The 144,179-nt window shown below is 35.5% G+C and overlaps 1 protein-coding gene across 1 annotated transcript; it reads left to right on the top strand.

Annotated features, from left to right (window-relative positions):
- The first annotated feature begins 38,747 nt into the window (after window positions 1-38,747).
- Window positions 38,748-137,371, top strand: LOC149806533 (orexin/Hypocretin receptor type 1-like). The gene is made up of 7 exons (XM_089954207.1): window positions 38,748-39,682; window positions 89,796-90,165; window positions 92,131-92,254; window positions 109,001-109,122; window positions 123,980-124,051; window positions 134,523-134,559; window positions 134,916-137,371. Exons 1-7 carry the CDS (start codon window positions 39,302-39,304, stop codon window positions 135,025-135,027), a joined length of 1,218 nt encoding a protein of 405 aa, XP_089810333.1. The 5' UTR covers window positions 38,748-39,301; the 3' UTR covers window positions 135,028-137,371.
- The last annotated feature ends 6,808 nt before the right edge of the window (window positions 137,372-144,179 follow it).

Raw genomic sequence — 144,179 nt, 5'->3', positions numbered from 1 at the left:
AGCGTGAAATTTCGAAGAAAGAAAACATACAATCTATTGGGATTCAATGTTACATTTTCTGACTAAATAAAAGGGCCCCATTTGTACTGAATTTGTAAATTAATCAAATTCTCTACTGGTCTCAGTTTGATTATTCTTTGTTGCAGGGGAATTAGAAACCATTTCACTCTCAGATATTTCAATAGACGAAAAGAATGGCAGAACCAGTTTCTAAAAACAAATTAAGCATGATGCCGCACCTTGCGAATGGAAGTCACTAAAATTTTTATAAGCTGCCTGGCTTCGACAAATTGAATTAGGAAACAATACGTAACCAGATGATCCACAACAAAGTAAGACCCCAATTTTAGCTAAAGCTATGCTGCTTAAAGATTATCAGGAGAGACAAGCCTTTCTTACCTGGCATGAATAATGTTAATCACCAAAATTCATAATACACTGATTGCATATAGTTTAGCGCATTATATCAGCGTAATAAGTGCTACACGAAAGCGAAAACTCCTTGCGCGTGAAAGGCAAACTTCGATGTGCACAGCATATATGTGCCAGATGTGGGCAGAAAGAGGGTAAAAAGCTAACATCCTGCATTTCCACAACCAAACCTTATTTATTATATTGAAACAAGACTATTATGTTTATTATTTACCAACAGCAGATTTATTTCTTCCAAACCTTGCAGGAAGAAAATATCACCACTATATTTGCGTCTCATGTTGATCAAATTAATGTGGACATTTATATTACAGGGCCAGTAAGAAGTTAAGGAGTATAATTTAAGAGACATTGTACCGTGAAAATAAACTCCTTTCAGCGGTATGAACATGATCAGGTAGTAAATTCGAATAAACGTAACTCTAGTTGTGTAGAATTCCAGATAACACGCATCATCTTTTCTAATTTTTGCAGTTCTTCTGTTTGATTATACAGGTTATACAGTTTTTATCTATTAACATATGGATATCATATTGGTCTTGGTGAAATCGATGTCAGTTAACAAGAATTTATATTCACTGTTCATAGCAGAGAATAACAAACCAGCTACAGATTGTCCAGACGCTATTCTGAAATAATTTCAACAGGAACCTAGCCACAATGCCATTGTCGGCCTTTTCAAGAAATAATCCATTCAACACACCAGTGGTATGTCTCCTTTCAATTCCGTACCAAAAATTGTAGGGAAAGAAGTGTAATTGTACGTTTGATGTTTCCTAAGCGTCTGGCTGTCAACGATATTACTACTAATTTCAATTTTAGGTGATTCAGCAAATTATATTTACTCAAGAGTAAATGATTTCGTTGAGATAATCAAAAGCAAAAGCAGAGGATGTCGTTTATTCAGAAAAGAGAACTTAGCAGGGCATACATACAAGCACCGATGGACTCATGTGATTATCACTTGGTAAGCTATTCGTGGAAAAGGTTTTACACAGACACACACACACACACACACACACATATATATATATATATATATATATATATATATATATATATATATATATATATATATATATATATATATATATATATATATATATATATAAGCAATTAAGCAATATTTTTATCATATTTAAAGTGGTATTTTATATTTTAAATCAGCTAGATGACTCGCTGAGGCTGGATAGCCTCATTGGCCCAATTAGTATACCAATCTTTATGATCTCTCTTTGAAAAAATATATTCCAAGAGAAAGCAAGCGAAGCTTTAACTCCTTTTTCAAAATGACTTTTGCAGCAATTGTATTTAACACTATCACAATGAAATTAAAAATTACGGAAAATCGTTTGCATGGAACTAGATATACAGTTTATTTGTGGTTAATCAAAGTTTCAGTTACCATAAAAGTTTCAATTACAATAAAAGGTAACAATTTTGAAAAATCAATCTTTGTTTCTTGTTGTGTAAGGCCTGGTATAATTTTGTTTCAGTAGACTTTTCATCTAATTAAGGGTTATATTTGGATCGACTCCAAACCTGCATGTAATTCCTCATAAAAATAAGATGGTGGCAAGACGTTTTACCTTTGCATAATGGGGTTTCTAGGATAGTAGTGAATGAGTGGTCGCATCCAGGTTAGATATTTTCTTCATATGTTCATCATTTTCTTGTGGTTTCTTTAATTATTCTGCAAAGCATCCTCATTTCATCGAAGAGAGCAAGTTAAACGCACGTGGCTTTGAAACGGTATCAATAATAGTCTGCTTGAACGTTTTTGGGGGTCACAACACTTCTGGTAACGAATAACTGTTAACTGCCACAAAATAATAGCATTAATTGTTATAAAATCAGGGAAGTCTAAATCTAACCTTTTCCATATTTTTGACGCAAACTAGCTACTGAATTGAACTTGACGAATTTGAAATCATGGACGGTCGTATTCAAGGTGTAAACTACAGAAAAAAGAATTTCAAATACTTGTGGTAGACTGCAAGACATCTGCAACATAGCATATGCAGAAGGAACATCTAAAAATGTCAGAATCCAGTATGAAACATAACTTTCGTTTGTACTTCTTTCACTCTGAAGTTAATTTCTACTTCCACAGGAATTCTGTGTCTTTTGAACAGTTTGTGGGCGAGACTCTTTATAATGTTGCACGAATTTGCAATTATCTCTCACGGTTGAGGACTGAGCATTAGTGTTTGAATCAGGAAAATGGTCATATCAATTTTAAATGATGTCTGTCTTTGAAAGGAACGAGCAGGCTAATTCCCTATTTATCTAAACAAGAAGAACCTATAGCACCAGGATTGTTAATAAAAATGTCAGCATTGCATTATAAGATTTTTCTAATACTGAAGATTCAACTTATCGGTGTCTACGTTTATTTGTCTACTATTCATTTGCAAGAAAATTTAGTTTGATGATTATTAGTCAATTGAATTTTAATTTTAATAAAGTGTCGTTTAGAAAGAATTACATTGCCTTAACAGAGTTGTACTTTTGTCGTCTGGCGCATATCATTGATTCAGTTTGGTCAAAGAACTTGAGAAATACCAGTATTTCAGATAACGAATTCAATTTTATGTCCAATTGCAGCAATGGCTTGTTCAAATAAATTAAAAATTCACCTCACCCCCATTTTCACTTTGCCAAAACGTGTAATTTTATGACACAAACTATTTCAAAGTAAGATGGGTGCTTTAATTCCTCTAATGTGTGTTTAGCAATATCCAGCTTAGTTTGAGACGAGGGGAAGCAACTCCTACTAAAGTTATTCAGAATTCCGTTACAAGGAGATTTGCTAAGCGAAGCATATAAAAAGTATCTTAAATTCGTTTGAATGGATAAATTACTAGTGTCTGGAACAGCTAAGCAATATATAATTCTCAAATTTCTCGAATAAACGTCATTATTAGTTTCATTTGCAATTTTAACATATGTCATGGTTCTGTCAGATTCAACCTTTAAATATGTTACCAATATCAAGGGTTGCAAAGTTCAGCCCTTTCCTTGGGCCACAGTTAGAAGTATTACAGATACAATCAGTCAGGCAAAGTGAGCATCCGCCAATTTAATTTTGTTCTTCTCTATGACAGAACAAACAATACAACAAACGGTTGAAATTTATTAATAATTCACCAACTTAATAGTTAGATCAGGGCTTCCAACACCGAAGTCTTTGTATCATCTATTCCTCATAGACCAAAAGATGACCACTTATATGGTAGAAAATTGTTGGCAACAAAGAGGTTTTCAAAAAATAATGTATGCCCTGAAATAACTGTTAAGTTTATTGCGTCTTTCATAAAGGTATGACAATATGACGGGCCTTCGGCTCGGCGGCCTAGGTGATTTAAGTGAATTTATATTTGTCAAATGTTTCGATATAATTAAATGTGTTGAATAAATCTATGTAATTACAACATACATTAACTAGTCATTAATTTTTGAATTGTCGGTATTATAAAGCTAGGTTAATTTTCTGTCACAGGACGCGAATTAATAAATATTAAAATTTAGCAAAATAACATTAAGAAAGTTTAAAAGAAATCTTGATAATAGAAACACTAAAACAAGTATTTAAAAAATGTGGGATGCCGCGGTGAGTTTTGAACTATGTCTTGTTAGGCAAGTTTTACGAGCAGAAAGACAAATGTGGGTAATTCAGTAATTGCTATCCTCAAGGTAAGCCTGGCAATGGCATTTGAATACCAATGCTGTTTCAATACTCTTTCTTTTTTTGTAATTTAAGTATACTGTCAGTACATCACACACTTTCATACTTGCTTTCTGTTAGAAGCATTATTGTCATAATGCCAAATTCTCTCCAATACCTTTCTATTTTTTGAGAAGGTGTCGACTAATGAACATTTTCATCAGTAAAGGAAGGAACAAGATTAAGTGTCATATATCTGAGTTCAGACTTACACAAATATAAAATCACGACACTCATTAGAATTCCTAAACTGAAAAGTATCGACAAGGAAGATAGGTCTATAAAAAGGATTGGAGTTGAAGATTGAATCGCGACATCTGTTTAACATTAAAACCAAGATTATCAATGTATGTTTGTATATAATGCATGTTCGTACGTACGTATGTATGTATGTATGTATGTATGTATGTAAGTATGTATGTATGTATGTATGTATGTATGTATGTATCTATGTGTGTATGTATGTATGTATGTGTGTATGTAGGTTGGTAGGTATGTATGTTTGTATGTAGGTATGTAGGTAGGTATGTTGATAGGTAGGTAGGTATATATGTACGTATGTACGTACGTACCTATCTATGTATGCAGTATGTATGTGCGTATGTACGTATGTATGTGGGGGTGGAGGGGTAGGTAGGTAGGTTGCTGGATTTGACACTTTGTTAGCTTTAATGAACAATATTTAATCTTCTTCATTACATCATTGATGTATTAGTAATGTCTCCCTGGGCAATATCGCTGGATTGTTGTGTAGTGATGCAACATGGATTGTCATTTCAAAACCAGAAAACAGTAGCAGAGCATATATTGTAGATTAAATCAATCAATAGTTTTGGTGTTTTGTGTTTATTTTCTTTCGTTGTATGATTTTTTGTTTTGGTGATAAACTCTTGGCAAGAATCATCGACCTATTACACTATTGTTTTTCTCCATCGATTACCTCTGTTATAAATATAAGACCTAGTGATTATTGATACAAACGTGGTATATAGAAAACTACAACAAAAACACAATACAATTTTAAATCAGGAAATTATACTTGAGAATATATTTTATAATGAAATATTGAAATATATCAGTCGGAGTAAAATGATCTGTTGAAATGTGCATGTGTGTCATAATTTTTGTTTTTCTTATCGACTAATCGTGATCAATATAGTTATCCAAATTTTTTAGCTCAAGTCTGAAGATTATTAATTATATTGTCATTGTAACCAAGAGGGATGAGATTAAAAAGTAATAAATAATCACAAAAGACGATTTAAAAAAAATACACACTTGCCACTCAACCAATTCTGTAACTTTCTCACACAGTAAAAATAATAACGATTTAGGACTAGAACGGTCTCTTATCATCATGCACATTGTCAAGTTTGAAAATGAAAAACAAATCCAGATATAACGTTCACTAAAACAGAAAATATTTAGTTGTGAATATTTTTGCAGGGTTGACAGCAGTGGTATTTGAGACGTGGTTTTGTTTTTCCACCTACTAAAACTAAGTGAAGGAATTAACATAAATAGTCATATTGATCATGGAACTACAATCCTATTTGTTTTTCATGTCTAGAGAAATGGTATCCAAAGGAAGTCAGGAAATATGATACATGGAATCTAAGGAATCATTGATAAAGAAGATGCAAACAGCATTATCCAAACCGTATTAAATCTGATTCCTGCAATCTCACTTTATTGAAATAGGTCAAAACCACATTTCTTCTCCTAAAGTATGTTATAGCGTGTTGGGTGGGGGAGTCCATACAAATCATAATATTCCATGATAATATCGACTGGAAAGTATATAGCCACCCTGTGCTCTCTCCTTGTCGTTGACTGTAGTCATTGTCGACGTCGTACACGCAAACATAGATTGTAGACCAGAAAGGTCATCTTTGGTTTATACCACTAGATTTCATAAAATGTGTTTTGATGAGAATTGAAGTTCCCATGCAATTGTGATTAAATAGCAGAGCTCACGGGTAATTTTAGACGATGGTTTCAGACTTAAGTGTTTCTTTAATTTGAACTGTAAGGTATGTAGAAAAGAAAATATCAAGGCAAGAAAAAGAAAAAGATTAGAATAGGTAAAATATTATGCAACTTCACCTTTCAATATTTGACTTGCAGGCTGTCCTGATAACTTATTATTCCATTATAGGAGAAATGTATTGCATTACAGCGGAAATTTTTTTTGGGTTGAATGGTTCAAAGACAGAAATATGTTTCCGGTGTTATATGGGTTAATTAATAACCTAATATCTAATTTTTTAAAGGAAATCGAAACAATAACAGTAAATATAGCAACAACAACTCCCTAAAATCGTTTTTCGAAGGTATATTACTTTGAAACATCTAATAAAAGACTGACTTTATTTAAAATTGGTAAACAATCGGCGTCTAATTGTCTAATTCATTTGGGACAAAATGTATATCTTTCATGCTATGTCACAAAACTATCAAGCATGGATTCAATAATCATATAAGATTACTTCTCTCGTTTGCATTTGTGGTGGCCTGCATAAATATAGACTCTTCTTGTATTTTTATTCCTTCAAGACAGGTACGTGTCAGTTGTAGGCATCGACATTATCTCTCTCTCTCCCTCTCTCTCTCTCTCTGCAACGGATTATTTCAGTGGTCAATGGGCATGTAAAGAGGGTTGCATGAGTTCTGAATTTGAAGCAGGCGAAACGCTGTCTGCGATTAAGACCGACATATGATTCGCGCAAGGTCTTGATGTCTTTACAGTGTGTATTTTAAGCATTATATTTTCTTTTCTGAATAATAGCACTTAAAAGTTCTTCACGATTTAATGACAAACAACAAGTATGTTTCTTAATATTTTATTAACTAAAAGCACTTTAAATAGAGTTCACAGTTTCATGCAAATTAAAAAATTGTCCTCCTTAAAATGTTGACTCCATTTAAAAGAATGCAAAGTAAATAAAGTATGCACAGATATTTTCACAGCATTTAATAAGTCACCAATGCCAGCGATCGTGAATAAATAAAGCTTTGACTGCGACCAGCAACCTCTCGAATGAGTTTATATCTTGAAACAAAATGTAAAACCTGCTATACTTCGAGTTATGAAGTTTTACTATCAACCCCCTTTGCAGATTGAATTTTCCATGCGTCACCGAGTGATTAAGCATATTGTTACACCGATAATCACTCTCCTTCAACTGGATACCGCTAATGTAACAATATAACATTACCACTTTTATTTTGTATCGATATATCTTGTAGTTGTCACATTTGCAGCAATATAGAAACTGTGCATCATGAAGGTTTTTACTCATATTGTTTTGCGGCTTTTTGTGTGTTTGTCATCTAGTCCTAGTAGAGATCTGCTATTTTTTGGAAGGACACCCGAATAGAAAATAAAGTATGGGGAACTGTTTCCTTCTTATTTCTAAAATTAATATGGAATCTAGCTGATTTTTTTCTCTGCATGCGACGAGTAGTAAGTTTGCGTACTTTGTTTTAGATTTCTGTGTCAACACAATATATTTCGATAACAAATTAATTTTACAATTCTGCTAACTATTTCGTATGCATGTGCGATGTATTCATATACAAATTTGGGTTCGGTAAGATTATGTATCTAATTAAAACACCGCATAAGTTGTACCTTAATCGGGTTCGCATATTCCAAGACCACAAGATATGAAAAATGATAAAACCTAAAGAATAAAGTTTTATTTTCGTGGCTTGATGAATTGATACAGTGATAGAGAAACAGTCCAAATAATATATCAAGATTAGTTTTTAATATATATTTCGCTACCATTACATTTTTGTGGAGCCTTATGAATGCGTACTTGATATAACTGAATAAGTGGGACTCCATGACAACAGACCGGCACGTAAATCAGCCGTCGTGACAGAGTTCCTGAAGGATCACTGCATCCAAATTGTGCCACATCTTTTATACAGCACTGATTTAGCTCCAAGTAATGTTTGACTTCATTCCGTTATACAAGATTGGTTAAGCGGCAGACAATTTGAAAGCCACTAATGGAATTTAATAATTGGATGCTTAGACTGAAAAAGTATGTAAAGGTCCATGATAAGTACTTCTAGGGGATGTATTAAGTATCTGTTCATTAATAAAGACTTCTACAATATAATATTTCATTACTTTACAAATTCCTCTTAGATACACAGATTTTTAAGAAATTATTTTCCTCTAACTGACCAGTATAATTTTCTTGGAATTTGCATTTTACCTTTAAAAGCAATTAAAATTAAATTAGAAAATTAAATGCTTATATGATACAACCAATGTTTGATGCACAATCTGCTTTAAAACGTGTACCTCTATATCTTGCATAGTATAAGTATAAACTGTATCGTTACGGCCATCATTCAGCAGGTGTTTATTTACACGTACATCACTGAACTGAACTTAAATGGCTATTTACAGTTCACACTGCGCTTGACCTGGCACGGTCTTATTCACCGTCCCCTACTTCTTAATAATAATAATAATAATAATAATAACAATAATAACAATACTACTACTACTCCTACTACTACTACTATTACTATTATTATTATTATTATTATTATTATTATTATTAAGAAGAAGAAGAAGAGGAAGAAGAAGAAGAATAAGAACAACAACAATTACAGCAACAACAATAATTAATGTCATGACTGGAACATATAAAGTAATAACACCGTTCGTCAGTCAATATATCTCTGTTCTGATGATTCAAATTATTGCGATTCTCATGCGGAATGTATTAGGAGATGCATATGTTATAATTTACATTTTTGAAAAGTTTATGAGCTTTATTGATCACATTTTTTTGCTTCAATGATCTTTCCTGAAATGAATCCTCCATTCTCGTATAGCGACTCCTTATATTCTCTACCTCTTCTTCCAACTGTAGAAAATTTGCTATTGTTTTGTTGTGCATGTTTTTACTTATGTTGTGAGCGGTATGGTTCTATAATTTCTGAAATCCTCTTGAATCTGCAGTAAAGGATAAAATAACTTTTTTCAACCGTTGTTCCAATTATTGCATTCCAAAACATAACTATATCATGATATAGTAAAAGCACGGAGAAAACGTATGTTGAATTACTGCGGATGTATCTTAACCAATTATTATGTTGAAATTGATTGAATAATAATAATAATAATAATAATAATTAATAATAATAATAAATCTTTTCGATTTATCCAGGGTGATAAAATTAGCTAAATACTAGTTTACCCTGCATTTAAAACAACTGCACAGCGAATATACTTGAAATAATCCAAAATATGTATCACAGTTACCAATGCAAATGTTATGCGGTGATACAATCAGGACTGTTCATTAAATTATATAAAGTAGAATATCTTAGTAAAGCGTAAACATCTGGCTCCAGTTTAATATGCTGCAAACTGAGCAATAAACTTGTTCGGCATATGGAGAGTTTTATGTAAATCCCTGTTCATACACTTCGTGTGTACTCCATGTGTTCAGTTTCCTCACAAACTTAAAGACAGTTAGATACTCTGACGCTAAAATGTTTAATACCTTGAAAGTCAGAAGATCTTTTCTAAAAAAAATGTATACTTCTTAATTGCCTTTCATCAATGAGAGATGTTAAGGCTGAAATATCCATGACATTTAAAATTTTAATTGCTGCTATTTTCTGCGACCTGAATGACATATGCATGTAAGAGGAATATTTGGTTCTCTTTAAATAATGTAGGACTAGATAAAATTTGGAATGCTATGTATATTTAATTTTAGTTGTGTACTTAAGCTCCCCTTGCGGTTCCGGGGTTGTATAATATGTCCGCGTCCTCGCTGCAGGTTTAAGAGGCTACTGAATGGATGCTAAATGTTTGCCGTGTGTTGCGACCAGTGTCGAGAGAGGAAATGATGATGGTAATTAAGCAACTGCTTTCCGATATGACACACTGCTGTGGCCTGTAATACGTTTAGACGGATAGTCGGGATGGCACCGGTCTCAACAAATCGGTTGGTCATGTAGAGCCTCAGGAGGTCTTAATTTACGTCGCTCACTTTCCTTTTTCTTTTCTTTGCATCTCCCTTGATACCATCGTTGCCCCAACAGTGTATTACTCTATTTTTATTTTTTATTTTCCTCGCAGAAGGTTTCCTGGAAGACGGTGACTTAACGGGTCAGTCGGGAGATAATGTTCCTACTGACTATACCACCTGTGTATTCGTAGCATTTTAAAAGTATATCCTTGTTAGAATCCGTAGCGAATGGTGAGCACATGTGATGAATCAACAAAAGTGCATAATGAAAATAAAACATTTGAAGAGAACAAAACCCTTATCGGATTCAGATGAAGAATTACGTGGAGTTGATTCATTTCCAAGCTTATTTCACTTATAGACAAAAAGATTATACTTAGTCTACTCCCCAAAACAAAAAGGGTCATTGAATGTGAACGAAGAGGACAACATCCAGATAAGTAATACCTTCTTTTATATTCCTATAACCTACTTCGCTCATTCGTCGCTGAATACATTAAAGGGCTGTCGCGACTTGACAGGAGTCAATGGCGCTAATAGTATCGAAGGGATGAAGAATCAAGCTGTCACTTGTCAATTGCAGGACACAACCACTATCATACTTACCTTCAGCGCACTACCTATGATAGTAGAGGTTGTAATTTTCTATTTTAAAGTTGAGGTATACATTCCTAATACATTTTTTTTGTTTCAAGTGTCAGAAATACGATCACTACAAAGACAGATGCTCCAAAGGCCCGGAATCTGGCCGATGTGGTAACTCTGCTCATCGAGAACCCGAGTGCAAAGGAACTCTGCACTATGTCAACTACGCAAAGGAGTACCACGCCAGTTCCAACAACTGTGAATCCTGGAAACAAGAGAAGGAATACAAAGGATAAAATGCACATCCAATATCCCCATTCTCGAGGCCAGAAGAATGTTCAAGCTTGATTCTCTCTACTTGACCCATCCTTCTCAACTGTATTAATGACCAGTCCAAAGGCATAGACCAAAACAGATCTACCCGATACAGCAACGTTGAGAATGTCAAACACTATAAGCATTCGAAAAACACAATCTACACACAGTATACTTTCAATATACTAAATCTCCAAACAAAAGGAAACATAACTCTAACACACATCACAACGGGTCTGATGACAAATGAAAGCTGCATGATAGGTTTAGGGACTTTGAGGACATGCACGCAGAAAACACCGCTTCGTATATTCTAGGCGGCTTCTAACCTACGAACAAAAAATCTAACCCCGTACTTCGTTCTAACAATTAAGCATAATGATTGTCCCGATAAAGGTCTATCCCAATTACTACACTACTTTTCATTCACAATGAATGACTTCATCATACAATGGAATTATCGAGGACTTAAAACTAACTAGAATGATATTCTTCTGCTTTTAAGTGAACATTATCCTGCAGTGTTGTATCTGCAGGAAGCATTTTTAAAAGATACGGACAACATCACAATAAAAGCTTATTCATTTTACACAGCACTGACCATTTCCCAGCACCTTTGAAAACATCAGTAGTAGTTAATGGGGACGATATGAGGATAATGGAAAATCCAGTCAAAAAGATCGTGGGACGATATAGGGACCATTGGAAATTTAACATGGGGAATTTTAACATGGGTGGGACTATACAGGGACAACAAAGAACTGGGACTGTCTAGGGACGATAAGAATGGAACAGGGGAGGTGACTTCACGGTTCTGACTATTAGCAACAATGTAGCAAGAAGCTGACCTTAATCGACCAAACAACGGGAAAAACATATAATGCTTGGCGGGAACGGGACTAGCGGGACAGAGACATAGATAACACATACAACGGACAACATATATAACACAAACAACTATACCAACGACTAAAAAAAGTTTTAGGCAAGAAAGCAAATCTTTTCGAGGCATATGAGTGGCCCTGAAAATGGCCTTTGGTTTTTTGTTAACATCATTCCTTTAACGTAGAGGGCAACGCATTCTACTCTTCCTCAAACTTCTTCTGACTTCTGGCCCGTAGATAAGAATTCTCTTCATACAGCCTTGTCTCTCCACATATTTTAGTTCATGTCATAGTGGTGGGACGAACGTATGCCTACAAGAACGACACCGCAGAATGGAAAAGAGCCTGGGAGAACATTCCAAAATCGAGCCGAGCCAAACAACAAAGAGAAGCAGAACTCCTGTTACAGCAAGAGGGGCTTTGCAAAGACACACCCTGTGGAATTCCTGAAATGCAAAAATTTCAAGATGTCCTAGCTCCATGCTACATCTTGAAAGTACACCCTCAAGAAGTGCGCGGACGTCTGTTGTTTCGAGGCAAAGATTTCAAAGACGGAAAATACATTCACGTCTATTATCACGATGTACATTTCGATGTCATCATCAGTAACATCGGATTCCTGGGTTACGGTTATTACTGTGAGGGATGTGACTATGGCTATAAAAATAGAGAGCAACACAAGCCTTGTGCGTCGGAATGTGAGGGATGTTCGGCCTCCCAACCCTGTCTGGACGAGGGACAAGAACGTGTGCATTGCCCTGCTTGTCAGTGAAATTTTGTCAGCCCTGCATGCTATCAACAACATCTAAAGATGCAAGGTTCAAAGCAGAACAGTGCTTGTCCTGAGATTATACATTACTTGTGGAAATGGCATACGTACCAATAGTACCAAGTTACACGTTTGTCGAGGAAAGAAACGATGTTGCATTCGTCGCCAATTCGTTGACTTGGAACACGAATGCTCCATTCAAAAATACCATTCCAAACAGCAGGAGAAAGAGGACGACTGGAAGAAAAGCAATTTCATATTTTTCGATTTCGAATGCATGCAAGAGACTGGCATTCACATTCATAATTTCTGCGTGACACACCGAGCTTGCGAGAAGTACATCCAAGAGCCTATCTTTTAGCCATTGCCCTCACTTCAGCAAGATTCCTGGAGGACGTGAAAATATATTTCAGAGACGGAACACGCAAGCAGATTTCTCCCAATGGATCTTAAACTCCATCGACAAGACTTAGAGCCAAGAGGACATCGAACTAGTCAGCGGCGCTTGAAGCTAGAACAGCAAGGATACCAAGTTGTGGGAACACGAGTACGATCACCATTTAATAACCGATCTCGAGTTTAAACGCATCGTGGAAAGCTACATGTTGGTGGACCCACTGAACCCGAGGGACAGTTTTTACGGAGAAAGGACAAATGCCACCTGTTTGCTTAACCAAGCCGACTAGAAGAAAGGAGAAGAATTCAGATACTTGGACGTGTGTTCGCTGTATCCTTACCGCAGGGCACCCGCCATTGCTGATACAACACATTGACCTGGACAACATTCAACAATACGAAGGATTGATTAAATGTAAAGTCTTGCCTCCCACGGACTTGTACCATCCCGTTTTACCTCACCATTGCCAAGAAAAACTGATGTTTCCCTTGTGCCGTAATTGTGCCGAAACGTGTAACCAAGACCAACCTTTTCAGCATAACCAGGAAGAACCCGACTTGACGGGAACGTGCGTTAGCGTGGAATTGTTCAAAGCTCTGGACCTGGGATACCAACTGTTAAAAGTGAACAAAATGTACCACTTTCCTAAGGCAGAAAAATACCACAAGGGCGATGAGGCTCAGAAAAGCGGTTTCGCAGACTACGTGGATGCCTTTTGGAAACTGAAACATGAAGTCAGCGGCTCTCCTTTTTGGTGCCGTGCTCCCGAAGACCAAGTGAAATTCAATGAGAAATACTGCGAGCAGGATGGCATGACTATGCATCACGTGGAGAAAAACAAATAAATGCAATCGTTTGTTAAAGTGATGCTAAATTGCTTGTAGGGTAAAATGGCACAACGACCATGTTTCCACAAGAAAGATTATTTGACAGAACCTTCCCGTTACTTCCAGATGATTCACGACAAAACCAAATGCATGAAACAAGTGGATGTCGTTCGTGAAGACTTGATCACGAAGAACTGGACCTTGTACAAACCCACGATCTGGAAATGTCATGACTGCAGCATACGCGACAGCCCATGCTAGCCTAAAATTGTACGAAGCTTTGGAACTGTTAGATTATCGCGTCCTGTACTTTGACACTGACAGTTGCATCTACATCGATCGCCCGGGTCAAGCCACCATGACATCGAAGGAGACAGTTTAGGAGCCTGGACAGATGAACACATGGACGAGAAGATTCTACGTTTTGCTAGTGGCGGTCCTAAAAATTACGGCTACTAATACCGGGAATAGCAAGGAGAATTGCAATTGGAGTGTAAAGTGAAAGGATTGACTCTCAATAATCTTAACATTCGAGTGGTGAACTTTGGCTTATTGAAAGAAACCTTGCAGTCTGGAGAGGATGGAAATTTTAGAATGACCACCTACGAACCGCATAAGATTGTTCGTTTACCCACTCATTCAAATCGGCAATCGTCCTTTGGAAAAACAGTATCAAATCGTGTACCAGAAGCGAGTCCGGCTTCCCAACCACTTCACTTTTCCGTACAGTCACGTCGATGTTGGTCAGCATATGAAGAGGGACAACGTCCAAGATCGATAGTTCATTGTAACTACCAAGACCAAGTGAGAAAGATGAATCCTTTTAAACATACATCATTCAAGTTCGGTGATTCTCAAATGGAGTGCGATGTAGTGCCTTTCGATGAGAGCGATGCCGTACGCTGAGACCTCAGCGATGCAGTAAAGCATCATGCGAACTCTTCTATAACTACTACTACTACCACTATGCCTACAATGGAAAGGGATCCTGTCCGTGTTAAACCTGACGGATACGAAAGCGATGCCACTCGTTATCGTTGATTCTTTACTGGTTTTCATGGTCAGTGTTATCCTCCACGTGAAACCATGCGTCTAACACCCTACATATGTCATCAAAAACTAAGCAAACTCCTGCGGATTTCACCCTACTCTCATCAAAATGAACCTGTGAAAGACGAATATTCTTTCCCTGTGCGTTTGCCTGAATACTGCAGCTTTGAAAGTCGATTCCAAACCTTCCAAGGAAGATGGTTTAAATATCTAGGAGGACCTACCCCCGAAGAATTAGCCAGAGCTGGATATTTCTACTTGGGACAAGGGGATAAAGTCAAGTGCTTCAGTTGTGGTGTGATACTACATCAGTGGGTGCAGAAAGATTGGGCTTACCTGGAACATGCTCGATGGTCTCCGGATTGTCACCACCTACCTTTAGTGGGACCGAGTCATTGAAGTGGCATACCATATCGTCTAAGAAACCAGCTTGGCTACGAGTCAAACGTTGGTCAACACCTGAACAAGTATTTAATCCCCATCAAAATAATGATATACAAGGATTACCAAACGAACTGCAAGAGAAGATCTACAAGGAAGTTTGGCAGGGACTTGACAGAGAAAAATCTCAATGGGTGACTGTAGAACTTTTGTGTCGAGAAATTCACAAGAGGAAAGTGAAAGAAGTCAACAAACGGGTCAGCTTTTGCTGGATCAAGTGTGTGTTTATTGTATTATTGCGCTTTAGGCCGTTTTCATCAGAAGATTTTATTGATATTCGTGACTGTTATCCTGAATGGCAGTGGGCAGAAATTACTCACTATGTTCATTACCTTTGCTCTAGGAGAAGATTTTAAATAGCATAATACTGACTGACATGATGATGGATACTTTACAAGAGAACATTCGTGGTTTGCCTTTTGAGTTGAGAGAACGCATTTACCGAGAGCTGGTCAAAATACAAGTGAAACACAAATAACAATTTCATCCGTTACGTCACCGATCTTTAAACCACTGGTACCTGAAAGCTATAAGATGACTGATTCATTTGAAAGCATTTCAATGATTAGACATTGTTCAACTGGAAGAGGACCAGATGAGTTTGGTGTCTACTCATCGTACTTGTTAAATGTTGGCCATACTACAACGAGTACCTGAGGAAGAGTTAGCGGATTACCAAAATCTTTTACGCTATCAAATTTTGTCTCTAGAGGAAAATTCAGTGCGATGTGTAGTGTTTGAACTAGTTACCAAACAATTTGATTTCGCTGCTGGAGTACGATCAGTTTTGTGCAAAAAGTACACTTATTGCCTCCGACAAAAGAGGGTATAAAAACGAACTACCATGTCACTCGTGATACAACAAATTCCGTGTAATAAATTCAATTCAGAACGTGGAGATTTCGTTTACCAGCCGATTCGTTGTGGACACTTTACAAAGAGTACTTGCCAGCAAAGAAAGCAGGAGAGTGACCCCTTTAAATATCCACGAGAGACTCGTTTTTTTTTCAAAGCCTTGCGCTTTCACCTGGATTCTTCTCGGCCTCTACGGGAAAAAAGAGATTCGTCAAATTTTACTTACCGAAGATGTGTATGACAATGTGTGTGCAGCTTGTGACTTTCACCCTCATTGGACAGATGTACATGACTGCAAAAATTAGGGTTTCGAGGCTTGGACTAAAGAATTGGCCAATTATGAACAAGAATTGTGATCCTCAATTCAAACGTCAAGGGAGAAAGTAATGTTCAATCCTCTGCTAGTGACAGTGCTAAAAGACGAACCCGTCAGCGAGGAGAACCAATCCCTTCGGGACAGGACTGTCACAGACATTCCCGAAAGACCATTAATGGAAGACACCTGTGTGAAATTACCCAATGGAAAGACTCTAAGAACATTACACACTGTCCCTAGGACACCTTGGTTACCAAAAACATGTTGTACAGAGACTTGTTTATAGTCCACTTTGATCGTTTTGATGTTTTTATTGCCTTACTTAACCATTTGGCTTTTATGTATTTTTGTCTTTCATGTTGTTCCATTTTAACTTGCAATAAACGTGTCCTGAAAAAGTACAAAAACTCTTGTCTTGTCTATTTCCGTGTCAAAAGTGACATTCCCTGCACTATGGTTACATCTGCTGTCTCTGCTCCCTCTTCCTCCACATTCAAAGTCATCGACGAACACTTAGATCGTGACAGCTGGGAGGCCTTGTATCTTCGCCATCCCTTTAACATGTTAATTTCCGGACCTAGCGGTTCAGGAAAAACCGAATTTGTCAAACGTTTGATCGAACAGAAACATCATTTGATCGATCGTCCACCTCAACGAATCGTGTGGTATTGCAAAGAGTGGCAAATGGCGTACAGTCTCTTGAGAGAAAGTCAAGGCGATTCTATCGTGTTTGTGGAAGGCATTCCTAGCGAATCGTGTCTGACCCCAGTCAACCCCATCTAGTCATTTTCGACGACATGTTAGGAGAAGACGAAGAAGAAATTAACATTGGTTTACGCGCAAAGGGCATCATCGTAATGCCAGCGTCATTTACATTACTCAAAATTTATTTCAACAGCCATTCGTACCATCTGTCTCAATGCTCATTACGTGGTCTTTTTTAAAAGCCCTAGGGATAAATAGTAAGTGCAAGTCTTTGCCAAACAGTTAGAAACGCCTTGGCTGACTCGTGCGTACGACCCCACACGCCTATCTACTCTTCGATTTAAAACCCACCACTCCAGATTATTTGCGATTTGGTACCCATTTGTTTCACCACTGGTGTCAAGACGGAGGGCATGTCTATTACACGTCCCCGTCGTCGACTTAGCCAATAGATATATAAAACCACGGATATTTTGGGTCTGTCTCACACAGCGTCAACATGATAACCCTTTAATCTCTCCTTCCCGTCAAACTGATTCATGCCTTGTACAGCATCAGCCGAGAAAAAAATCCACAAATACGTGCTTGTGTCTTAGACGCCAGTCTCAAGGAAGTCTTACGATGGTTTACGGAGACAGCACATCAATTACTGTAAGGCATCATTCACAGTCCTCATCAAACCAAACGCTTGTTTTTGACAGGATCAAAGTGGCCTTGATGCAACTGGCTGAGCGCCGCATCGACACTACAACGAAAAAGCAAATCATTTTGAAACCTGGATGGTGCGGTTCTCGTGGAGGTGTTGTTATTCGTTCCCTCTTAAAATGGGATCCTAAAGACCCCAAAGTCTTTCCCGAGTTAAAAACCACACCCCAAAACGCCAAACGAAGCCCAAAGAAGATAAAGTGCAACGGTTTCAAGACCAGGTCACAGCCACAGAAAAAGAAAAGCCCACATAAAACGAAATAGTCCCACCCAAGAAAGAAAAGCCCTCAGAAAGTAGCTTCTACCCACAAGAGAGGTACTTCGACCACGGCGCAACCTTACATTTGCAAACCACGACCTTCAGCGACAGCGACCACGTCTCCAGTAACCTCAGATTCATCCGCTTCTCCGTTGTTCGGGATCCCTGCCAAACTCAATTTGACACCCGTTATTCCTCAGTTGATGAATCAATGGAAATCCACATCTCCAAGAATTTCTCCTCCAGCCCTGACACCCTCCTCCTCTTTAGCTGCAGTGGCAGCTGCTCACAATGTACCTGCTTCCAAAATCAAATTATAAGAGAGATCGGGCATGTTACAGAGTTTACTGGATTTTTCCAAGCAACCGCTGTCCCTATTTAGTCCGTTGCGAACCCCTCCACGTCGCGTGATTCCTGTCATCAAAATGATACGATGTAAAGACAATTAATGGCGACACGTTCCAGTATAAAATAGGCCTGAGGAACAGAATGGGAATCAGTGTTTTAGTGCTCGTAATTACCCAAAGACGTCCCCTCAGAAGCTATCCCTCTTCTAAACCCAAAGAAAACAAAAGGAAAGAAATTCCTCCTCGTTTAGTCAAATATGGGGACATGTTATCCGTCCTGTCCAAAACCATATGCGAATGGGGTTTGAGCGTCTTGAATCGCACAATACCTTTGTCTAAAGACCAGAAACAATGCTTAGACTAACATCGTCACTTTCTTCGCCAAATGGTTCAAAAGAAAATACCCATCCGTCAAAAGAAGAATATATTGGTACAACGTGGAGGAATTTTGCCTCTGTTGTTAGGACCCTTGCTGAAAGGAGTATTGGGAACAATGCTGGGAGGACTCGTGGAAGCAAGATAAAAAGGGACCAAGAAGATAAAAGGGACCTCTGGAGTCCAAAGATCTCAAACGTGACCATTGAAATCGAATGGAAGGACGAAAACTAGTTTGAGTGCCTTCCAAACTATGGATGGAATATCATCGTTTGCATGAGCAGCGGACCCGCATTTGCCTCAAAATCCGAATTTGACCGAGATGTTCTAGTTTCAACACGAATTGCTGTGGTTGATGAATCGGGACGATTTGTCCGAAACAGAAAAATCGCAAAAGTACGGACAACTCTTGCAACGACTGCAACTCTTTCACCAGAAAGCTTTAGACAAAACAGCTCAGCCGACTCTGAACGATTTTAAGACCCTGGTGAAAAGTTCACCACCACCACCACATCCTCCAGTGGCCAAGACAGAAAAAAGAGAAGAAGAAGAGTTTCAAACTTCACCAGAACAAGTTCGCATGTTAACAACAACACCAGAGAAAGTATGCAAGTTAACAACACCACATACATACAAAGTTGGATGGATTGAAAAAATGATGACCATCCCTTCTTCATCAGAAGAGAAATGGATTGCGAAGACCGAAATGAGAGAAGAACCGATTACCTTTGTTAACACGTCCTCCTCCTCGACACTTATCGCTCGCCGGACACGCAAAGCATTACAAACTAAGAAAATACTACACGAAAACAAGAGTAGAATCATTGAAGAGTGGGTGACTTATGAACAAAAGTGGAAAAGGTGTTAGGCAGCATTTACTACGAACCATACCATCCTGTGCGATACGGTCGTTCCATTGACTTCCAAATCGAGCGGTGAATTAGTGTGAGCCCTCCATCTGGTGTTGAAACAAAGTGGTCGTCACACTTTTCGATGGCAAACCGACAAAGGCACACAAATTCTGAACCAGGCTTTCCAAAAAGAATTAAAGAAACGAAACATTCATTTTTTCACCACCGAGAATCTCGAAACCAAAGCCAGCATCGTGGAACGTTTTCAACTCACTTTGAAAGAACGCATGTGGAAATATTTTACGCATCAACACACTCTCAAGTACTTCGACGTCTTACCACACTTGGTTGAAGCGTACAACCAATCTTACCATCGAAGCATCGGACGTGTCACCCAAGAACTTGCTCCCGACAACTAAGTGACCGTTTTTTTAGCGTCTGTTTGGTACGCACCCGACGGTGGCTGTCCCCAAGAAAAGTGGAGTCTTGGCCACAGGAGATTGGGTGCGCATTGGCAAAACCAAACGCACTTTCGACAAAGGTGACTTACTCAACTGGAACACCGCATTATTTCGTGTCGCTGGACGAGTGCATGGTCGTCATCCTGTCGTCTATAAATTGGAAGATTTGAACGGAGAAAGTATTAAAAGGAGCGTTTAACTTGCCCGAGTTATAACCTGTGACCAAAAATGTAGACGCAGTGTACGACGTCGAAATCATTCTCGAACGAGGAACCCGTAAAGTGGGAAAATGACGTGTCAAAGAAGTCAAAGTACGTTGGAAAGGATATCCATCCAATTGTTATTCTTGGATCGACGCTTCAGAAGTCATCGACTATAAAAAAGTGACCATCAGGCCCTTCGATACAGCCTCGGCTACCGCTACCACCGCAGTGACCACTCCTGCAACGAGTTCTTCTTTGCCAGATCTACAAAAACAACCCAATTAGATCACGAAGCCCATTGAAAGTCACTTTGTTGGAAATGATTTACCCTACACCACTCTAAAACATCGGTGAAAAGCAAAACACTTTCCAGGTCGAAATCCTGAACGCCTAATTGCAAGATGAAATAAATAAAATTGGGTTTTCAGGTCACACAAGGTCAGCAAGCAATCAGTCATTCAGCATCTATATGTTGAAAGATTAAGAAAAAAGAACTGCTCGAGACTTAGACGTTTTTGATTATTATAAAAAAGAGACAAAAACTGATGCACCGAGAGTCTTGCCACTGTTCCAAATCTGACCTGGATCTGTTTGCCATGCCAAACACCATGATGGTGATGCAAGAAGCCAAATAGGTTGAATTTCATCCCATCTCCTCTTTGACGGACTCAACTGCCATCGAGTTTGAAATCAAAGAACAGCCCGAAGGTTGCATCGTTATGAACAGTAGTTACTTGTATTTGAATGTCAAAGTGAACGATTCGGATGATTGCGATCTAGATGCCGATGAGGCAGTAGCTCACGTCAGCAATTTCATGCATTCCTTGTTCAGCGAAGTGGACTTGTACTTGAATAACAAACTGGTCAGCAGCAGCATGGATACTTACCCTTATCGAGCGTACCTGGAAAATCTCTTTACGTACGGAAAAGAAGCCAAAAACACCCATCTGGATGCATGCGTGGTATGGAAACCTGACACAGTGGGCAAGTTCGATGAGGTGGTAGATAAGGATTGCACCAATAAGGGATATGACGAACGTCTAAAGACAATTGCTGGACAATTGCTGGAAGCCGAAGTTTAGAACTGATGGACCGCTTGCATTTGGACATGTAGTTACAAGAGAAGTATTTATTGAACGTCGTGGATGTTCGCCTGAGACTGAATCGCAGAAGTACCACATTCCATTTAACGGCTGGTGCTGCCGATCACAAAACCTACATCGAGGAAGCCAGACTCTACGCGACGTGTGGAAGTGTTACCTAAAGTGGGAAACGACATCAATCACACTTTGAGCAGAACGTCCGCCAAGTATCATATACGACGCGTGGAAGTGAAAACATTCACCATTGCCACTGGACTCCAATACAAGATCAAATATCATCTGTTCCAATGACATTTACACAAACGATTAATCATTTGTATCATGAGCAATGCAGCCTTCAAAGGATCCCATAATCAAAATTCTTTCGATTTTCAGCACTACGACGTGTCCAAGATGGAGGTCAGTCGCGACGACAAGATCTTGTGTACCAGACCCTTCGAACCTGACTTTAGTGTCAAGATGAATTATTTGAGGTCTTACTTATCCCTGTACGAAGCCACCGGACAGTTCGGGACTAACACCAGTCAGTGCATTACGTACGATTATTATACAGGAGGCTATGCTTTTTGGTCTTTGGATTTCACTCCAGACCAAGGCAGCAACGAGGCATATTTCCACCTTATACAGTCAGGACAGATTCGCGTAGAACTTCAGTTTGCTAAAGCTCTACCTGAGACAATGAGCGTCATCCTGTATGAGGAAGTCGATAATAGGATATAAATCAACAGTTTTAGAGATATTACAAGCTATGGAAGACTGTTATCCCCCTTTGAATATTGGAGAATTTTTGGAATGGGAGGATAGCGTGGAAGCTCGAGATAAAGAGATAACGACATAGTCATGAAATCTAGATAGCCAGAACAAGAGCAACATTAATCTTCTGTTTTGCCAAACACTTCCCAGAAAAAATTATGGAATTGATCAAGAAAGATTGCTATGGATGTCCACACAATCATCTCAGTAAAATTCAACACGATAAATGTCTGATGCTGAGTCAAGAAGAAAAATTGAACGAGTATCTGGACGAAGCTTGGAGTCTCATCTCGGAAAAAGCCGTATTGCATCAGTGGTATAAAGACTCGCTTAATCATTCATCTCCTCCATTGATGACTCTAGAGAGCCTTGGCTCAGAGGACGGAGATGAAGCTAAGAAATAGTTACTTGTCAGACATTTTCAAACAAAAAAGTCAGGATTGAACTGATCACTTATCATTACCTGTGAAGAAAAAGAACAAGAAAAACAACACAAAAATGTATACCTGGGAACTGTATTACCTTTTAAATCACAATTCGTACACTGCTTCTTGGAATCCTGTCGTGTGTTCTTTAGATGAACTGCCTCATCGAAAACTACAAGACCATCAAGATTATGCCATCAACACGGACGACAGTCATCTCCCAGGAACCCACTGGGTAGCCGTCTACTTTCCTAAAGAAGGTCGTGTGGAGTATTTTGATTCGTATGGATTGTCACCTTTGGAAGACGACATCATCGACTTTATGAGAAGAAATGCTCAGACAACACGATTCAATAATGTGAAATTACAAGGCTCATATTCCTTGGTGTGTGGACAATACTGTGTGTATTTTCTTCATCAGCGCAGTCTTGGATATTCTTTAGAATATTTAGTGACTTATTTTGATCGTCACTCTTCTGGAAACGACGACGTAAGTAGATCGATGGGTTTGTGACCATTATGGTTATCTTTTGTCATTTAGTGATTTATTTTGATCGTCACTCTTCTGGAAACGACGACATAAGTAGATCGATGGGTTTGTGACCATTATGGTTATCTTTTGTCTCTAGCTAAGAAACGTAGTGTACATCAATGACCCGATGACTTCCATTCCTGGAAGTCTAGCTTCGCTTCACAACGTTGTCAACCATGTCCCAAATAGTTTGCTATTTGAAAATTGTTTGATTGTGTTTTTTTTAAAGAATTGTGTATTGTTGGATGTTAGTTGTTTGAATAAAAATGTTGTGTTTTGAAAAATAGCGTCTGTCGTTTCTTTGCAGTTTTTATGATGAACCATGCTCTTTGACTTCTCTCTATCCCTCATATCAAACTATCCTAGCTTTCCGACTCTAAAGATTGTAAGGATGTTTGCTATCGCGTCCGCGCTTGAACCCTATAAAGCGGGACAGTCTCCACCCTAACCATTCATTGTTGAGTCATCCTCCTATGAAGATGTTATGAAGACTAGCCCAACTGAAGGAAGCTTACGTGAATTTACATCGTGTCAGGCAAAACCTGATACCGAAGCCTGCAGCTAAAGAGAATATCAGAATGTTGAAAGTGACTGAAGACATGATAGAAGAGCTCTTCAGAGAGGAAATCAAGAAAGAAAAGGAAGAATGAACGGAGAAGTAAAGACTTCAGAAGCAGAGAGAGCGGAGAGAACATCAGCAACATCAGCAGGAACCAGACAGAGGCTTTGTCGACTGTCATGTAGACACCAAAGAGTCCTCCTTCTCTTTCTGAAGAAGCTGACCATATCCTGTCACCAGACGGGGACGCAATCTTACACAATAAAAGATTACCTTAACTCCTCGTCCTCAAACAGTAGCCCTTTTCAGGGCTACCCAATACTCTGGAAAAGAGATAATATTGCAATTGCCAATGGTATGTTTGTAAGTTTAGAAAAAAGAAGTGTGTCTATAAGTACTTCGTTTGTTTGACTTTGTTAGAAGTGTGACTATAGGCACTTCGTTTCCGTAGCTTGTCAAAAAGTGAGTGAGCATTAGCTTTTTGACTGGATTTTCCATTGTCTCTATATCGTCCATATTAACTACGATCAACTCTACCACCGTTGAGCCAATACCACACTGGAATTTATAGAAGGTCGACTGGAAAAAATTTGAAACACTTTATAAAGCTGGACTTAACGGGGGTACCTTTTTAAACGTCATTTATCCTATTTAACATTTTACACCTGTTGATCGTGATTGCAAAAGAATCAGTCCTTAAGTCCTCACCTGCCTATAAAGAACTCTAACACGATGGTTCACTATAGACTGTAAAGAAGCCAAGAAGCATTGCGAAAATTTGACAAGCGTCTAACGCATGAAATTTAAAGTATGCATCTATATTCAAGACTAAAGTTCGTCGCACAATTACAAAATGAAATAGGGCAATCATGGGAGAAATATATTTCTTCTTTCAACTATCTCAACTCCATTAACAATAAAATTTGACAGTATTCACAAAATAAAGGGTATGAGGAAACAACAACACTGTTGGACAAGAAACATCAAAAAAGATACACTTTAACTGCAAACATGGCATAGCAATTGTAACTGCTTACATTTTTCTACAAATTCTCATCGTCTAATTACTCAACAGATTTGCGAAGGCTCAAAGGTCAAAAAGAAAAAATTACATTTAAATGTTCATCCAATAATTCAGAAAGTTATAATCAACGTTTTCACCTTTGGAAGTTTTCAACTTGGCCGCTCATGTATCAACTGGGCCTGAAAAAAAATATATTGTCAGTTTTTAAACACTTAGCAGAATCATCAGTAATCTCTCTCTGGGAAATTTTCAATAATTTATGGACCACTAGAAATGTACCAAATCATTTGGACAGAAGCCAGAAGCTACAGTAATACTTATTCCAAAATGCGGTAAGAATAGAACAGATCCTACAACTACCGTCCCATTGCTTTGATGAGCTTTGTGTGTAAAACAATGGAACGAATGATCAATGCAACGCTTCTCTGGTACTTGGACGCTAATAATTTAATATATCATTTCCAAAGTGGTTTCCCATATGACCATAGTACCAGTGATAATCTGGTTATACTTGAAACGTGTCTTCGCGATGCTTTTATCAAGAAAAAAACATATTGTAGCTATTTTCTTCGATTTAAAAAGACCTATGATACAACATGGAAGTACGGAATAATAAATGACCTGCACGATCTGGGTCTAAAAGGCCGTCTTTATTTCGAACTTTCTCTCAAACAGAGAATTCAAGGTACGAGTGATTTCACCCTCACTAATATCTACAAGCAAGAGATGGGTGTGCCCCAGGCAATATTTTATGTGTAACTCTTTTCAACATCAAAATTAATAGCAATACCAAGTGTTTTTCTTCCTATATGCTGATGATTTCCTAATATGTTATCGATCGAAGCACATCCATTCAACGAAAAGACAACTGCAACAAAATATATACGAAATTCCAAACTGTGTCAATATCAACGGTTTCAAGTTCTTAAATAAAAAACAGTATACATGCATTTCTCTGAGTTACGAAGACATCATGTTGATCCTAATCTCAGACTATACGGAGCACCAACATCAGTTGTTGAGGAAACGAGTTTTTTTTGTACTGTCTTCGACAGAAAACTGGCCTTTATTCCGCACATAAAGAACTTAAAAACTAAATGCTTGAAAGTTCTCAATTTACTCAAAGTAGTAACACACATTGACTTGAGTGTTGATATAAAAGTCGTTCCAAACCTATATAGAACCATTATTCGATCTAGCCTGAACTATTGCCATGATTTTTATGGTTCAGCCAGAAAGTCATATTTAAGGATACTTGATCTAATTCACTACAAGCAATATGACATGCTCTAAAGCATTTAGAACATCACCATCTTATAGCTTTTAAACTGAAGCAAATAAGCCATATCTATTACATCGCAGAGAAATACTATCTATACATTGTTCTCACAAATTAAGATCCAGCTCTTTCAACCCTGCTTTTTAGACACTATTTCTATCCAAATACGAGAATATGTAATACGAAATACAGAAGGCCTAGAATTGATCCCTGTGGTACTCCAGTGGAATGTGATATACGATTAGAGTGAGCAGCTCTCCACCTCACAGCATGAAATTTATTTTTTGGATAGGATTAAAACCATCGCAAAGAAGGTTTTGCAACGTTATATGCTGACAATGTATGTATAAAAGTATAGTATTTACAGTACTTCAAGAAGTTATGTAGGCCTAAAAAAATGCTATAATTAATTTCCCGTCATCAATAATCTTTAACCAGTGCTCAATCAAATCAGTAAGTGGTATCTGGTACGAGTGATTTCGGCAGAACCCTTATTGACAGTGGGTATTAAGATTACGTTTGAGAAAATGTCATAAAAATAATTAAAGCATGTATTTATATTACTAAATTTGACTAAGCACGGGCTGGCGTTCTTGGGAATACACGACATCCATGGCTTGCTTGCCAAGTTCTTTGCCCTCTTGCCTCTCTCGGACATGGTATAACAGCAGAGATGTGGAACAATTTCCACCCGCCTAAAGCTACGTGTCCCGATGTGATGTCATCATTGCGACCAATCGCAACGGGCGTTACATACTGCTTGGGTCGACACCTAGCACAGTCAATAATGGACTGAAATCAACTCTTTGTTAACATGAGTGTGTGTTGGGCCCATTGCCACTCATAAAAGCCCTTTATTCAGGTCATTAGAGACATATAGTCCTATGACCTGACGGCTAAAGTAGCAGTGCTCCTTGAGCATATAAACGCCTGGGGGATGTGGTACTAATTCCTTCCCCCGGGAACATTTAGCATCCCGTTGTGCGGGAAAAAAACTTGTCGCACATGCCCTCTTGGGCGCACGCGACGTAAATCCAAGTAATCAATCAATCAATCAATGTATTTATATAACTTTAATAACAACAAGTAGAACATATACAGGTGTATAATTACTGACATTAGATTCTTCTCCAAAGTCAAGTAACTATTTTTTTTCTCCAATAACCTGCAAAACCATAGGCATTTATAAACGTATTAAACATGTAAATCAGTGGTTCGACGATGCAGTTGGTTAGAAATTTTAATAGTTTCACCAACAAGCCATTAAAGTCAGTAGTGTTTTAATTAGACATATTTATGATTTTCTTTCTAACAAAATCCTCAACAATATTTGGTATCGGAATGAAAGTTTAATTTGACATATGTACTATTGAAGAAGTCGTGCATTGTATTTGCAATGTTAGTAAAGTCGTTCAAGACTTCGCCAGTTAGTATATAAATGTTATTTGGAAGAGGGTACACAATCATTTAAATTTCTCCATATTTTATTTGGATTATTTCATGACTGTTGAACAACTTCATCTAAGTAATCTCCTTTTGCATCTCTAATTTGTATACAGCCTTTCCTCTAAAAGCCTTAAAAAAAGCCAGTCACCTTTACATTTACTTTTTCTCTCTGTCTAATGAAGGAAATACGCTGGTATACATGGCTGCTAAGATTCGATTTTCCGAAAATTCCGCTGCCCTTGATTTTATTCCTTATCGTAAAAGAATGTATCCCAGATTGATAAAATTTTATACTTGGTACCATACCAAAAGTGATGGAATTTCAATAAAATGATACTTTGACGAGTTTTACCACAAGATGAAATTATATCCGGTATTAACGTAAGAAAAGAAGATTTTCTTTTATTAAATATCTAACTTCACACCCACCCCATTTTCATATATTCACCATACTTCCATGGACTGATCATATAAATATACGTGACTTAAGAATGCGATAGGATCGTGTTGACCTAATCTTTCCGAATGAATTACATTTTGGCATTTCGTAAACTGTTTGACACTATCTGAAAACAATTCATGTCCGGTTCAGCAATGCATCACAGCGAGTTTGTCGCTTTTGTCAAAGAAGTAGGGGGAAATAAATCTGGAGACACAATCGGTGTCAAATCATATTTCATTATCAGTGATTAATTTCCACGTCTTTAATATAGTGCAGTTTCTATTTATATGTTCTAGGCCACAAAGTACTCCTTTTTGTAATTGCGTGTATAACTTTTTTAGGCACACACAATCAAACGTCGCGTGGCATGTTGGGAAATCTTATATTTTCACGTGTGAAAATACAGGAATAAGAAAACATGAAAATAATGCATTTTTTTATTCTACCTAAGGTTTAATTATATAAAAACAATACACTACAAGAAACAACGTAAATGAATGAATGCCGTATTCCAAACTAAATACACAATCGCAGATTTGTCATTACAAAATAATATCATTATTAATGCGCACATAACTCCGCCCAGATAAATATGAGCTCAGTCGCGCGCTCGACATAACTTTCGAAAGAAAATGGCGTGTCTAGTTAAAATTGAAATTTGCAGTCATATTGTGAATGAATGCGCATTGCAGCAACTTTTCCATTTGATCTGGAATTAATATATTTTCGTATTTTGTTTCGATTCGACGAAAGTTTGTGATTTTGGACTGGATTCATCTGTGCAAATTATACATGAAATACATCGGATTGAAGCGGCGCGGGTGAAGCGTGTTTACATCTGCAAATGTGTTTCTGTCATTGAATGTTTTAAATCATAATGTGGGACAAATGTGAAGTCTTTCAATTGCAATTATCAAAAAGACGCTATAGAATTTAATGCTTATTTCATTTTGTGTGCAGTAAGGAGGATGCAATTGCACTTATCATCGAAATTACAGCACAATTTTGAAATGTGCAATCCAGATTGAAAACTTACGACATGGCTCATGTAATTCGGATTTGCAGAATTAAGAAAACACATTTTAAGGAAATTCAGGATGTAAAACTGTAAGCATATTTCATTTTGCCATTCTTATCACCAGCTAAAGAAGAGAGTATATGACTTGTCACTTGTATGTTAATTGTAAGGACATTATCTTGAGTCTGCTATATACTGGAGCTAGCCTAAATCCGTAAGATTGTATCAACGCGGAATGTGCCAAAACAACTGGTATGTGGCAGGCCACGAAATATCTGTTTTAGTTCATTCAGAAACAAATTTAAACAACCACAACGTAAAGAGCCTCTTACGCGAGTGTACATGATTTGTGTACAAATCAAAAGTGCTGGCGTCTGCGTCCTATGTTTGTTTACAATAGAAAGTAGTTCCTTTATGCACGTGAATGCTGTATGTGTATTGTCGCGCAAGTTCAGTATCGGGTAATATTGAACGATTCTGACAATGTAAAGTTAACGGGCAAAAAAATGAGCATATAATAAGTATCAATATTTCACACTGAACTATATAATACAAATGTGTATGTGACATGTACTTATCTTGAACCAAGCATAGTTAATGATTAATTACATCCGTCAGCTGCAGCGTGCACATAATATGATCAAGGCATGCGCTGCGTACGAAGGTTCATGAGCAAAATTAAATGTAAACATCACGGCTGTATTTATCATTGATGTGCATACATAAAAAGCCCATAAAAACACATAACTGAAACAGTGTTACACCTCAAACAACTTCAGAGGAATCAGCTTTCCCGCTTCGAATGGCTGCCTCTACTTGGCGAAACATAACTGTAATAACTTACATATTCCTATCGGATTATCACTTGTCTGACACAAGACCTTTTGTAGTAGCTTTTCACTGTTGTTTTAAGTGAAATATTTTGTTTAGTTAATACAGCATGCCGTAGTAATAACACACTTAATGACTCATTTTTGAAGGCTTTGATTATCATATCCATTCTGATGTATAAATTCCGCCTGTTGTCAGTCCTCCAGTGATCTCTCTTAAAACTAGCCTACTTGTATCAACTTTCGTTGTCAGTTTTCATGTACGGAATAAGATTATCTGAATTTGTTCAGAAAAGAATTCCGGCCGAATTATAAATGATAAAGATCAATTGCCAGTAAGACATGCAAGAATTTTGTTTTAAATGAATGTGATAAAAATAACTTAACCAGTTAATTTCGCTAAAGGTGTAAATTCTACGATATAAACACCATGGGCTATCGCAGGTCATTGAAACCATTCTCGAATTGAGACATTGTCAAACTCTCAACTTAGTTTGAGACTTTTATGTCATCACAAGTAAAATTATCTTCACAGAATTGGGATTTTCACCATTGTTGGAATGTACTAAAGGATAACAGAGTTCATATTTAAAATTTTATTCCATTTAATTTTTCCGTATCCCCGCCAGAGTATTTGAGTGAATTATCAACATGTTAAAATCTAATTCTCAAAGGTTTTAAATAACCGTTTCACTGGTTCAATTTAGGCTCAGTGTAAATCAATGAAAGAACCACAAAGATGTCTCTTAGATGTGTGCACCTCGGTATTTTACCCTCTTTTTCCAGTCTGAAACTAAATATTCATCCTTCTACAGAGTACCTAACCTTCCTAGACTGTCATTATTTCATGTTAATATTCATTAAGACATATCAGACACGAATAAACGAAAACGATCGAAAGACGAGATTTACTGACATATATATTATGGTATTCGAGAAATTGAGACATTTCAATAAATAGTCATGAGAGGATGAAATAAAATCTCACATCTGACCATCCTTACTTTGCTAGGGAACCTAGTTATCGTTTAAGGCTTTCATATAGCTTGTAATGTGTAAATATATAAATCAGGTTGTGTCTTCCGTTATCTTCAGCTTCTGTATATGAAAGACGCATTTATTCTACGAACCACATGATTTGCATACAGTATATAAACAGCGAGAGCTTTCATATTGTTTATTGATTCATGTTTTGAGAGATGTTCACATTGAACGACTAGCACTGCAAGTTTCAGTCAGCGATAATCAAGGTAATCCCTGTTATCGCACGTTTCCTTCTGATAGACAGTGACTCTTACCGTGTATAGATTATGTAAGAATGATACTTACACTAGTGGACTATCATTGGCGAACCAACTAATTAATTAAGTTATTGGACACTAATGACCCTAGGTTGAAAGAAAGCTCTTAAAATCGAATGAAATCTTAAAATAATAAACAAGGAATTATACGTATATAAGTAATACAAATCATATGGAGAATAACAATTCTTTCAAGTGCACTGGATCCAGCAATGGACCACGTATGTCAGGGATTGATTAAGATAAATTAAATTCATGTATAAACAGCCATGTAAAGTTTCGCAAACATTACCATTTCTGTTTAATTTGTTTGTCATTTGTCCCTTTATTATTTATTTTTTCTTCCAACTTGTAACAAAACGTTGTTGCACACTACTGCACTACTTCCGCGCATCGGTACCCAATGTGGCCATAAGTAGATGGACAATGCACAGGCCCATAAATCAGCCGTAGTGACAAACTTTCTGAAGGAACGCATCATCCGAACGTTTCTACATCTTTTATACAGCATTTATTTAGCTTCAAATAACCCCGTTATTAGATACTGGTTAAGGAGCAGACCATTTGAAAGTCACCAGTTGCATTTAATAATTGGTTGTTGTTGTTGTTCTGGGGTTTAACGCCATTTTTCAGCAAATGATAGACTATGTGTGGCGGCCAGTATTAATGGTGGAGGAAGAACCCGGGAAAACCCCGGGAAGAACCACCGACCCACGAGAAGCTACTGGCAAGCTTTCTACATACCCACATTGGCCGAATCCTAGACTCGAACCCACGCAGACAGAGGTGAGATGGCAGTGATCCGTAACGGAGAGCGCTTTAGATCACTCGGCCACACGACCCCCCCCCCCTCCCCATTTAATAACTGGATACTCGTTACAGTGTATTATTTTAAGCAATATGTTTAATGTTTCTCTTTACAACAGAGTTATAACAATTAAACACTATTCCGGTTTTATTGAGGAACCATAGGCAAGATATATATATATATATATATATATATATATATATATATATATATATATATATATATATATATATATATATATATATATATATATACAGTGTGGATTGAAGAAGGGATACGTAAATAAAGTTAACTGAATGAAATATTTTGCCTCAAGAAAACATAATACAAAGCAATGATCGTCATTTTGACTGACAATATTGTGTACGGACCTGTGTGTGGATGCACTCTTTCCGTTTCCGTTGACTGACATTTATACAAAGCAATCAAACGCATAGCAATAAATGACGTAAAATATACGGCGTATAGACAACTTGACGTTCTATCTTAAATGAAACGTTTCTCGGAAAATAAATAAGTAAATATCAGATACAATAAAATGACTTGCTAGTGTGGAGGGATTGGCATAAATAGGACACATTTCTGAAGAAGGAAAAAAAAAAAACAGGTGTTTTTTTTTTTTTCTTCATTAAAATATGAAACACAACGGAAATTACAAAATTAAGCAAGCCACATGATGTACCCCCACCTTGTCGGCTAAGTCTGCGCGTCGGGTAATTCTGTGCAACGATACGACATTCCTGGAAACATTGGATCACGTGTTGTTTTCGGTCGAATTATCCAATTTGCAATGAGAAAGAACGATCGTCCTTTTATTAAGGAAGTGATATTCATGACGTTTCCAAAAATATCCAAAATTTCTACCCTAAATACACATGAAAAATGTGATTTCTAAATGTCAGCATGGAGACCCATTCCATGACCTTTTTGAACTTGTAACCCAGATAATCCTATTTACTATGTATCTTTCAGAATCATACAAATAAATACAATATATAAAAGGTTTAAATGTATATTCTAAAACAATACTGCATTTTAATCAAAGTTTCTAATTTTGCAATAAGCTGTCCCACACGTACCAAATCGTCTGCTATCCAAAATGTCAACTTGCCGCTAGAATAAGAATCTCAAGAAATTACCCGGCGTATAGGCTGCTTTTAAAATCTTTAGTATTTTTTCTCCATACACGAGACGTTGTTAACACACTACATCATATTCATTGTTGGTTCTCTTCAAGATAATAGCTTATTTATTTTATAAAATTTTAAACTTTACTAACTCTTTTACAAGATCAGTTTAGTTTGCTTAATATATCTTTTCTTTTATTGGCATTGTTACGTTGAATTTTGTAAAACCAGCCATAAACCTGAACTAATTACTCGACCGAAATGCTGACAGAAACAGTCCAAAGTAATTTATTTCATTTCCATAGCCCGATTAATAAATTTTACATCTTTCAAAAGATATGCGCTGAATAGGCCGACATATCGTGAGGCAAGAAAACACAGGGGTGGTATCCGTTGTGTCCAAAAATTAATATTATTTTGAACAGAATATTTTGATGACAATTGCCTCTTTTCAAACGGTAAGCATCGCAGTATTTTATTTTCGTCAATCGGTCGAATTCGGTATGCGTTTTTCCTCAGTATTGGTGAACGGAAACCTTAGGTGCGCAGAAATGCCCAACAGCATTGTAAATGAAAAAAAAAAAAAGCAATTGACTGGTTACACTAAAGTAGCTGCATACTAAACTTAAATATACAAGACTAATGTTTCAACATGTTCTCAGCATACCATTGCTGTCAGGCAGTGGCTTGACACTGTTAGTCTCGTTCTTGATTTTTAATTCATGTATTTTTAAATAAAACCAATACGTTTCCTATAGTAAGGCTATCTTTATAGTGTCGTCCAAAAGGTATTACTTTTACAAATTTTATTTGTTTGACACGTAAACACGTAATTATGTATAGTCACAAAAAGAAGCAAAAATAAACTTTTTATCAAACTTAACAAATAATTATACAAGTTATAAATGAAAAAGTGAGAGGAACTTACAGAATTTTGAAATGAATCCAAATCCATGAAAAGTTCCATTAAAGTCCAAAAGATTGAAATGTTCCGTATAAAGTTAAGAACCGGAAATGTACTGTCCTCCAAGAATGTGACGTCGTCAAAATGGCGTTGTCCAGAATGCCTTTGAATAATTCAGAACAGATCCAAAATAAATATTATAGTCCAAGGTTCATTTTCTGTTTAGATTGAGTAATTCAAACACGTCTTTTCCCTCTAAATACAACATAATAAATACAACATAAAATAGTTCTGAAGATTTGACATTACAACATAAAGTAAGAATGAGAAACAATCACACCATCCACCCCACCATCCGAGCTATTTATATATTTGAAAAAAGCTAAAACAAGTACGTTTTCTCTACTACCTACGTGACCAGTCGCAAATTATAAACATCGTAGAAGAACTCACTTAATTTAAATTATCCAATAGGAATTAACTTAATTATTGTAAGATGCCAACTGCCCGACCTGTCCAATGGGAAAATGTAGAATCTTATAGACATATTTACTAATAATTATATTATTAGTAACCGGCAAGAAGTACATAAGCATCTATTTATAGACCCTGTGCAATATCATGGTCTTTTATATCTTAAAATAGACCCTATGCACGTAAGCCAACTCCAGCTTTTGATAATAGTCATGGGAAAAAATTACAAAAATTAGACAAAATAATGAACCAAAGTCATGGAAAAAATTACACAAATTAGACAAACAGACGGACAGACAGACAGAAACAGAGAGAGAGAGAGAGAGAGAGAGAGAGAACAATACCCTACTAGAAAGGAGAAACAACCGCTGTCAGCAGTGCGCGAGAGGGAAGACAGTGTTGTCAAGACGTCAGTCAGGTGACAGTCTGTATATGAGGAATACCGTGTAAGCAATTGTTCATTCCTAATTTAATATCAGGTTTTCTGAAATCACTTTTAGTTGTGTTCATTTATAATTTGAAGGGAATTATTTATTTAAATTATTCATTGGGACACAATGTGCTCATTGACATTTTAGACTGGACCATTACTTTCGGATTATTGTGAATTCATTCAAAAAAATTCTGAATTATGTCATTGTGACGTATAAAGACTATTGGCACATCACCTCATTGAAATCTGTTGGCACATCAACACATTCAAATATATTGGTACATCACCTCATTGAAATATATTGGTACATCAGCACACTCGAATCTATTGGTACATCAGCACACTCGAATCTATTGGTACATCACCTCATTCAGATCTATTGGTACATCACCTCATTCAAATATATTGGTACATCAACACATTCAAATATATTGGTACATCAGCACATTCAAATCTATTTGTACATCACCTCATTCAAATCTATTGGTACATCACCTCATTCAAATCTATTGGCACATCACCTCATTCAAATCTATTGGCACATCACCTCATTCAAATCTATTGGCACATCACCTCATTCAAATATATTGGCACATCACCTCATTCAAATCTATTGGCACATCACCTCATTCAAATCTATTGGCACATCACCTCATTCAAATATATTGGCACATCACCTCATTCAAATCTATTGGTACATCATGTTACGTGTTTAGGCTCGAATAAACAGTAACACAGAAATAGTCAAAACAACAAGCTTTTTAAAATTCAACAAATAATTTATTTTCATGGAAAAATTCTGTAAAAATGAAAAAAGGAGAAGAACTTACGGTTTCAAAAATCAAATCCAAAAATAATCTAAGAATAATCCACGAATTAAACTGCAAAAAGTCCTAGTAATAAATGTTCTAATAATTTCAAGTTCAAATCCTGATGGAAAATCCAAGCTGGATGACGATGACGTATGCTGTAGTCTGTACTGTGCTTATCTACAGTTCCTTGTAGAAATACAAATAATGGCACTCCGGTGTTATATATCCAAATTAAATTTGTAAGCAATGCCTTTCCAAAATTTCTGTGTGAACACTCCTCAAAATATTTCCAGAGAAAAAAACAATTAATCCTTTTGAAATCCAACTGATCTGAGGAAAATTATAACTAAAAATCTGGCTGCAACAAAATAACTTGACATCAGTTTAAAAAGCCCAAAACTGAGAAATCTCTCTCAATGCATATCTATTAAAACTAACAAATGCGCGTAATGGAAAAACCAATCATTTTACGCCAAGAAATAAAAAATGAAAATATTGGTTTACATCTTAAATCATGTAGTCCCATCATGACTTGGAAAAAACAATCATCAATAAAAAAAGAACTTGTTTACAAAGGTAGCTACAAGTTCTGAAACAAGTTCAGAATTTAGATCAACACCTGGTGTTTATAAACTAACAGTCAAGGTCGAACAATTTTCTGAAAAAGTATCTTCTCTAGTAAATAAATTTACATTATAATAACATATAAAATAATGAAATATTTAAAACTGACAAACAATTAAATTAAAAATAAACATGAATTACATCAGATATACGTAACAATCAGCACATTCATACTATATGCCTTTAGGTTGGTGATAGGATTATGTGGGGTTTAATTCATAATAGTTAGCTCCTAGTAAAGTTCAATTTTATAAGTTAGAGAATTAAATTATGTGTTTCTTTTACTAAATTTAGTGGTTTTGCAATTTTCTGTTAGTTAGCTTAAGACCATACAGTCGTAACTATGTACTAAATTCATTGTTGCTTCTTTCTTCGAAAGTGTCGTAGGATAACGTTGTATAATGCGGTATAGTTCATCATAGCCGAAACGGCGGCTTTGATATTGTATCCCACACAATAACACTAGAGAAGAACAGTTCCATATAGAAAGTGCACTTTTTTTTTAAAGACATGGATATTACAGGATCTGTAGCATTCTAGAAGAAAAGACACACACACACACACACACACAATATGATATGAAGTAAATGTAACATTTTTATTCTTGCTGGCGATGTTATTCTGAATGTAGTCTTTATTGTTCTTATTGTTGTGTGTGTGCGTGATTTGGATTTTTAACTTGGTTTTAAAAACATTTCAGTCATATCGATACGATATCTGCAGTGTGACAGTTTATAGTGATGCCTAGCACTGGGGCATCGTGCAGCAGACATGTAGCATGATGTCCTACCCAGTCACTTATCCTGACACAAGGCCGACCAGTCATATCAACTGTTAGTACTATTTTTGTAAGTCTTTGGTATGACTTGGCCGGGGATCAAACCCACGACCTCCCTCATCCGAGGCGGACGCTCTAATCACTAAGCCAGTGGAGCGGTCTTATTGTTGTTACCATTTATTGCATTGGTTAGAGGTCTTGTATTTAGGATGGTGCAGCTGCTTATTTTGTGTTAGATGTTATTGTGTCGTGTTAGTAATGTTGCTGATATTGGTAGTACAGAACATGATTATAGGAATATAAATCATATTATTTTGGAAAAATGGCTTGAGTGATTGGTAACCTTTGAATCAATTTTAATTACAAGTAAAGCGTCGATGGCAAAGAAATCAGTATACACCAAAAGTAATAATGCGTTTTCTGCAAAGAGATAGGGATAAGGCTTATTCGATAACGTATCTTATGAATTTTCCCTACACAGGCGTGTAAAGTTTTAAATGATGGCAGTTGATCTAGACCCATGTAAAATAAGGCCTACTGTGTGATATATTGTATTATATTATATTATGTTATGTTGTGTTGTGTTGTGTTGTATTATATTATATTATATTATATTATATTATATTATATTATATTATATTATATTATATTATATTATATTATATTATTTATGTGCACATATTTATTGTGGAAATGTTTATCTTGAGGTGAAAGAAAATGTAAAATAAATTCACCCTACTTTTCCCGATGAGAGTGTGCGCACATTCAATTTTGATTCTTTATTTTTCATCACAGCCAAGCCATACTGACCCAGACTTATTCCCTGATATGTGATTGTTTTTGTGTTAACGGTAGGCACAAGTAAGTTTATGCGAAGACCTAAAGTGTGTCAAACCTACCATATATCAATAAGGGGTCATTAAGTAGGTTGTTTGTTTTGCGTCTCTTTCCTTAAACTGCCTACGCTTTGTTCAAGTTCTAATCTGAAGAGAAAAAAATACATTTTGTCTTCTCTGTTTGTTATACAACAACATAGCCGGCACGACATTCATCCCAAATTATTACCAGACTATTAATATAATGCATCCCAAAATAAACCAGTACATCTCCGTTTTGCTTTAATAGACGCAGATGTTCTTCTGCCTTTCTCAGCCTCAAAATTATAATCGTCAAGTTGTGCCAGATATTTTACTGAAGGCCATATATGTGAACCTTGATATTTATTTTGTTCCTAAAAGGTGATGGAAGGCACTAAACAATTGCAAGAAGGAGATTGGTAACAAATGTACAAGAGTGCTCTTTCCCGCTGTATATATCTTACAATTGTCAGCACATCAATCGAGAAATCGTGTTACTATATAGCTGCAAAGATCACCGCTGCATTCAAAATTGAGAATTGATATGACTTCCATACAGAGAAGCAGCCTATGGTATCGTTCCCTGTCTTGAAGTGCATTGCTGTTTTCGATTCCTGATTTGTCGCTGGCTAATAAGGAGGCTGCGACTACGCTAAAACATATATAACAAGTGAAAGCTGCAAGACCAAACCTTTCTGTGGAAACCTGCATTGAGCTTCTTTCTGTCTGCCTTCTCGGAACTCTGATAATTGTATGTTTGCAGTTCTCATAACTCTCCGCCTGGAATAATCATATTGTGCAATATAAAAAAAAACCTCTTAATTAAGGTTGAGGAAAAATCATCAATTTAGCAGTGATGTAGTTATGTGAGATTCATGATGAAGATAAAGCAGAGTTTGTCAATTTCTTATCACTAGCTCCGAGAAAGGGCGTTGTCTGTATAAAAAAAGTGACAGGTTTAGTAGCAAAACGATTGTATGCGACTTATGTGCTATCGTATACCTTCAGACAATAAAGGGCTGAAGTGTCCGGTAAACATTGTCACCATACCGTCATAAAATAAAGGGCTGAAGTGTCCGGTAAACATTGTCACCATACCGTCATAAATAGAAAAGAAAATCGCAGGTATTAAAATAGAGCAACAAGATACCTCGTAGTAAAAACTGTTTTGTGTTGTAATGTCGTGCTTTGGGTAAACGTGAAGAATTTATGCTTGAGAGAAGTGAGTCATTTTAGGAAACAGTTTTACAAGTTACAATGGACCATACCGATAGTTTAAAGCAAGCAGAAACTCACGAACAAAATGACACGAATATATCGTGTTCAGGAGAATCGTGCATCACAAGGGAACAATGGCTAAATGATGTTCTACTCTTCATTTACCCTTCTTACTATGAGTGGATTTTCATCATTTTATATTTCGTGGTGTTTATCCTTGGTTTAGTGGGAAACTTACTGGTGTGCTATTCGGTCTGTCAAAGCAAACATCTACGGACAGTCACGAACTACTTCCTCGTAAACTTAGCGATAGCTGACTTCTTCGTGATCTTAATATGTCTACCTCCAAGCGTCGTACATACCATTGCAGAGTCGTGGTTCTTGGGTCTCACCATGTGCAAGCTGGTTCAATACCTCCAGGTACGTTTTATCTAATGTATGTATGTATGTAAGTATGTATGTATGTATGTATGTATGTATGTATGTATGTATGTATGTATGTATGTATGTGCGTGCGTGTGTGTGTGTGTGTGTGCGTGCGTGCGTGCGTATGTGTGTATTTATGTCTAATTACATAAATACATAAATCCATTAATACAGACAGACATAATATATGCAGGTAGGCAGGTAAATCTGTAATAGTTGCAAACTGAAGTAATACCAACTTGTATAACTGCGGTGTCTTTCTAGGGCACCAGCATCATCAAAATTGGAGAGAAAAGTAAGATTAATTACAATATATTTAGTGAAGACATTTACTTGATGTGTCTAAAACAACAAGACTACGACTTTTTATATACGTTTGCAATATATATAAATTTAAAAATGTGTACTTAATGGAAAGTAAACCTGTTTATAGACAGATATGTGAGTCAATGTAGGAATTTATCTAGACTAATGTTCTTTCTTTGGTGATCAATACGATTCAGTTGTTTATTAGTCTCATTTCTGCTGGAATTTAGTATGTCAAAACAGGTTTAGCACCAAAACTAATATCTGCTTTGAGAAAATATACTACAAAAGATAAAAAGCAACAAGTTATCTATAGGTACAAATTACTACAACAATTCAATCCGTTATAGCGCGTATTAACGTTCACACCGTTATAGCGCGTATTAACGTTCACACTTATCTGATCCGACAGAAACACATTTAACAATTCAAAATATTTGCAGATTGTTTTGCAATGGTAATGTACTGATTTCTGTTTGTTTAATTAATATGTGATACTATGCATGTCGTCTGCAATACAGTTTAAACAGTTAATGCAAGGTGTTTCAATGATAGAAAGCCCTTGCAGATAGGTGCCTTCCATTTGGGCCAAATAATTGTGACTAAAGGCACGTGCGTCCTTATCCCGCAGATTATTTAATTGCCTGTACATTTGGGGTTTTCTTTCGTTATATCATTTTAATACACCCAAATACTCGACTGAAAATCAAGATGTATCTATCAATTTCAAACTTTAATAGATTATAAACCAGAGTAAATCAATTTATATTTGTCAACGTGAATGGATTATAATTAACTTAAACACACACCCACACAGCAACAGGAGAGAGGATACAAAGTTTAGAAGAAGGGTGTTTTATATATGGCTTTTAATCCAACCGATATAAATTGAAAACAAAAAGAAATTCGCATAGTGACCTGTTTAAACCAGCTTGATTCCCGAAGAGAAGTAAAGGAACGTGGAATTCAATATAGTATCCATGCATGAGTTATTTGCCCAAACGCGAGCTTTTTAAATGTTAAAATGTTAATCATTTCAAATTTGTTTTCAAAACTTATGGTATTCATGGCTCTCCACGATAGATGACAAATTATAACAGATGAGACACAAATACAATTTTTACATTCTGAGGAAAGTATAGATAGCTGACATGCTGATACTTATAAACACGGTACAGACTGGTCCACGAAAAAGAACCCTTTGAAAAGACCCCCCAAAATTATAGATCAGGGCACCAGGATGTGTAATTACAAATAACTATTGTCGAGATAAGAAACTTCTTTCGGTTTATCTTATCCCCTAAATGTATGTATTATATGTCGATTTTAATTGTACAGTAATATATTTTCCACGCAGATAAAGGAGTCTATTTTCAGAATGAATTATATACAGTGGAAGTATCATCGAATTAACTTTTACGAAATCAATATTAGATTGAACTTGTATTATAGGAACGTATTCAGAAAAAAAGTGCCTGCTTGATGAAAGTGCATTTTGTCGTGGATGTATGGCAGCCATTTTCGTGTCTCAGCTAGATATCAGTTCCTGGTAACTTTAAATTGTCATTAGTGTGTATAACTACACACAGTTGTGGATCTGATGGATATACATTTACTACTACTGACCAGATGCTCGAAATGTTTTCCAAGCTGATGGATATACATTTACTACAACTGACCAGATGCTCGAAATGTTTTCCAAACAGTATATTGGTGTTTTGCAACTTCCAGTCAATTAAATTTAAGACTTTGTATTACAGGCTTACTGTCAAGTTGTTACTTTTCACAGTACCTATTATCCAATACCATTCTGGTAAATATGCACTGTAATCTCTAAATGGAAAAGATATGTTACGGCTTATTAATAACAATATTAACTGTGCTCCTATAAAGTCCATTTACATTTCACCTCCATTCCGATTCTTTTTCATGCAGAATATAGCTGAGTATCGTATGCGGTCAAACATCTCAATGAAATGTGTATTCCTGTGTCCTATTCGCTTGTTTATTGCAAAACAACGATTTATCACGAAATCTATGTTCAAATTCGGTGTCCAAGGCCTCTGCCTTCACCATTCTTGCGCCTCATTGTCAAGTTGCAATATGTATTTGTTAAATAAATAAGAAAGTAAAGCTACTTGAAATGAAGTAAAGTACTTTCAAAGACGTCTTTTAACTAGACAATTGTGTTATAATTAACAAACATGAATACTAATAGTAGGTCATAAGATAAGATCCTGACTTCCAATTGGCTAACAAAAATTATCTAATTTATAGCAATTCAACCCACCCACCCGATAACTCAGGGATACTATACATTATGTCACTGGTGTACTCTTGATACACATATTGCCCTTTTGGGGGAGATTTGAAGATTTTGTTTCACCCAAGGCAGGTTATGTTCCATGATGGCGAAATCCGAGTGAAAAACGACTTGTCGTGGGTGAACAATCTTAATTTCTCCTTTAAACAAGGTCTTATTCCTGTAGTATAGGCCAGAAACCAATATTACTAAAAGCCTGTTTTACAGAGCCCTACATACGGCATGACAGAACATTTACAATCACTTTATTTAAATTCTAAATCAAAAAGCATATTAAAATTTTAAATCACACATATGTTTTATGAGTCATCCAATTTATCAATACTCTATTGAAGGCATGAATGAGTGAATTTTTGGGATATTTTTGTCGTAAATTCGTATACAATGGGCGTCAATCAATGGAATTTTTCACCTTCAAGAAATGTAGCATTTACATTTCTATTGATCCAGTCCATTCTGTATCATTATCCTCTTCCAGTCATTAAGTTATGTTCTGAACAACTAAATAATGTGTTGTATTTGAAGGCATTTCATTTTCTAAAGATACGAGGCGAACCCAGTGTTAAATGTATTTCCGATTCCAATTATAACTTGTACTGACTCTCAGCAGAATCGAATATTTTACCATACATCTGAAATAATACTATGTTAAAAGTTGTTTAAGCATGGCTAGAAATGGTCGATATCACCAATCTCTCATCTTCTGTCAGATTGTTTTCAAAATATTCTCTCTCTCTCAATCCACTTTTCAGTAAAATGATTGATACGGCGAATTCCTCCAACGTCTACATGCAACGTTTTTGCGATATATTACAGTGCTCGCATTAGCGAGCCGAATGATTAAAGGAGAATATATGTGTTAAACACAATGCACAAAATGTTTATAACTATACTGATCAAAAGACTCAACACACGGGAAGTAACTAGTTTAGAACACATTATACTTGTGATAATAAGTTTAGTTTATCTGCAAGTCTTTTAAAGTATTTCGGTGAATCTTGTTGGCTATGAGACCATATATATATATATATATATATATATATATATATATATATATATATATATATATATATATATATATATATATATATATTTGTTTTAAAGTGCTTGATCGTGTTCAACGCGCAATGAGCTTTTCTTGTGCACAATCGCATTATTCGGAAACTACCACCCGTTTTTAAGGAGCACATATTATTGTTCGCAAAATATATGTTATATGTACAAATCCTGAGATGGGTCACAAATACATGGATTGAACGAGTGGAACAATACAGGGTTCTGTCCTTGTTTCGGTTATAGTTGCACGTTTTTGCACAAGAACCAAACAATAATACTGATATTCAACGGAAATGTAATTTGATTGAGATAAAATAGACAAAAATTAAAATATCATTATTTATCAGAATTTACCTAATTGTGGACATTGGTAATGGGACTTTGAGTAGATAACATGCGATACGACAAACGGATTTTTCGTAGACCTTCTGCATAAAACACTAAACCATGCATTCTCTATATGTGATACGATTTGTGCCGGAATTTATTTTTTATTGCCCAATCACTATGCTTCTACTGTCTTTACGTCGTTCATACTGGAAAATGAAACACCGCTCGCTTTAGATTCTAAAGAAAATCGGCATTGTGATATAAATGTTGTCAGGCATTAGCAATTATATTAATAATGTGTTGATTGTAAGTTAACAACCGTATTGCCTTGTCAATAATACTTTGGTGAATACATTTCCCTGTCATTATTTTGTAAGGAAAGATAAAGAATAAAGAAAAAAGGATCTGCAATTGTATATCTAGATTTGATGGAGATTTCTTAGATTGTAAAATGCTGTCAACGCATTAGTTTATTGTTCGACGGGAAAGTTACCTTTGGGAATTAAATCAGCTTTCGTTCGTTATGCACTTTAGACCTCCGCCTTTGTAAAACATTTATCTCTACTATTGTCAATAATGAAAAAGAATCTGTAAGTACATCCAGTTGCTGGGCAACGGTGTAAATTCTGTCCTGTGATACATGTATCAATTAGTGTGAACATTCAAATGTTCGATCTGTCATTTTGATAATTATTCTTGGTGTTTGAGATACAAAGTAAAGTACATTTCGCACTAACATTCTCTACTGTTCAAATTTTCTACTTATTAAGCCGATGTTGACTCGTAACATTTCAAAACAGATCGGCATCATCCGGTAAACATCCGGTAAGGAACAACTTTACCTTTAAAGGTGAAATTTATTTCGCTTGTAAATGACAAAACATATGCATCGCTTTCCGATAGTTGCTGTGGCGGCGTCCTTAACAATATAAAAGTGATAAATATCAGTTTTTGAAAGTCACATATCCCATACATCAGTGGCTACAACTCTGAAAGCACTATAATTTTGATATAATATTAGTATAAGCCTCACGTATGCATACAAAATGTTACGACTTCCCATCTTGACTGTGTAAACTGATCCATTACCTGCTTCACAGCTGGCATTTCACAGAACTACTGCCGGGTTTTTGTAATAGCTCTATCACGCTAAAAGGGATTTGATTTTTACTATTTGCGGTATACTGAATTATACTTACAAATTTTGAAATGTGGTTTTAAGTTGAAATACCTGTTACTGATCAACTGTTTTCATAATTCAAATAATTTTGTTGGCATACGGTTCTAGTAACCTTGAAAAAATTCGTTGTGTCATTTCAATGATTCATGTTTGCTTCAATGTTGCGTGATCATCTGAGAAAATGTCTCTAGAAAATGCAGCTAGCTTTTAAACATACTTAATATTCCATTTGATGTACATCAATTCCTGCAAGATATGGTCCAACATAAAGATTTAAATTAAGAAAAACCAGTGGGTTAAATGTACGATCTAAACTGCAGTTTGAAAAAAAAGATCATTCGATGATTTTTTGAACTATTCTTCATTCAACGATCATCAATATTTTTGTAAGAATAAATCGATCAACACAAACAGCTTCCATAACACGGTATATACTTGATTCCTAATTTTTCAAAACAAATTTGACTTTGCTTTTTATTAAATTCTGTGGTAAGCTTGTGGCACAACAGAATAAAACATGTGCAGATTTATGCTTTTTGATTACACCTACATATGATTTTCATTACTTCTCGAAAGACGATTTTTATGAATTATAAGTACGTTTTTCAGATTTAAATTGAAGACATACTATGTTACATGTTTTCACATTTTGAACTTACTTTATACTCGGCATGAAGTCAGATGTATATCGATGTGTATATTACAACGTAGTTCAATGAATGTGTGATATTTTGTCGTGTTACGACTATATGGTCTTAAACTATGTAACAGAAAAGAGCGATAACCAACAAGTTTAGTAAAATTCAACAAATAATTTATTTCCCTATAATACAAAAATAAAGTCGGAAAAGAATTTACTGTATTGTGAATAAATTCCCAAATAGTCCTAAAATTTCCATCACAAGTCCAACTGTATGAAGTTCCAATTGAATTCTATTGTATTCAAAATCATTTACAATATCGAATGCGTTAATATGCCTGTAGTCACGAAGATGTAATGTGCTAATGGCCTGAAGTGTGATGATATTCTAACAGTCTTTTGATATATCACAGTAATATAATCCAAAAATCGTCTTGTTTGAATTTACTATAATTTCAAACTAATGATTCATTCCAAGAATATTGATGATGATCACTCTGTATTTCCGAATAACAATAATTTGATTAAGTGCTTCCATACAAATGAAAAACTCAAAACGAAAATGTCTGATTCTGATTCAAGATGTAAAGCCAAGAATCAGTACTACATCTAGTAAACAATATTATATAAAAACTAAGACACACTAATAGAGTCAGGATGTAGGTCAGCCTCCTTTCTAGAACAGTAAAAGTGGTCAACAAATGTAGGAATTTCCATGTGGAAATCTGATGTTCTAGACCCAGACCCAAATAAACATGTTTATCTCTATTGATAATGATCTAAATATTGAATCCAAACTCACTGAGAAATATTTGCTATGTATTTTGTTGTTTACCAAATAAATATCCCTGGTAAGGTATACAGTGAACTTAATTTTGGTCAAGGTTAAGAACAAAATATAAATGTATATAACAAATGTATATAACATATAATCATTAAGAAAAGCCAACAAATGATACAAATTTAACAAATATAACTGTTTTCGTGTAAATAGGTATATGCTTCTAGCGCTATTAGCAATTTGAGAAGACAGTAGTTTTTCGACTTGCGACGCTGTATTTGTAGAATCATATGGGATAGCGAGAAATAAAGTTGAAATATATGTCTTTACAATGGTTTGAGGTTTGATTAGGAATGTACTATGAACAACTTGACAGGTGTTCAGTTCTGCTCGAGCACTACGTGTACGTCGTTTTTAGTTTTTCTCCGAAAAGTACCATATTTTAAATTGAGATTATGTGACCTTTTCATTTCGCAGCTCAGACGTTTGTCAGTGTGCTGTTCTAACTTCCCTTCTTTCTTAATATAATTATTTGCCACTGATTGGTCTTTTCTTTGCCAGGACGCATGGAATCCAAATGGCATATAACTGAATTTTATATAAGCTTCAATACAAAAGTCATCTTACTGGCTATGTTGACAACGCATTCACGAGAGAGAAGCTGTATATCTGGCACGTCCTGAAATTTGCACGATTCATGAGGAAAGTAATTTTAAAAGTTGATACTTGTTGTTGTCCAATTGTTGTTAGGGATTCATTTTATAAACTGTTTTATAAATTGTGGCGGCACCCTCTGGTTGATTACATGAATTACACTTTCGAAAGACTAAAAGGGTAAACAATCTCGACACTTTTAAGATTTAGTCATCCTGTGATGAGAGAGAGAGAGAGAGAGAGAGAGAGAGGATAGAGAAAAAGGGAAGGAGAAAAAGGTAGGGAGAATAAAGAAAAATATGAAGAAAAATGAAATAGTCCTAATGTTGGAAATAGGGATCTGAATAACATATATAAGGGCAAATATACGTCTTATATGGAAAAAGAAAGTAGATCCAAAGTGATATCGCCACCGTGGTGACATCATTCTTCTCCGACGGAAGTAGTTAAATATCGCATTATGAGATCAACAAAAAAGTAACCTATTCGGTTTAGATTGCAAATTAGATGCAAAATATATACCTTGAAGAAGTTAACTTGGCATATGAAATGGTAATGTTCTTTTACGCTTCTATATGTCAATTGCTCTAGAAGACGTTTAGCTTTTAGACCCAATAACTTAGAAAATGCTGACAAAGATTGCTATGCTCTTCATCAATATTTTTCACCAGGTCTGGAAATTCTAAGATGTTATCGGAGCAGTCAAACTCATAACTACTAGATTAGTACAGGAGAATCTGTTATTGTCTGAGCAAGTGATGAGCTAATGAATCCTTCCCATTCATCCCCTCCCATGGCAGACGCATTGATATGCGGTCTATGTGATTAATATTTCATAAATCCGACATTTCAGCTCCCTACACAAGCTCTATTCAGTATTTCACAAATTCGACATTTCAGCTCCCTACACAAGCTCTATTCAGTATTTCACAAATTCGACATTTCAGTTCCCCACAGAGGCTGTATTTAATATTTCACAAATTCGACATTTCACCTCCACACACAAGCTCTATTTTTCTGCAAACTGATGATCTGAGTAAATAGAAGCAAGCAGATGAACGAGATTTCAGTAATTGTTTTAGAAATGAATTAATTGTGGTTGGTCTTTAAGGCAGTGACAAGCAAGCCGTAATTTATTTTCTATTTTATATCACAGTATTCTCTAGGACAGAAGTAATCGCTTCTACCATAATTACATTGGAAAAGGTAACCTCATTTGTATTTATTTATTATAAAAATTAAACAAAGCATTTAAACAGAACCATATTATAATCCCTGTCTTTAACAAGTGGTTTCTTTCATACATTAAAACTGCACCGGTGGCTAGTGGTTAGAGCGTCCGCCTCGGATGCGGGACATCATGGGTTCGATCCCCGGCCGAGTCATACCAAAGACTTACAAAAATGGTACTACCAGCTGCCTCGCTTGACGCTCAACATTAAGAGGTTAGTGTTAGGACTGGTCGGCCTGGTGTCAGGATAATGTGACGGTGGGACGTCATGCTACATGTCTGCGGCATGATGCCCCAATGCTAGACATCACTATAAACTGCCACACTGCAGAGATCGTAGCGATATGACTGAAAAATTGTTAAAGCTACATTTTAAAAAATCCAAATCCAAATCCATATCCATATCATACATTATAAAGGATAAGGTCGAAAGCAATGTATATAAACATCTGGCATATCAGCAAACGGTGACTTTTAATTCGTCGCAACTAAATCCTCTTTGACAAAGAAAAAAGGTGCAGGAAATATCCACTTTCCGGGTCTCCTACTTTTGGTGTTGCTGTTGTTCTAGGGTTTAACGCCATTTGTTAGCACAGGATAGGCTATACATGGCGGCCAGTATAACTGGTGGAGGAAGAACCCTGGAAAACCCACGGAAGAACCACCGACCCACGAGAAGCTACTGGCAGGCTTTCCCACGTACCCACGCTAGCCGAGCCTCGGACTGGAACCTACGCAGACAGAAGTGAGATGGTAGTGATCCGGAACGGTGAGTGCTTTAGACCAATCGGCCACTCGGGGCCCCTCCTACTTTTGTAATGCTTTTGTTGTGATTGGCGTATTGAACATAATTTGTTTCGGGTCGATTCATCAATAAGACCATTATTTTGTCAATACTTAGTTTACACAAGTATTCCGTAAGTTTTGATAACTTAGACAACGAGCTCTCTGCGTGTTTTTAGCGAGATGTTATGGGAAACTTGAATAGAACTGCAATGCAGTAGTACTTCCTGCCACAATTTGAGAACGAAATGATTGGAAGAGAGGAATATTCAAGAATCATTCGACGAAACGTGATGTTATTTTGTTTCTCAAATAAAAGTATGCTCCTTTAATTCATGCTTACACTAAATTAACATTTCTGCCAATTCATTATTAAAAAAATAATGATTATCTCTGGTTCAGGGATATAGTGATGGGAGTAGTCGAGTGATCATATACATAACATGCATTTAGTGCAATCAGCAGGCATCCAATTGCTCCTCATTCTACTACATATTGTAATACCATGCGTCCTGATATACGATGATGTAGTGTTTGTATGAAAAGATGTGAAATTATTATATGCTCATTTTACTTCGATAAGTTTACATTGTCAGAATCGTTCAGTATTTTCCCATTCGACATGGCTTCATTCTGCACGATACATGTGTTTAAAAATTATCAGGTATATTAGAAACAACTTTGTAAATAAATAGTGTACACTTATGTAGTAGACCATTTAGCTTTTTATTTGTTAGATTTGCTTCAGGATGAACTAAACAAACTGTTTCGTCTATTCGAAAGGCAGATCAAAGGAATGAACGAATTCGCATGTAAGCGTGAACGACGCAGTAATTGAAACTGCTATTCTGATCACTTAAACAGTTATTTAGGATAAATAGTCGTAATCTTTTGCAAATAGAATGTTACAGACTATGACTAGTGCTATCAAAATAGCACACAATAGCATATTGAGGCCACGTGCTATCGCAAATGTATCAGAGACGTGCATTTTACAAGTCAGTCAAACACCAAATTCAAGGAGAATATGCGACTGAAAGTTTTGGTAGGAAACTAAGGGCATTAGAGTCAAAAAGCCAAGACGACGAAAACCTAATATCTCCGCTGGCTAAATTAACTGTCATACATGCTTGGCAATTTTCTCCGTTCATCTATTTTGATACAGTGTTAGGCACGCGATAGTAAACATACAGGTCCTAACTCGGGTCCCTCCAACAAAGAGCATGCAAGTGACAGGGCATACAAATACATATTCTTTAGCTGGTAATAAGAGTTGCAATAAATAAACCTACATTTATGCATCTTGAATTTCCTCAAAATGTATTTTCTTGATAATTTCATTTAAACAGATACATATTCTCCCGACATTGTGATTCTAAACAAGCAATCACAGAACATAAACACAGTTGAGGTTGATTCAACGATTCAAATCACATGCATTATGTACGGAATCGACCCAATAAATTAAGTCCATCACAAGATGAAAAGCAGATTTGCGTTGGAGCAACAGAAAAATAAAATCCATTTATTTCAGATCAAATGGAAAAGCTGTTTCAATGTGCATTCCTTCACAAAATGACTCCAAATTTCAATTTTAAGTAGACCAAAACTATATTGTTTTTTCAAACTAATATCGAGTTCGCGACGAAGTTAAAAGCTTGCTTTCCGGAGCTATGTGCACATTAATATTGATACTGTGTTTGATGAATCTACGGTTGTGCATCCATCTTGGACAGCATACATTCGTTTCCTTTTTTATTGTAGAGTATTGTTTAAAATTAAGCCTTCGGTAGAGAAACAAAATGATTATGTATAATAAAAATGTTACTGCATTTGTATGACAAAATATGAACTCGTTTTTACAGACTAATCCTACAATCCCACGGTTGTGCAGTATTACAAAAGCGTCTTCATATTTTTTAATACATTCACTAGCTGTTTAAGTGCTCTAAGTGCAAGAATCTGTATAATAGACATAATTACGTGTATTTCATATTCCAGGTCCGGACTTATTTTCAGTTTAGTATTTTTCAGTGTATTGCATGGCTCTGAACGAATAAGTGCTGTGTTGCATTGCTTGTGTCTTGCTTGGCTTTTTTTTTAGAATAAGTGCTCTTTCGCAACAAATTGGAGGGTGGGGTGCGTTCAATGCAACAAAGAAACCAAAACATTTCGTTTGACACTGACAATGACACGGCTTCATCTATTCTTCGAATGCTAACATGATTTTTATATATGAATGTGCCTATTTTTAAGGTCCATTCTCGTCCGTGCTAAACTCATAAAATAAACTCTTTTCTCTATAATTACGTAACTGTAACATTATTTTGTATTTAAAACATGAAAAATACCGTTTCTCGAACCGAAATAAACTGTATCAGGCGTTCTTTTAAGAATGAAATACAGCGGTTTATATGAGTTTCAAACATCGCAGTTACACAAATAATGGAGTTCTATATATTTTTCTTTGCTTAAATATATCTTAACAAAGCTTAAACCTGAGAAGTTCAGCAAACATATTTCCAGAACAGGTAAGGACTAGAATCAGTACAATATTTGTTTTACTCATTTGATATGTTACGGTGTTCTTTGTCTCTCCGGTTGCAAGCATTATATTTCAAAACGCGCTCTTCCTGTTTTTATGGGTCAGACAATGTTAATAAGAAGCTCTTTTATACAAAATATGAGGACTGCTGGCCTTCGTGCATTTTCTATCGTAACCGCAGAAAAACGTATCAAATTGGAGCTATCCGATTAATACATATTCAATTTACCTAAGATGGGTACTGAAAATTGCCATTACCGACCATCTTGGCCCTCGATAATTTTCAAATTTGCATAGTACGTCGCCAGATAATTGTGGGTCTTATTAATCGGCGATAGTGTATAGTGGTTGTGTCGATTCTCAACCCCGAGAACGAGACTCTTGACGGCTCTTCGAACATGTGTTTGGTGTTAAGAAAAAACCCACATTGACATTGTACACGTGTTAGTAACCTTGCTCTCGTGCCTTATTCAAACACACCCTTAGATAAAATTGTGTTTTTAATAGTACACTAACTTTGACATGTAAACTTGTGACCAGAAAGCAGCCATTAATAAAGAAACATTACTATTGTCAATACTTTTAGGCAAAATATATCAGACGCGATCATATGAAATAAAGATTGCAATTACCTGAATTATAAGACATTTTTAACATGTTTATTTATAAATTTGATAAAAGTATACAATGGTGTAAAAAATTTTATTGTGATACAATTAGTCTGAAAGCAATGAATTTCGTCTGTCAAAAGCACCATGACCGAATACGAAACATTTACAAATACCGATTTATTATACATCTTAACAAAGCTTTCTCTAGGTGAGTTTAAGAGAAAACAAACCCCGACACCCTATATATGTTATTTTTTAGACAATACTAAGCGCTCTTCATTCCCAAATTTCAGAGATTATCCAAGCGTTATTCATTTACAAGACATCATAAATAGCTGGCGCTTCGATGTGTAAGGAAGCTAAATGAAACTTGCGCATGACAGAATGCTTTGATACGTATCTAGTTCCATTACATTACATATTTCGGTGCCAATGGTTTTCACCTTTTGAACTTATTTTAAGTTAACTGCCATATATGTATTTATTTTAAATCATGGAAAAAACTATATGCATCTATGTATTACGCCTGAGTATAGCTATTGCATTCTCAACAACAAATTACATGGAAGGAAAAATTAAGTCAACCCTGTTCATACAAAAGTTGCACATTTAAAAAAAATGAAATCAATCTTTGAACTTCATTCTCACAGAAAATATCATGCGGACAAGTACTGTTATTCTGATTACAACATCACACTCTTCATACGTTGTATGGCTGCTCACTGACTTGATGGTCACCACAACACATATCGCATTTAGCCAAAACAGTTTTAGCCCATGATTTAATCTTTTAAACGCATATGACATAAACATCTTCCAAACTAGCCAATTGTATCTTGGTCTGATCGTTCTGATTCGTTTACTTTTGGTCAGGTTATAATTGAAAGAACATTGGTAATACAGATTGACAGTATTCCGATTTGAAGACGAAATGATTGAGAACATAAAAAGTGTAATCTGTTGGCACAAGGACAGGAAAATTTCAGTCCACGAGTTTTGTGATTTGTTTTCACTTGCACGATATTAAAGAGGACCAAACCAAACGTAATCCCTCAGACGGATTTGCCTTGTCTCTGTGCCAACATCAATAAAAAATTAATTTATCTTACGCATTCTTTACACATGCATTCATGCTTCATTCCAGTTTTGTACTTTGTAAAAGAGCTTATAATATAAATAATAAATTTATGATCTCTGGATGCTTTTCATTAGTTGAGAATGATAGATATATATATCTCCTTCCCAAAAACTTATTCCACCCAATTTATTCATATATTTCAATTTCATGTATTTATGCATCTTTTGTGGTGTTCTTTGGCACTATTACGATTATTCACTGTTAGAAGCGTTCGTTTCGCTTTTGTTTTTATGTCATGCTTCCAAATCCTCTGGAGAAGACACTCTCCTTTTAATCGTGCTTTTTCGAGCACTTGCCACTATATATATATATATATATATATATATATATATATATATATATATATATATATATATATATATATATATATATATATATATATATATATATCTGATACAGAACAAAAAGTAAACAGCATGCGCAAGAATATTAGAATTTTGTGTTAAATGTGAACTTTGATCATAAACATTGTTTATCTGATTAATATTGGAGTTTTAATCTTGGACGAGGTTTTGCATACAGTGCAATGTCATTTATGTTCTAATAAGACATAGCTAACAGCGGACACAAGATTATAGTATATTAATTCACACAGAGCCATCAAAATGTGTTAAATAATGATAAAAATCTAGCTTCAGAAAGTTTCTGCATTTGCAAGTTTAGTTCGTAGGTTTAAAATTGATGTGTTTCTTTTTCTAAGATTTACAACGTAGGCCAGACAGATCTGATAAGTGACTAAATTATACGTGGTTACTTAAAATGGGATACTTACATTCTAATAAAGCATATTGGGTCCATTTTACACTTTACACAAGATAGAGATTCGATTTATCATCACAGAGACTTCTTTCCTTTTATCTCTGAAGCCCGACGTTGTCAGATATAACATTGACTTTAAAGCCCCAATGCCGCCATTAGGTGCAAAAAGATCGCGTATGCCAACTTATCTGAATTATACTGAATCCTTAATAGTATTGGTCCTAAACTTCGTTGGGTTCCATTGAAACCAGAAAATGACGTTTCATCACTTTATGAGCCATATAACTTCACCCTAAAATTCAGAAACCCGGCCATTTTTTTCACATGTGCACGAAATTAATCCGAAGTTCATCGTTGACATCCGTGGGTGATCAAATTTCAGTAGAAAGCTGGAACGCAAGATTTGATGACGTTAGCATTGTAAATAGAATATACCACGCTATGTGGGGTCTCTTCAACCCCAAAATCGTTCTTCAACTCATCAAGATGAGTACCAATATTCACAAGAGTTATAATTTTATCTAAATGCGCTTGTTCTTCTTAGATCTGCTTAAACAAAGCGGCTTTCCTCTCCTTAGTCACTCTCGAATCAATTTATTAACAATGTGCAAATGTTGTTGTTATTAAATTAGCAATAGCGAAATTGGCGAATGTATCACCTTACCACTTTTGGTGCACTCCCAAAAAAGAATGGATTTAGGAGCGACTTCGTCGACTATATTAAGGGGTGGCACCTATGAATTATAAACTGAATATTTGAACTTCGTTTAAACCTAACATCTAATTTATTTAAAGGAACGATTAATATCATATAGGTTTTTTAACAAATCACTTCCTCCCTTCCAAACTCTAGAAAGAATGGTGAAATTTATCCTAGACGGCGGCATTGGGGTTTGAACATTTTGGTATTGGCAGATATGTGGCAATTTGGGATTAGACAAGAGGTAATTACACTCATTGGTACCCTTTCACATGATATATGCAAATGCTCCCCGAATAACTAAATAAAACCAAAAAATACATTTTGAGCTTGAGTACAACAGAGAAATGAACGAAAAGAGAAAGAAAGAAAGGAAAAAGAAAGAAAGAAACAAAACGAAAGAAATACAGAGTGGGAAATTAGAAACCAGTGACAGCCTTGCAAATGACATTATTAGGGCTACATTCTATCTATTGGCAAATTTCGTCTGATCACTCAGAGACAAGTAAAGTTTGAATGAATTTATGTTAATTTGTGTGTAACGCACTCATCGATAAATACTTTGCAATGACTGTTGAATCTTACTAATTATCATTTCCTTCCTTCTATCCTCATAGGTTGTTTTAAGTTGGGCATATTCTTTCATAAGCCTCAACATCATGGCACAAGAATGCAAGATCACACCACAACAGGATTCAAATGATTGTATCCTGAGCAACTTCACAGTTTACACACGTAACACTCGCTACTCTTGCTATTTTTATACGAATTTGGATCTTTCAAACACAAATGTATAATTTTATGAATATCAGCTGCTCTCGCTTCATAATTTCCTGACCACTAATAACAATTGTTGATTGATGTTACGAACGCAATGTCGAAGCACAACTGCACTCACTTACAGTGGAAGCCCGCCATTCCTGCCATGTATGCTGTTTTGGTTGTAGATTGTCGTGTTTGAGTGCAGTATTGTGTGTATGCTTACAGTGTTTCGGGAATGAAGCAAATTTACAAATTTCATTAAATGAGGACATCACTGAGATAAGCAGTAGAGAAAGATACTAAAATTTGTGCATTATAAAAGAGCAATACATTATGTATCTGATTTGGTTAATTATATAGAAATATTTCTTCGGCTAAATTAAAGGCACAACTCGAAGAGCTTATTATATTACAAGGTTAACATACAACGATTCATATAAACACAGAGATAACATTTTGGAATGTCAAAATTTCACATCACTCTGAAATCAACCATACGTTTGAAAGGGTAGATAAAATAATGCAATTTGTTGAAAATAAAAGTGGCAGCTATAGATCAATGTTCTGATGTATTGTTGATAACACCAAAGGCATTTTGACAATTGCAAGGTACTTTCTGATTATCTTTATGTAGTTTTAATAGATTGAAGTCTGAGACGGCGCAGACTCAGCAAAGGTGGCGAGAGGAAAAAAAGTATTCAAAGAATCTTTACTATGATCCTGAAAGACCAATCGCTTACGCGAGTAAAAGAGACACAACAAGAATAAAATATGCAGAACTGAAATAATGATCAGCTGAACAATTTACTTACTCACTGCACAAGCCAGAAAGGATAAGTAGATGTTGTTGGCAAATTCCACATATCAAACATGCAAACGATGAATACAAATAAATCTTTATAATGATAGATATCATGTAAAAACATACAACAGGGTGATGACGCACACGAGGCTTTCATGGATATTTTCAAATGATACAAACCTGAACAAACACAGTTTGAGGAAAAAAGTGAGTTTTTCAACACGAAATTCAAAATTATATTGAAGAAGGAAAATTTGTGACTTTGGTCTCTCATAAAACATCTGTGGTGGAAATATTTGACACAAACTTGTAAAATCGACTTTGAAAGTTTTTCACTCAAAATGAACCAAACTAATACTCATGACACATCAATTGACATGACTCCAGTTGAAGCGAGAGATAAATAATATCAAACGTATGACTCATGTGGAACACTTGAATGCAAAAAAAAAAAAAAAAAAATGAATATACTGAAACGGTTATAATACCAAAACACAAAACAATATTTCAAATGGCTAACGTTTTAATGTTACGGAATAAATATTAAAAATCAGGCCAGTATACAAAATTATGATGGCTATTTATAAGAATTACCAATAATATACTAACTGATTGTTTTTCTTTAATTCAAAACTGGTTTTGTATGTGATAAAAGGTGTTCTTTCTGTAATAGTGACGAATACACGATGAAACATTTATTTTGCATCTGTGTTGGTGTAAAACATGTTTTTGTCGGGTTTTACATTTTTGTAGAAAGGAGATGGGTATGAATTTCGAGATTTCTGAAAATCTTATTTTATTTGTAGACTTAAATGTATCTTGCTTTCTATGTGGCCCCGCCCGCCAGCTCCCAGCTGTATTACCTGGTAATCATTGAGGGTTCCCCCGCTATCTCCCAGCTATATTACATGGTAACCATTGAGGAGTCCCCCGCTAGCTCCAAGCTATATTACATGGTAACCATTGAGGTGTCCCCTCATGTTTCTAAATGAATCCTGCCAGTCAAATGTTGTAAATCTAGTGTTACTACTAGCAAAGAATTTATATTTAGATCAGAATTTCACAACAACAAAAAAAACCTGCAAGAGCTCTATTTTGATTTGATATGTAATTTTAAATTTGAAGCTAATAAGTCTTACCCTTGAGATCCGAAAGTACAAAGGTTATTTACCAAATGGAATCATGTGAAAACATATTTTATAGGGAAGTAGAGTAGCGGCTGTGAAAATGGAATAATGTGATGACTGAATGAAATATTGACTCTGAGAAAAGGACCCTTATTCTCTCAATCTCATTCTCATATGTGTATGCTGACAGGTATGCTTATATATGCGTATGTATGTGTATGCTGACAGGTATGCTTATATATGCGTATGTATGTGTATGCTGACAGGTATGCTTATATATGCGTATGTATGTGTGTATAGATAAATGTGTACGTATGCGTCTATGAATGTTTGTGGACTTAAATATGACTGTACGTGCATTCTCTCATATATATATATATATATATATATATATATATATATATATATATATATATATATATATATATATGTTATCTTGACCTTATTAATACATAGTATTTCTTTTTCTATTTACTAGTTTCTCTCTTCTGTATTAACCTTCTTTCCATTTATTTTCCCTTTGGTTGTCTTATGGTTTAAATAATGTACCAAGACATATTATTACACGCATGTAGTAGTTATCACTATGTCCATAAAATCTGCATAAAAAGGTCAGGCCAGTAATGCTGGGTAATCCGGTTGCTTACGTGAGGAACAAGGTTCGGGGAACATGTTATTCGAGCAAACGTAAGCGTTAAAACTAAATTCCAATCAAGAAGACGTATAAAATGTTGAAAAGAATTTGAAGAGGAACGGATATGATGATTCGGTTGATAGTTGACAATGTAAATTTGCATTCAAGAACAAAGAATATATAGAATGTAAAAAATATAGAAGAAAATTTGAACATTAGTACACAAGGGAGTCTAAAATGCATGTGGTACAAACTTTGTACTAATCATAAGACAGATTAGGAATTACAATAAACAATTCAATTACATGTAAAAAAAATTGTAAACATGAAAAACGAAATAAGGAGATTACAATGCGGTTAGTGGTTCTGTCAAGATAATAAATGACGTAACAGAAGAAATAAAAACAAACATTATTATAAAATATGAAGCAGGTTCAAATTATATTTCAAACACAACTATAACCTTAAGCACTGTAGGTTGTCTACGAGACTTTACTTACAATGGAAGATAACGAAAATCGTAAGGACTTTGATACAAACATGGAGATATTCTTTCACATTTCATTCAGAATACGTATCATAACGAGTCACATAACTACTCAAAAAACTATGCACTTTACTGACACAATAATTACCTTGAACAACATCAATAAACATTTACACAAATAATTACCACAGTGATAACCCAAATCGGTTCCTTTCAGAAGAGTTTTCACATCATAAAGTCGAACCAGTAAACCAAGTGAGCAGATATACAGATTTTGAAGATCTAATTTTCACAAATATCCACTAGCAGCTGAGATCTATCTACATTAATAAACATAACTATTTTCTTAATGTCAGCAATTGTAAAGTGCCACAAATGCCAGTGAGAAACGTTACTGGAAAATATGGAAAACTGAAATGCACAGATTGCCTAAAACAAGCGATATTAACAGGCAATTATTGCGGAGGAAATGAAAATATTAGAGATCAAAACGTCCAGTGAATTACCTGTAAGTATCGGAAACAGTAAATAGAATAGCGACATATTTGCACAAGAGAAACCACTTCCACTCTAACTTGGACACCGTATTTAAAAATTAATCTTTAGTACATACCCATTTAATTCTACGCGGCTAATCTGCGTGCGACACCGATGTTCAAATCTGTGGTTCCGTATCGCACACCTGAAATTTCCGAATCATACAAAACAGCGTGGAACTATATTTTCTGCTTGAAATATTCAATAATAGTCCTCTTATAACATATCCGGAATGATTTACTGCTATACATTTTTAATTATTCAAAATTGCCAGCACACGTTTCACATTTTAAGAAATACAGTCATATTTGCTGAAAATTTCCGCTTTCGCAGCTGTGTATAATGGGAGAGTACCGTAAGTAGCAGGAGAAGGAAAACTGATTACAAACCTCTGCTGCCTTGCGGATATACCCACTCATGGGAAAAGCTAAGGGAGTAGACGCCGACAGAAAATCCGGAGCCGGAGTCCCTAAGGCGGTCTGACATTGACTTAAACGTCATTACCACAACTCCTGCGACGCCGTTGGTGCCAAGCTGTATCGGCATTCATCCTTCCCTTGGGTCTACCAGCTGCGTGGATAGGGGGATCTGCTGCATGGGCAACATCTGATTCTCCATACCACCCTGCACGGGCTTCGTAGCTTCACTGGAGAGGACTCTCCATCGTCGTCGTACGGTGTCGGCACAACACGGGAAGTAGCAGTTTACCGGTTCTAAGTCAAAGCTCGATTGGTGTAGAGCTAGGCATCAGGGGTTACTTCTGATGGTGAGAAAGATCACCATGTCTCACTGGACAGCTACCGCTCGCCTCAATCTGGGCAGCCCGCAGTCAGTAAGATGCTGTCCGCCATGGCATGCCTGCTTCACTAGTGCGTGGAGCTTAGAGAACCATCTCGACAAGTTGGCCACAAACTCCGCAGCAGGAAAAATTTAAAGAAGAAATAAGAAGACTCCAGCTCTTCGTTTTACAAGCTGAAACATCAGGACCATGTGTCCTGGATTGACCGCTGACCTACAGCAGATCGACGATGCACGGAAGACTGGAGTCATTGACAGAAGTCGCCCGACTGAACATCTACATTGCCTGCCTCCAGGAGACCCACATTGCTTATAGCGACACCACCAGGAAAGCCAATTATACATTCTTTTGGAAAGGGAAGCACTCAGATGAACCTAGATATCACGGTGTAGGCTTTGCCGTAAAGAAACGACAAGTCGCCTTCATTGAACCTCCGTCATCAGGTACTGGGATAATCCAGGCGCTCCTTCTGTCAACCTCTTTAGGCCCGGTCAACATCTTCATCGTGTACACCTCAACTCTCTGCTCCACCCACGAAGAGAAAGACAAGTTAGTGAGGCTCTGGATCAGGCAATATGCAGCATCCACAATACTGAATGCTTCTACTTACTAGGAGACTTCAGTGCTAGAGTGGGAGCTGACCATGAAGCCTGGTCACCTGTCTCGGTTTAACGGAAGAGGCAAGATTAACGAGAATGGTCAGCGACTGCAAAGATGTGCTGCTCCCACAGCCTGTGTGTGACCAACACTTTCTTCCAATGCAAGGAGATCCACCAGATGTCATGGAGACACACACTTTAACGCCACTGGCACCAGCTAGACCTCGTAATCACTAGGTGTGCGGAACCGGCCAGTGTCCTCCTCACCCGCAGCTACCACAGTGCCGACTGCGACACGGACCATTCCCTTGTGGCCAGCAATGTGCTAATAATACACAAGAAGCTGCACCACACCAAGAATATTAGTCGCCCACGCATTAACACCTGATGTGCAAGAAACCCAGAGAAAACACAGCAGCTCATGAGCAAACTGAAGGAAGTTCTCACCAAAGCGACACCTGATGACACCATCGACTCCAAGTGGTTGCACCTCGTTGCACCTCCCTTGACTCTGTGTACAATTCAGCCATCACTGCTTATGGGAAGAAGGAGAGCAAAAATGCCGACTGGTATGAGGCCAACTGGGAGGAGATGGAATCCGTGACTGCGGAAAAGAGGAAAGCCCTCCTGGCATACAAGGCTGCACCTAGCCCAAGAACACTACAAGCCCTTAGGGCTGCCAGGAACATTGCCCAAAAGACCGCTCGCCGCTATGTCAACACCTACTGGCTGAACCTTTGCACCAGTATACAGACAGCTGCCGACACCGGTGATGAAAGAGGAATGTATGAGAGTATCAAGAAGGCAACCCCCCCCCCCTTCAAGACCTCCCCCCTTAAGTCCAAGGCGGGCGAAGTCATCACAGGCCAAGGGAAACAACTTCAGCGATTGGTCGAGCACTATCTCGAGCTGAATGAAACCCCAAACATCGTCACTGACACCGACCTGGACGCCATCCCAGACCAGCCTGTCATGGAGGAACTAGACGCACCGCCCACCCTGGAAGAGCTCGGAAGAGCCATCGATAGCCTTGCCTGTGGGAAGGACACTGGAAGCTAGCAAATGCATTCCTCCTGATGTCCTCAAGAGCGGGAAATCAACACTGCTCCAGCCCCTACACATAATCATATGCCTCTGCTGAGAATAGGGACACACTCCACAGGACATGCGTGACGCCAACATCGTCACTTTGTGCAAGAACAAAGGAGACCGCAGCGACAGCAACAACTACTGTGGCATCTCCCTCCTCAGCATCGTCGGAAAGGCTTTCTCTTGTGTTGCCTTGGCGCGCTTCAAGATCCTAGCCCCGCGCGTCTACCCAGAGTCCCAGTGTGACTGTGGGTCAACTCTAGACATGATCTTCCCACTACACCAGCTGAAGGAGAGACGTGTCGGGATCAGCAGATGCCCCTCTACATTGCCTTCATAGACCTGACGAAGGCGTTTGACTTGGCCAGTCGGATCGGACTCTTCAGACTCCTGCAGAAGATCGGCTACCCCCCCCCCCCCATCACGAATATTTTCTGTCATCACGTCGTTCCAGGAAAACATGCACAGCACAGTGTGCTTCAATGGCGAAACATCGGAGGCCTTATCAGTCATCAGCGGGGTCAAACAAGGATGGCTCCATGCTTCTCCAGTAGGCCTTCAAGGACTTCAGCGAGGGAGTGTACATCCATACCAGGCCTGAAAGCAAAATGTTCAACATCGCCCGTCTCCGTGCTAAGATTAAAGTCACAGAGGTACTCATCCGTGAACTGCTCCTTGCCGACGATGCAGCCTTGACATCACACACGGAAGATGGACATCAGCAGCTGGTATGCCTCCTCTCCCACGCCTGTAAGGAATATGGACTGACATCAGTTTGAAGAAAATTAACGTCATGGCGCAGAACGCAGACTCCCCTCTCTGCTCATCCAGTGGCAGGACAAAGTACCCAACACAGAGATTCTTGAACGCGCCCACATGAACAGCATGTTCTCCATTTTCAACGAGAGCGCCGCATTCCCAAGGACCTGTTATATGGGAGTTAAAAGAAGGTGCACCACCGACTGGACGACCACGTCTGCGCTACAAACATGTTTGCAAGAAGGACATGAATACGGCTAACATCAATGTCAATGACTGGGAGAGCTGTGATAACGACCCTTCCACCTGGCGCCTAGCGGTCAGAAAAGGCGTTCAAAAAGCCGAGGAAGACAGAAACATAAAGCAAGCTGAAAAGAGAGCTTGAAAGAAGGAGAAACAAATGTTTACCTTGGAGCTACACCATCGTCTCCCGTAGACGGACGGATGCCAAGAAACGTTAGTAGCGAAATACTGTTTATGTACGGTAACTAGGGCGAGAAATTAAAGTAAATTAAGGTGGACAACAATATAAATACAAGCAAAGATATGGTCAGTAGCAAATGGTACGTAAAACCTAACAATGCCTTCGATCACTTATTACAACAACGATAAATGCTTGAAATGCCTCGTGCTGCTTCGTCATTCCACTTAGACTGTTACCCAGCTCGTGCCGAGGTACTCACGATTGATCATATCGCTGTCCGTTCACTGCTAAACAATGTTTGTACTTTCTCAATTTAAATCACCCTTCATGTTTAAACCCTAAGCTTCTCTTTTATTTGTTTAATCAATATTAATGGAAATAGGGGCCCCAAAACATATCTTGAATATTCCTAAAGGATTTTGAATAACTACAAAAGTTCCAGAATTACATTTTGAAGTGGGAACAAAATGACATCTCCATAGCGTCGTTACCAATTTTATCGCCAAAGTGAAGAGGTCACATTTGGAACCACTTCGTTTTCCAATTGCGGAATCATATATATGCCTTTATGCATGGTTTTAAAACCTGAATTTCCAAATTTTGGTCCATCTCAGGTTCCACTCTGCAGCTGCACACTTTTCATAGCCTTTGACTTTTAAAGACAAAGAATTTCTCATGTTTTCCTACGTCGTTTATCCTGGTCTCTAACAAAAACACATCTGTCTTGGTTATTGTTCGACTAACTTGCAATTCCCATGATTCTGGTATATGATGTGTGTAATCTGGTTAATTAAGTATACAGCTTAGCTTTAGTTTAGTTGCACCTCTTAAAGACTGCAGACTGCTTGCACTACTTCAAAGGTAAATTGGAGAGGAAAATACGAGCCGATAACTTGTTTTGTTTACTTCTTATGTAATTTATAATTCATTTATTACACTTTTCAGAAGCTGATTATGCCTACTCAGGTAAAATTAATTTCCCATCATTTGATAACTGCCGAAGTTAGTGTTCTCTGTTACAACTCATTCTCATTTATCGAATACATGTGAGCAGCCATTGTGATAGCTCTCAAGTTTAGACAATGAGTATTCTCGCCGAAAGGTTATGTCGCCAATGCTTCTCCTTATACTGGTCTCCCTGTGACAAATACACAAAAACTGATGAGCGGAACCAAAATTATTCCTCTACTTCTTCGTCTCTTCCTCCCTTCCCCTCCTCTTTCTATCAATCAATCAATCAATCAATCAATCAATCAATCAATCAATCAATCAATCAATCGGGACGTACAAATCTTAAAATGTATCAAGACTGTAAATCATCCAGTATACATTTGTGCAATGCAATAAATGAGGGGGGGGCCATCAACAACAACCTAAGAAGACCCCAAACAAAACAAATGTTGGCTGCAAGTATTTTCTCTTCTGTAATTAGTTTTCCACATGTATTATGCAAAGTTTCAGCGACTGAACTTACAAGAGTGGTTGCTATTCGTTATTCTTTGTCGTCCAAAAGGTATAGTATCCTTGATACATCCAACGACAAATAATAAATATTTTTGTAGAAAAACTCTGTATTAATTTTATTAATAAAATTGTGTAGTTAGTAATTTTAACTCATCACGCTCATAATCACACATGAAAACAATGGGTGAAATCAAACATTTGTGAATGTTAAATGTAAACCGAATTAAGCGATAACTGAAATTTGGATACAGCGTCTGTTCCCAAAATAGACATTTACCACATAACTATCGCGGGGCCCCGAGTGGCCAAGTGGTCTAAAGCGCTCTCCGTTACGGATCACTGCCATCTCACCTCTGTCTCTGCGTGGGTTCGAGTCTCGGATTCGGCCAATGTGGGTATGTGAGAAAACTTGCCAGTAGCTTGTCGTTGGTCGATGGTTCTTTCTGAGGTTTTCCCGGGTTCTTCCTCCACCATTAATACTGGCCGCCATGTATAGCCTTTCGTGTGCTGAAAAATGGCGTTAAACCCTACAACAACAACAACATAAAAATCGCATTTGACTAAAGAAATAAACAAAATAAAGCAAACACATCCAAGCAAGGAAGTGGGCAATCATTAAAATCTTTTGTTTCATGACGTTACGTTCAAACGTCGGTCATAAAATGGAAGAACTTACCATCAAAATCAAGGGATATCGCCTGGGAAATCATATAAAAAAAAATCTACTTTTCCGGAGTAGACATACTGAAATATTTCACGTGTGACATTACAATGTTATCAATACACTCGCGACTTGCGAAATATTTTCTTATATCCATTCAAAAAAGCGTATATTCTCTCCATATGTGTGTATATATATATATATATATATATATATATATATATATATATATATATATATATATATATATATATATATATATATATATATATATATAATGTTTCTTACCTTAATTATTTTCAGCATATATTTTATGATTTCTAATTTCATGGTGTTTGGTTTTTTAAACAAAATATCATTATATTGTTATGTTATAGGTGTTATGTTATTGTTATGTTATATGTGTTGTCTAATGTCAAGCGCTTGGAGCATCTAAAGATTAGGCACTATACAAAGTCATTATTTTCTTTTAAATTATTATTATTATCATTATATATATATATATATATATATATATATATATATATATATATATATATATATATATATATATATATATATACACATACACTTAACGTGCGAGATTGATTCTGCTGAAATTCCCGCAATACTAGATGACTAATTAATATATGATGAAATATCAATGACGCTTATAGCTCGAACAATAATCATGTCATAGATTTATTTTTTTGCCCTGTGTATGGGACAACGTTAAGTGATAAATTATATTTTTTCGTGTCGCATGGTCGTTTATCATGTCGCATGGCCATAATTATAGGTTACTGCATTTGTATGGGAAAATATGAACAAGTTTTGGGATGGAATACTGCACGACCTTGGGAGTGCAGTATATCCTTCCGACAAAACGAGTTCATATTTTCCCATACAAAGGCAGTAACCTATTTATTATATGCTCATTTTTTTTGTTCTACCTAAGGTTTAATTATATAAAAACAATACACTACAAGAAACAACGTAAATGAATGTATGGCGCATTCCAAACTAAATGCACAAGCGCATATTCATAATTACACAAATCAACATTATTACTGCGCACATACCTCCGCCAAGATAAATTTGAACTTAGACGCGCGCTCGACATAACTTTCGAAAGAAAATGGCGTGTCTAGTTAAATTTGAAATTTGGAGTCATATTGTGAATAAATGTGCATTGCAACAACTTTTCCATTTGATCTGGAATGAATACAGTTTGGTATTTTTCTCGATTCTATGAAATGTCGTGATTATTGACTGGATTTGTATGTGATGATTCCACATGAAATACATGAGATTTAATAAGCTAGTGAGATTCTGTCATTGAATGTTTAAAATCATAATGTGGGAAAAATATGAAGTCTTTCAATTGCAATTATCAAAAAGACGCTATGGAATTGAATGCTTATTTCATTTTGAATGCAGTAAGGAGGATGCACTTGCACTTATCATCGAAATTACAGCACAATTTCGAAATGTGTAATCCAGATTGAAAACCTATGACATGGCTCATGTAATTCGGATTTGCAGAATTAAGAAAATACATTTTGAGGAAATTCAGGATGTAAAACTGTAAGTATGTTTTATTTTGCCATTCTTATCACCAGCTAAAGAATAGAGTATATGACTTGTCACTTATATGTTATTTGTAAGGACATTATCTTGCGTCTGTTATATAATGTAGCTAGCCTAAATCCGTAACATTGTATCAACGCGGAATGTGCCAATGTAGCTGGTATGTAGCAGTCCACGAAACATCTGTTTTAGTTCATTCAGAAACAAATTTAAACAACCACAACGTAAAGAGCCTCTTACGCGAGTGTACATGATTTGTGTACAAAATCAAAAGTGCTGGCGCCTGCGTCCATTGCTTGTTTACAATAGAAAGTAGTTCCTTTATGCACGTGAATGCTATATGCGTATTGTCGCGCGAGTTCAGTATCGCGTAGTATTGAACGATTCTGACAATGTAAAGGATTGATGGACCTGTCGTATTTCTTGTAAAGTTAAATGAAGTATATATGACGAAAAAACGCTCGCGGATCGCAGTGGGGTTTTACTTCACTAATATTGAAAAATAACGGTCAATCCCTAAATGAAGTTAAATAACTAGTACGAAGCATAGCTAAGAATTACTGGTAAATAAACTTACTATTATATACTTTCTATACAGTCCCATTACTTTAAAATTGCTGCCTGTCAAAACAATCAATCGGTTTTGATAGAAATTAAGTACAAATGTTCCTAATATACGATAAACAGGTCCACACATTCGAAAAATTGCTTCTGGCAATGTTTAAAAAACAATGGAGTCCAAAATGTCCAACATTGACCAAGTCACAAATCTGAATGCCATCATAGACTCTTTCTATTTCTAACTGGCACCAGTGCTGAAGAATCGGTAGACCTTGATCTCATCCAGATAAAAATATATACTATCCAAATCAAATGAAAAATCAGAAAATATCCAAAGACCTAAAATTACAAGAACAAAATTTGAAAATGGATTACTAGTGATTGCAAGTTGTTCCTGTTAGTACGAGAGAGAACACAAAAAGATAGAAATACAGAGAAAGTGAGAGAGAGAATACATTTAACATTTAAAATATGTATGAATACTGGCAATTTGAATATGACCACACACAAAAAAGGGCAAGCAGATTTCTGCCAACCTGGTATAATTTGATCTCTATCCGGTTAAATCATCAATCGGAGAGTATATCAATTTAAACAAATTAAAAAAATGTTGGGCAAATACTGAAATGATTAAAAGTGTAAGATCATTTCCTCTTTGTTCAATTTCGTGTGCCAATATTTACAAATGCCGAAATTAGCATTAGCGCCAGCAACAAATAATGTAAAACTTTCACACATAGCGAGTTATTTTTCCGCACGTTTCCAGTATATATAACTAATGAAAATTACATTAGGCCTTTAACTCAAAGAGATAAAAAGATATAGTTGTGTTTGGACCTGAGACTAAAGCAAGAAGTGATATTCGTTTTCATTATAAAATCACAGTGGTGTTGATAACAGCTGATAAAAAAAAAAACTAGAAAAAGAATTTTTTTGTTGGTGGTGGTGTTAGGTGGGAATGATAGGCTATAGATGGTGGCCAGGATATTGTGGTGGAGGAAGAAAATGGAAAAAAACATGGGAATGAACGACCACCTTAAGGAAAGCTACCTGTAACCTTTATCGCACACGCACGCTGGTCAAGTTGAAAGAAAAAGGATGAAGGAAACACGTGTGACTTGTTCAATAATATCTAAATTATAAAATAATGAGATAAAAATGTGGGGGAACGCTTCAAATATCCGAAGAAAGCTATGTCAACACCGATATTTCCTTCTATAAATTAATCAAGCTAAACATTCACATTTGGATTTATCCACTTAGGAGGCGCTCAACAGATATTACGTATTTCTGACAGAGAGACACGTGTAAGGTGAAGTTGTTTGTATTTGCAACAATACAATGTTGGCACTCCTCTATGTTACTTTCAGGTTCTGTACCTGAAATTTCATTACATATTGTTCTTGTGGAAATTGTACATGATCTATCCACATGGCTGACCTATGTGGCTCCTCCAGTGTGAGTGAAAAAGCAGATAGAATTGGTCCAAAGTACGCTATCTTTTGCAGTTCTTCAAATTCAGATAAAGAATTTTGCCAGAGTAAGAAAAATACCAGCTTTTGATATTGCAGTGAATGCAAATATAACAAGTATAAAAGTTATCGGCTTATTTTATGTTCTTCTAATTTAAATTTGATGTCCAGGAGGTGAAAATTACAAGAGAAGGTAGCAGTATTTTGATAGATGCACACCTGGTGTAAGGCTAGGTATTTACTCTATAACTAAAATTGCTTCATTCAATCATTCACCATAATAAAGGAATTTAAAAAAATATTTTCCCAATATGTAAGATATACATCTTTTTGAATAGCCTGGATAACATGCAAGGAAACCTGGGAAATTATTTTTCTTGAAATATCTAAATACGATACTGGAGTGCTCCACCTGAAGTGTTTACTCATGTGTTTTATCTGTTTTTATTGATCTTGACTTTCTTCTCGTTCAATGTCAAAGCTTCAGTTACTTTTTCCACCTAATGTTTTGATCAACAAAGACAGTATACACTTCTTGAATGAGCCAACTAAAATGCTGAAAGTCTATAAAAAGTATGTATATTATGTATATGAACTGCAATTGTAATTGGACAAAATGTGTACGTTTATCATATTTTCTTTTGGGCACATGGTCATACAAAGTGCAATTTGAATAAACGTAAGGTGAAGCACACCCATTCCGTGCCGATTTAATAATAATCGACTCACTGTGACTTGCCAGATCTTTTCAAAAATATTGAAATATATTGTTATATTTATTACTTGAAGGAGAATATTGTGCTATGCCCTTTCTCTCGTCTTTGCGAATGGTCGGAAATTTAATACCAATGCGCTCTGCTAAATACATCTATTCAAGCAGGATTTGAGAAAAAAAAATCCCGAAGGAACGGTCTGACCAATCACATTGCTGGAATTTGTAATGATAAAGAAAAACTGAATTATATTTACAGTAATTTTCACAAATTGTGCATGAATGGAAATTATCTGCTTCTTAGGAGGAATTTGTTGTGATTTATTGATCTGCACCATTTTCTTGTCGCATGTGTATATGTAAACCACAGTGAAAACTTTTTTCCCCATCGATGGTTTACATTGTATGAATGTTGTAAATTACACATATAATAGTTAGTGTAGCAAATTCATATGCACTGGGTTATTTTAAGACAATCAGTACGATGTTCTGCCAAATGAATGTTCTGTCGAATTGACAACCGATCTTTTGTTTCTATGTTACAGCATTTTCTTTGTAATACGTGTATTTTACAATGCTCGCCATCTTTGTTTTGGATACAGTTTAGATAGTGAAGTCACCACATTTTACAATACGCGATATGTGCAAGCATAGCAGAGCAAAAGCTAACAGTTTATCTAATGAGGGTTCTTTCTTCTTTTTTACGTGGAGTAAGTTAACAACACAATAGTATACTTACCGTCTCCTTTTCCTGTCTCTTGCAAAGATGACAGTATTGTGCATTTTCTTAATATCCCTGCTCCAACCTTTTTTTTTGAGGGGGGAGGGTCAGTGTTTACTGTTACTTGTTTTAAACATAGATTTTAGCGTCTGGTCACATTTGATAATTAAAAGTGAACAAATGTAATTTATCATTGAATATTTGTCTTTAATCGCAATATTTTAGCTGCAGTGTATTGTCTTAAATCCCTGTTAGATAAATGCAGCGTTTTGGCGGAGTATTACATGGTGTAGTGCAACCAAAAGTTATAAATATGTCGTGCACAACAATTAGTTTTACTCCGACTGATATCGGGTTCGTGTCAATTTATAATTATACTTACCGTGCCCCCATTCAAATTCAAATGTTTTTGCAAATCAGCATCCAAAAGTCTTGGAGAATGTTATTATCTCTAAACAGAAATTATTAGAAAGTATACATTCATTTCTGTAAAATAAATATCTCGTGAAATCCTGTACCAAATCAAAAGATAGTATAGCATACGGCACTTATTTACATAATTGTATTAAAAAAATATGCTATTTAAGTATTTGTGTATAACTTTATAATTTATTATACAGAAATAGTCATCCATTTCACGTGATTGTGTTATTTTGTTGAACTTGTTCGTTATCGAGACTTGAATCTTACTCATAAAATGACCTTGAATTGTAATAGTGAATACTTTGTGATCGCTAGTGTTATTCATGCTTATGATACTGTTGGTTATTATGACACATCTCATGAAATATCGGAAGCATAAGAATAAAACATGTTAATTCTGCTCTTACATTTATTTATCGACATATATAACACATTAAGATGTAAATAAATCCTTTATTTTTCTCATTCAGGGTTTATGTTTTCTATATACTTGGATAGATATACAACTTCTTGACATATACATGGTTATTCAAACAGCCATGTTTTCTATGCGGTCTTCGTCTGTTAACATGCAACTTTCTATACACGACACCATTGTATTGACCAAATCAAGGTTTAAAGTTAGGGGTTGGGGAAGTCCCGAAACAGCAAGTAACATTGTAAATGCAAGTGAACTTGCGCTGGATATTAAATCTGTGCGAGCATGTTACAATATCAACATCTGTTTTTATAAGTGAGGATCTATATTTATTCATGCGTCTTGTTGCTAAGGCAACGGTTATCATATATATCATATATCAGTATATCATACTCTGTAAAAGTTAAGAAAAAAGTAGTTCATTCCCTTTAAAGAACTTTGATTCTAAATAGTTTAACTGTGCAGCAAAATCTACATAATGACGTGTAATATGTTTTGCACAAGAACCTCTCTTACGTTTCTGTGTATGATTACTTTTGCACAGCTTCGACCTATCACTTTTGCACGCTTAAACTATTTATCAGTTCTGAATCATTTCATATTTTCTTCGACTTGGCATCTTGGAAAATAGTTGCTTTGAATGTATTCATTTATTTCTTTGGGTGTGTACAATTGTGAAACAAACGGCATTCATTAAGTCTTTTTATTATAACGTGCAACTTCTTTTGAGAACGATATACCAGACACGACTACTTGAAATAAACATAGCAATACAAATTGGAAATATACATCCTGTATGTATTTATTTATTTACATGTAAACAATTGAATAAAGGGCAGCATGTCTTTTAGAGGTCGCCACAAAATATATCTTATCATCACATTCGTTATGTTTGGGGAATCCAATATAAAAATTACATCCAAGAAATATCCGTGAGTCATACTTTTCATGGATTTCACTAATTAGTAGGGTCATTTTTCCTTTGGACTGATTAGCAGTCAATCAAGATTACATTAAATCATGCGTTTAGTACACTTCATTGCACAGCAATACTGTGTCTTGCTTCAACTCAGTAGAATGAATTTAATAAGGCAAGAAAGAGTTGTAGAATGATTAATTCATTCTGATATAATTCTCTGATCAAATTAAATTGTATCATAAAATATTTATTCACATGATGTACAGCTATATTAATTCAATCTGATGTTGCTGGGAAATGTATACGTCATTTAGCCAGAAATACCATTCACTCTGTTTCGAAAACCGAAAACTCAGATCTCCTGTAACATAATGAACAGAGAGATCAGGGTCTACCCTGTTTGCCAAAAGCCTTATATAGAACACTGAACAGTTTAGACGAACATAATATGCCGGCAGACCCTAGACTCGTTTAATCACTCTATCGCGTGTTTTTGCAATCTTCGCCATGCCAAGAGACCATCGTTGGGCAAAGATCTCAGACAGCCACGCGAAAAGTTTATTAACAAATAATATCTACATTTTGTTAGTAGATTAAAGGAAACATTTCTCTAGTGACAAGACAAATGTTTCTTCTAGTGTGATATTTCCTTATCTATTGAAAAGCAGAGATTTCCATTTTATTATATGTTATTTTAAGCAAAAACCGTCGATTTTGCGTGCATTTTGTTTTCCCATTCTGTTCCATTGTGATTAATGGCTGCTTTTCTAAAGCGATACTGTATCAATAAAAGAACTTCCGAAATTTTACAATCATGTTAGGAAACGAAACTTTTTCAAATGTAACCAGTATATATGATGCTTGGAATTGTGTATTTTATCAAATTAAGTACTGTTTTCATAAGAAAATAAAGACATTTTTATTTTCAATAACATATTTCTTGCGTAGATTGATATAGTGCACATTGTTTGGGTGGGGATAACTTCGAAACCGAGGAGATGTCGCATCCGAAACACCTCAGAGCATAACAAACTTAAACAAAATATTTTAATGATGTTGAGTTTACCAATGAGGATCTTGGTCTTTTTTTATTTTTTTATTTCTGCATATAAACATGACTAATGTGGCCCTGGCAAGCTTGCACATTAGTTCAGTTAAAACGCTCTGCGCCTAACTCATATTATCACTCAATGGTTGTTTGCAATCAACACTCATACCCCTCCCCCCCCCCCCCATATCTCCCATAATCTCAGCAGACTATAATATGATTTGTGGTGTGAGATAAAATCGTTACTTAAACAATGTAATTAGTATATTGAATCATGATTTCTTTTTATAAATTCTGTATCCGCTTTTCGTGTCATTAACATATAAGGCACCGTGTCGGCGAAGTAGAGCATCGAATAGCAATATTTAATGTAAGCTCAGTCACTGATATTTGCATGGTTCACGTGCAAAACTAATTATGAAAAACAAATTACCTAAAATCTACTTTTTGTACTTTAGACATTGTTTTCAATCATTTCTTCATGTCGCTTCCTCTTTGATTATATAAATGTGTACTAGAAACTATAGAGACTGGATACATGCCTAGACGTATTATAACATGTTTAGGCTCTTACAAAAGTAACAAAGAAAGAGTGATGACAACAAGCTTTGTAAAATTTAACGAATAATTTTTTTCCCTAGAAACACAAGGTAAACATGAGAAAAAGAACTTACGGTTTTACGAATCAAATCCCAAAATATTCCAAAAATTAAAAAATAGAAGTAATGGTAATAAAACCTCTTAATGAAACTGAGTTCGAATAGCGAGGAAATCCTAAATGGAATGCGATGACGTATGTTGTGGTCAGCGCGGTACTGGTGTGTCAACAGTTCTTTGTTTAATCACAGAACATAATATTCCATTTTTTAAAAATTCTGTATATGTTTCGATAAATATCTTTGTCCAATAATTAATTTAGAGCACTAGTATTTAACAGGAAAACAAACTTGAAATCCAAATAAATTGAAGAAAACATAATAATTAGCACAAAACTGGTCACAACATAAAACACGTTAACTTAAGGCAAGAATGACAATTTTTCTTTCTCGAAATTTTAGTAATAAATCTTACTACAACGCAAAACAGATTCCCGGATGGAGATCAAGTGTTCGTCCTTCTGGGAAAGCCAAACATTTGTAGCAATAAACACATGTTTTTTTCACGTACTCCAAGTATTGCCTCGATGCCACTTTATGAATCTTACTCTGATAAAGAATAAAAAAATAAAACAGATTGTTTACAACAATTCTTACTGAATTCGAATCAAGATCAGGAACTAGGTCAGCATTAAATACAAAGTTTCTATTATTTTAAAAAAAATCAGTCTGACTTGAACTCTATTCCAGTAAAAAATTACATTACAATAGAATATAATGGAACACAAAATTAAACTAACAAACAATTAAATTAAATCAAATATAAATTAAATCAAATACACATAACACTCCCCCATAAAAGAAAAAGAAAGATTTATATAATAAAGCTTTCAATCTACCATTGGTCAATTTTATATGAGGTTTAAAAACAATAACGTAAGACGAAATATTACAAATAATACAAAGAATACATGGAATAATACATTTCTATACACGGAAGAGTACATCTGCTCTACGTTATCTTTTCTCTTGATGTGCCTGATGTCAATAATATATTCTTGTACCAATAAACTCTACCTTAGTAGTCTCTAATTGTCATTTTTCATCTTACCGATGAAAGTAAGGGGGCTGTGATATCTAAACACAATAATCAAAGAAGGAGCTGAACTAATGTAAACTTCAAAATGTCGTAATACCAATATCAAAGCCAATCATTCCTTCTCGATCGTTGAATAATTTCTTTGCTGCTTATTTAAGTTCTTAGAAAAATAGCACACCAGATGATCAACACTATTTTTTATCTTTTTGAATCAATACTGCTCCAATCTCAACATCACTTTCTTCAACAGACAGTTTAAATGATTAACTGAAATTTTGAGTTGTGAGAACTGGTGCACTCTTAAGTATGGATTTTAACTTATCAAAAGCCTCCTGTCATTTTTCCAGGCCAATGAAACTTGGTTTTCCTGCTCATTAAATTTGTCAGAGGTTAAGCAATTATTGAAAAAGTGAAAATAAATTTTCGATAGTAACCAGCCATACCTGAAAATTGCATCAGTTGCTTTTTACTAACATGCACAGGGAATTTAGGGATAGCCTTGACCGTAGCATCTATAGGTTTAATTTGTCCATGAAACACAATATTTCCTAGAATTGTTACGCTAGCACGGCAGAACTCACTTATGGATAAATTAATTTTCAAACTTGCATTTGTGAGACTGTCAATGAATTTTCGTATTGTTGCTTAATGGTCTTTCCAGGTGTCATTGTAGATGATATCATCGATGTAAATATCACAATTATCTAGAACAGAGATAATCATGGTCTTTAGATGTGGAAGATTACTTGGCGAACCGTTCATACCAAACTGCATCACTTTATATTGATAAAGTCCATATGGAGCCACGAATGCCGATATTGCTTTGCTCTTTCCTTTAGTGGAATTTGCCAAAATCCTTTCAGAAGGTCAAATTTGGTGGAATACTTGGCATTTCCGAATTTATCAATGCAGTCATCGATTCTTGGTAATGGAAGTGAATCTGTTTTTTTGTTTCTCACACTGTTCACCTTCCTATATTCAGTGCACATACGGTAAGTTTGATCTGGTTTCGGAACAAGTATGAATGGTCAACTCCCGTCACTTTTCCTGGTTTTATTAAATCATTTTCCAGCAAATACTGAATCTCTTTTCTCAAGTATTCCTGTTTGAGATGGATCATACTGTACGGATGTTGTTTCACAGGATTGGAATTTACAATTTCAACATCATGGAAAATATTGTTTGTCCTTGTATGAATATCAGGAAATAAGTGCTCATATTCAAATAATAACTGTCCAAGTTCATTCCTTTTTTGTTGTTGTAAATGTGAACGTTTGTGGTCTAAATTATTCATAATTTCTGAATTCCGAAGAATTCTCGCTCCAAAATTAGTTGAGTCTGGTGGTAGTCCTTCACTTAAATTTTCACTGAGTAGGACAGGTACAAGTACATTAAATGCATGGTTAACATGACTATCTCTTTCAACATACTGGTACTCGTTTAATTTATTTTGATCCCAGGAGTACCATCATTAAAATTCACTCATTCATTTTCTTCTTAACTTCGTATGGGCGGTAATAACTAATCTGAAGATAATTTTGAAGAATGAGCAAGAGAGACAGAACTCTATTATCAGATCCAAAAGTACCCTCGATTGTTGTCCTGTCAAACCATAATTTCACTTTTGACTTGAATTGTTGAATGTCATATTCAAGCATAATTAGCTGGAGAATTCCAGATATAAAATTTTACCTATGACCGATTGGACAGATTTGGGAAGGCCAAACTGAGTAAAACACTTTGTCAAAGCTTTTGCTATCGTTTTATATTTAATATTCCTCTAAGGTTTTGTATCTGGGAATCTTGTTGAAGCAAACATTATGGTCAAAAAGCATTGGTTACCTGGTCAAAAGTCAAACGCAACGCAAAGAAGGCAATAAAGACACGATTCTAACCACCCCAAAACTGACAAAATTCAAATGTCAATATTAAAGAAATGGGAGTTATTTCAAATTAACGACATCTGCAAGCGTTTACAATAAATATAATCCTATTCCCTTTACCCCTTTCCATAAATCCAACTACTAGTGGTTGTCTGATGGATTCGAAGATATACGTCTATTTTAACTGATTTGTACCCATGCTCTCTGGGTCGCTGTGATACGAAATTGGATTATCAGGGTGTTGGGGGATTCCGAATGATAGAGTAGTAGATTATTCATTAAGCACAGATTGACAGCAGAAATCTGATTGCAAATTCTTGTTATAAGAGTGCGTCCTTTATATTACTGAAATGTCAGGATTCAAGAATAACAAATTTACAAACACACAATTTTGGTTATTTTTGAGAAAAATAAATTATTAGCTCTTTTGGCGCCTTAAGATCGATAACGCCCAGAGCAGCCACGCCCCCCTCCCCCACCCATACCATTAGTAGGTACCCTACTGTTACTGGTATTGGCCTTTTAAAATCCTTGTCATAAATGGCTCGTTTGCGGCATTAAGAGCACATCTTGGAAAGAGCAGTCTGTTTACCATCTACGTTTGACACCAATATTTTTCGCAAAGATGGCCATAACACGTGGCATAGTGAGAAATTAGAGAGCCATCCTTGTATAAGATAACTTTATACATTATAACATTATTTTGTCTTAAAGTCTAGCTAGTAATGTGAACAAAATTCGAACGCAGCAGACTTAATAATCTCAGATACAAATGATTTACCTATACCTATCTCTGCCCTCGATAAAAATGATTTTTCTTTTATGTACATAAACAAAATTGAAACAGATACATTTCCTTGAATTCTTAAACCCAGGAGAGAACCGAATTACATCGCCGTGTATAAATGATTACTGTTTTGAAGTCGAGAGTTTCTATTCAGTCTAAATAATTTTATGTATTGATTGTAAATTGTTTTCACATGTTAGTTATGCACACCTTCAAATAGTGTATACCTAGTTAGAACTTCGTAGCTAAAGCTTCCATTAAACCTTTGATGACATTGCAAATAATGTAAATAATGTAAAAAAATGTAAATAATGAAATGCATATGCTGGAAATATTTCTTTAGCTTAACAATGGCATAATGTCTTGTTTGTCCTTTAAAATGAAGGTTGCTCGAGATCTGTATAATTCATATTTATTGCTCCCTCCGCTTATCTCGACCACCAATTATTATTCATCGGATGCATCAGACTTGAATATTGATTTATAGATAAATCAAGTTCTTATGTGCAAAGGTTTTATGTATTTATTACAAACACGACAGCGGTATCGGAAGTGAAAGCACGACGACATCAACAACTAAAAGATAAAAACGAAGATCACAATAGACTACAGTTAATTAACATTCATTTGGCAATGTTTGTTATTTATAGACGTGACGAATTAGCAAACTGATCTGAATGCTCAATTTGAGAATCTGAGGTGTTCAGTTTAAGCCAGGTGAACATGACTGTGATACAAAATGTTGAGTACAACAGGCCACATCATAGCTGAGAGAGAGAGAGAGAGAGAGAGAGAGAGAGAGAGAGAGAGAGAGAGAGAAAGAGAGAGAGAGAGATGTAGAGAATTACGAGACAGAGAATATTCCAGTTTCAAAAATCAGCGAACGTTAATACTAGATATAGAATGCCTATATTGTACAATGACTCAGGTGAGATCTTTCTTTTAATTTCTTTTAACTTTCTCGGGTATTTTATTTTATTTGTTTTGCATGACAGTATTTGTCACCATAGGTGATGATCTGGGCACGACCCAAAAAAGCAAACTAAGTAAAACGATTGTAACAAACAGCGAAAAACATAGTCCAAGTTGTGCAAGTGCTAAGTTGCCAAACGTTTTTCTTTCAGTCTTTCGTTTCTGTAGTTAAGCGTCTAGTCCCTTTTCTAAATGGAGTCTTCATTTTCTTATCCAGTACTCCAACAAAATTTGCTTATGTTAAATAGGTTCGTTCGTCAACAAATCTATTTGGATTAAAGAGAAATAAGTTGAACAGATATTTACTCCCTGTAAATTTAAACATTTAGCAATGGTTCCAAGCAGCTTGCTACTATAGCTAGTGGTTGTATTGAATTGTAGTAAATTTCTCTATTTTTTCAGTTATCTTTATGTGAACAACTTCTGAATCTGAGGTACTTTCAAATGGTACTTTTGGATTAGGTTATATTAAAAGAAATTTCCTTTATTACCGACGAAAAGCCTCCGATTCTTTGTCCTCTAATGATTTAATTAACGTTTTGGATAGGTTATGTATGCAAAGAATTTAATATTTATCTTTAATCCGTTATACCAACCAACATACCTATATTAGATAAAGGTTCAATACATATAAGAAAAACAGACTGTACGCAATTTTAACTTTCTAATTTCGTCAGGAAATACTGAATCACCTTTATGAGGTAAAATATATTCAGCAAAAGGTGATAAGAAATATTTAAATTTGTAAGTTTAATAAATTTTTTGAGGTGCTGTTTCAGAAAGGATTCAGCAACCATTTCTTTGTTTGATAGTCATAACGAGTGTCAACTCCGCAATACAATAGTTTGCTTGGGGCTCTGTTCATCGCTTGCTGCCTTGGTGCTGCCTTAGGCCCCGCACATCATAGGGCGGGGCCTTCCCCAAAATAGTATAATATACTCATAATGAATATTTAACTATTTAGAAGCCATATACTATAAATAAATTAGCATATTCAATTAAAGATTTATGGTCAAGAGTATGATTCTCTGAAGTGTAGGCTAATCAAGAGTTTCGTAACACTGACATGTTTCCAGCTTTTTTAGTTGTTTTGTTTTTAATTATGTAAATTGGACAATCTTATCCCAAAATGAATGGATTATCTATAGAACAGTAGTCAAGCATTATTAGATATATATTTTTTACCATGACTATTCTTTGAAATATAGAAATTGTTACGAATCCCTGGTCATAAATTAAGTAACAGAAAGAAGCGAAACTAACATGTTCATTAAAATCAACAAATACATTTATTTATCTAAGTGACAAAGTACAGATTTAAGAAAAAATCACAGTTTTGTGAATTAAATCCTAAATATTCTTGCACACGTCCAAAAGTTTAGAGTGTTACAAATAATCTCAATATGGAATGTGCTGATAGGCTGATCATTCTGGAATAGGTACCAACAGTCTATATGTATCGCAATGTTCTAATCCATAATATTTTTTAATGAATTCACCATAATCACGAAGAGTGTTTTAGTCCAACAAGTCAATGATCACTTTGTAATTCCAATGGGTAATAATATATAGTTACGAATATGTTGTCTTAAAATAAGCAACATAAAAGAAGCAAGACCAACAAGTTCAATAAAGTCAGCAAATAAATCTTTACATGAATTCACAATAATACCAAACTAATATTTTTGTTGCCAATGACATTGAGCACTTTGTAATCCCAATGAATATTATTTTTTAAATAAATACTTCTTTCCAAATTAGATCGGTACACAAAAGTAAATAATTCCACATACTGAACCTAAAGAAGGAATGAAGCAGTTTTGTTTACATCAACCTAATATGAAAACCTAAGGCATACTAAAATGACCAGGATGTAGGTAAAATATTCGATTCCAGAACATTGTAAGTTTGTCAAAAGAGTTAAATCTTGAACTCAAATATCAGTATACAACGTTTATTAAAAAAGATAAAATTAAGGTTACTAAGTTTAGAGTATCCTCGCAAAGACTCGATGTTGAAGCTGGTAGAAGGATTAGACCTATAAAGTAATTCGTGGTTCATATTGTTCTAGTTTCAAAATCTATAAAGACAAATGATTTTGTACTTTAACGTTTATTGCATATAGATCGAACAAGTAAAAATATCGAGAAATATTTCAGAGAAATTCCAAATATGTTTACATTTCTAGAACTCATTAATACTCAGAATTCTTTAATTTTGAGAAAAGTCGGTCAGCTACAACCTGTTTAAGCATAGAAATAGCGTCCTATATCCAGTGAATAATTTGCCTGACATCGCTTGAACATGAGTTAAAATTGTATTACATCTGATTCTATCTTCATAATGTTACTCTTAATGACGTAAATATCCCTTTGGCCCTACGATGATATTTTGCAAACTTAGCTGCTTATTATATTGGCATTGATCTGCGAATGCATGCATGTTTAATGTCCTTTCTTGCTATGTTTCTTCGTACGTGGTTTGCTGTTCTATCTGCCATTAATTAATTGAACTTTTGAAATGAATATAAAATCTTCTTTAAATGTTATCGTCACAGTGGTAGTTATTTTCTTTTCGCAGCAATAAAATAACAAATACCATAGCAATAATTGGAATGATGTGGATACAATAGGAAATGTTGACTGTGGTAACGGTAATTTTCATATTTCAATCGCAATCGTTACTACTGCGACTGTAAAATATATTGTTGCAACAGCAAAATATACTGTTGCAATGTTATTTATGTGTATCGCCGTAATGATGCCGTTATAAAAAAAGTACCGTGACAATAATACATTGTAGCGTTGCAACTTCACACATCACAGTTGCATCAACAATATTCTGTGTTGAAACAATATTTAGATAATGTTGCAATAATACCCGGATACAGCTGCAACATTTTGGTAGTTTTAACCCTGGTCTGTTTTGTCCACCATATGCATTCGTAGTATCCTTTAACTAGCCATTGCAATTAGTACTTAGAGATGATGCAAGGGTATGAAAACATCTGCCATTATATCGACAGAATCATTCAGACCGACAACAATGTTTTATTTTGGTTTAAATACCGGTGTCACTGAACCATGGAGTATATAGTTCTCAACTGAGCTGAGACCAAATAACAGAGCTGTGCAATGCATCTAGACGCTATTATCGTAATTCAATGAGATAACTTCTTTTATAGTTTGCAATCTTATATTTTGCTTCCTAAAGTGCCTTATTTGAGAAGATGCTCTAAAAACTCGCGGGTCTATGTTTTGATGAAATTCTTCCGCCAGATGATATCCTGATAATATAATTCCATTCTAGACTCCTGTGCATGAAAGCTTTGCATAGTTTGACGCTGGACTACATCCATTATATATGAAAGCCTTTTACAGTGCTGAATAATTGGTGCAGTCGGTTGAAAATCGCTACTGATGTTTTCATACTTGAAGTTAAGATCGCGAACGCCTCTGTCTTTGGTCATATAGTACTCACGTTTTCAAAATGTGCTTATCAGCCTGGCTCGCCTCAGCGTGTTGCGATATATAGAACATATGCATTTCACTACTTACATTCCCTTATCTCCTTTAGGTCCCAGCAAAAATGGCATCAATCATAAGTTACTTCCCTTGAATAACACTTGACCAAGAACATTTCGCGGAAAAGTAGACTGTTAAACATGTGCTTAGGGATCTGTGTCTTACATTAACTATACAACTCTGGTTATCAAAGTACCACCGTTATAATTAATAATCATCCTGTATACATAACAAAATACAGCCCTTTTAGGCTGAGGAACATTCTCGTTATTTCAAATTGCTGATAATGTTGTCTGGCTTTTGAGACACCTTTCATACGATACCACATTTTATTACAAATTGTCCTACACTCGCTGTTCCACAATTTTTAATACAATCTATGATTTTCTTTGTCTTCATTTCTGTACATCCCGTCATCCCGTCATTCTAAATAAAAAAATGTGTAGGGTGACTAAACTGTACACAACTTAACTCTGATTTGTGCTTTAGTGTAATTTTCCTGTCGTCTGCAAATACGTCAAGATAAATAGTGCCAAACTCATTATTTATTTATTTGGTGGTGAACTCGACCGTTTCATTTTATCTTTATAACTCCATCGATGAGATGGTGCTAAACCATCACCCACACTCCCACCTCCCGAGAAAAGAAACTTACAACGTTAAACTGAATTACTATCAAGGTAATGCAGTGTTTTAAAGTAACAAATTATATCCATGCCTTTCTGGCTGTCACGTGTATCACCATATGATTGCGTCAGTTTTTCATAAAAAGTACAAAGTTTAATTATTGCTGGTTCTGAGGAATACTAACAGAAGAAGTCTAGAATGATTGTATTTTTAAAGAACTGCTTAGTCTTTTCCGAAACAATGCCCCAATATTAATGATCAGATTCTACCGTTTCATAAGAGTCATTTTCCGTCGAAACAATGGAGTCAGAGTAATCTTCCTCACAAAAGAAAAATAACTGGTGCTGAACCTAATAGTTTTTACTTTATATTTATATTTTAATTTAGATGTATGGACTATGCTGTCTGAAATAAAGAATTCTTATCTTATCTTATAGCCATGCGATCTTTTCAGTTGAAGCTTGCTCTCTAGTTTTACTTCACATGATTGGTGTCGAAACAGTCTTTTAATGTCTTGCTTCTAAAGGGATTTTATCATTTGGCTTCTATGCAACCGCAACATTAATATTTAACAATATAATCAGGACAGGCACCCATGCATGGGAATTTGTGCTTAATCAGAAGTCAGATGTCTGTATTTTCAAAAGTGTCATGGAACCCTGACAATTCATTCAAATACTTTTCAATATCAACTCTCGCAAGATCGCATCCCGAATTTATAGCAGATGTGAATTTGTTGACATGCTGCTTGCAAATACTCTTGGTGAGACAAGGTGATGGCTGTTCAATTGATGTACTGCATACTGCCTTCAACCTTGATGCAGCGATACGGTCAGGACTGAGTTTTAGTAGTCAGTTCCACATGAGCAAATTCTTCTTTTGATACACAAATGCTAGATGTTACCTTTTTCACATTGTTTACTAATTTTTCCTTACCCACATCAAAGCAGGTTTGATTTTGTTTTCTCATTCATCACTACAAAGTACTTTTATTCATCGTCGTAGGTATATACTCTGTATAAGGAACAAATGGCTTATTTTTCTTGTCATTTTAATATCTATAAAGAATTTACAGAGTTCGGATGAAGGGACTGGCTATTCGGTGGTCCAATGCGATCTCTTAATCCGTTGTGTTCAATGTGTAACTGGTGTGTTTTTACATGCGTTGTCTATATTGTATTCCTAATTCCACTTTTTATTATCTTGGCAACGGTGAAGTCAATTTCCCTGACAGATCTGTATTCTATTTTTTTGGATTTTTACTGGAAGAAGACATTATCCTTGCTCTTCTGTTACTGTTGTAGTGTTTCTTATGTTTACTGTCGCCTCCAATGTGAAAAGCAAATCTTCAATGACTTCACACCGCACATAAGCCATGCATACAGTTGCAGTTTGCGGCCACTATCATAACAGTTGGTAACAAGATCATCCAAAGATGACGGGATGCTGCTGTCATTGTATGGGAGTGTTACACCTGTAATTAAAGAAATGGAGTTGGCTGGCACATACTTGCTCGCACAAAAAAGTTTGCTACTAGCTTAAGCAGCTCTTTTACCATAATCTGCGATGGATATTGCATAAAATAAACATCACTTATAAAAATACCATACTTTAGCCAAAATAATGATACATGCATTAGTTGGCATATTATTTTAATTCTCGTTATTTTTATACTGGTTGATAGTTATAAATAGCTACTGCATATAGCGTTGAAAACTCAATTTAACAGTCAAATTCTAAACTCTTCAAGTCGTCAATACAATTGCAAATACCGACAAACTGTCTAAATTTTTATCTAAAACACCATGGAGTAGCTGTACTTATACGATCGGTCACCAAACATGTCCATTTTCATCTTACTGTCACCCCCCTTTAGCTTATCCACAATTGGAATAGTTGTGATTCAAGTGATTTGTTTCTTAAAGTCATGCAGAGTATATCTACTTTGACCTGTCACTAAGTAATTAACAATGTCGGGATAATTTACGTCCAGCAATTCCAATAATTCACTGTGCCGTTCTAAAGCTGAAATTTTGAGAAGAAAAAAATCTTTTTCACATCTACATTGTATTCTTTTCGAGTTACTGAGTCACGTATATCGATGTAATCATTGCTTGCCCCTGTGTCGATTTATTGCTTTGACTACCCTTATTGTACGATAAATATGTCGTTTTTGTCAACAAAGTAATCCAGACATATCTTTAAATCTGATATATATTTGATGAAAATATTAAGCTGTACGGTGATGACAATGATTTGATTACTGGAAATGCATTGCACGTAACCTCTCATTAGAGACATGTTGATTGGATCTTTCAAAAGTTTAAAGTTAATACTTTGGACACAGCAGATTCGAAATCTAACATTTATTTATGTTCTACAATATAACAAGTTTCGTTTCCATCTCAAGTATTAATTTATCAGTTGGAATTAATCAAACTATGTGAATCATAAATATTTCATAAATCACCATAAACTCTGGGATTCAATTGGATTTGCAAGAACGGTAGCTTATTTACGACCTCTCCTAATGTTCATTAACATCATCAATCATGACAAAACGCTCATAGCAACGATCAGAACTCGTCGTAGTTTGTTTTATTGAATAAATTTTCAGAATTCTTAAATGAAAGTCAAGTACTATTTATCTAAAATATTAAAAGAGTTTGGAGCTGAGTCAAAACCAGTTGACATATCGGGTAATATTCAAAAGAAGGATTGTTGAGATCGGTTACTTTTTCTTCCTTTTCTTTGAAAGAAATTAAGCTTAAGTGCATGTTTAGACGATATCAACATTTTGTCATATGGCATACGTTTAAATAAAAGACCGTTTGACGATATGCAGTAGCGCATATCCTCGAGCACGCAATTGTTAATGCAACTTAAAATTCAAATTAAGGTCAAAGCTAATCAATGCAAAGTCTACGGATGCTGTCGAACAAATTGGGAGGATCAGTATGTCACAGGGGTACATAGCAGTCATATAATAGCAAGCTGGTCTTCTTTTCTAGAAATCACAAATTGCATATCCAAGTGCTATCATCCTGGCAAATAGCGCTGTAAATAATTGTGGGAAAATCAATAACGTATCGTTATATAAATGAACGGTTATATCTTAGCATTCGGCTGGAGCAGCTGCTTGATGGAACATTTGTTTTGAATAACAAAAACTGTTAGTTGTTATTCACGCCAATGTTATTAAGCACGTCTGAAAGAGGAATATGTATAAAGTTAGGCTGCGTGCATGTGCAACAAGCACTGTGGAAAGAACACTGTCATACCTCTATGCTACTTTCATGTATTGTAAACGCAGTTTCTTGATATGTGATATTTGGGAAACAACTTGCTGAGTAAAAGAGACAGCTGATCGAAATGGCTATGTAAGCTACAGAAATGAACGTGAACTAGTCAAAATTACACTAATTAGCAGTTACTAAACAAGGGCAAATGAATTTCACCACAAGACAACAATAACTTCTAAGTGCAATGAACTTAGATTTATATATTTATTCCTGTAGAAATAGTCATGTAAAATTGTGTAACCGTAACGCTTTGTGCGGTTTCTGTTTGTCATGTCTGTGTTTTACATTTGCCTTTGATCAAGATTCATTTAGAGCCAAAAGCGCTTAAGCTATTTAAAAACTAGTTTTACACTGTTTATTGTCGGTTCATTTCATTTATCTTAATCAATGTCTAACATACTCAATCCATGATGGAGCCGTTTGTACTGGAAATAACTGTTATTCGCTGCATGATTTGTAGGGTTAAACAGTGATCATTAAATTTTATTTTAAAAATAGCTAAGAAACACAAGGGCTTTATTCCGAAAAGGTAGGATAATCAGTGAGGTAAACATGAGAAATTGTTTTCTTTAAAAACAAATCCTGTGTAAAGTACGAAACTGTAGAACTACATTTCAAGATGGCCTACAGGAAATCCTAATGGAGGTATTGACACCGACATTTGTAGATAATCTAATGTTGTTTCCGGTCTAACGACGCCAGAGTAGATATGTTCTGAGTGATATGTAATATGAAATATTTATTAAAATTGTATCAAAATAAACCGTGCCTACGCAATCTGAAAAAGTACGAATTTATCCAATAATTGCGTGCGAGGCAGTAAAGCCCTTTTTCAATTTCTGCGGAGGAAAACTGTCCTGATTGTTAATGATCGCAAACAGTCTTGCTGGAAAGAAAGTAATAACATTAAACCACAGTCAGAAATGTGGTGCTAGCAGATGAAATATTCAGTTTAATCGGACCATAGTAAAGGTCCCTTGTCAGAATTCCTAATTCTAGTAATTTAGATTTGATTTGAAAATTAAACTTTGAACATCTGCGAAATATTTTAAATGCCTTGACTGGCACATATACAAATTCTAGTTTAATCATTGTATATACTGCCAAAATTAGCGAATCCTGAACTAGTCTCACAATTAAATCAGGGAAAATCGATCTTTGATTAGTTAATACTAGGGAGTAAGCCAGTATAAATTATGGATTGTTTAAATATTGTTCTTGTCTTGTACATGTTGAAATATTTAAATCAAAATCGACCTACTCTGTCTGTTAAGCAACAACATGTTACCCTTTTTCGACAATATTAATAACCGGATATGACTGTTAAGGATTTTTCAGATTAGTAAGCATTGGCTAAATTATTTACAGCTTTTAAGCCTGAACAGAACTGCAGTATTTAGTTCTGTCTGGAACAATTAACCGATGTGGTGTCTCATATTGAAACTTAGCAAAATCTTTAAATACGATTTGCAGTGTTTAACCTGTTTGCCTTCTTTCTCTTTTTGGCAAGCCTTAATCAATGATATTGTCCACTTGTGCCATGAGCTCTCATATTCTTGAAAATCAAATTCAACAAAACCTTGAGAATCTGCAACATATAATATTTTTTGAATTAAGGTTAGAATTTGTATTCATAAGACCGTGTGTTTTGGGTTTTTATTCTGAGCTTGAGTTTCATGAACAAGAAGTGTAGTGTATTATTTGTCAAGACCGTACAACCACATACCAACATATCTGAATAAATTGAACTTGTTAATATGCAAAAACGTAGAATCATCGTTATGAAGAAAAGGAAGATAAGATATAAGAAAAAAAAATTCATCGATCAAGCTGTATCATGACATAAACAACTTTTGGTTGTGATTTTATATAGAGTTGTCTCCATTATATCCTATGATTTTCATCGATCTTGATTTGAACACAAATATCCAGGGAGCATAGATCTACAGAGAATCACAATGGTACCCTATTCTTACGCTGACATGGGTTTTACACTCTTTGCTAAGGTAAATGTATATCAAAGATAGAAGGATTATATCAAGATTATTTTAAAAATGGATGATACTATGGAGACATAACACATCTGTAGGTGACAACCCTCCATAAAACACGAGATATTTCTTAAAGAAAATGGAGCCGTGTTATCGGCGTGCTTGTAATGGATTTTTTATTGTTCGCACAATATAAAAATTTAATCAGCGCTGTTTTACGGTCAACAAGGATAGTGCCCTACGAAACTTCTCGTCAACAGCCATGAGTGTACAAGTAATTAGAAACTAGTCAGAACAAGAACATCTTAGGTACGTTTCTGTCTAATAACACATACCGAAGTATTTGATTGGGCGACCAGCAGTGAGTTTAAACGCACTATTGACAGTCGAAGCAGCTTCACCGCCAGTCCAATTAAGCCTATACAAATTCAAGAGCCTCTTTAATGAGGCTGGCACATTTTTCAGATGCTGACTTTTATTGTCAATGACGCACATTTATTACTGGATCAAAGTAACTTATGACATGATAAATATAGTTGTTCTAATAAATTAAACGTGGCATAAATGCAATCAAATATAACAAGAGCAAATTCACTCAGGGTCACAATTACTTCTTGAAATAAACATATGAGTATATGCAGACAGAAATGTTTTTGCTTTTCTTGTACTGTTTCATGTCAGTTCCTTCGTTGTTTCTTTCTCGCATTCGTGATAACCGTCCAATGGCGCAATAAAACGGAACTGGCTCAGGACGGATTTAGTCATTATCAGTGAGGGCTTTCTTACTCTAAGGCACACTGTCAAGTGATTATTTATTTGAATCTTTATCTGGATGGAAGGCTAACACAGAATCAGTGTAGCCACGAGATCTATCTACTAAAGTTTATATAACCAATGTTTGTTAAGTCTCTAATGACCGAAATGTTGCCTAAAATGTTTTATATGGCGTTATAAAAAAATAAATACATCATACGTTATCACCCGTGTCTGAACATTTTGGTTCACAGTTCCCTTCTCTGCGAAGTAAATCATCTCGATCTCGAAATCCATACTTGATCAGGAAATGCACATATGTACCGTACACAAAGTCTTCTGTACGTACATCCTCTTTATTTACCTGTATAGTGCATATAACTATTGTTTGGAATATAATTTTTCGCTATGTTTATAAAACCTATATCGGAAAAAAACTCGTTAGCTTTTTTGCTAGGTTTTAATCCAAATTACCTCTTATAATTAAATGTTGCAGCCATAAAATAGTTCTAAACAAACTAACACCATGCAGGAAACATTGTGTTAAAAGTAATAATCCAGTTAGCAGGCAGAAATAAATAGTTTATGAATACTTCTCGTACCACTTTAATTTTTCATCTATTCCTCTAGAAAAAAATAAACAAGAACACCTAAATAGTTTAGAAAGAACAGTTCTTTTACTCTGTGCCATTAAAAATATTTTTTTATAAGCTATTAGCATTACTTAAAAGACTCAAGTAATGAAACGGCATTAAACATAACGGTTATAACGATAAGCGTCGTATAAGGTTAGATTTACTTGTACAATTACCCAAGCTCTCCAAGAAAATACTCTGAGTATGTCAAGGATATAATTAAGGAATGTTGTTGAATAAAACAGCCCCCCGCCCCGATAAATATATCTTCCCCCTTTTTCGCTATTGATCCCAGCTACACCACCCGACTGAAAACAATCTATTAAAACATTCTGGAAACAAATGTCAGGTCACTGTCTTCAAACATTTTCCAGTAACAATTTAAACAATTTTTAGCAAGCCGACGTAAGAAGCATTTAGAAAAGTTAAAATAGCAACGTGTTACTTAGAAAAACGTAACGTTTTAGGTTCAATCTACCGAAAAGGAACTACTCTGGTATTTGTGCACAGATGTTGTGGGTTTCGCCAATATTTTTAATAAGTGGTAAATATTAGTGCTTTTATTTATTTCTTGAGATGGGTTAATATTGTATAATTATTTATACTTTTAAGAATGGAACATTATATTTAACAGGAAGCTTAAATCTCGAATCTATTTTCAAAATTCGTGACTTCCCCGCGATTCACTGGGTTGATGTAAGTTATTTTTTTTTATTATACTTGACATATATTCAGTCAGAACCAGATGTTCTTTGAATGTATTACATTAATTAGTCATGGTTATCACTTCAGGAAGAAAGTTAAAACTTTTCGAAAAGATAAATCGCAAAAATGTTATTTATTCCTCCTTGCTATGCACTAACATGCTATCTCATATACTATTTCAACCTGATTATGTCGGTTTTCTTTTTCAGCACGTGTCGGTATTTGTCTCAGTGTCAACGCTGACCGCCATCTCAGTGGAACGCTATATGGCCATCTGTCATCCATTAACCTTCAGAGGGACAAAGTTCAAAACGAGACTGGCTCTTATCATTATTTGGATCATCTCACTCTCGGCTGCCGTGCCAGAGCTCCACATCATGGTCATCCTCCATGACGATGTCATACCTGCGTCCTTGAACCCCTTGTTGTCAAGCTGCATCCCCGGAGATGCTAATATGGAGCTCCAGTACCAGATTACTATCACTGTCGTCTTTTATATATTTCCTCTCAGCATTTCGGCCTTCGCTTATATTAAGGTCGCACGTTGTTTATGGTCAAGCAGTGAAATGGTTAACCTCAGTAAGTTTTTGTTTCGTTTTTGTTTTAACCACAACAATCTAAGTTATATCCAAGACTATATGAACTGCAAATACCGCTCGAAAGAGTGTTGCAGTATAAATGTATTGACTTACATAACGTTATCGGTTGTTTATTAACGTAGATCTTTGGATAGCAGCAGGTCTATATGTATGTATGTCTGCAGATTGGTAAGTAATTACGTATATGTGTATATAGTGTGTATATATGATTGCATTAATACATGTATGAATATTGCTTGTGGAGCACTTTTGAATCCTGGCACGTTCTGAAAACAACCAGTATCCCAAACTGATGCTACCTGCAAATCGCCTGAATTTGTATGGTTTCAGTGGTAACATTCTGGAAATCATTATATTTTGCAGGTTGCACTTACACTTCATCAACAATGTTGGCTGTTATTTCAGTTTAACCTTAAGAGCTGCATGCCAGATTCTAGCTGGCACATACATTTATGCAAAATAAAGAGCTTTATCGGAAATAATTTGTCATCGTATGGTTATTTGCCTGCTTCAATCGGGAAAGAAGTCAATTATGATCACGAGGACTTTATTATCAAATTATTGCTCGTTTCCCTGATGTGAATGTCATGCATTCAGTGATGATAGGGATAAGTGTTTGAATTGGAAAGCTTCATGGACCCCTCCAATGCTGAAATAACGAATCCTTCTTAGATAATTATTGTTTCTTTCAATAATTAATCATTAGCTAATCCTGAGTTATTTTCGATCGGCTGCACTTTCTCAAACCATCGTAGCTCTTTTCTCGTGAAAATAATATTTTAATCGATTAAGTGATCTATTCGAAATCAAAATTGTCTTCAGAATTTGCGTCAATTGCATCTTATTCATTCCCCCGTCCATGCCTATTGAAAGTTAGGGGACTTGTATGTGATAGATTAAGAAGCATACGTGATATCCCTGTGTCATGCACTGATTCCCTTTAATTAAATAGGTGTGTTAAAATTCACATTCGTCAAAGGAGAACGTGCTTTAAATAGTTTTGCGATTTTGTTTGAAATAAATGTAAAATTCTTAGCAATGACATTGCATCAATATCTATATTATTCATTCCAGTGGTAAATGCATTAAGCAAAACTATTATTTCAGCACATATTCATTATGTAACTGTTGCGTATATCAGCAATGAAAAAATGTAGACTGGTTCAAAACTTGAACGATTTAGCATTTACTTTAACATAGCAACAACCTTAAATTTACAGCATTGGGTAAACATTCCAATTGAAACATTATTTCCGCCATTTTATGGAAACTTGAGAGGGGGTACATGTCGTGAAATAAAACTAATCTATCTTTAAGAGCTTTTTATCAGCTTAGGAATGTGTAATTAGCAAATTCTAGAATCATATTTAAATTTTTCGCTCTTCGTTTTGTTTTTCTAAATATCTTTTCACAACGTATTTGAGTGGTCGTGCGCAGCAAATTCTGCTTGAATAAAAAATAATGTCCAACCTACCCATTTTGTCTACATTATATAAGTGCAATCTTGCAGAATAGAATCACGGGTATTAAATTTTTTTTTTTACAACGTAACGTTTGCGAGTTAATCGACTTGAGATCTTGCGCATTGTAAATTCCTCGGAAGATCAGGCTTCTTGATGGGGTGGGATATAGCTGACATTAGTTCCCTAAGTGTCTGTGTATATATCAAGAACTGGCGCACGTTCGATATAGACATAGTTATTTACATCGATGGTGTAAATTTGATATGAACGGTTTGAACCGTTAATACTATACGTGAAAGTTGAATGTATAAGTAATGTCGCTGGTCGACTAGGCTATAGTGAATATTTGAAGGGAAAACCCAATACAAAGGTTAAACTGCCAGGTGATTCTGAATATTCAGCCATGTCCCTTTGTTTGAATCATCATAAACACTAATGCAGTTAATTTTCAGTTAACGTAGTTATGCGCATCTTTTTTTCAGATATGCGTGGTAACTCGGCAATCACTCAGTTAAGGGCCCGGCAGCGAACAGCCAAGATGTTGATAGTCGTCGTAATCGTATTTTGCCTATGTTACCTTCCCGTTTACACTCTCAACATCTTCAGGTATGGATCCATAACTTTTAAACTGAACTTCTAACATCTGTAAAGATAATGTTTTCTTTTGCATTTGCAACTTGTACATCCTTAGTTATATCCGGATAATTTTATTTACCATTTCCATTTACATCCCTGGATCATCCTCAAATTGTTTACAAGGCTTAAAGACAAACCCATTGATATAAAGTTGTTGATAATGTTTTTTACATAGCCATATTTAACATACACATTGAACACTTGTCGTTAATGTATACAGTAAACCACCAACGTTGATTTCTAAACTAATATTGCTGATGCTTCTACGGTGGTTTAGCACAAAAAAGCCAGTTTCCCGACATATTTGTATAATTAACTTTCAATATACCACTGCTTCGATTTCGCATATTTGTAAGATGCGAAAGGTACGATCAAGCTGGACCCACACGCTGTGTGTGTGTGTGTGTGGGGGGGGGGTAGCCTAATATTTTGGAGTTTGTTGAAAAAAGATGATAATGAAAACAGATTATTTAAAGAATTAATCTGATTTCAAAAATGAACCTGTATTGTTCTATGAATATTTGAAATAATTTCTTAAGTGATACAGAAATTAGATTTTGGGGCCATGTCCTAATTTCGTACTGGCCCACACAACACTATAATTGCTGCTCTCTCTCTCTCTCTCTCTCTCTCTCTCATACATACATACATGGATGGGGTTGTTAACTATTTATTATAAGCTTCGGGCAAGAGTACCAGACATTGTTATTTCTTATAACTTCGTATGGCAAATTAATTTTATTTTTTTCACTAAGGAATTAACCGTCAAATGAGAGATACCATAGCTATGCATGTTCTGTCGGGAACTACTCAAAATGTTGGAGGGGGTATTTACGCAGGTTGTGTGCAGTCGCTCTCTAAAGTTATGTTCTTCCGTGTGAGAGACCGGTATAAGGTGATATTGTTTGGATTGGGAACATGCACTCTGGAGAGATTGTTAGCATACCTTTCTGCTAGTTTACTTACTGTGCCTGAATTTCATTACACGTGATAATACTGCAAAGTATGTACTATCTAAAGCAGGCATCTGCTAAAATAGCTGCTATGATGTTCTCGATAAATGTACCGGAACTAGTCCTGAGTTCGTTAGAGTTAGAAACTTTTAAAATAAGGAAAAGTAAATTTGCAAGAGTAGACAATACCAATTTCTAAAAGTGCAATGGATGAATTGTAAAATTACTAAAAGTAAACAAAAGTTCTCGGTTCTTTTCTTCAATGCACCTTTAAAGTCCAGGAAGCAGTCGTTTCTAGGGCTTACATCTAAAGTAAGGTCAAGCTTTGCACTCTATAACCCAAATTACACCTGTCAATCATACACCAAAATAAAGGAAATATTTTGACAATACCTAAGACATACACGTTTTGTTTTTTTAAATAACCAGGATGAACAGTGAAGAAAAACAAAGAAATTGCTTGTCTGTAAAGTGCAAAATGGTCGAAAGGAACCTGGAATCGGTGGTTAAATTTGAATCGTATGATATCATGACACAATTGGCTTTGACGTTACAGTCATTACGATGTCATTGTTTAGTCAGATCTTTTTCTATGACGGTTGTTGTAGTGTAATCCTTAGTTCAAATTGAAAACATCTGTACAACAGTTTTCTAATTTTCTACTGGGGAACGTAATAGTTTGTCAAGACTTGAATAATAATTAAATAATACGTGATTAACAGCGATAATGTTTGATAATTTATTCCTGCGCTTATCTGGAACGTCAGTGATCAAGGGTACGATTGAACTTTGAAATGTAATCGTTTTGCTCATATGTATTAGTCTACATATAGTGATCAAAAAATAACTTTATTGTATGATTTCTCTCTTGTAATGTCACTCTGAGTTGGTGGCTTAAATACAAACGATATCGATAATCGATTATAACTGATAATCGATTATAACTATGCCAGAGAATGTTTCAACTCCATGCTAAATGCAATGCATTCTGGTACGATGTGCAAAGGTTTTGTTCATAACTGGAGAAGCTTTAAATCTTTAACCGGACACGTGCGCCTTTGTTACGGCCCACATTCTCATGTATACATTTCGTACTGTGATTGGTTCACAGGAATGTAAATGCGGTTTACTGTTACTCTCGTTTATTTTACTATACAACATCTATAGCGACAGGTAACGTTGCATCTGTTCCTTTTTGGTTCAAATCACTCGTGAGTAGTGCTGCCTATGACTTTTCTCTTAGGACTTGTTTTTTAGATCTAAATTATTAAATGACCCAAGATAACTTTGCATGAAGAAATGAAATACTTGTCCGGTTAACTTTTAAGGTACATGCAGCTTAAAATGCAGGAAATTCACATCCTGGTCCAATATAAGCAAATACATGATATGTTAGAACATAAGTGATACGATATCATATTGAAATAAAAGTAAAGCCATCGAGCAATTAGGTGAAAATCAAAATTCCAGTATTGCAATTACATCTAGTTATCTAAAATTCATGGACAAGTCATACTCGAGGGCATTTGTACCCAAAGTAAAATTTACTAAAACAATCAGCGAACATAAAAGAAAATAATATTGAAATACTGGACACATTATAAAGTATTGAATTTCCTTAGAGAGGTGATACAAATATTTAATGATTTTCACATAAAAGTAACATTCGTAGGATCTCGGGATAATGTCCAGTTGTTGACAAGTTGTGGTGGGGTCAGTATGTGGTCACTGATCGTTATGTGGTAGAAAACAATTCTAAACAACGAAGGTGCTAATTTGATGATTTCAAACATTAAAAGGTATATCTTCCAATGTTTCAGATATGTTGTGATGTTATTTGATTTGGATTTTTAACGTAGCTTTAACAATTTTTCAGTCAAATTGCTACAATGTCAGCAGTGTGGCAGTTTATAGTGATGTCTACCACTGGGGCAACATGCCGCAGACATGTAGCATGGTGTCCCACCCAGTCACATTACTCTGACACCAGGCCTACCAGTCCTAACACTAACCTCTTAATGCTGAGCGCCAAGCGAGGCAGCATGTTAGTGCCATTTTTGTAAGTCTTTGGCATGACTCGGTCGGGGATTGAACCTACGACCACCCGCAACAGAGGCAGACGCTCTAACCACTAGGCCAATTGAGCGGTCCAACGTTTCAGAATATATATATATATATATATATATATATATATATATATATATATATATATATATATATATATATATATATATATATATATATATATATATATCAACAACAGCTATGAAAACAATTGATTGAAAACAGTTATGTCAAAGGTAGGAATTTAATTATGTCTTTATTGTGGTTAAATACACACAATTCATCTGCTCACCAATACAAACAAATCATAGCCACTGTGGAAGGTCTACCAAACATGGTAAATTCTTCGAGTTTTCAATGTAATTGTATCTGGCTTGATTTAAGGAGTAAACGCAATAACAAAATGAATGTCCATTTATATAAATAAACTAAATTAGTTACTGCACATGGAAGTATGCACTGCAGCTCAACAGAAAAGAAAATGTAGATGTAAAAAATGTATTTCTTTCTTTCTTTATTTTTCCATACTTAATAAGGTGATACATTTTGCGCTATTCTTAACTGTAGGCCTCAACACATTTAGGGTAAATACAACATAGATCAAACTTTTCAGTTCAAATTAATCCAATTTATAGACTGGTAAAAATGAAAAAAATATAATCACATGCATTGTATTATATTTCATACAATGATACATCTAAATTCTTCCACGAACACACATTTTCATGATAAAAAATACCCGCAAACACACTAACACACATAAAGCTCTTCTTGCATTAATTCACATTTTTCTCTCAAACTTATATGCATTGCATTAATAATATGAATCATTTCATACTACTACTACTATTAACACTACTACTACTACTACTACTACTACTACTACTACTAATAATAATAATAATAATGATAAGAAGAAGAAGAAGAAGAAGAAGAAGAAAGAAGAAGAAGAATGTATTTATTCTTAATACATGCCACTGGCCCATGATACATATGCATAAAGCATGCGGTACAAAACAATGTTATAGTGCGTAACAAAAGTAACATCGTATCTATTGGAAGTGATACACATGAAAGTAATCGTTTTTGCCTTTTTCTGTTTGGGTGAGATATAAGTATATATTACACAGTAATCACTCAAACGAACTTACGTTAATCCCTATAACCTGCATGGTGCTAGTTTGGGGATATTTTTTTATCCTGCAGGAGTCGTTGATAAAAAGGTTTATCTAATCTGTAAGGCTTTTAAAATAAACATTGCTAAATTAGTAAACAGAATTTTACCAGCATCATTTTGTATAATATACAAACACTTTTCATAAGATGGATTTTTATATACAAAGGTGGGTAAATCATTTATTCGTATTCCCGATATTGCAGACAAGCAGTAATAAAATGTAATTCATTGCTTATGTTAATGTTACAGATTTGACACAATCTTTCCTCATATCTTCCAGTGTTACCTATGATTGGTAAGTTCCCCACTTTAAGCATATTGATCGTATAACATAAATCTCCCAAAATTCTAGATATTGCTGACAGCTGAATTATACTATCAATGACCTATAGCCGAGCAATTTTTCCATCGATTTGATCTCATCCTGCAGCTTTTGCCTTAAATATGTTCACATCTCTAGCTGAATAATCTAAGAAATGCATTTTCATCATGTATGCCCTGAGTACACCAAACTATGCCAAATCCAAATTTAAATATAAGCTTTCTAACATTTTTAGCATCCAATCACAACCCCCCCCCCCCGTCTAAATTGTAAATTGTAGCATTGTTTAGGATATATGTCTTCTGACATTTTAGTACTCTAGGCCAATATTTTAAAATATGTTTATATCTTATACACTGCATACTAATTCTTCCTAATTCGTTATTTACGAATGCATTGGGGTAGACTTAGATGTACCAAGAATATATTTACAACGTGACAAATGAGCTTTTTCAATAACTTTGGCATCTTAAATACCCAACCTCAGCCCCATAGTTAAGGATGGGAGCTATCTTTGCGTCAAACAGACGAAGCAATGCAGTTACGGGTAATCTGCCAAATGTTGTAAACCTTTGCTTTAATATATGCACAGCCTTCAGCGCCTGCAACTATATAATTGTCTTTCACATATACCAATATATTTTTGAAGACACTGCGCATCCTAAATTTTTATATGATTCAGTCTTTACATCTGTATGGCCATAGTACCACTTTTTGTAATTTCTGAGATCGAAACCTCAGCGTAATACAAGCAGTCTTCTTTTTCCATATTCACTTTTTATTTTCACTCAAGGCAATATGTATGCATCCTGTTGAGCATATTTTGCAAATGGTGAGCAGAAACGAAAAAGACAATTTAGTCGTCGGCATACAACAGTAAAAATAGTTCGAAGGTTTCCACTTACACTCCCCTGTTTCTTTCAGGTAAATGGGTTTTAAATCGTTCAAAAATAAAGAAAAGAGTAAAGGCGATAAAACAACCTTGGCGTACGCCCAAAGTGCAATTAAACAAATTGGTAAAAATGTTGTTGGACTGAACACATGCCTTTTGATCATTATATAATACGTTTCTCGTCTTTAATCGTCCAGATTGTCATATGTTGTTTTTTTTCTCCATCAGCCTGAAATTTTCGATCTATATAATAACGGAGAGTAAATAACTCTGAATAGTACTGATACCATCCCCTATTATTTATGTTGTCTACCCAAGGTTGTTTTTGAAAATTTTAAGTGTCGCCAGAAACGTTTCAAATTTTCCTTTAAAAATACTTTTTCAAGACTCGCCATTCTCTTTGTTTTGAAAAGGCTGCGTTTATGCATGATTACTGTTTGCACATATTTCTGAGGTACTTGCATAAAGTCACGTTTTCTATCCTGATACTGTTTCTGAAGTTCCTAAGTGCATCAAGTGGGAGGTGCTTTCCTGGTTTACCATCTGCATCATACCAGGGGTTCGTTTGGCCGAAACTCGATCAGTTCTTTTACTGATATTATCTTGATTTATTTACATAATCTTTGCTGATTCGCAAATTCTCTTCAAAACATAATTTAATAGTGTCGATTTGATCAAGCTCTATTAATGAGAGTATATTTCGAGATTTTGCTATCAGCGAAAAACAAATGTATATATATATATATATATATATATATATATATATATATATATATATATATATATATATATGGGATGTCTTGTAGACAAGTCAAATTTCCAATGTCTTTATCACACCCTCATCTGTCAATCCAAATTTCATGTAGATGATTAAATAAGTACTCATCACAGTGATTGCACTTTATCAATCCAAGTTAGCACCCGCACCCACCCCCACCCCTACCATATACATTCCCGATGTAGGCTATATCCCTCTTCATTACGTTATTACTATCATATATATGACAGTCGTGTATCATGGCATTATAGGCTTTAAACTCTACAACAGTAATAAATGTGTAATATAAGCCCACTATAATGTGCTAAGTTTCAGTTATGGTAAACAAGTCTTCTTCTGCCTGTATTGACGAGTGTTCGGGTGACGTTATATATTGGACCAAAAAGCAGGTCTTTTTGATGGGTTTGCACCTACAAGAAAAACTCTTTATCTCTGACATTTATATACTTCCTGACATTATTTATCTCCATTTTATCCTTAGCTCATGTGTCGACCAGTGCATTATATCAAGATCAAGCATAAAACTAATCAATATGGCAATCCGCACTAGACTGTTCATAATAATAATAATAATAATAATAATAATAATAATATAAAAAATCAACAACAACAATAATAATAACAATAATGATAGTAATAATAATAATAATATTTTAAAAAATCAACAACAGCAATAATAATAATAATAATAGTAATGATAGTAATAATAATAATAATAACAACAATAATAATAATAATAATAATAATAATAATATAAAAATCAACAACAACAATAATAATAACAATAATGATAGTAATAATAATAATAATATTTTAAAAAATCAACAACAGCAATAATAATAATAGTAATGATAGTAATAATAATAATAATAATAATAATATTAATAATAACAACAACAACAATAACAACAACAACAACAATAATAATAATAATAATAATAATAATAATAATAATAATAATGAGAAGAGGAAAAAATTGATTTCATCATGGATTAGCCTGGTTAACATAAGGAATAAGACAACCAATTGAAATCCTAAAAACTTAGTTTGTTAGATCACTAATGCTGTGATCGATACATTAGCTGATGGTAAAGATAAGAAATCAAACGTTCCCATTTTCTGAAAATATTTCTCAACATCATTGAATGTATTTCAAAATAACGTGTATCGCTCTTGCCTTTTTTATAATAGATTTGCATGTCTAGAAAATATCCAGATGAGACATGTGCGTGTACAGTGGATATTATAGACAAGGAAAATAAATAATAAAACCTTCTACATATTCACGAACACTTTAATTGTCACCACCTTTGAGAAAGGAAGCAGTACCTTTCGGTTATATTGAAATCTAAGATATAATTGTTCTGTTATCTCACCTGAGATAGAAAGACACCCATCCGTGGTAAAATCAAATAAACATTTGAGAAAACAAATTAGAATTTGGGGAAATAAGTCATAATTGACGCTAATTAATTTTAATTTACGAAAGTAAGATATCAACGCAAAAAGAGAATGATCATCCACTATTTTTCCATCGTTTTACAGTTTTCCGATTACATAATCCAGATTTAGGGGGAAAAAGTGGAACAATGCAATATATTGGATCGACTTTAGATAATAACTTCATGTATTTCTTCCATAATCTTTAATAATTGCAATCGTCCACTTTGAAAACCAAGAAGTGTACCCATATATTCGTGTTCTCAAAAGGTTCAAAATCATTACAAACTATTTTGATGAAAAAAGGTTATTAATTGCGCTGTTGTTAAAATGAATTGAAAAGCATTTCGCTGGACATTACTTGATTACCCACAAAAATGGAGCTCTAAGTATCCAAACACCTAAACAACAGGAAGCTTCTCGAGCATTACAAAACAAATTCACTATAACTGACTGAGAAAAAGAATGCATTTGTAACGATAGGTTACAGACAATTATTAAATTCCCAAGGACCGTATTTTCATATTCATTGTAAATTACAATACTTTTATAGTAAAACTGGCAAAACATGCTTGCATCTTACGGATGATGTATAGGGTGGCCGCATGGTCTAAAGCGCTCGGTTTTTCATGACATCGCAATTTTACCTCTGTCCGCGTTTGTTCGAATCTCGGGCTCGGCCGGTGTGGGTATGAGAGAAAGCTTGCCAGTAGCTTCCCGTGTGTCGGTGGTTCTTTCAGGGGGTTTCCCCGGGTTCGTCCTCCACCAGCAATACAGTCCGCCATGTATAGCAATCTTGCGTTGATAAATGGTGTTAAACCCTAAACAACAATAACAGTAACACTCTCTCCAAGGGAAAACTTAAGAAAACTGAAATTGCTATACCGTGCGGCTCGTTTCTTTTTATTTTTGGTGTTTTTATGTTTTTCTATTTTAAACAAGGCGTTGTGGGTGCCAACATTTAAACCCTATAAGGTGAGCTCTCCACTTTTACATAAGAGGGTATCTATGCGGTAAAAGTGCTAAAATGAAACTTATTATAGGTTACAGAACACTTTCAGTCAATGAATGACCTCTGTTTATAAATACAGTATTTAATACACATATATTAATTCTTATCTTGTAAAAAATAATTTGTTGACCACAACCATAACGTCAAAAATCAGTTTCAAATTTTAGAATAATATCAAACTAAAGCAAGGTAATGATATGTTATTTTCAGAGGCAAACATATGGTAAAATAATGTGTACTATGTATAGGTTTTAAAAGAATGATCGTTTAATCAGGAAACAGGTTTAGGATAAATGTGTAAACAATAACATCAGTAGTGTAATTAATTATAATTTTATAAACAGTGACATCTGTAGCATAAATTATTATAATTTTATAAACAGTGACATCTGTAGTATAATTAATTATAATTTTATAAACAGTGACATCTGAAACGTAATTAACAATAATTTTATAAACAATCACATCAGTAGTGTCATTAATTACAATTGTATAAACAGTGCCATCTGTAGTGTAATTAATTATAATTTTATAAACAGTCACATCAGTAGTGTAATTAATTATAATTTTACAAACAGTCATATCTGTACTGTAATTAATTATTTGATTGACATTCAGACAAATTAAAATTTTCGCACAAGGTCTTTTAAATTCAGCATTGCGTACTATCCTAGCTACTCTATTAATTGTTTGCAGAGTATTTCGATTATATCCTTCCGAGTTTTCCATAGATAATAGATCCATAATCAGAACAGGAAGAATGGATCTTTAATAAAGCAATTTTTGACATTATAACGGAATATAGCCGGGGAATTTACAAAGAAAAGTTATTTTTGTAGTAACAGCCCAGCAGGTTGATAGATGTGTTGATTGCAATGTAAGTTGTTTTATATAGAAACACCAAAGAGTTTTTGGTTCGCCAAATCCTTATTAAATCAGTACACGAACGTTTTCTTTTGTATAGACCGAATTGTCATGTATATAGTTTTAGATCTATTGATCACCATGTTGTTCAATTCACACCAGATACAAATTAGGTCTAAGGTCTTCTGCAAGCTAACTTCGATCGCATCAGTATCTGCGCCAGCTGTAAAGATTGATGTGTCATAGGCAGAGAGACCTGACTCTCGTTTTGCTACATAAAATGGAAGATCATAATGAATTATTAAAACAGAGTTGGTCGCAAAATAGATCATTACAGCACGCCGCATTTAACAGGTTAGTTAACAGAGCCAATTGTGTCGATAACTATCCCCGGCGTTCAGTTAGGGAGGTGCGCGTCAAAGCTACTCAAGACAGTTGAAAAAATTAAAGAACATAGTTTTGCAGGAGAATCGAATGAATAACCAAGTCTGCGCACGACGGTTTTTTTACGTCGTGGTAATTCTTCAGGATCCGTAACAATGCTATTATTTTTCACCTTAATATAGTTGGGTGTCTGCAAAATGTTTTATAATGATTCCAGAGGATGAAAGCCATTGCTTCCGAAACATAATTTCATTAATATTCAGTAAGTTTAATGTTTTGTTCCTGTATTATTTGTCATTGGTCCACTGTTACCATTTACTCTTATAAATCTCTGTTTTTGTAGTTGACGTATTTTAGGAGCCAACTAATCTGTTAACTTTGTACACTTTGTTCCTTTAATTTTGGAGGAAACATATTGTGAACAAGGACAGAAAGCATATTATCCAAATTGAACTATTTTCAATGAGAGTCATCACTATCAAATCTACGTTCTGACAAATATACAATTACACAAATAAACAATTTTACCCTAAATCTTTACGCTTCTTTACTTTGCTACTTCATGATTATTCTTACATGGTTTGGAAAAAATGCGTTCTGTAAAACAGGATAGTTTTAACAGGTAGTAAGCATATAGTACAGAGAAACTATAATTTCATTGCTGTTCTCAGAGCTACTTATATATATGTGATCAACAATAATCGATTTATGATCAGTATTACAAATATGTCTTTATTATTTTTCCTAAGTCAAACAGTTAAAATTATATTCACCATTTGTTATTATAACAATCCGTGTAATAAATGTAGTTATCGACCATTATCAGATTTTCAAGAATGTTATGCAAGTATATTAATTTTTATGTTTGCTTGCTCAGGTAAACACTCAAAACAGTTCAATTCCAATCATGTATGTGTTAGGAATGATTGCTTTGCAGTATAGTTTCACAATGAGGGATTAGCTAAGTTCAATTTATTTGAAATAACTTTAAAACATTATGATTTGTGGAGTGACTAATTATGGAATGACTATGGATTGTGTTTGCACTAAGTATAAACTACACTGAACATAAACACTTTTTCGATTACGTCGTTATCATCGGCTAAACGTTTCTGTTATACTAGCCTTAAACTATAACGAGGAAGTTGTTACTCGGTTTTGAAAGGGTAATCATGATAGATAGTAAAGACAAATTAGATAATTTTTAGACGTACGTGATGGTGTTCATCAAGGAACGAATACATTTATTCAGATAAATGGAGTCATTTAGATGACGAAAAGAAGAAAGCAATTAACCTAACCTAACCAACGTTTAGTGGTAGACATTTTGAAATATATGTTTGGATGATGGCTCAAAAGTAATATCTGTTATAAAGGACCACGGAAGAACATTATGATTTGAGTGGTCTCCTAGAGCAAGAGCAACGAAGGTGAATCGATGTGACTGATTTCCTGTGGGTGAGATGTGACTGATGTTTTGTGGGCGAGATGTGACTGATATCCTGTGGGCGAGATGTGACTGATGTTTTGTGGGCGAGATGTAACTAATGTCCTGTGGGCGAGATGTGACTGATGTCCTGTTGGCGAGATCAATTTGCAAGAATCTCACATAAATTTATTGCTTCTTCATAGCTAATAAGTATTAAAAACATCTCTGATTAGTGAGAAATTTCACCAGCATATTTTAGTGAGAAAACATTTTTTTGTTTGTTTTATGTTCACTCCACATGTTCACAAAATACGTACATGGCTGTATCGTTTTCATCTAGAAACAGTAAGATATCGTGTGATGAAAGTCCCATGTCAATACAATTGTACCGTTTCAACTGGGAGCAACGTATGGTCATATGAAGTGCTTCATTGAAAAAGACGCCAATAAAATCAATCCATTTAGAAGAAGTGGCCATAACAAGAGTATCCAGAAGGAAAACAAAAACATGTCAGAAATGTATTATTTTCATTTTAAGCTCAACACACATCATTAGATGTGTTTGGGTGTAAAAGCCTAGTAGTTATGGCCTTCTGTTTAGGACAAGTAGCTATAACAAGATTTAGCAGCCATGTTATACTAAATTTATTTAGCAAACCTAAATGTCTTAGCCAAGACCCAATGTGGATATCAAACAGAAATTTAATGACATTTCAATCTGCTTTTCAGTGCGAAGCATCTAAAAGAAACAAACAATAAAAACAAACAACCATTTCAAACATAACTATACGCATGTCTTCGTACTTTGACCAAGAAACACTATTCATTGTTGAATGATACTTCAACTTGCCAAGCAACATTATTCATTGCTTTGGTGTACAACACGTGAATGCATGACCTGAATGAAATTATTTCTTAGTAGCTTCCCTTCTGATTAAATAAGTATTCTATGACACATGTTGTAAATACAACGGTTTGTTCACAATGCATCCCTTATGAAGATATTCAAAATTACCGCAAACATTCATGAATAGACTCAACGTTCAAATAATTTTTAAAAGTAGAGGGAATGTTTTATTATTTTTTGTGGAATACCAAATATGCAATCCATTCAGATTGTCAAAAATGTCATAAATTTTGATGTTATCCTTCAAGTTTTGGTCTCAGCATGCATACAAAATGGACCAGACATGCGTAGTGTTAATTTAACCCCTTTCTTTGTATTGTTATGCCAAGTTCCAACAATTTGGTAAATCCCGTTGAAAAATAGCTGTCCAAATACTGATGCCATTCCCATGCCATGTCCCTATCGGAGCATCTCACAATATTCCGCCAATAGAGTTTCAAATGCTTTCCTTCGGGCTTTTGATATAAATGGTCCTGTTTATTCAGCTGCTGATACTTTTTTGAGATGCAGGATTTCACAAGTGCACAAAACAAAGCTGCAAATGACCTAAATGGGTCCACTTCGCCACGAGTTTTTAACAGTGATATTAGTGAAAATGATTGGCTGTTGTTATGCACGTTTCATTATAAAAAATCATATTCTGCTATTAAAATATGGTATTCGGTTTATGAGTAAAGATGAAGTTCATTGTAAGGCTGAAATCTTAAGAAATGTTTTCTTTTTCAGCTATATTTTGGGATTTCATTAACTTATCTGAAAATTAATAGGTATCTAACAACGAAATCATTATCATAGTAATTCGATCATTATTGCTGGATCACGTCTTGTTGTCAGCGTTAGAAATTCCCGATCATGAACAGATGGTTCGTGTCTTGTAAATAATCCGGATTGTCAGATGCTGAGAAATCGTTAATTTCCATCAATCATTTTCCATTAATGAGATAATAGTATATATTTCGTGTACATCTTTATAATTTTAAAACCCATTTTTACCTTACAAAACAAGTGTTTACTTGCATATGTTTTTGATGTTTTTCTCTTCCTGAAATTTTCCAATTGTTTCCAAAACACTGTTGTTCATCAATTTGAAAAAGTCTGTTTAAACATTATTTTGTTGTTTTTGTCCCAAATTTGTATGTAAGTGCATCTTATTTCAGCTTTAAACCTCATTGTATTTCAACATTCTAATTTCTGTAGCGAATGCAGCATGTCTGTTTGCTTTGCAACGTACATGAACGTGTTGATACAGATGTTTTTCCCTACTCTTTTGAACATTAATCAGTTTTATTTTTGATACGAGATAAATCAATTTTAGCTGCACTTAATTTCTCTGGCGCTAATAGGTAATCCTTGAAATAGTTATGTAATTGTAATACGATATCAAAATCCACACTGAAATGCAATTAATAAGACTGTCGATAATCAAGTACGGAAATTAGATTATATATAGGTTGTTTGAGTGGAAATGAAAGACATTTCACGCGTGAAGTGGAAACAATATACAGTGATGATAAGCGACTCGCAACAATAAAATCTTTTCATTTCACTTGTGAAATATTTTCTTTTTCTACCTCAAAAACATATATTGTCTTTTTATTATATCTTTAATGCATAATTCTTCCATTTGCAATGTTTTCTTTCACCGTACTTTGTCAATGCGATTAATGACGGCATTATTACATCGAGAAATGTACGGATTTAATTTTCGTTATCACCTTTCTTGTGCGGTCTGATATCCCGACCATTGCTAACGTAAAGCCGAAACAATACTGAACGGACCAACAAACATCTAAGTGTGAGATCTTTAAACAACACATTTTAATTATTGCGAACTTAGTTGTAAGGATTTTTTATTTCTTTTTTGTTGCAATCAGCCGTGAATTTGTGCATGTTGGCAAGCTTGCAATCGATTTAATTAACAGACGTTGCACCAAATTTCGATTATCACTTAATTTCGGTTGCGATAAACGCTAATCAATGCATGATTTCTCCATTGCTTTCAGACTATGGCTCTGGAAAAAGTTAAAATCCTAAAACAATTTTATAGCCAGATTTAATCAAGCGATTGTTCTTGAAAAGGTGTACCGTTTGTCGTTGTGTGTCTCATGTATATGATTCTGCATGGTTGACCATTAATATCCAGTAGCACCAAGTTATGTAAATTCAGCCCCAGACAATTTACATAATGTATGTGGATATCTAATGATAAAAAAAATAATTGAAGCCATTTTCGTTGCTTGTGGTTCATTCTATGCGTTCATGATGGCGCCTTTCCATCGATTACATAAATGTGTACTACTTGGTCAAGAGTCTTTATACATTTTAAGATCTACTCATTCAGACGGAATGTTGAGAGAGAAAGAAGACAAAACAATAGGCCTAACTATGGAAATGCAGGTATGAAGATCATACATATAGGCAAATTTAATTCCTAATATTAAAAAGTAGTTCCAAAGGTGATATTGCCACTATAGCGATGAAAATGAAATGGTAACGCCACTGTGTCGATAAAGTTTCTCCGATATTTCAGTATATCATTATGAAATATGCAATTATATGTCACGTTAGTTCGTTCATCAGATGCTCATGAGAAGTGACCGACATTTTTTGAGTCAAGGCCCCCAAGCCATACCCTCCGAAACTGGTGGCATCTAGGTTAATACAAAATTACCTTGATCTTTACCTTCAACCTCGCCATTATTTTGTTGTACTATCATCTTTGTACTGTCATCTTTATTTTGACCGCTAACATAATGTTCAGCAATATGACCATGCTTTTTCTTTAGATTCTGCAGCTGCAGTTAATCGTATATAAACTGAGACACATCCGATCCCCATACTCACCCCAGAAGGTTATGTTTTACAACCGATCTCTTTCTACTCTCCACGATCAGTCTTTGTGCTCCAATTAATATGAATACCCATGAACCTTCTTTTTTGTTTATCTAGTGTCACGTAGTTCTTTGTGCATAAGTACCACCTGAGACCATCTCCTCTTTCGATCTGATATATTAGACACAGCGACTTTAGCTAACTTGTCATAGTCTATATCGGTTTATCACTTAATCGTGGTAATACTATGTTTGAACCCTACATATTTAAATCAAACACAAGTTTTGAGATAGTTTACGGGCTGCGTAAATGTTAACTGTTTTATTGTTTGTCTAAGAGCAAGAGATGGGAATCGGTGTGTGTGGGTGCTTAAGGGTTCCAATCCAGGGACTAGTCTCTCAGGGTATCTAATCATTTTCAATCTGCAGGAGCGGGAAATAGAGGGCATAATCGTGAGCAAGGAAGTGTCATATTATGAGTGCTTATGCAGTCCAGTCTTCATTATGCTGCTGATTCTGGTCTTCACGTTTACCATTAACAGCGCATGGTCTGAGTCAAGATCGGATCCACTACAAGTTCTCACATCCATGAGGGTACTCCTCCATATGCGGGAAATGACAATATGGTCTTTCTAACTGTCTGTTGCTGAATCGGGATTTACATGTAACCTTGTGATTACTATGCTGATGAAAAGCTGTCCCCCAAATCAAAAGGCTGATCAGCTCCCAGAAGTGACCAAAGAGTTCTCCATTGTAATTTATCTCTCACGGTACCTCTCTACCAGTGATGAATTCCCGCGCGATGTTGTCGCTGCCCACGTTTGCATTCTTGTCGCCCATCACATGTGTAAATTCAATCAAATAACTAGCGTTCGCGTAGGGCTATATTCATCAAATGCTTTTCATATTTATTTATTTTTCATTTTATTCTCTTGCATTTGTTTAAATCCTAAAATATGCATCTGATTTATACGAACAGCTAGTACAAATAATTATGTGTCATCAGTCATCAGTTTGTATTGAGCAAGTTAGAATAATGATACAAGATGGTATCGTACACAGGTCTTAGCAACGGAGGCAGAATTATCTAATACTTTGTTTCGCAGATGTCCAATTCATAATTGCTGCGAATTTCCATTGTATTTGCTGAGAATAAAACAAATACATTGGCTGCTGATTAGAACGTTGTCGTCATCTGCGTTTTAATGAGCCCTTTCAAATTAACGGATCATCGCATTCGGCTGAATTTCTATAATATAATCTTTGTGTGAACTTGATCCAAAAATTATCTTCTTAATAAATCGGTACCATATTTCTTAACTATTGAATAAAAATGAAAGATTAATCGACAATACTTTCACGTTAATAAGAAACTGCAAGATCAGGAATGTAAAAATGATTACCTCGTTCGTATCTAATGCACACGTTGTTATTATCGATATAATTGTTGGCAGTTTCAGGGATAAAAATAAGCAAACTTGTTGCACGTAATCATTTTGGTGATATCAGGTTCCATCGGCAGTGTGTGCAAAATTATTTATCAGCAGATTATAAAGGAGCTAGTTATGGCAATTTGACAACAAAATTATTAAAATATCGTGCTACATGGTTCATTCATTCATTTTGCTTAAAGTTTTATCTGACGTGTGTTCTCTTTTGACAGGTACATGGGCTTGATGCGGAAAATACAAAATGATGACATCCTAGTGGTGTTAACGTTGACGGCACATTGGCTGTGTTACTTCAATAGCGCTATCAACCCTGTTATATACAACTTCATGAGTGGTACGTAATGTAACAGGTTTGTCGTTTTGTTGAAAGTAGATTTGCATAAGGGCTGCAGCATATCTTTCAGAAGTAACAAGACAGATTGTAATCATTAGACACTTTCCAAAACGAACCTTGCAGATAGCGTATCTATAATGAACACGTGGGATACATAAAACTTCTCCCATGAGCTATTCCATCCATACTTTTCAAAAAGGACTATTTTGTTTTTACAATTTTCTTCAGAGGTATGCTAAACGAATGTCAATTTATGAATTTGCCTGCTTCTAAACTGGATCCAAATGAATGAATTTGCAATCCGTTAGAGGCACCTTTACCCGTGTAAACGAAAAGCCATGCAAATGAAACCCAATGTCCGAACCCAATGTCCAAATTGCCAGATATGTTATCATGTTCACTCAGACAATCCCAAGATTTAAAATTGTGTAGTCTCTTTAGTATCTATATCTGATTTTAATTGCAAACGATAACAATTTGCATGCGTCATATTTATAGCAGTTCAACTCTAAGCGAAGCCATACAAAACATGTGGAAAAGAACATTTGCATGAAAGATAGAATTTGGATGAAAATAGATTTTATGTAAATGAGAGAAAATGTGTATACAATTAGCTTGATTCCCTAGCGAGTGACATTTTGACACCTTTCTTGCACCGTTAATTCCACTTTTAATTTGTAGTAATGTCCTAAACACCCAACATAACATGTTTCGATCATCTACTTACGCTCTTTCCTAGCTGTATCAGATTTCGTTAAATGTCTAACCGGATTATAGTAGTTGAAAACAACAAAAAAAAAAATATTACAATAAGAGAAGGACAGAGGAGAAAGAACAAGGTACTTTGTGTCTTCTTTCTAAAGAATGTGTGCTATTTTCCTAATCACAAAAACGATTCATACTTATTACTTTATTGCAACAGAAGTTAGCAATATTTCAATTCTAAATGATATAGCAGCACAGCAAAAGGTTTTTGCTATACAATGTGGATTACAATAATTGGAATAACATGGTCGCCAACTGTATTTAAAAAGTTTTGAATATTAGTATTTTGACTAAAAGTGTTTGGCTATTAGTGTGTTGAATAATAGTAGTTTGACTAAACATGTTTGACTATTACTCTGTTGAATAATAGTGTTTTTACTAAGAGTGTGTAACAAGATAACCGGGTGGGATTTTCGGATTCACAACATAACACTTTTGACGATGATATAAATACAATGTTTAATAATGGATGACTTGAATAAGCAACTAATTATGAAAATGTGCATATATATATATATATATATATATATATATATATATATATATATATATATATATATATATATATATATATATATATATATATATAAATATATATATATATATATATATATATATATATATATATATATATATATATATATATATATATATATATATATATATATATGTTCCAAATATTGGATTTGATTAACATAAGAACGCACAGACTTAATGATGAAAAATACAAATAAATTAATTTAGCAAATATAAAGACAAGGGGTGAATGGTTCATAACGATTTGATAATGAAACAATGGATATAGTTTACTCAGGTAGTAAACGATGTAACATTTTACTCGTGTAGTAAAATGCATTCACTCAGGTAGCGAAATTATGGTGATAAAAAAGAGGGGCAGATATACAACTTATCTTTACAGTCCTGAAAGATACACTGGGTTTTACGAACCGCAAAGTTAGCCCACGGCTAACAAATTACATGTACGGAGATACACTCTGTCATCAGTACACTGTTTCAGCTCCACGGCTGCTACAATTTCAGCTTCACAGCTGCTACAGACTCCGAACACGCGGAACACTTCGAAACACTCGGAACACTCCCATCATTAGACCCTCCAGACATTAGACATTCCTGGCATTAGACACTCTGGTCACTCCAGACACAGACAGGCAGACAGAGACGCTCTAGTCACTCCAGACACACACTCTGGTCACAGACAGAGACACTCCGGTCACAGACAAACACTCCCGTCACATACAGTAGACATTCCGAACACCCCGGACATTAGACCTTCCGGTCACTCCGGACATTCGACACTAGACATTCCGGACACTCCGGACATTAGACCCTCCGGACATCCGGTCACAGACACTAGACAGTCCGGACATTATACACTCTGAACACCCTGGATATTATACACTCTGGTCACTCCAGACGCAGACACAGACATACACTCTGGTCACTCCAGACACAGACACTCCGGTCACAGACAGAGACACTCCAGTCACATACAGTGATCACAGACAGTAGACATTCCGGACACCTCGGACAGCCCGGTCACAAACAGCTCTACAGCTGAAGACGTGCAAGTCCTTGAAGCAGACTCTCCGTTGACAGAGTGATTGACTATTGGTGTGTTGAATATTAGTGTTTTGACTAAAAGTGTTTGGTATTGGTATGTTGAACATTAGTATATTGAATATTAGTATTTGGACTATAAATATTTGACTATTAAAGTGTTGACTGTTAGTGTGTTGAATATTAGTAAACAGTACTTATATGCATCGTCTCACAGTACCCCCCATACACCTCTACATATTTCTTAACAGCCTTTGGCGGGCGGATTAAACCATTTGCCCCTCCGCGAATCTAGGTACTCAGCCAGGTCTGTATAGAGGATGTAGCAATGTATGGATGATGTGCTCATTTAGTTTTAGTAAGTCTGTCAAGACGACGGGTTTCATGCGCCGGTGCATTTTCATGGCGTAATGGATGCCTCAGATACCAGTACTCAGACGGTTGGTTTTGTATTGTTCCACAGCTTTTGGCGACACTTAGAAGGCAACCAAATGTCCAGTGTTATTAGCAGGGTCAGACTCGGCTCCTGGACGACTGGAGTAGTAAAGTGGGATACCCTAGCTACAACGGAAAACCCAGTCAAAATGGTCATGAGACACTCTCGCTACAAGGCTTTTTCGGACCCCCTGGGAACGTCTGGCGACAAGGGGAATTTAACATGGAGAATGTTGGGATTGTCTAGCGACAAGGGAAAGTGGGTTTGCTGTATAAGGACGATAGGAATGAAACAGGTGAGGTGAGGTCACGGTACTGAAGATTGGTAACAGTGGTGCAACAATGTAGCAAGGGGCTGACCTCAACCGGGACAAAAGAGCAAGGAAAAACCCTATCACGTTTGGCAGGAACGGGACTGGCGGGACATAGACATATATAACACCTACAACATGCAACGTATAGACATATATGGATGAACATTAATATATCACAGGAACAACTATACAACCGACAAAAGAAAATTTTATGCAATAAAGTAAATCTTTACCAGACATATCAGTGGCCCTGAAACGGCCTTTGGTATTTATGTTAACATGATTTTGTTAACACAGAGGGTTACGCATAGGTCTTCTCCTCTTCCTCAAACTTCTTCTGACTTCTGAACCGAAGATAAGAACTCTCTTCAGACAGCCTTGTCCCTCCACATAAAATCTTCTTTTCCAAACGCTCGTATCGGTGATCGGGATAATTGAAAATGATGATCTGACGACATACATGGGATAGTCCGGTTTGAACAGCAACGACGACACCAGGGTAGATGATTCTACGTTTGTCCACATCTTGTGACAAGAACAGGTGAAGGGAATGAAATGAACGGGCTTATTTAAGAGCGGATCGAAAAGTGTTGAGGTTTTTCACCAATCCTAGCACGCGTTACAAAATTCAGTCACAGTGTGGAATCTGTCTTCCAATCAGAAAAGATCGGTCTGTGACGTCACATTTCCTATATAGATGCGCTAGCGTCCGTGCGCCGTGAATCCATGCGACTTAGTTTTCAAACCTGACGGGAACTCAGAAGACGATGAATTGGTGTGTGCCGGCCGTGGAGACGAGAAGCGATGGTATAACTGAGGCTACCAAAGTCAACATAGTCCTACATGCAGAAGAGGTCGATTTTAATTGGGATTTAGTGATTTTCTTTCTTCTTCACAAGAATTTATTCCGGTACCAGTACTTGGCACCCTATCCTTCTTTACCAAACGTCCTGGATTTTAAACAGAGATAAAAAGAAGAATTGGAGAAATGTTTACAACAGTAGAAAGAAGCAGAACAAGCTTTTCTCCTTGAACAGCAACAGCGAGAAGAAGAGGAAGCAGCAAGAAGGAAACGACAGGAAGAAGCAACAGAAAAGAAACGGTGAAATTCAAAGATTTCATGTCCAACGTACCGCTGCAGAAAGCAGAAGAGTTCATCACAGAGGTGTGGGATTCTTTGCTAACCACACTCAAATGACAATGTTAAGCCAAAAAAGACGATCGCTTGAGACTTTCTATTCATCACGACAGTTTGAAGTCCCCCGTTAGGATCGAGTTTAACTGCGGGCAGAATTAACACCTTTCAAAGTCATCGACAAAATTCAACACGTCCTACAATCTAACGATAAGTTTCACATCACCGAAGGAAAAGCGACACTACTCATGACTCACGTGTCTCTTTCACAAAGGGCCGGAGGGAAAAAGGTGTTACTGGTGGACGACTTTTGTAGCACCAGAACGAGCCTCGTCCTAATTAACAACCCTCAAGACAATATGTGTTTAGCTCGTGCCGTCGTGGTGGGACGAACGTATGCCGACATGAACGACACGGCAGAATGGAAAATTATTCAACGATCGGACCGAGCCAAACAACAAAAATAAGCAAAACTCCTGTTACAGCAAGCGGGGATATCCAAAGACACACCCTGTGGCATTCCTGAAATACAAAATTTGCCAGATGTCCTAGCTCTGCGTTACACCTTGAAAGTACACCCTCAAGAAGTGCGTGGACCTCTATTTTCTCGAGACAAAGATTTCAAAGACAGAAAATACATTCACGTCTATCATCACGATGAAAATTTCGATGCCATCGAAATTACTGTGAGAAATTTGAATATGGCTATAACAATCGAGAACAACACAAGCATTGTGGATCAAAATGTGAGAGATGTTTGGCCTCTCAACCTCGTCTTGACTAAGGACAAGAACGAGTGCATTGCCCTGCTTGTCTGCGCACTTTTTTCACTCCAGCCTGTTACCAACAACATCTGAAGACGCAAGGTTCGTAGCGAAAATGTGCTTGCCAACTGTTGAGATTGTGCACTACTTGTGGACAAGGCATACGTGCCAATAATGCCAAGTCACACGAATTTTAAAGAAAGAAACGATGTCGCATTTATCGCCAAATCGTTGACTTGGAACACGATTGCTACATTTAAAAATACTATTCCAAACAAGAGGTGGAAGATGACCAGAAGATAGTCAATTTCATTTTCTTCGATTTCGAATGCATGCCAGAGACCGGTGTTCACATCCAAGAGCCTATCCTTAGTCATTGACCTCACTGCAGCAAGATTCCTGGAGGACGTGAACAAAATCTTTCGAGGACCGAGCACGTTAGCCGATTTTATCCGATGGCTCTTAGACCCCATCGATGAGACGAGAAGACAAGAGGTCATCGAACGTTACGGAAATTGTAATTGCCATGCCACGGTAAGGGCTCACAATTTCTAGGGATAAGATGGGCAAAAACGTCTCAGAAAATATACGGAACAAAGTACCGAACGTCCTAAAGTCACTTTGAACGGAGCCAAAATAATTTCCATGCAAGTGGGACAAGTGCAGTTTAAAGATTCTATGAGGTACATGGCCGTGCCTTTGATCCGAATGCCTAAACCATTTGGAATGCCAAAAATGGCCAAAGGCTAATTTCCGCACTTTTTCAATACAGAAGCCAATCAACATGCCGTTCTACCCCATTTGCCTGAGGCTCACTACGTATCGATCAACGGAAAGCTTTCTACGCTTGGTACCAGACTCAATCCATGGACCCCATCGACTTTCAGAAAAAATGTTAAAGTATTGTCGTTCCGACGTGGACATTTCACGGCTTTCCTGTGGAAAATTTAGAGAACTGTTCATGGGACACGGAGGGATAGATCCTTTGAAAGAAGCATGCACCATTGTCAAAGCGTGTTCCTTAGTGTACCGTCAACAATTCATGCCGTCAAACGATGAACTTTGTCCAAGGTCAATACTCGGTCAAAGCCTTACGCTGGCTAAATTACTTCTGCGACAAAGAAGACAAATGGATTCATCATGCCGGAAACTGAGGAGGCAAAACGACCATCGGAACTTATTCGGTGAATAACTGGGACGTAGAAAACCCCACGATCGTGTACAAGTTTAACGGATGATAATTTCACAGATATCGCATTTGCTACCCTAAACGTGACACTAAAAATCAGTTTTTACAATGGGCCATTGGAGCAAGATAATTTTTTTACAACCGAGAATCCCGAAACCAATGTCAGCATCGTGGAACGTCTTCAACGTACCTTGAAAGAACGTATGTGTAAACATTTTACGCATCAACACACTCTCAAGTACACTGTCGTCTTACCAACCTTGCAAAGCGCTCAACCAATTATACCATCGCAGCATCGGACGTGTACCCCAAGAACTGACTCCCGACAAGAAAGTGACCGTTTTTGAGCGCCTGTTTGGTACGCCCCCGACAGCGACTGTCCCCAAGAAAAGTGGAGTGTTGTCAGCAGGAGACTGTGTGCGCATTGGCAAAAACAAACGCACTTTCGACAAAGGTTACTTACCCAACTGGACCACCGAGTTTTTTCTAGTCACTGGACGAATGCGTGGCCGTCATCCTACCGTCTATAAATTGGAAGACATGAACAGGAAGGTGTTAAAAGTAACGTTTTTCTTGGCCGAGTTACAACGCGTAACCAAAAACAAAAGACCAAGTGTACCACATCGAAATCATTCTCTAACGAAGAACCTGTAAAGTGGGAAAACGATGTGTCCAAGAAGTCAAAGTGCGTTGGAAAGGATATCCTACTAGTTTTGATTCTTGGATCTACGCTTCACAAGTCATCGACTATAAAAGGAAGTGACCATCATGCCCTTCCACACTGCCTCAGCTACCGCTACCACTACAGTGACCACACCTTCACCGAGTTCTTCTTTCCAAGATGTACAAAAGCAACATATGTGGGTGTGGTGTGGAGCGCGTGTGCCTAAATGCAAATTATCTTTTTCTGCCAAATCTTTGTGGTGTATTGTGTCATCGGTACAGCCATTGCCAATCTGAGTTTGCAACATGGTGACAAACAGTTGTGGATCATTTTATTCAGCGGTTACATTGGTTACCTTCTTCCCAATCCTTCCTTGAAACACTTCTCGAAAAGGAGCAACGGGAGTGTTGTGTCTATCACCAGTCACCACTCCAGCAATAAGAACAATCACCACAACAGAACTTCTCTTTTAGACACTCCTCTGGCTTTAGGTGACCCCTATGACAGTACTAGAACTCTGCAATTATGAACAACAACTAATTTTACTAAGCTTTACCCAGTGACAGTTCTATGGTGTTTCCCAGCAATACGTTGTGTTGTTACATGACCCAATTACCTCAGGCCATCCAATAAGATCACAAAACTCATTGGGTAGTAGCCTTGGTGGAAATGATTCATCCTACACAAGTCCTAAATGTTCTTCCAGATCAAAAAATTTTCGAGGTCAAAATCTTTAATCAGCAAATGCAAGAATGCTAGGTAGAAACCAAACCTAAAGATGCCAGTAAGAGCAATGATCTTTCACGTCACCCCTATAACTTGATGATTTGTCCAGGCTATTATTTTAGTGGCCAACATTTGGTGGACGCAATTAATACCAAATTCAAGGCCGCGTTTGGCAAACCCGTATGCAAAGTAAGAAAACGTGTCACGATATGGTACCATAAAGTCGCTCGTCACCTGTTGCTGAAATGTCCGGATGATAAAACGATAGGTATTATATTTTGTCCTCAATTGTTTGACATTTTTGGCGGAGTCATGGAGATGAGGAAGAAAGTATAGGAAAAGGGCGAATTAGCAATCGTTTACGACAACCCGAAATTCGGAAAGTGGTCTCGTTACCCGGTAGAAGTGAACCAAGAACTCAGTTTGATATTTGTGTACTCCGATGTGGTGGAGTACAACTTGGTGCGACACACCTCCGTACCGTTACTACGTGTCATTCCTTTCAAAGTGGATTCTGCAGCGAATGCTGACGAGGAAGGTGGAGACACCTATCACGTTCACCGCGAATTTGCACATCCTCATTATTTATCCGTCCGTAAGTCGTATTTTGACACTGTCAACATTGCTATGAAATGAGATCTGGGACAAAATATTCTATTTACTAAAGATAAATTCACGGTGTAACTATATTTTCGAAAACGATTCTCGAACGACCCGTAAGTCATGTATCCAGTGTACCGAGGCGTCGTTCGACAGCGAGGATATGGTTTAGGAAATATGTTGAAATCAGCCTTCCGTTTGGTGTTACCAGTTTTGAAACCGATGGTGACAAGAGGATTTCACGCTTTGAAAATGCCGCATTGACTCAAGGCGGCAAAGAAATTCTCCAAAATGTCATCATCGACAAACAAAACCATAAAGAAGCATTCATGAGTACAGACGAAAAGGTCATGCTGAAAACGGGCAAAGACATCTTAAGTCGTGGATAAACTTCTATAAATGCCCTGAACGGTGCCGAGTCAGGCATTCATGCTTCCCTGACGCCACAGCCAGGTCAAGGCAGAAAGAGACGACGAAAAAAAATTACCCCTTCAGGAGTCTTCATACTCATTAAGTTAGAAAGACTAAGAAAAGAAGAACTGTCCTAGACTTACATGTTTTATATTATTTAAAAGAAACAGATGAGAAAAAAGAAGAAAATGATTCACCAAGAGTCTTGCGCATGTTCCAAGTCGGAACTAGATCTGCTTGCCATGCCACCCACCATGATGACGATGCAAGAATCCCAAAGGGTCGAATCTCATCCCGTTTCCTCTGTCAAGGACTCATAATCCGCCCCAATCGAGTTTGAAATCAAAGGACGGCCCGAAGATTACATTGATCTGAATAGCAGTTACTTGTATTTGAAAGTCAAAGTTCTCACAAAAGAATCCAGTTGGATGTTTTATAGACAAAGAGGAAATAGCTACCGTCAACAATTTAATGCATTCCTTATTGAGCTCAGTGGATTTGTACTTGAATAGCAAACTGAACAGCAGTAGCATGGTTACGTACCCTTAACCAGCGTTCCTGGAGAATCTCTTGACATACGGAACAGAAGCCAAGAACACCCATCTGGATGCATGTGTGTTATGGAAACCTGGCACAGCAAGCAAATTCGATGACACCAACTGATTGAAAAAGACGATGAAGAACACAATGTGGGATTTAACTAACAAAAAAGAAAATCCTCCAAGCACGTAGTCTAGAACTGATGGGTCGTTTGCATTTGGACATGTGGTTGCAAGAGAAGTATTTGCTAAACGGTGTGGATGTCCGTATGAGACTATATCGTAGAAGTGCCGTTTTCCATTTGATGAATGAAATTGATGCCGCTTTTAAAACCAATATCGAAAAAACAAGACTCTACATGCGACGTTTCGAAGTGTTACATAAGTGGGAAACGACATCAGCGACACTTTGAGCAGAACGACCGCCAAGTATCCAATACGACGCGTAGAAGGGAAAACTTTCACCATTCCAGCTAACAAGTGATCCATTATCGAAGATCATTTGTTCCAAGGAGAGTTACCCAAACGTTTGATCATTGGCATCGTCAGCAACGAAGCCTTAAATGGAACCAAACTAAAAAATCCTTTCAACTTTCAACTCTTTGGAATGTCGAAAATCGAAGTCAGTCGCGAAGGCAAGACCTTGTGTACCAAACCTTTCGAACCTGAGTTTGGTGACGAGAAGAATTACTTGAGATTGTACTTGTCTCTGTAGGAAGCCACCGAACAGTTAAGGACTAACATAAGCTACGGTATTATGTACGATGATTGTACAGGAGGTTATGCTTTGTGGGCTTTTGATTTCACTCCAGACCAAAGCAGTGACGAGGGACATTAACACCCTATAAAATCCAGTCAGACTGGTGTGGAACTTCGGTTTGATAAAGCTCCAGACGTGACGGTGAATTTCATCTTTTATGCCGCATTCGACAATATCATAGACATTAACAGTTTGAGTGAAGTCATTCTAGACTATTATATTAGAAGCTATGGAAAACTGTAATCCCTCTTTAAATGCTGACGAATCAATGGAAATGGAATGGGAGGATACCGTAAAGGTTGAACCAAAACGCAAAGACGAAGAGAATGTGGTGATGAAGTCCAGATGGCCAGAACAACAACACAATTTAGTCTTCTGTTTAGCCAAATACATGGCAGAACAAATTACGGAATTGATCAGGAAATATAGCTATGGATGTCGAAGCGATCATCCCAGTCAAATTCAACACGATAAATGCCTGATGATGAGTCAAGAAGAAACTTTAGACGAGTATCTGGAGGACGCTTGGAGTCTCATCTCAGAAGAAGCCGTGTTGAATCATTTGTAAAAAGAATTGCGTGATCATTTCTCTACTCCTTTGATAGCTCTAGAGATGCACCCCATCGAAGATCTCTAGGCCCAGAGTGCGGAGACAAAGCGAAGAAACGGTTACTTGTCAGAGATTTGCAAGCAAAACTTTCGTATTGAATTGATGACTTATAATTACCTGTGTGGAAAAAACACAGAACAAACAACACAAAAATGGATACTTTGGAACATTATTACCTTTCGAACCACAGTTAACACATTACTTCTTGGAATTCTGTTGCCTGTGCTAAAGATGAACTGCGTCATAGCAAACCTCAAGACCATCAAGCTTATGTCACCAACAAGGACGACAGTCATCTCCTAGGAACCCACTGGGTAGCCGTCTACTTCCCTTAAGAGGGTTCTGTGGAATAATTTGATTTGTATGGATTGCTACCTTTGGAAGACGACATCATCGACTTCATGAGAGAAAATGACCAGACGACACGATTCTATAATGCGAAATTACAAGGCATATATTCCATGTTGTGTGGACAATATTGTGTGTATTTTCTTCAACATCGCAATCTTGGATATTCTTTAGAACATTTAGTGACTTATTTTGATCGCCACTCTTCTAGAAACGATGACCAAATAGATCGATGGTTTTGTGACCATTATGGTGATTTTTTTGTCTTTTTGGCTGAACAACTTCCATCAGTGGAAGTCTAGCTTCACTTCACAACGTTGTCAACTTTGTCAAAAATAGTTTGTTATTTGAAAAATGTTTGTTTGTTTCTTTGAAAATAAAGTTAAATGATTAATTGTTGGTTGTTAGTTATTTGAATTTAAAAAATGTTTTGAAAAGATGTATCTATCGTTTGTTTTAAATTTGTATCATGATACATGCTCTTTAAAGTACTTTATCCCTCACCTTCAAATCAACAGTCATAGCGTTCCGACTCTAAACATTGTAAGGATGTTTTCTATCTCGTCCCCGCGTGAACCATATAAAGTGTTGTAGTCTCCAGTCTAACCATCCATTGTTGACTCATCCTCCTCTGAAAATATGTTCAAGACTAGCCAAGCTGAACAAAACTAACGTGAATTTACACCGTGTCAGGCAAAGCCTGATACCGAAGCCTGAAGAGATAGAAAATATCAGAATCGTGAATGTGACCGAAGACCTGATAGAAGAGCTCTTCAGAGAGGAAATCAAGAAGAAGAAAATAATGGACGGAGAAATACAGACTTTAGAAGCAGGGAGAGAGAGAGAGAGAGAGAGAGAGAGAGCAGATAGAAAAGCAGCAACAACAGCAACAGAAACAACAGGAAGCAGGAGAGGTTTTGTCGACTGCCCTGTAGACACGAAAATGTTCTTCTTCTCATTCCGAAGAAGCAGACCCTATCCTGTGGGAAAGCCTATCGCCAGATGGGGACGCAATCTCAGACCATACAAGATTGCCATAACTCCCTCTCCACAAAAAACATCCATTTTCAAGGCTACCTCAATACTCTAGAAAAGAGATACTATTTGAATTGCCAATGGTAAGTTTGTAAGTTTCAACAAAAGTAGAAGTGTGTCTATAAGCACTTCATTTGTTTGACTTTGTTAGAAGTATGTATATAAGAACTTCGTTTCCGTAGCTTGTCAACAAATAATCTGTGTGTTTGTGTTTATAGTTGATGTTTGTAGTCAAAACATTAAGTGAGTGTTTATTTTAGGTCCGCGCGTTTCGTGTTTATTCTGGAGTGATGATATGAGTCTTGTACGTTTTGGTATCACGGAATGTTTTCCTTCACGTCCGCGCTTGACAATATAATGGAAACGCTCGTCATTCTGGTTACCCATCACTGATTGCAGGAATATGCCAGGTGCCATTTAGATGAGCTGGCTATGGAGGCCATAGCGGAAAGTGCCAGAATAAAAGAGGAGGAGGAGAATAAAAATAAGTAAGAAATGAAGGAAAGGATCATGCCTCACCTCATGCTGAGACCTATATGTGAGGTGAAGCCAGAGATGAGGATGCCTTTTCAACCATTATCTGCACCACAACCAGTAGCAGCACCACAGGCATAGCCACAACAACCAGTACAGCGTCTACAGGAAGCAAGGAGGCAGTTCATCCCAGAGTGTGGCACAGAAGACAGAGGGAACAACAGAAACAAGTGCTCACTATCCCTCAAACGGAGAAGTGGGATAGTGAAGTAAATCAACCTCGCTCTGCGCTCCGAACCACACGCATCAATTGGGAGCAAGACTGGAGCAGACGATGCGTGTATGGGGCTAGACCTGGAACGTGCCAATATTGAGAGGTGCATCTGGAGTTCACAAAAACAGCCCTTTTCAGGGCTAACCAAATCTCTAAAAAAAAAGACAATATTCAAGTTGTCAGTTTGTGTGAATGTGAAGTAGTGTGACTATAAAAACTCATTCCTTTACTGATGTGATAGTGTGTGTGTGTGTGTGTGTGTGTGTGTGCATGTGTGTGTGTTTGTGTGGATGGTAGATATTGTCTTTGTATGAATTTGCGTACGTTTGTGTGATAGTAGATTGTGTGTTTTTTTTTTCTCTTTCCGGGTGTGGATAGTAGAGTGTTTTTTATGCGTTCGCGCACGTTTGTGTTAATAGTATATTTGTGATTGTGTTTTCTTTTTCTCCTTCCCGTGTGTGGATAGTAGATTTTGGGGTTTGTAAGCGTTCGCGTACGTTTGTGTGGATAGTAAATATTGTGGTTTTGCCTCCTTCCCGTGTATGGATAGTGTATATTGTGGGTTTTTTTTATAGTATTTTTTTGGGGTTTCTATGTGTACGTTTTTGTGGATAGTAAGTATTGTGGTATTTTTTATAGTATATTTTTAGGGTTTGTATGAGTTCGCGTACGTTTGTGTGGATAGTAAATATTGTGGTTTTTTAATAGCATATATTTTGGGTTTGTATGTGTTCGCGTACGTTTGTATGGAGAGTATATAAGGGGTTTGATTTTTTATTCTTCACCTATGTCGGTAGTAGATATTATATGAAGTGAGTGTAAGGGATGTTTTCCTTCACGTCCGTACTTGAAGTATATAAAGGGAAGCGTTCATCATTCACGCCATTCAACAATGAATAAACGAAGGTGGCAACGAATTTATTTAACAACTTGAAAGACAGTTGGTACTGGATGGTGGATATAGCCTACGTGGTGAAAACACTTGCAGATGAATGGAAGTTTCAAGGTATCCTAGACTTTGTGACCAGTCTGAAAGTAGCCAGAGACCTGGTAAAAGGAATGATAGAGGGGGAAATTAAGAAATTAAAAGGTTTAATTTATCCTCAGTATGTGAGATTGGGGCCGTTGATAATGTAATGAAAGTCAAGTGCTCTTTGAAAGAAATATTAAATTTGACAGAGTGGTCTTTTGTGAAGTGGGAGCTAAACCAACTAAAGAAAACTGACGAAATGATGAGAAAGGTAATATTAGACCCTTTTCAGAGCCGCTCATATACCGCAAAACGATTTGCTTTCTTGACTAAAACTTTTTAGGCGGTTGTATAGTTGTTTGTGCGATAGATTAATGTTCATCCGTCTATGTCTGTATGTTGTATGTTGTATGTGTTATATATGTATATGTCCCACCAGTCCTGTTCCCGCCAAACGATCTAGTTTTTTTCCCCTGCTCTTTGGTCCCGAATGAGGTCAGCCCCTTGCTACATTGCTGAAACATTGTCACAAATCTTCAGTACCGTGACGTCACTCACCTGTTCCATTCCTATTGTCCTTATACAACAACCCCACTTTCCCTTGTCGCTAGACAGTCCCATTATTCATCGTGTTAAATTCACCTTGGCGCCAGACGTTCCCAGGGGGTTCGAAAAACCTTGTCGCCAGTGTCTCACGACCTTTTTGACTGGGTGTTCCATTGTCGCTAGGGTATCCCACTATACTACTGACTAGTCCTTTTAAATCGAAACATGCTGCATATAAAAGCCTCTTCACATTCTGATTTTGGCGAGCAATATGTGGTCTCTGACCATTTTTTCCTTTGAACCTTACATCAATGTTTATCACCTGTCACAAATCACTGACCAACCTTGTTATTTCTCATTTGTGGAGCGTATGGTGGTTGACTATTATAACCCGCGTCCGTTTTCAAACCACCTCATAAATGTACAATATCCATCCAAAACTTGATTTCAATTTGAGAATAACCTATTCACCCAGATTTTACAGCACTCTTTTTTAGAAGTCGGATAATTATTCTCCTTTGTTGATACTTTAGGTCAGTTATTTTCCAACTTGATGCAATAATCTTCATATGTATGATGTGCTACACTTAAACCTGCAAATTATTTATAAAACATTATTTTCTGTATCGGCATCAGTTAAATTTAATGACAGGTTCAAAGAAACGAAACAATTATGACCACACCTTTTCAAATGACTTTAATATTTACTTCATGTTCCAGGTAAATTCCGATCGCAGTTTAAAGCGGCATGTTCCGGATGTTTCAGAAATCGACAACAACCTGGTAGCAGAGGTAATCTCTCTCTCTCTCTCTCTCTCACACACACACACACACACACACACATAAACACACACACATGTATAAATATTTATTTGCGTATACTCAAAAGAAAACAGATGCACTAAAGTGTATTTATTAATCGTAATGGGGATTTTATTTTGCGTGTGTTTGCATACGTCCATTTTGCTAAAGATTTGTTTCCTTATGACTGCTTGCGAGAATGGATCAGGTAGGACTAACATTGTTTTCATTTTTGGTGTTTTCAGAACGTAATTTTAAAATGACATTTCCTTTAAACTTAGTATGCGTGTCACTTTTTGATACGCTCTTGGCAAAGACTGATCCTATAATGTCCAATCGACATAAATATCTGCGATGGTTATCTGAACCGAATTACAACGTTGGTTTCCAACTTTGCCATTGACTCGTTAAACCTGACACTTATATGACTCTCAGAAATATTCTTAGAACGAGTCCGGAAAATGTTTGGAAATATGTATTATGCACTTTTAGAGGATGTGCAATGTATCTGCGAATAGCATGCAATAGTACACTTTTTTGTTCCCATTGCGCCAGCAACACAGTCTTACGATCAAAACGAAGAATCTAAAATCTATATTGCATTTGCAAATAATATATTGCCTTTGAAAACAAAAATGTAATGAATCTGTGTGATGCAAAACTTTATTTTAAAAAAAAGAAACATTGACAAGTTAGCCAATCAACTATTTCGCCTTTTTTGTACCAAACCTTGCACATTTTTTCCAAAACAACTCTCGATGTTGCGCGAGAGTCTGGTTGAACGAGATTAACTTTACTGGCATACCCCTTCAATACTGATTCTACCAACCGATGAAACTGTCTGCATCACATTGAGGATTATAGATTTTACCTTGTTCTAACACTAAAATAATTGTTTCTCTGTAAAGCATTCAAATATTTTCAACAATTTTAAACGTTTTCTAGGTTTAGTATTTTCTCCTTTGTTTTGGTAATCGTCTCCAGTATTCCTCGATCGATTATGGTATCGGTAAGATCGACTTACCCTGTCAACCCATCTGTTCTACCAGTGATTGTTTCAGTTCTGCGTGGTTTTTCCGTTAACTTGGGATTTTCGTGTCAATGTCATCGCAAAATTACAAATAGTTATTCTTATAAAATATCTGAACAAAACTATCACCCATATCCCCCACCTAAAAACAACCCCAAAAGAAATCGGTATTAAAATTCGTAATTACATGCATAGAAGCGTCAGCTTGCTTACAAAACTACTTACTTACTTATTTAAGAAAGAAAGAAAGAAGGAAAGAAGGAAAAAAATAAAGAAAGAAAGAAAGAAAGAAAAAATGAAAGAAAGAAAGAAAGAAAGTAAAACTAATTTATTGAAATGCATGCATATTTATTTTTTTTGATGTGTTATCTAATCGTTTGTTTAATTATCTGTATGCATCCGTGGATGAACGGAAATGTAGTCCGTAGAACTGCCCACATGGATCCATGGAAATGTAGTCCGTAGAACTGCCCACATTGATCCACGGAAATGTAGTCCGTAGAACTGCCCACATGGATCCATGGAAATGTAGTCCGTAGAACTGCCCACATTGATCCATGGAAATGTAGTCCGTAGAACTGCCCACATGGATCCACATTGATCCATGGAAATGTAGTCCATAGAACTGCCCACATTGATCCAAGGAAATGTAGTCCGTAGAACTGCCCACATTGATCCACGGAAATGTAGTCGGTAGAACTGCCCACATTGATCCACGGCACAATTAACGTATCAAAATGTGGCTGCAGCAGTTCATTCCAAAAGGATAGAAACTTTCATGAAGAAAGAGAGTTATCGCTTTTGCAAACGAAGTTCACATTACCTATATCAGTCATTATTCTAGATTTGGAAATAATGTATCTCTTGAGCTTTAGATTTTGTTTAGACCAATAAAAAATGCCGTTGGTTCTAAAATGTCGATTCTGATTATATGATACTAGAAACACAATATTAGACTCAGTTTCAATGTTTGAACGATCTACATGCCATTCGTTTTCATTTATCGCAAAGTTGTCAAATCGCATCATTCGTATGGAGAAATTACCGCAATGAACTGTTATTGATGTCATGATCTCGTAAATGACAGAATGCTTAACCTAGCATATTCCACAAGTCAAACTCGTCTTTAAAGATCAAGATCAGGAATAGATAAACCACAAAGAATAAAACGGGGCTGTAACAAATCCATAGAAATCGCTAATACTAGTGGCGCCCAGCGCTGAAAAGGTAGTTTATTCTTTAACATGGTTAGAATATTTCACCATCATTGCGATCTGAAATATTGGTTGTGTTAACTTTTTCGAGATCGCTCGTATTTACTCATCACTGCCACGTCACCTCGCTCTGCGAGGGTTCGACTCTCGGTTCGGCCAAAGTGGGTATGTGAGAAAGGTTGACAATAGTTTCCAATGGGTCTTTGGTTCTTATCAGGGTTTTCCCGGGCTCTTCCTCCACCAGTTATACTGGCCGCCATGTATAGCAAGCATATCGTGCGCTGAGAAATGGTGTGAAACTCTAAACAATAACAAAGACAAGAACAACATTTGCAGGGATAAAATCATATTGTTAGTAATCCTCATATAACTGCAGTCATGCCTTGATCATGCATTATGTTTATTTAATGAGCGTTACATGTGTCTATACATATATATTTATATATAAATTTATTACTAAATAAACAGTTTTATCAATATTTGTATTATGAATAACGTACACTTATTAGAGATATAGAAAATAAATAAACAGAAAAAAAGAAAAAACATTTTTAATAAAATAAAATAAAAATAAAATTATAAAAATAAATATTAAAAAATATTGAAATAATCTTGACAAATGTTAAACAGGTTATCAGAACTCAATTTATATAATAAAAATATGGTGTGCATAACGCTTACTATCAAGTATTTTATAAATAATTAATCATATTATATGAGAATTAATTTATAAATTCACTTTCATTTTTAAAGAATTAGTAAACTTATTTTTATGATATTAGAGTCTACTTTTACCACTTAAGTTTTTCTGCAAAGTAAAATAATATGAAAGTATTCTTATCTAATTGTAATCATGGGACATAATTCAGAAAAAAATAGAAGAAAAAAAAAGAATTACTGAATGTCATATAGTGTTTTTGAATTTAGACCTCTGGATATACCGTATTAAGACGGTGAATCCAATAGGTTTCCTTTAGCAGACGTTCTATTTCAGAATCAGCTTTACCAATTGGTTGGAAGGAGAAATCTTGCAATGTATGGGAAATTTTGTTAAAATGAATGGCAACATGAGATGAAAATGATTGATCGTAATATTTTTTTTATATCTGATCTATGTTGGTTCATACGTTTAGATATTTGTTGACTGGTTTGTCCAACATATTGGATGTCACATTGTTTGCATGTTATCAAATAAATAACATTTGATGTTACACAATTAATATCACAACGCATATTAATAGTTTCTTTCGTATTATTATTATTGAAAGAAGTATTTCCATTAATAAATGAACAGTGTGAACATCTAGGTCTATTACATTTAGTTGATGATCCTATTTTATATGATGGTTTTTCTAATTTGGAATTAGGAAATCTTTAAGATTTTTAGTCCTTTTATAAGCAAGTGTGGGTTTGCTTTCGTGTAGCGATTTAACACTTGCTTTACATGATAAGTTTAATAAATCCCAATATTTATTGATAATCTTACCTATGTTAGGAAAACTTGGATTATATTCAATAACAAAAGGAATGATATCTTCATTTCTATTTTTGATTTTATATTGTAAAGATGCAAGCTGTGTAAGAGAAGATACTTTTTGGAAAGCAGTATTAATGATGTCAATAGGGTAATTTCTATTTAAAAAATGCTGACCTAGCTCTGTCAAAGATGATTTAAAAACAGCGTCTTCCGAAATAATTCTTCTGTATTTTTTTGCTTGACTATATGGTATCCCATTTTTACATGGTTTAGGATGGCATGAAGAATATTCAACATATTGATGAATATTCGTGTTTTTAACATGAACCATGGTAGTAATGTCATTATTTTCATTTTTCACAACATCTGCGTCCAAAAATGAAACTTTAGTATTAGAGACATTGAATGTAAATTTTATTGTTGGATGTAATTTGTTTAAATTGTCTATAAAGTAATAAAGGTCTTCTAATGAATAACTCCAAATCATAAAGATATCGTCTATAAACCTTAACCATACATCCGGTTTTAAGAGGCATTTATTTCGAAAATCATTTTCTAATTTTCCCATAAATAAAGATGCATAAGCAGGTGCCATAGGACTACCCATTGCTGTTCCCATTTTTTGGAGATAGTTTGTATTACCAAATTGAAAAAAAGTTTTTTTCGAGCACAAGTTTTATCAAATCACAAATATGTTCTTTTGATAGTTTATATGTATATTCGTTTTCTTCAAGATAATATTTACACGCTTCGATACCATCATTGTGTGGTATATTCGTGTAGAGTGAAACTACATCAAGTGTAACAAGGAATGAATTTTCAGTATGTTTCGGGAAAGGTTTCAATTTGGTAATGAAATCAAAAGTATCTTTGACATATGAAGGTAATGATTTCATCAGTGGTTGTAAAATGTGATCAATATATTGCGATATATTATTTGTAATTGAGTTGCATGTAGAAATAATGGGTCTACCTGGATATCCTAAAGGTAGTGACTTATCAACCGTTTTATGTATTTTTGGTAAAATATAAAATTGAGATGTGCGTATTTTATTTGGGAAGATATTTAGTTCATCATATATGGAACAATTGTGTACAGAGATTTGATTAATACATTGGCTTATTTTTTCTTTAATTTCTTTAGAAGGATTATAGGAATGTTTTGTGTAATATTCTTCATCATTTAATTGTCTTTCTACTTCTTTAATATATTCCTCATTATTCATTATTACTATGGTGCTAGACTTGTCCGCTTTTTTAATAATAATATTTTCATCTTGCGATAAGCTACGTAAAGAATTTAGTTCTTCTTTAGATATGTTTGTAAAATGTTTTCTTTTAGGACTGCTATTTAAAATTTCTCGTTTAGTTGCTTCAATATAAAAATCGAGATAAATATCTCGTCCACTAGAAGGTGTAAATGAAGATTCTTTTGTAGTGTAAAAGGGCTTATTTTGTAGATGAAAACTATTTTCATATTGTGAAGATGTACATGATTGTGAGAAAAATTCTTTTAATTTTAACGAGCTTGTGTATTTGAAAAATGCTTCTGCTAAATTAATATTATCATGCACTTTGGTTCTCGGATAATATGATAATCCCTTACCTAGAAGAATGTAATCACTATTAGTTAGAATTCGTTTAGAAAGGTTTAAGACAGATTCTTTTTCTCTTTCGATTTCCTTTTTTCTTTTCTTTTCTTTCCTCCATCTGTTCTTGTTTTGTATTCTAATGAATCTCCTATTCTTCCTTCTGTTTGTGTAGTTTTCAACAGATCCTTGAGGGTTTCCATTAGACTTTGTATTGTTGCTATAACGGTTCTGTTGGATTCTTGTGTAGTTTTCTTCGCCCCATTTTTTACTGCATCTGCATAGGTCGCCTTTTTGTGCCTGGGGCTGTTAAGATTTTTTGCTTGATCATTTTTGCAATTGGTTCGAACGAATCTATTATTTTTTTCAGTGTGATTTGGTTGATAGGTAATTCTTGCTCTTGGTGATGCTTGTTCCATTTCCTTTTCATGTCTTGGTTGTTGGTTATTCCGTGTGTGATTTTTAGATACTGCATGTTTCTTTTTTACATTGATGAAGTCAATTTCATCTGCTGATTTATCTGATTGCTGATTTTCTCTTTTTGATTTTCCTCTAGTTATTTTCGATGCTGATGTTTCTCTTTGTCCAGGAAAATTGTTTTTCTCTCTCTGTAAATTCTGTAACTTTTTAAGTTGACTTGATAATAGTTCGTCTTTTTTGGATTCAGTTTGTTTTAAAAAGTTCTTCATCAAAAATGCCTGTATTTCCTTTTATCAAAGTTTTTAGTTCATCCCTATGTTCTTCTAGTTCCTTGCCTATCTTGATCACTCTCCTCTGATGTTCTTCTTTTAGTCTCTCACATATTTCCAAAGATACCTTTTCCAATAGGGAGTCAATAGATTCTTGGAACTTTGATGCTGTATCATTCCCAATTTGAACTTTTAATTTCAAACGCAATCCCTTTGGCACAAGATTGTCTTCCAGACAATTTTCAAGAAAGCGTGCGTGTAATCCATTTTTCATCTGTTTCTGCGCTAATTTTTCCATTGTCGTTCTTATTTATTTCGATTTTTACACCTTCTAGTGGACGAGATATTTATCTCGATTTTTACACCTTCAAGTGGACGAGATATTTATCTCGATTTTTATATTGAAGCAACTAACAAGAAATTTCAACATATGAACCAACATAGATCAGATATAAAAAATTATTACGATCAATCATTTTCATCTCTGTTTGCCGCACATTTTAACAAAATTTCCCATACATTGCAAGATTTCTCCTTCCAACCAATTGTTAAAGCTGATTCTGAAATGGAACGTCTGCTAAAGGAAACCTATTGGATTCACCGTCTTAATACGGTATATCCAAAAGGTCTAAATTCAAAAGCACTATATGACATTCAGTAATTCTGTTTTTTTTTTCTTTTCTTTTTTTTTTTTTTTTTGAATTATGTCACATGTTTACAATTAGATAAGAATATTTTCATATTATTTTACTTTGCAGAAAAACTTGATTGGTAAAAGCAGAATCTAATATCATAAAAATAAGTTTACTAATTCTTTAAAAATGAAAGTGAATTTATAAATTAATTCTCAATATAATATGATTAATTATTTATAAAATACTTGATAGTAAGCGTTATGCACTTCATATTTTTTATTATGTAAATTGAGTTCTGATAACCTATTTAACATTTGTCAAGATTATATCAATATATTTTTTTAATATTTATTTTTATAATTTTATTTTAATTTTATTTTATTAGAAATGTCTTTTTCTGTTTTTTTTTCTATGTATTTATTTTCTATATCTCTAATAAGTGTGCATTATACAAAATACAAATATTGATAAAACTCTTTATCTCTATTTAGTAATAAATTTTATATATAGCTATCAGTAGAGATATATGTATCTTTAAGATCTAGTTTTATATATTATTATGTATTAAGATATCATTAATCTTTGCTGTAAATGCACATCTCCATGTAAATTATTCGTTAAAGTATAAGATAATTAGGTTAAAAATGTAAGCTATGACGTCATCTTGTTTATGTCATATTGTTTATTTCACTGATCACTTAGAAACAACATATTTAATGACGTAAGCAGTGATATTGAATTCAGTTTGAATTCAGTCTGACGAAGCATTAAAGCGAAACAGGTCACACATTCTAGGTGTTGGTCTTGTTCATTTATATATATATATATATATATATATATATATATATATATATATATATATATATATATATATATATATATATATATAATTACTTTTCCGTTAGGACTGGTGTAGGTAGATCGAAAGATACATGGATGGATGGATGAATAAGATCTTTGCAATACTTAATCCCCAAAACATTGAACTCAGAGAATGGCGACGCTGTTGACACTAAAGAAAAACCAAAACAAAAGTAAAGAGTTCTCTAGCTGCACTTCGTTGTCATGTATGTTTTGCATAGAATTACATTAACCTAAATCTCTCCGTCGTTTAACCAATATTATTCTCTTTCAAAATATTTTTAAATGTTGTGTTCTTATGCATGCGAAGAGGCTTCGTCTTTTAAAAGTACATAGTAGGTATCTGAGCAGACGACATATGCAAATGTATTTACGATACTGTGATTTTCTTGTACCAATACAATGCTCATTCCATGTTCACAATTCACCGAGTCAGTTATGTAATGGAGCGAAAAATAATGATTGCTTTACGTCTTGAAGAAATAATGTGAGACAAAAAAATAACGTAGATAGTTGGTATAGGGACAATGAATCAGTCTCATGGTAATCTAGTCTTATGCTACGTGTTTAGGCTCGAATAAACAGTAACACAAGAAAGAGTGAAAACAACAAGCTCTGAAAAATATAATTATTTATTTCCCTGGAAAAATTCTGTAAAAATGAAAAAATATGAACTTACGGTTTTAAGAACGAAACCCAAAATTAATCCAAGAATAATCCACGAATAAAATTTTTGAAGTCCTAATAATAAAATGTTCTAATGATTTCAAGTTCGAGTCCCGACGAAGAATCCAAGATGGAAGACGATGACTTATGCTGTAACCTGTAGTGTTGAAGTCTACAGTTCCTTTCAGAAACAAGAAATATCACTCCGGTTTTGGAAATCTGAATAAATGTTTTATTAGAGCTGTCTTTGTTCAAGAATCTCACATGAGCACACGTATTTTCCAGGAAAAAGTATTAATCTTTTTGAATCCAAGTAATTTTAAATAACTCCAAACGACACAACGCCTTCCAGTGTAAAGAAAAAGCCCAACTGAGATTATGTCTCCAAAACAAAGGTTATATCGTATTCTAAAGCGCAGTTTCGAAAAGGCACAAGTTGCGAGATCGAAAAGGGTGGGTCACGTGATCGGGTTTATATCACGTACGCTTAACATGACCCTGACAAAAACCAATCATTTTACTCAAAGAATTAAAAAAATTGTTTGCATCTTAAATTACTTAGTCCCAACAACAATCAATCATTTTAAAATAAAAATAGAATTTATTTACGTTGTTGCTACTAATTTTGAATCAAGGTCAGAATCTAGGTCAACACCTGGTGTTTACTAAAACGAACAGTCAAGGCCAACCTATTTTCTAAAAAGAGTATTAAGTCCCTAACAAACAGAACTACATTATTTTGACATATAATGAAATTTAAAAACAAATTAAAAAGATTTTAAAACTTGCAAACAATTAAATCAGATATAATTAAATCAAATATACGTAACACTTGTGCTCCGACAGCTTTTTTGTCTGACAATTCAAACAACAACCTAGCAATGACTGCATGATTAGAATACTTAGACAACATACAATATATATAATTTTTTAAAAATCATTTATAAAAGAAAAGAATGCCATAAACATTATATTTCAAAACCACCGGTTCTAACATACTGCTTCGGGGTTTTAGAAATAATGAGAGAATAGCCCTAATGTTGGATAGTAATAAAAATGTGGGCGTTCAATAGTATAAGTAATATGTTGATTAGTATCCGTGAGTGATTTCGTCCATTCTTGTACATCTAACTCCTTTTGTCTGACAGTAGGCGTTTTGTCTTTAGAGACTTCACAATACGTGTTAGGTAGTAGATAGCTATGTAATTTGATTGTATATAACTTTTCACATTTGAAATTCTCTTACATCCTATAAACGTTCGACCCTTTGAAACTTTCTCCCTATATTAAATCCACGTAAACCCTTATAAGTGTTGGATAGTAATCAAAACTCTACTGCTGGATTAAATATGAGGTCTGTTTAGTCGTAAAAAATAGGTTCCTGGATTGCAGGGGAATTGTGTTTTGATAATCATCAAAAAGCAGGTGCTGGGTTTAATATGTGATGTATTTGATCGTAATCGAAGAGCGGGTGCTGGATTGTAGGGTTTATGTTTTGATTGTAATACAACAACAAAATTGGTAACGGTTCGTATCTGTGGTGTGTTGGATTTTAATCAAAAAGTGTGTGCTGGATTGTATATGTTGTGTGTTTGATTGTAATCAAAAATTGGTGCTGGATTGTATCTATATTGTTTTGGACTGTGATGAAAAGGTGGGTGCTGGATTTTAAGGCTTGTGTTGGGATTGTAATCAAAATAGAATGGCGCTGGATTCGATACGTGGTGTGTTGGATTGTGATTAAAAAGTGGGTGCTGCATAGTACTCAAAAGTATTTGTGTTGGAAAATATGTAAAAAGTTTAATGTCATATTTCCCGTACGACCCCATCAATTTTTCAACATAAAAACAGCCTATAACAATTACAAAGTTAACGTTATCAGTCCCGCAAGAAGTTATAAACACTGTTGACCTCTATAAATACGTTCGACCACATAATACCGTTCTTCTGTTAAACACATAGAGACATTTAACATAGGATGTCCCATAACTATCTACAGTGACGCACATCATATTGAAGTCTAGCAATGTTACTAAGTAACGCCATTTGGGGCCAGCATCTTGCAACAGTGTTAACGCTTTGAACCTCATATTACCATCGCTATGCTAATGTATTGGCGTCTATGCGCCTTCACAATTATTATTTGACCCCAATTCTGCACACACAGCTACTCTGACTGATTGATTGATTGATTGAGTTATTAATTAATTAATTGCCTTATTAATTAATTAGTTAGTTAATTGATTGATTGATTGATTGATGCTTTAATTCATAGTAATTTTCAACTTATTTTCTTTTCAGAAGAAATTCAGTGTGATGATTTTTTAGCACATAAAAGGTAAGCATTCTACCTTTATATCAATTGTTTACACTGTGTCCAAGTATAAAATACCGAAATTAAATGACAAATAAAAAATATTAAGACTACACACATATATTTTAGCATCCATTAGCATAATTTTATATATTAGATTCTTATCATTTATTCAACTTTTATCTACAGACGTTGGCTTATAACAAAGTAACGTTTCTGCATTAAATACATAGTGCATGAGTTTCTATTAAAGCAATGTTTAAAGAATAAAAAATTAAATAAATGTAAAATAAATTGCACTGAAACACAAATTTGCAAATTCTAAAAAATAAAAAAAAAGAATCATGAATTTGGCTTTTATTTTGACATTTTCCCAACAGATCGACCTACAAGTCATGCAAACTGCGGTTGCTCAGTAGATCATCCAACCAACCAATCAACGGCCAAACTGGACACACAAACATGAACCATACCATACTAACAGCTGTATAAATTCGAGTTGCTTCTGTTTTAAACAGTCATCGAAGATTTTCAGAAACAGTGGTAGAGGTATCCTCCTCCTGTATTTAGCTCGACTGGTGGCTTGATCTAATCTGCAAGAGAATTGTCAACATTAATTTCAGTTTCGTCGTGACATGTCCGCCAGTGATGTATGCGTTTAGAAATCTGTCTTGTTCCAGCGCCAGTCCGACTTTCTTTTTTTAAGTCGTATTGTCTCATCCAGTGTGTATTTATAGAGTGATTTCTGAACACGCTTTAAAAGTTCTATGTAAAATATGAACAAAATTAATTGTACCTCCTATTGAGCATTCTAATTCCTCTAATACAACTTTGCGTGGCTTTTGGTTTTTATTTTTGTACCTCTGCTAATGTGTATGACAATCAGTAGTTATTCTTCATCAAAAAAGAGCACAAAAAGTCATCAGAGCTGGGTAGGCGAGAGCCAACAACTGCAGGATTCAAGCGTATTTCTTCTTAATAATATACACCCAATTAAATATGGCGTTGACATTCGCATCTCCCTCTATGAATTTACGTACTGTTAAGGGTGGTCACGGATGCTGCATAAAGTGTCAGCATTTTTTTTTTGCAGTTGTGATTTCCCAGACTGTATAGCTTCGTCATCTGAGGAATATCCGGCTGTATTCTAGCATTGCTATGATCAAGAAAACGTCTGCCTGTGGCGACATTGTTTGTCGGCGTGTGATGTCATTGGTCCAATCATAGTGTGACGGAGAATTATGTTTGGTTCAGCAGATGTGGCGGACATAGGAGGCCGCAGTGTTGAGTGGTAGTTCATGTACTTAAGCAGGATGATCGACAAGAAATAGCCATATTTGATCCTATTCTATCCGTTTTCGTTGTTGATCAATGTTGTCTTTCTGAGTGACTAATTCTCTATAGGAAGAGATACCTTCGGAGGATGTTTAGTCTGTAGATATTACACAGATGTACTTCGCATGCAAAACACCACAGGCGAGAATGTCGTGCACGTGCAGCGCATGTAGTCCTCGAATATTATGAATATTTCAAGCTCTTCCTTCTAAAATAATATCAGATGTAAATTTATAGCGTAACGAATATAGTCAGCAGAAAATAGCCACCATTCTTTGTTGAGCACTGTAACTCTGTCTGAAAAATATGTTCGCCTAACATGTATTGTTAATGTAGGTACTTAGCCGCGTAACAGTTACTTTGATGTTACAATGTAGAGCATTGGCCTAAGGTGGACAATCAGTGAATGCGTCGGATATATTGGAACATAAGAAACCCTGTTATATCAACTTGTTATTTTCACGTGCGCAATTTGTTTTTTTCATTTAGGCTTTGTCAATAATTACAACTCAATCGTGAATTACATTCATTACCTGCGTTACCAGTTAAAGACGGCCGCTTTAGACTTCTAGACCTTTGGAAACAAATTTTGTACTTGTTTTGTCCGCTGGTGCTTTTCACTGTGTACCCATTTCGTGTTCATCAATTGTTGTAGTATACAAAATATGAATTCAGGTATCTGTTAGCATGACTGTCAAAGAAGAAGAAATCATTCATTTGGAGGTTGTTACGTCAACATTTGACGGAAGGGTTAGGACTGACTCATTCTATCCTGGAGATAATGGTTTTGCTACTTTTGCATATTCTTAAATCTACATGCAGTGAAGGTACTTAATAAGTTCATTTACGCCTTCCCCGTAAAACAATCTCGTACAGGCAAAATTATAGGTTGTGAAATACATACGTAACAACCAGTAAGTGAATGCTTTAAGATCAGTTCTGTTGAACTGTTCTGTATATTGTGTTAGTCCAGTAAACATACAGATACATTGTATTGATTTCCAGTCGTATGTATTGTTATTGGTTAGGGAAACTATGTACAAAATATTTATTTCTGTTTTACTTAGCATTTTGCACTTAGATTATAAACTAATAGTTTAGTATCTCTCTCTCTCTCTCTCTCTTTGTTTGTGTATGTATGTATGTATGTATGTATGTATATATATATATATATATATATATATATATATATATATATATATATATATATATATATATATATATATATATATATATATATATGACCAGATATTATTAAGAAACAACTTCGGATGTTGTACATGTTAATCCGCATTGTGTGTATCAAATGTAACTATCAATATGTGTATGAAATATAAATAAAAACAGTGAAGTATTAATAAGTGTTTAATATGAATATAATCATTGCATATGCATAAACAAATATAGTATCTACAAATGGAAAGCGTTTAATATACGTATACCATTCTTTTACATAAAAATACCAAAAATTGAATCAGTTCCGGGTTATACTCCCAGTGTTCTACGGTGCTAACCTTTGCAGATCATTCACAATTCACCTTTGTCCGAGTGGATACGAGTCTCCGATTGACGAGGCTATGTCAGAAAGCTTGCACGTACTTTCCTGTGGGCCGGTGGTTCTACGTGGTGTCTTACCGGGTTCTTCCTCAACCAAATCATCTGGCAACCGTATATTATAGTCTACCATGTACTGAAATAAATATTAAACCCAACAAATGACAACCAGCAAACGTTAAAAGACAAATCTGTTTTAGTGGTTCTATTTCGCTGCATAATGTAACATATGACATGGAAGATTCTGCATTTAGAGCGACTGTGGCTAAAATAAGCAAGAACAGTAAAGGGCAATGCGAATGACAGAACTGTTGATGTTTGTTGCAGCGGGCTATTGACCTGAATTACTTACTGTTCATCCAAATCAGTAATTATTTAAACTCTCAAAATTCTATATACTGCCTCCGACCAGTGAAAAGCTCTTAGAAGATTGTATTTCGCATTTTTCAGAACAGCTAGCTCTCACACACAACAATAACAACAATAACACCAACACTAACAACATCACAAACAACAGCAACAAAGAAGTATTATTCGGAGTGCGATTAATCGGTCTTCCTGAAGTAGTGTTGAAAATGCTAAGATAAGAATAAAACTTAACAAAGTAACAAGTCGAATATTCGGATCAAACCGGTTTTGAATCTTAATCAGCTGGAATGAACTGGAATGAACCAGTTGGTACCGGATATATCCAGTTTAAACCAGTAGAAACATGTCTAAACCAGTCCATAGAGGACTTAAACCATGAAAACTACTACGATAAAACCGGTTTGAACCAGTTTTGAACCAGGATCAAGTGGAATGGACTGGTATGAACCAGTAGAACCGGTTTGAACCGGATGGAACCCGTTTAGACCGGTCTTCACCAGTCCAAAGAGATCTTAAACCATGAAATCTACTTGGATTAAAATGGTCTGAACCGGTTTTAACCAGGATCAACTGGAATGATCCGGTATGAACCAGTTACAACCGGTTTTAACAGGATGGAAACCGTTTAAACTGGTTCAAATCAGTCTAAGCCAGTCCAAAGAGGTCTTAAACCATGAAATCTACTAGGATTAAACCGGTTTTGAACTAGAATCAACTGGAATGAACTGGTTTGATCCAGTTGGAACCGGTTTAAACAGTTCAAACCGGTCTAAACGAGTGAAAAGAGGTCTTAAACCATGAAATCTACTTGGATTCAACCGGTTTGAACCGGTTTTGAACCAGGATCAGCTGGAATGAACAGGTATAAACCTGATGGAACCAATTTTACAGCTGTCAGTTAATACGTTAATCAGTTAATTCGCATTATTCATCATTCCAGAGGGATTACTGATGATTATTGTTCGATCAGCAGTTGTCGATAGGTCCTTTGTACTGATGGGAGATCGTTGTCAATGACTTGAGTGTTTGTAAGTCATATTAAGAATCAATTTGGAAAGGTCTAAAATATTTTTATAGTGCTTGTTTCGAAGAAGGAAGTGCACTCTAATCTCCCCTCCGATTCTGAAACCTTGGTAATGGTGTCAAAACGTCGTTTGTTCGATACATCGCAGCCTGAAACTGAAACTGCGACATTTCTTCCGATATAACATGTGCAGAATCGTTTTGCGATAACTTTTCTATTCTCTCCCAAGTGTGATACATTTTTTTTTTCAGTTCTGATTCATCTATTTAAAGTGTTATAAGAAAATCTTGAATTCTAAGGAGGCCGAATTGCTAATCTTTTCATTTATTTATGTTACAGACAATATAAGATTATTACACCCTTTTAAAGAAAGAAAAATGTAGCTCAATATTTTTTGGTAATTTGAAGAAAAGCAGAGAATTTAAAATGGCCAAGAGAGTGCTAGATTTTGTTATTGCAGAGCGTATATATTAGCAAAGTTCCTGAAGTTTATACTTCACTGAAGCAGAAGCCAGTGCTGGTCATGTTTGGTCAAGGATTGTATCTTGAAGTTTTATGAGTTTGTACTGGAGGCATATCGACAGTGGTTTTCTAATTCAAATAGACAAAATGGGTGAGTTTGTTAAGGATAAAACAACTGTTTGACAGGTGCTGTGCAAATTATGAAAAGTTGATCCTATCGAAAATAAAATCTTTGATTTATACCCCGCTTGTGCTGTTACTATATTATGGTAAAACGGGCTCTTGAGTGTGAAATTGATCAAGAAATTATTCATGTTTCTGACAAATGTATTGGTCAGACTTTTAATTAGGTCATTGTTGCTCCTGTCATTGATCAGTTAAAAGGTATTGATCATTGTGATCCTATTTTAATCTATCATTCTTTTATTTCAAAACAAAGTCACAAACGACAATCATTTGTCGTCGAACAAGAAAGCTATCCTGCGACCTTCTGTTTGTTTCAGAGTGGTGTTACTAAAGTTGATTCTGTAGAGGTATCAACTTGCTAATTTTAGAAAAATGGGGTCCTTCCGAAACAAATAGAGATCAAGCTGGGTACTCGCTGATAACGAGTAGTCAGTGAGCGTATAGACATGAAATTCTAAGTGTAGTAACGGAACTGATTTGTCTGGCATTTACGAGTCAATAACACTTACCACAAGATCTTACATCATTTTTAATTGGCCAGAAATTAAAAGTGATGTTTCCAAATAGTGTAGATATGGGTTTATTTTTCACCTGGCCAGCTTTAGTTCATTATAAGTAATGTATGGACGCGTTGTCCATGGACAGTTGAAAGCATAAAAATCTTCTTTTGACAAAAATGCCGGCATTATCATTTCAGATTATGTCTTTAATTGTGAAGTGGCTACAAATCATCCTATGTCTAATTACTCAAAAATTACAATTAAGGAAGGTAAAAACCACAGAGATAAGAACCTTTCAACTTGGTGATAAAGTCTCTCTCTCTCTCTCTCTCTCGCCAATACTTCAAAATCCTATTCAGGTTAGATAGTATGGTCCTTATAATATGATACAAATTGACCTAATTTATTTTATCAGAACTCATGGGAGGCGAAAACAGAAATAACTCCGTCACCTGTCATGTAGACATGCTAAAGGAGCATGTTGATCGAGATTCTGCAAATCATTCAGTAAATTTAGAAGTTCCTGTTGTACATAGTGACGATTTAAATGATGACGTACAACCCAGTTGTATTGAGTGTGGTTCAACCAGTCTTCAGAATTCCGCAATATTAAAGAATATGGACACTAAACTTTCACATCTAAAGAACCAGGAAAAGGTGGAGGAAAATCAGGTTATATGTGAATATGAGCACTTGTTTCCATATATTCCAACTCGAAAAAACATAATCTACCATGAAACTGTAGATTATACATCATACACGGATAGAGCAAACAAAATCTCGACGTTTGCAATTCCAGATGAACTTTACCAATATAAAGTGGTGACATTTGGTATGAAACGTTCTCCATCAACATTCCAGCTCTTATTGAGCATAATGACATCTAGTATAGATGGCTGTGATGCGTACGTACATTGTCGAGGTTATTATATACAGTGATGTTTGGAAAGCTCACACTCAGTCTGTCAGGAAATTCTTCGTTCGCGTGAGTGAAACAAATTGAACAGGTGATATAAGTAAGAGTGAGAGTTTTGCCGAGCTTGTGTTTCGGATATATTTTGTAGCATGGTCAAGTAAAACTGTAAAAGCTTAGGTTAAAGCTATCTCTGAATTCCCTGTGGCTATCAGTAAAAAGAATATGATGAGAATTTGGGTATGACTATATAATATCGGAACGTTTGCTCAAATATTTCCATATTTTTTGAGCCCCAAACCAATATTTTGAGCAAGAAGACCGAGTTTTATTGGTCTGATAAATGCCAGGGGTGATCGAAAAATTAAAGGGCATACTTAAAAGTGCACCGGTTTTTCAGCTCCAGATTTCATCAAATCGTTTAAGATTTATGTTGATGCAAATGATGTAGGGCATGGTGGCGTATTTATTCAAGAAGATGAAAATGGTTTTGATCATCCCGTGTGCTGTTTCTCTAAAAGGTTAAATAGGATCCAGAAAAATAATTTAGCTATCTAGAAGGAGTGTTTGGCTTTCCTTTTGGCTTTACAATACTAAAATGTATATTAATTCAGCTCCTGCTTCGAATGTTGTATTTTGTATTCACAACCCCCTTACATTCATCAATAAAATAAAAAGTAAAAAGTTTGATTGTGCAACAATACATCTTCGATATTGGACAAGTCAATGAAAAAGAAATTTTGTCGAATTGCGCTTTCACGTGCATAAAAGTTCTATATTACTCGATTTTGTATATAGATATGCTCATTCATTATACATCTTCCTGTGGTATTATCATTTTTGTATTAGATGAGAAGTCTAATGAAGCGATGAAGACAGCACGTCTGTGACAGTGATGAAAACATCTAAATGTCAAGAGAACATAACATATTCAAATGTCAAGAGAACATAACATATTCAAATGTCAAGAGAACATAACATACTCAAATATCAAGAGAACACAACATATTCAAAACCAAACTTGGACTATGCTGCTGGTGAGAACTGAAGGACATGGTGGTGATATAGGCATTGTCGTCAGATACAAGAACAATTAAATCCAATGACTCACTTCAACTGGGAGTATTCTATTCTGTCATTGTTGCTGAACAATTTAAATATATGAGATAGAGATATGCAACAACATGCAAAAACAAATTTGGATGGAGTCAATTAGGGAAACAGATTTTGGTGGTATAGACATCTCTGGGCCTCGATTGTGTTTATCAAGAATTGTTTTCTGCTTAGTTGTTTCTTTTACAGTTATTAATATACCATTGATAGGTATTCCATCATAATGAAGCATGGAACAGTTATCTGGAGCAAAGTTCTAAACCGTAATGAATTAGTACTACCATCCGTCACTAACTTGAACATAATCCAAGACATTATAAAGGAAGCCATCAGCATCGACTATGATGAATAGGTTTGAACACCAATGAGTATAACAGATGCAAAGCGATACAAATTGGAAACCTGATTATAAAGAAATACAGTAAAAACTAAAATAGATGAAGGGAATAAATTGATAAAGAAAATAATTTTGGTAAAATTTGCAGGTAAGAATCTGCAAACTGTACCTGCAGCAAAGTGCATGAAGTGCATCAGCACACGCATAATTCCGAATCAAGTAGAAATGAAACGCTATCTTTCAATAGCCGTAAGTTTCCTATAAATTTCTAAAGCCCACCCTTTGGAAAGCAATCTAGCTATATTACATCTGAAACAAGATATGGTAGTCTGTCCATTTCGTTCCATCGCATTGATTATTTGTATTGGTCTTACAATAATTTTGATTAACTAATAAACAAAGTCTTCACCTGAATCAATGAGAAGTATTAAACAAAGGCTGTTTTAACTCCTGAGATGTATGTGAATAAGTCAAAAAGGGAATGAGTTCGAATAGGTACAGTGATTAAGGTATTGATGTCGAATGTATAAAACATATAACTCATTACAACATTACATAGTGTACATAGCCAACTACAATAACGCACTTCTAGAATTCAATAGCCAGGGATAAATACAAGAAACTGCTGAATCTGACACCGTTTGAGTTTTTAAAAATTAAAGTATGTGGTTTCTCGACCAAATCACTAACATTAAAAATAACATTAAAAACTTCTCATCATGTTTGCTGAGTCATTTATTTAGTTAGGAGAGTGCTTATCAGCATCTGAGTGACATATATTTGCCGTGTAGGGTATATTACTGTGATGATGCACGCCGAATATTTTGTAGATTTGGAACATGTGAGTGACACATATTTGCCGTGTAGGGTATATTACTGTGATGATTCACACCGAATATGTTGTACATTTGGTACATCTGAGTGACACATATTTGCCGTGTAGGGTATATTACAGCGATGATGCAAACCGAATATATTGTACATTTGGAACATCTGAGTGACACATATTTGCCGTGTAGGGTATATTACAGCGATGATGCAAACCGAATATGTTGTACATTTGGAACATCTCGACCTCTTTGACAGATATCATATCCAGATAAATGGGAAAATAATTCTCAGAAGTCTTCCAGGTTCTGGTTTTCACTCAACATTGAAATAAAAACAGAAGAAACAAATGCTGCACTATATGAAACAGTGAGAAGTTACTTGAACCTAAACAATAAATCTGGTAGATTGAGTGTATAAATTTTGATGCAAATAATATAAAACAAAACATTTTCTCAAATAAATATGACCAGTTTCAAAGATGTTAAAACATGAAAAGGAATTATACACCAAAATCAACTGCAATTCAACAGAGTGGCAATGAAAGGGATAACATAATCCCATTGATAAAAAAACAGATTTATGCAAACATAAAGAAGGTTTAGGAGCCCAAGATTTGTTCTGACTGAGATTAACTACATTATCTACTCTCATTCAAAACTTACAAGCTGTAAAAGGATGAACAGATGTACGAATGCAGACCTTACTTGAAATATGTCCAATCGATAACTATGTACACTCAATCAAACAGAAGCTAATGAGAGCGATGTATCATATGGAAAGTGACCTGGACAAAATCTCCAACAAAATGATCAGGACATTCAAATTATATTGAAGTATAATGTAACCTTATTATGAATAATATGAATTATTATGGCACATAAATTACGGATCTGACAAACAGGATAACATCTAAGACTAATACAGTGTCAAATTGTCAATGTTTTAGAAACCAATGATTGAAGATGGATAATCAAAACGACAGATCATGTCAAAAACAAACTGAATGTGACTGAATGCATG

The sequence above is a fragment of the Sinohyriopsis cumingii genome, chromosome 1, assembly GCF_028554795.1.
Source record: "Sinohyriopsis cumingii isolate HCF-2022 chromosome 1, ASM2855479v2, whole genome shotgun sequence".
NCBI classification, from domain to species: Eukaryota; Metazoa; Mollusca; class Bivalvia; order Unionida; family Unionidae; genus Sinohyriopsis; species Sinohyriopsis cumingii.
Note: the sequence above shows the minus strand (reverse complement) of the source record. Positions and strands in the feature narration are given on the sequence as shown.

Coding starts and splice junctions, on each gene's coding strand:
- LOC149806533 (XM_089954207.1), top strand. CDS start 39,302: ATGGACCATACCGATAGTTTAAAGCAAGCAGAAACTCACGAACAAAAT. Junction 109,123..123,979: donor TATATACAACTTCATGAGTG/GTACGTAATGTA, acceptor TTCATGTTCCAG/GTAAATTCCGATCGCAGTTT. Junction 124,052..134,522: donor ACAACAACCTGGTAGCAGAG/GTAATCTCTCTC, acceptor TTTTCTTTTCAG/AAGAAATTCAGTGTGATGAT.